Source organism: Colletotrichum navitas, assembly GCF_030913465.1.
Source record: "Colletotrichum navitas strain CBS 125086 chromosome Unknown LY79scaffold_123, whole genome shotgun sequence".
Classification (NCBI taxonomy): Eukaryota; Fungi; Ascomycota; class Sordariomycetes; order Glomerellales; family Glomerellaceae; genus Colletotrichum; species Colletotrichum navitas.
This window is the reverse complement of record NW_026850669.1, coordinates 1-102,433: the sequence shown is the minus strand read 5'-3', so window position 1 is coordinate 102,433 and position 102,433 is coordinate 1. Positions and strand designations below refer to the sequence as shown.

General features: G+C 50.8%; 40 protein-coding genes across 40 annotated transcripts; 16 read left to right on the top strand and 24 right to left on the bottom strand.

Moving 5' to 3' along the window:
- The first annotated feature begins 8,831 nt into the window (after positions 1–8,831).
- Positions 8,832–9,994, top strand: LY79DRAFT_571256 (acetyltransferase). The gene is made up of 3 exons (XM_060559227.1): positions 8,832–9,053; positions 9,251–9,742; positions 9,815–9,994. The coding sequence occupies exons 1-3, from the start codon at positions 8,940–8,942 to the stop codon at positions 9,836–9,838; spliced, it is 630 nt and encodes a 209-aa protein (XP_060408004.1). The 5' UTR covers positions 8,832–8,939; the 3' UTR covers positions 9,839–9,994.
- Positions 9,995–10,806: 812 nt separating this feature from the next.
- Positions 10,807–12,915, top strand: LY79DRAFT_528109 (six-hairpin glycosidase; the record flags this gene model as incomplete). Its single annotated transcript, XM_060555994.1, has 1 exon — positions 10,807–12,915. One exon carries the CDS (start codon positions 10,807–10,809, stop codon positions 12,913–12,915), a length of 2,109 nt encoding a protein of 702 aa, XP_060408003.1.
- Positions 12,916–15,251: 2,336 nt separating this feature from the next.
- LY79DRAFT_643380 (uncharacterized protein) lies at positions 15,252–16,891 on the top strand. Its single transcript, XM_060562400.1, has 5 exons — positions 15,252–15,548; positions 15,624–15,728; positions 15,775–16,160; positions 16,217–16,281; positions 16,356–16,891. Exons 1-5 carry the CDS (start codon positions 15,396–15,398, stop codon positions 16,829–16,831), a joined length of 1,185 nt encoding a protein of 394 aa, XP_060408002.1. The 5' UTR covers positions 15,252–15,395; the 3' UTR covers positions 16,832–16,891.
- Positions 16,892–17,650: 759 nt separating this feature from the next.
- On the bottom strand, positions 17,651–20,405 carry LY79DRAFT_571246 (uncharacterized protein). Its single transcript, XM_060559226.1, has one exon. It carries the CDS (start codon positions 20,057–20,059, stop codon positions 17,897–17,899), a length of 2,163 nt encoding a protein of 720 aa, XP_060408001.1. The 5' UTR covers positions 20,060–20,405; the 3' UTR covers positions 17,651–17,896.
- Positions 20,406–20,411: 6 nt separating this feature from the next.
- On the bottom strand, positions 20,412–21,957 carry LY79DRAFT_571244 (alcohol dehydrogenase GroES-like domain-containing protein). Its single transcript, XM_060559225.1, has 2 exons — positions 21,449–21,957; positions 20,412–21,377 (listed from the first exon to the last, which is right to left on the bottom strand). The coding sequence occupies exons 1-2, from the start codon at positions 21,732–21,734 to the stop codon at positions 20,638–20,640; spliced, it is 1,026 nt and encodes a 341-aa protein (XP_060408000.1). The 5' UTR covers positions 21,735–21,957; the 3' UTR covers positions 20,412–20,637.
- Positions 21,958–23,278: 1,321 nt separating this feature from the next.
- Positions 23,279–24,110, top strand: LY79DRAFT_528080 (short chain dehydrogenase; the record flags this gene model as incomplete). Its single annotated transcript, XM_060555992.1, has 2 exons — positions 23,279–23,641; positions 23,736–24,110. The coding sequence occupies 2 exons, from the start codon at positions 23,279–23,281 to the stop codon at positions 24,108–24,110; spliced, it is 738 nt and encodes a 245-aa protein (XP_060407999.1).
- A 180-nt stretch (positions 24,111–24,290) lies between these two features.
- LY79DRAFT_594705 (Vta1 like-domain-containing protein) lies at positions 24,291–25,677 on the bottom strand (the record flags this gene model as incomplete). The annotated part of the gene is made up of 4 exons (XM_060561716.1): positions 24,291–25,149; positions 25,215–25,342; positions 25,410–25,510; positions 25,575–25,677. 4 exons carry the CDS (start codon positions 25,675–25,677, stop codon positions 24,291–24,293), a joined length of 1,191 nt encoding a protein of 396 aa, XP_060407998.1.
- Positions 25,678–26,360: 683 nt separating this feature from the next.
- LY79DRAFT_67494 (uncharacterized protein) lies at positions 26,361–28,051 on the top strand. Its single transcript, XM_060564380.1, has 2 exons — positions 26,361–26,625; positions 26,689–28,051. Exons 1-2 carry the CDS (start codon positions 26,476–26,478, stop codon positions 27,979–27,981), a joined length of 1,443 nt encoding a protein of 480 aa, XP_060407997.1. The 5' UTR covers positions 26,361–26,475; the 3' UTR covers positions 27,982–28,051.
- A 69-nt stretch (positions 28,052–28,120) lies between these two features.
- On the bottom strand, positions 28,121–29,002 carry LY79DRAFT_594704 (exoribonuclease family protein; the record flags this gene model as incomplete). Its single annotated transcript, XM_060561715.1, has 2 exons — positions 28,121–28,634; positions 28,716–29,002. The coding sequence occupies 2 exons, from the start codon at positions 29,000–29,002 to the stop codon at positions 28,121–28,123; spliced, it is 801 nt and encodes a 266-aa protein (XP_060407996.1).
- A 488-nt stretch (positions 29,003–29,490) lies between these two features.
- LY79DRAFT_674447 (uncharacterized protein) lies at positions 29,491–30,891 on the bottom strand (the record flags this gene model as incomplete). The annotated part of the gene is made up of 2 exons (XM_060564307.1): positions 29,491–29,541; positions 29,986–30,891. The coding sequence occupies 2 exons, from the start codon at positions 30,889–30,891 to the stop codon at positions 29,491–29,493; spliced, it is 957 nt and encodes a 318-aa protein (XP_060407995.1).
- Positions 30,892–32,029: 1,138 nt separating this feature from the next.
- LY79DRAFT_67470 (NLI interacting factor-like phosphatase) lies at positions 32,030–34,069 on the top strand. Its single transcript, XM_060564344.1, has 2 exons — positions 32,030–33,265; positions 33,322–34,069. Exons 1-2 carry the CDS (start codon positions 32,234–32,236, stop codon positions 33,931–33,933), a joined length of 1,644 nt encoding a protein of 547 aa, XP_060407994.1. The 5' UTR covers positions 32,030–32,233; the 3' UTR covers positions 33,934–34,069.
- Positions 34,070–34,687: 618 nt separating this feature from the next.
- Positions 34,688–34,903, bottom strand: LY79DRAFT_594701 (uncharacterized protein; the record flags this gene model as incomplete). Its single annotated transcript, XM_060561714.1, has 1 exon — positions 34,688–34,903. The coding sequence occupies one exon, from the start codon at positions 34,901–34,903 to the stop codon at positions 34,688–34,690; it is 216 nt and encodes a 71-aa protein (XP_060407993.1).
- Positions 34,904–36,182: 1,279 nt separating this feature from the next.
- LY79DRAFT_571227 (uncharacterized protein) lies at positions 36,183–38,180 on the bottom strand. The gene has a single exon (XM_060559224.1). It carries the CDS (start codon positions 38,029–38,031, stop codon positions 36,298–36,300), a length of 1,734 nt encoding a protein of 577 aa, XP_060407992.1. The 5' UTR covers positions 38,032–38,180; the 3' UTR covers positions 36,183–36,297.
- Positions 38,181–38,469: 289 nt separating this feature from the next.
- Positions 38,470–39,440, bottom strand: LY79DRAFT_571225 (uncharacterized protein). The gene is made up of 2 exons (XM_060559223.1): positions 39,242–39,440; positions 38,470–39,181 (listed from the first exon to the last, which is right to left on the bottom strand). The coding sequence occupies exons 1-2, from the start codon at positions 39,242–39,244 to the stop codon at positions 38,774–38,776; spliced, it is 411 nt and encodes a 136-aa protein (XP_060407991.1). The 5' UTR covers positions 39,245–39,440; the 3' UTR covers positions 38,470–38,773.
- A 324-nt stretch (positions 39,441–39,764) lies between these two features.
- On the top strand, positions 39,765–40,439 carry LY79DRAFT_674444 (uncharacterized protein; the record flags this gene model as incomplete). The annotated part of the gene is made up of 2 exons (XM_060564306.1): positions 39,765–40,185; positions 40,255–40,439. The coding sequence occupies 2 exons, from the start codon at positions 39,765–39,767 to the stop codon at positions 40,437–40,439; spliced, it is 606 nt and encodes a 201-aa protein (XP_060407990.1).
- A 1,144-nt stretch (positions 40,440–41,583) lies between these two features.
- LY79DRAFT_528033 (proline dehydrogenase) lies at positions 41,584–42,950 on the top strand (the record flags this gene model as incomplete). The annotated part of the gene is made up of 2 exons (XM_060555988.1): positions 41,584–42,035; positions 42,125–42,950. The coding sequence occupies 2 exons, from the start codon at positions 41,584–41,586 to the stop codon at positions 42,948–42,950; spliced, it is 1,278 nt and encodes a 425-aa protein (XP_060407989.1).
- Positions 42,951–43,142: 192 nt separating this feature from the next.
- On the bottom strand, positions 43,143–43,808 carry LY79DRAFT_594699 (kinase binding protein CGI-121-domain-containing protein; the record flags this gene model as incomplete). The annotated part of the gene is made up of 2 exons (XM_060561713.1): positions 43,143–43,448; positions 43,527–43,808. The coding sequence occupies 2 exons, from the start codon at positions 43,806–43,808 to the stop codon at positions 43,143–43,145; spliced, it is 588 nt and encodes a 195-aa protein (XP_060407988.1).
- A 2,486-nt stretch (positions 43,809–46,294) lies between these two features.
- Positions 46,295–49,803, top strand: LY79DRAFT_67358 (uncharacterized protein). Its single transcript, XM_060564190.1, has 4 exons — positions 46,295–46,803; positions 46,870–47,589; positions 47,640–48,714; positions 48,768–49,803. The coding sequence occupies exons 1-4, from the start codon at positions 46,606–46,608 to the stop codon at positions 49,463–49,465; spliced, it is 2,691 nt and encodes an 896-aa protein (XP_060407987.1). The 5' UTR covers positions 46,295–46,605; the 3' UTR covers positions 49,466–49,803.
- Positions 49,804–50,005: 202 nt separating this feature from the next.
- Positions 50,006–52,062, bottom strand: LY79DRAFT_653779 (uncharacterized protein; the record flags this gene model as incomplete). Its single annotated transcript, XM_060562616.1, has 6 exons — positions 51,666–52,062; positions 51,505–51,606; positions 51,369–51,480; positions 50,969–51,310; positions 50,582–50,898; positions 50,006–50,554 (listed from the first exon to the last, which is right to left on the bottom strand). The coding sequence occupies exons 1-6, from the start codon at positions 51,831–51,833 to the stop codon at positions 50,006–50,008; spliced, it is 1,590 nt and encodes a 529-aa protein (XP_060407986.1). The 5' UTR covers positions 51,834–52,062.
- Positions 52,063–52,910: 848 nt separating this feature from the next.
- On the bottom strand, positions 52,911–54,671 carry LY79DRAFT_674439 (general substrate transporter; the record flags this gene model as incomplete). The annotated part of the gene is made up of 3 exons (XM_060564305.1): positions 52,911–53,145; positions 53,201–54,409; positions 54,490–54,671. The coding sequence occupies 3 exons, from the start codon at positions 54,669–54,671 to the stop codon at positions 52,911–52,913; spliced, it is 1,626 nt and encodes a 541-aa protein (XP_060407985.1).
- A 168-nt stretch (positions 54,672–54,839) lies between these two features.
- LY79DRAFT_67334 (uncharacterized protein) lies at positions 54,840–55,758 on the bottom strand. Its single transcript, XM_060564160.1, has one exon. It carries the CDS (start codon positions 55,468–55,470, stop codon positions 55,009–55,011), a length of 462 nt encoding a protein of 153 aa, XP_060407984.1. The 5' UTR covers positions 55,471–55,758; the 3' UTR covers positions 54,840–55,008.
- Positions 55,759–56,240: 482 nt separating this feature from the next.
- Positions 56,241–56,827, bottom strand: LY79DRAFT_571213 (uncharacterized protein). Its single transcript, XM_060559222.1, has one exon. The coding sequence runs from the start codon at positions 56,683–56,685 to the stop codon at positions 56,431–56,433; it is 255 nt and encodes an 84-aa protein (XP_060407983.1). The 5' UTR covers positions 56,686–56,827; the 3' UTR covers positions 56,241–56,430.
- Positions 56,828–59,193: 2,366 nt separating this feature from the next.
- LY79DRAFT_584495 (eukaryotic aspartyl protease) lies at positions 59,194–60,485 on the bottom strand (the record flags this gene model as incomplete). The annotated part of the gene is made up of 2 exons (XM_060560409.1): positions 59,194–59,690; positions 59,750–60,485. 2 exons carry the CDS (start codon positions 60,483–60,485, stop codon positions 59,194–59,196), a joined length of 1,233 nt encoding a protein of 410 aa, XP_060407982.1.
- Positions 60,486–61,410: 925 nt separating this feature from the next.
- On the top strand, positions 61,411–61,968 carry LY79DRAFT_67292 (uncharacterized protein). The gene has a single exon (XM_060564110.1). The coding sequence runs from the start codon at positions 61,549–61,551 to the stop codon at positions 61,894–61,896; it is 348 nt and encodes a 115-aa protein (XP_060407981.1). The 5' UTR covers positions 61,411–61,548; the 3' UTR covers positions 61,897–61,968.
- A 2,032-nt stretch (positions 61,969–64,000) lies between these two features.
- LY79DRAFT_674437 (kinesin motor domain-containing protein) lies at positions 64,001–67,354 on the bottom strand (the record flags this gene model as incomplete). Its single annotated transcript, XM_060564304.1, has 4 exons — positions 64,001–66,974; positions 67,036–67,152; positions 67,211–67,250; positions 67,315–67,354. The coding sequence occupies 4 exons, from the start codon at positions 67,352–67,354 to the stop codon at positions 64,001–64,003; spliced, it is 3,171 nt and encodes a 1,056-aa protein (XP_060407980.1).
- A 977-nt stretch (positions 67,355–68,331) lies between these two features.
- On the bottom strand, positions 68,332–71,785 carry LY79DRAFT_528049 (immunoglobulin I-set domain-containing protein; the record flags this gene model as incomplete). The annotated part of the gene is made up of 4 exons (XM_060555990.1): positions 68,332–69,503; positions 69,554–70,860; positions 70,912–71,345; positions 71,468–71,785. 4 exons carry the CDS (start codon positions 71,783–71,785, stop codon positions 68,332–68,334), a joined length of 3,231 nt encoding a protein of 1,076 aa, XP_060407979.1.
- Positions 71,786–73,893: 2,108 nt separating this feature from the next.
- Positions 73,894–75,120, bottom strand: LY79DRAFT_674435 (uncharacterized protein; the record flags this gene model as incomplete). The annotated part of the gene is made up of 4 exons (XM_060564303.1): positions 73,894–74,406; positions 74,464–74,831; positions 74,896–74,994; positions 75,054–75,120. 4 exons carry the CDS (start codon positions 75,118–75,120, stop codon positions 73,894–73,896), a joined length of 1,047 nt encoding a protein of 348 aa, XP_060407978.1.
- Positions 75,121–75,950: 830 nt separating this feature from the next.
- LY79DRAFT_528090 (uncharacterized protein) lies at positions 75,951–76,945 on the top strand (the record flags this gene model as incomplete). Its single annotated transcript, XM_060555993.1, has 2 exons — positions 75,951–76,593; positions 76,725–76,945. 2 exons carry the CDS (start codon positions 75,951–75,953, stop codon positions 76,943–76,945), a joined length of 864 nt encoding a protein of 287 aa, XP_060407977.1.
- A 1,686-nt stretch (positions 76,946–78,631) lies between these two features.
- On the top strand, positions 78,632–79,248 carry LY79DRAFT_528031 (uncharacterized protein; the record flags this gene model as incomplete). The annotated part of the gene is made up of 2 exons (XM_060555987.1): positions 78,632–79,112; positions 79,205–79,248. 2 exons carry the CDS (start codon positions 78,632–78,634, stop codon positions 79,246–79,248), a joined length of 525 nt encoding a protein of 174 aa, XP_060407976.1.
- Positions 79,249–79,959: 711 nt separating this feature from the next.
- LY79DRAFT_571190 (uncharacterized protein) lies at positions 79,960–81,183 on the bottom strand. The gene is made up of 2 exons (XM_060559221.1): positions 80,644–81,183; positions 79,960–80,564 (listed from the first exon to the last, which is right to left on the bottom strand). The coding sequence occupies exons 1-2, from the start codon at positions 80,949–80,951 to the stop codon at positions 80,204–80,206; spliced, it is 669 nt and encodes a 222-aa protein (XP_060407975.1). The 5' UTR covers positions 80,952–81,183; the 3' UTR covers positions 79,960–80,203.
- Positions 81,184–81,245: 62 nt separating this feature from the next.
- Positions 81,246–83,156, bottom strand: LY79DRAFT_67131 (uncharacterized protein). The gene is made up of 4 exons (XM_060563898.1): positions 82,892–83,156; positions 82,556–82,839; positions 82,355–82,496; positions 81,246–82,298 (listed from the first exon to the last, which is right to left on the bottom strand). Exons 1-4 carry the CDS (start codon positions 83,029–83,031, stop codon positions 81,644–81,646), a joined length of 1,221 nt encoding a protein of 406 aa, XP_060407974.1. The 5' UTR covers positions 83,032–83,156; the 3' UTR covers positions 81,246–81,643.
- Positions 83,157–83,858: 702 nt separating this feature from the next.
- LY79DRAFT_584488 (uncharacterized protein) lies at positions 83,859–85,075 on the top strand (the record flags this gene model as incomplete). The annotated part of the gene is made up of 2 exons (XM_060560408.1): positions 83,859–84,407; positions 84,473–85,075. 2 exons carry the CDS (start codon positions 83,859–83,861, stop codon positions 85,073–85,075), a joined length of 1,152 nt encoding a protein of 383 aa, XP_060407973.1.
- A 270-nt stretch (positions 85,076–85,345) lies between these two features.
- On the bottom strand, positions 85,346–86,860 carry LY79DRAFT_528052 (nineteen complex-related protein 2-domain-containing protein; the record flags this gene model as incomplete). Its single annotated transcript, XM_060555991.1, has 2 exons — positions 85,346–86,682; positions 86,752–86,860. The coding sequence occupies 2 exons, from the start codon at positions 86,858–86,860 to the stop codon at positions 85,346–85,348; spliced, it is 1,446 nt and encodes a 481-aa protein (XP_060407972.1).
- A 273-nt stretch (positions 86,861–87,133) lies between these two features.
- Positions 87,134–87,662, top strand: LY79DRAFT_674430 (LSM domain-containing protein; the record flags this gene model as incomplete). The annotated part of the gene is made up of 4 exons (XM_060564302.1): positions 87,134–87,163; positions 87,320–87,391; positions 87,452–87,526; positions 87,585–87,662. The coding sequence occupies 4 exons, from the start codon at positions 87,134–87,136 to the stop codon at positions 87,660–87,662; spliced, it is 255 nt and encodes an 84-aa protein (XP_060407971.1).
- Positions 87,663–87,880: 218 nt separating this feature from the next.
- On the bottom strand, positions 87,881–88,442 carry LY79DRAFT_674429 (Rhodanese-like domain-containing protein; the record flags this gene model as incomplete). The annotated part of the gene is made up of 2 exons (XM_060564301.1): positions 87,881–88,062; positions 88,145–88,442. 2 exons carry the CDS (start codon positions 88,440–88,442, stop codon positions 87,881–87,883), a joined length of 480 nt encoding a protein of 159 aa, XP_060407970.1.
- Positions 88,443–89,994: 1,552 nt separating this feature from the next.
- Positions 89,995–90,417, bottom strand: LY79DRAFT_594685 (uncharacterized protein; the record flags this gene model as incomplete). The annotated part of the gene is made up of 3 exons (XM_060561712.1): positions 89,995–90,032; positions 90,179–90,286; positions 90,342–90,417. 3 exons carry the CDS (start codon positions 90,415–90,417, stop codon positions 89,995–89,997), a joined length of 222 nt encoding a protein of 73 aa, XP_060407969.1.
- A 1-nt stretch (position 90,418) lies between these two features.
- On the top strand, positions 90,419–92,884 carry LY79DRAFT_67043 (flavin-containing amine oxidoreductase). The gene is made up of 4 exons (XM_060563777.1): positions 90,419–90,866; positions 90,919–92,417; positions 92,474–92,632; positions 92,689–92,884. The coding sequence occupies exons 1-4, from the start codon at positions 90,500–90,502 to the stop codon at positions 92,689–92,691; spliced, it is 2,028 nt and encodes a 675-aa protein (XP_060407968.1). The 5' UTR covers positions 90,419–90,499; the 3' UTR covers positions 92,692–92,884.
- A 383-nt stretch (positions 92,885–93,267) lies between these two features.
- LY79DRAFT_571175 (FAD dependent oxidoreductase) lies at positions 93,268–95,027 on the bottom strand. The gene is made up of 4 exons (XM_060559220.1): positions 94,597–95,027; positions 94,205–94,550; positions 93,617–94,142; positions 93,268–93,542 (listed from the first exon to the last, which is right to left on the bottom strand). Exons 1-4 carry the CDS (start codon positions 94,841–94,843, stop codon positions 93,318–93,320), a joined length of 1,344 nt encoding a protein of 447 aa, XP_060407967.1. The 5' UTR covers positions 94,844–95,027; the 3' UTR covers positions 93,268–93,317.
- Positions 95,028–97,012: 1,985 nt separating this feature from the next.
- On the bottom strand, positions 97,013–97,900 carry LY79DRAFT_584483 (uncharacterized protein; the record flags this gene model as incomplete). Its single annotated transcript, XM_060560407.1, has 2 exons — positions 97,013–97,343; positions 97,746–97,900. The coding sequence occupies 2 exons, from the start codon at positions 97,898–97,900 to the stop codon at positions 97,013–97,015; spliced, it is 486 nt and encodes a 161-aa protein (XP_060407966.1).
- An 862-nt stretch (positions 97,901–98,762) lies between these two features.
- Positions 98,763–100,025, top strand: LY79DRAFT_528044 (globin; the record flags this gene model as incomplete). Its single annotated transcript, XM_060555989.1, has 1 exon — positions 98,763–100,025. The coding sequence occupies one exon, from the start codon at positions 98,763–98,765 to the stop codon at positions 100,023–100,025; it is 1,263 nt and encodes a 420-aa protein (XP_060407965.1).
- Positions 100,026–102,433: the final 2,408 nt, after the last annotated feature.

Genomic DNA, 102,433 nt, shown 5'->3' with positions numbered 1-102,433 from the left:
TATAACCTTTTTTTCTAGTCTATAAAAAAAATAAAAAGATATAACTAATTAATTTAGTAACTAAGGTTAATAGTATAATATTATATAATAGAAGGCTTCTTTAACTATAGATAATTTTTTAAAGGACTTTACTATATACTAGTTACTTTTACTTATTAATATTTCTCTAAATATAACTAAGTCCTTTAGCTATTAAAAGCAAGAATCTTACTATATTTACTACTCCTTTAGCCTCTTAAGGTATTATACTTTACTAATAGAAGCTATAAACTTAGTTACCTAATTTATATATATTATAATATAGATTCTCTATAACCTTATTCTAATATACTATAAAGCCTTCTTAAATAATATTATAATTTAAGGACTAACTTCTAGGTATAATAATAAAGAGCTCTTAATACACCTAGGTATTTATAGATTTATTTTTAAGTATTTAGTTAATATTAATAAGGTTCTAGTTAACCTTAAGCTTATAGGTTATATAGTAGTAGTAGTTAAGTCTAAATAGGCTTAAACTATAGTAGTAATTATAGGTTATATCTATAGTACTTCTAGTTACTACCTAGACTAGAAGAAAAGTATTAAGATCTATAAATAGCTTACTTATTTAAGTACTACTAACGTTAGGTCTTTTCTAGGTATTATATCCTTTTACTAGATTTAGGTCTATAACTTCTTAATAATAGTAAAGCCTTTTATAATAATACTCTAGAAGAATATATACTTTAACTAAGGACTTAACTAGTAGTAAGTAATAAATACTCTTAAAGAAAAGTTAATAATAGCCCTTGTCCTTATCTTAATTAACTATAGTAAAAAAGGTAAGTAAATATACTTAGTAGTAAATACTAGTACTAAGAGATAAAGAGAAGTCCTTAGCTAATTTATAAGTAATAAAAGAGTAGTAGTAAGGTTTAAAAGTAGTATATAGGTGTTATACTTTAGTGTAGGTATATTAATTATAAATTTAATGCCTCTCCTTTTTCTAAATAGGCAGAGGATTTTATCTATAAATAGTAGTAATTTCTAAGTATAAACGGCTAAATAATTCCTAGAGAATTCCTGGAGAATTCCTGGAGAATTCTTGGAGAATTCCTAGAGAATTCCTAGAGAATTCCTGGAGAATTCCTCTGCTAATGTTCCCAATATTCCTAGGGCATTAGCCAGCCAGTGGCTGGTTAATATCCTGTATATTACAGGGTAAATCCTCTATAGAATAAGTATTCTATAGTATAATAATAGGCTAGTGTAAAGCTAACCTATAATACTAGTAAAAAGAAGCTCTATAAGGTTCTTAAAGCCTTAAAGAAAGTCTATAACTACCTATATAAATAATACTTCTTATTAAAAATAAATACCTAAACCCTTATAGCCTAACTTAATAGTGCTACTAGTAATATACCTAGAGCCCTAGTAATCTAATAGATTACTTAGATTTATATATTTAACTTTAAAGTTTATTATATTAAAGGGTTATAAAATACTACTACTAATAGATTATTATAAAAACTATAAGGACCTTTAGACACTATTAATAAGGCTACTAAAGAAGAAATAGATAACTAAATTAATTTATAGATCTTTTTTACTAACACTAAAGCTATTACTTTCTTTAATAAGGCGTAATTAATTAGTAACACTAAGTAACTAAAGGAGGTTTATAATACTAATAATAAATTACTAGATTAATTACTTTTTATTTTATCCTCTATTTTAGATAATTCTTAGATCTATTTAATAAAGTCTAAGTAAATTATATACTATTTATTAATATAGTAATAACCTCTAGGAATTTAACTTATATAATATAAGGCTTTTAAGATTAAGGCTCTTATATTTATCTATATAACTAACTATTATTTATAAGGCCTATTATTTAAACTAACGCTATAATAAGTAGTAGATAACCTAAAGTAGTAGTAATCCTTAATTAAAGTAGTATATTAAGAAAGTAGTTATAGGGACAAGAATCTATAGCCTAAAGGCTAGCTAATTAATATATCTAGGATAGCTTATATAATAAGGTTACTAAAGCTATCTAGAGCTACCTAGACTACTAATTATAGTAAGTAAGATAAATTAATAACTAGTAGATATATATAAAGCTAAAGGTTTACCTTTTATAAGATATTACTTAATATATAGAGGGTTAACTAGTATTACCTTATTAAAAGTAAGATCTATTCTTAGGATAGCCTAAAGCCTAATAGTTAAAGAGAGTAATATCTAAGGAGGTTACTAAGTTTATATAAGAAGAGATTATTTACTATTATAGTCTCTATAGTAAGCTTATTATTAATAGTAGACCTAAGAATAAGGAGTATATTATTACCTTTAATAAGAAATATAGTATAAGGAGAAGGTTAGTATCTTTATATAACCTAAGGGTAAATAAGCTATTAAGACTAGCTACTAACTAATTACCTATACACTATTAACTTTTATAAAGGGTATATAACTTAATCTTTACTTTATTTACCTACTACCTTATTTATAGATTAAACTAGTGTTTATATATTAACTAGCTTTAGTCTTTTTACTTAATATATAGATATAAACCTATTATACTAATTAAGATATTAACGCTAATATAGAGGGTTTTAGATTAGTTATCTATTATAAATAAGGACTAAGAGATATAGATATAACTAAGGTATTTCTATAACTAGATAAGGACTATAAGAAGGCCTAGAAAGTTATTATAGTATAGTATAAAAAGTAGCTAAATATTATAATAACTAATATAAGAGAATATAGTATAATAGCTAATTAGAAGTTAGTAATATAGTCTTAGTATTTAACGTTAAAGGATCTATTAATAAGTCTACTATTAAGAAGCTTAATTACTAATAGTAAAGACCTTTTTATATTTACTTAAGGGCACTAGATATACCTTTATACTATCTAGTAATATTATCTAGGACAAGATTATTAGGAAAATATATAAAGGTAACTAGTTATAAAAGTTTATTAAAGCCCCTAAAGGGTACTAGAGCCTATTAACAAAGGGATTCTTAGATCTAATTTAGAAGAAAATATTATAAAACTCTTTTTAGTGTTTAGTTAGTTAAAAGGTAATAAAGATAAAGTTATAAGAGAAGAAAGAAGAACCTCTTTTACCTAAAGCTAATAATAAGATAATTTATTTAACTCCTTATAATAAGGTTATAGTAGTACTTAGTAGACCTATAAAAGCCTATAATAGGATTAAAAGTTAGGTATTTAAAGTTATACTACTATAAATAGATCCTAAAAAAGGTAAAAAGTATATCTAGATAAAAGAACTAGATAATATAGGATTTCTTTTATTATAATAAGCTACTTTTCTTATTCTTAGACCTAAACTACTTTATATTTCCTAGAAGTTATATTATTTCTATTTTTTCTTATAAACCTTATTTTTATTTTTATAATTATTCTTATTAGTAATAGTACTTTATTTCTCTAGGTAAGCTAAGAGAGCTTATAATCTACTTTACTATAAATTATAGAGGCGTCTATAAGGTAAAGATATAGTAAGTATAGTAAAAGGAGGCTCTAGGGTAAAACTTATTAGCCTAGGTAGTATATTTCTTATAAAGTAAGTTAAAGCTAAAGAGGTTAACGCTATATATAGTAATAGTCTAGAGGATTCTTAACTATAGGATAAGAAGCCTATTAAATTTACTACTTCTTCTTTTTTTCTTTAGTCTTAACACTATATCTATATTATTACTAAATACTCTTAATATTATAAAAGTATTAACTTTAGGTTTTATAATAAAAATAGTTAGTATAAGGGTACTAGAAAGATATATATTTAAAGTATAGGTTATATACCTAAGCCTTAGTCTTATTATTTCTAGTTATATACACTTACTCTTATAATAGCTATAAGGTATAGTGTTTTTTCCTCTATATCCTTATATAAAGAAGCTATATATAGTAGTTATATACTTAAACACCTTGCTTATCTATATCCTATTAATTATAGTAACACTATAATAATAAATATATAGTAATAAAGGTTTCTAGATCCTTATGTCTTTTAATAGATAAGCTTAAAGTCCTTTAGACTAAGGATAATATACTAGAAGTTTAGGTATATAATAGCTAGTAATTTATTAGACTATAACTATAGAATAAAGGTAACTTAAAATATTTATTCTAAGGGATAGTAAGAGTAACTAAGTAAGACTTATAGTAGCCTATAATAGTTAGTAACTATCTAATAACCTTCTAGAGGTAATTTATAGACCTAAAGTTAATTATTATTAAATAATATATACTTTAGTAAGTTATTAAGCTTAGTAGACAGTATTATACCTCTATCTAAACTAAGAAGCTAAATACTCTATAGGTAAAAGATCTTAAGCGTAAGGTTAATTAGTGTTCTTAACACTACTAATAAGGAATTAGAAGTTATCTATAGTTATAGAGATACTATAGGGATAAAGAAGAAAAAGAATTAATAATAGTAATAGTAATATAGTAAATAAGAAAGATTTATCTACTATTAGGTTAATTTAGAGAAGGATATTAATCCTTTAGCTTTTTATTTATTTTATTATTAATAGGTAAAGAAAACAAAGGTAAAGTTAACTAGAGCTAAAAAGAGGCACTAGACTATTCTTTTTACTCTTATTTACTTTACTTTTTATTTATTTTACCTTTATAGAAGGCTTTACCTTTGTTTTTTACTACCTTTATTCTGTTTTCTTTTACTTAAGGAAGGTTAATTAGAAAGTAGATTCTTCTTTTTCTTTTATATCTTTTATAATATATAGACCTTTTTTCTTTACTTTCTACTTTATCCTTTACTAAGAGCTTTATACCTTATTTCTTATTTTTAGAGGAGTATATATCTCCTTTAACCTCTTTATTTAATAATATTTAATACTTTTACTCTTGCTTAGGTCTAAGAATTATATCCTATAACCTACTAACTACTAATAGACCTTCTAAGTAACTAAACTATAGAGAATAAATTAGTCCTCTATAACTATAAGTTAGGTAGAGATAAGCTTAACTAGCTTTAAAAGGAGATACTACCCTAGTAAATCTAAACTTACTATTAATTCCTCCTAAAGAAGGTAACCTAAAGTAAGTTCTATTATAATAGTAGCTATAAAGGTAATATACTTAAGATAAAGTAAAGAATAAATCTATAGCCTTAGTAAGCTAACCTAGAGGCACCTCTACCTAACTAGCCTAGTAAGTAAATAAGTATAAATAACTTAATAATAAAGAAGAGTTAGTCTATAATTAATACTTATCCTTAAGGGAATTAGATCTTAGTATTATAAGGAAATATAGTAACTATTTATTACTAGTCTTTATAATCTTATTAGGACCCTAGAAGCTAAAGTGTTACCTAATAGTAATAATATTTACACTAGGTTACTATACCTTAATACTACTTTATAATAATATAATTATTAGTAGTATAGCCTATTATTAGTAGTAATAGCTTTTATAAAAATATAAGTAAAGACTTATCCTTATAGGATTCTTATACTATAACTTACCCTTTATAGTTTTTACTTATTTACCTTTTATAACTATTAATAGATCTATTTAGGTCTAATAATTAACTAGTGTATAGGTTAAATATAGTTTTATAATAATTAGTAGAATAAAGGTAAAGCTAAAGATAAATAAAAACACTTTTAGTTAGTATACCTAGGCTTATATAAAGGTTTCTTTTATACTAAGGAAATTATACTACACTAATTAACTATTATTTACCCTAGGTCTATTAATATCTTTACCTAGCTATTAGGCGTTAAGTTTCTTAATTAGGTAAAAGGATTCTTATATATAGGAGCCTTTAGCTAATATCCCTCTTAACTATTATAGTAAAGACTACCTAGTTAAATAGATTATTTATAAACTTTATAAATAAGCTAATACTAATAGATTTAACCTAGATTTAAATAAACTACTAATAGTCTAATTAAGGAGTATAAGAGATAGCCTATATAATTTAGCTATAATAGATCTTTAATAATAAATAGTAAGCCTATAAGGCCTAACTTCTACTAGTATCTTTATATTAACTATAAAGACTCTAAAGGTATAAATATAGCCTACTATAGTAACTAGGTCTAAGAATAAATAAAGATTAATACCCTATAGTAAATTACCTCTCTATTAATACTAATAGAATTCCTAAATTACTTATTTAACTATAGGTAACTACTTTATTATATAGTAACTAATTTATTAAGGCTAAATACTTATAATTTAGAACTTAACCTATAGTAAGCCTATTATTTATAGACTATAGGTAGAAGGTAATTAGTAGACTTAATCCTATAGTAACTACTAAATACTAAGACTTAAAGAGATAAATCTATATTAGCTATAAGTTACTATATTTTACTTCTTTTAATTATAGCGCTTACTACTATACTAAAGCTAATAGTTTAATAGGTATCTACTAGTAAAAGAGTATACTACTTTATTTTTTACTAGTTTAACCTAGTCTTTACTACTAAATAGTATTTACCTCTAGGAGATAAAGCTATAAATAAATTATACTATTATCTTTAGGCCTAATTTAGACTAATAAGATAATAAATATATATAGATAATACTATTAATTAAGATATAGTTTAATATTCCTTAAATCTATATAATACTATTAGTACCCTATAAAGAAAAGAACCCCTTAATAATAAAGAAATTATTACCTTAATTAAATTTAGAGCTTATAGTATAAAAGGATCCTAGTATATACTATTTATAGGTATTAGTTAAACACCTTATATACTATTATACTTAACACTATTAATATTATAAAGAGAATATTAAAGATATTATAAACGCTAATATCTTTATTTTCCTTTTTAACTATAAAGGGTAGCACTAGGCTTTACTCCTAGTTAATTAGATTAATAGTAAGGTTTATTTTATATATTCTAGTTAGACTCTTGTCTATAATTTATTATTTATAGATATAATTAAATTACTTTAGTAGTAGTATTACTATTTAAATATACTTATAGACCTTCTTAGTATTATTAGATTAAGTATATATATAGTTAATATATAGTAATAAGATAATAGCTTTACTTATAGTCTTTAGGTAGTAAAGTAGACTAGAACCTTTCTTTACCTAGGTGTATTATCTTCTAAATTCTTAGAGATAAGTTAATTTAATAAGAACTATATAAAACCTAGATAGGTCCCTATTACCTTATAAGTTATATCTATTATTTTAAAGGACTTTTATAAGTATAATAATATATATAGGAACCTTCCCTTATATATTATTATACACTTAAAGGATAACTTTTATAAAAACCTTTTCTTCTTAATAGCGCCTATAATAGTATAAATAGGTTAAGTAAGTCTAGTTAATAATTTATAGACTTAAACTAAGAATAATAAAAAGGATTCTCTATTATTAGATATACTACCTAGTCTTCTAGATAATAAAGATCTTAAAGCTTAAGTATAAAACCTTAAAGTTAATAAGAACCTAATTATCCTTTGTTACCTACTATATCTAGCTCTATAAGGTAACCTAGATATATACTATTACTTTTAAAAATCCTTTATAGACTAGTATATTAACTAATAGAAATAGACTAAAGCTAATACCTTTAACTATATATATTATTATAGCTTTTCTTATTTACTCTCTTAGGAAGGTTAGTTCTAATTATATTAAGGACTTAAATAAGATAAAGTTAATAAAAAGACTTTATAGACTTCTTGTAGTATAAGAGGTTATAAACTTAGATATAGTAATATTATTATAAAAATAAAGGCAAAGAAAGGTCTTAAGCTACTAAAGTAACTTAAGTACTACTATAAGTGCTAAACTATTTCTTTTTTTTCTTTCTTTTGTTTCTTTAGGTTTTTTCTTTAGTTCTTAGGTCTAAGAATTAATTAGACCTTTTACTTAAGGATAAGATAATAGGTCTAAGGGGATAATTATAGTAGGGTTAGGTAGTATAGTCCTAAGAATTATATAGTAGTTAACTTAAGGGATAAATTAATAAGAAGGCTATCTACCTATTAAAAAAGAGATTTATAGACCTAAGAAAGAATTAAAGGGAATATAATTACTTATATATAGTTATTATTATTAGCCTTAATACTCTATATAGAAATATACTACTAGTTATTACTATACTTTTATTTATTTAGGGAAATTTACTCTTTTTATAATTACTTTATTAATTTATACTTTTATTTTAGTATCTTTATAGATTAGGTCTAAGAATTATAAGACCTATTAATTAATATATATTTTATTATTATTAGATGTTGTTATAGTGTAGGTGGTTTTCCTATGTTTTACTATTCCTCTTTTCCTTTGTTAGGTAGCCTAGATGCCCTGCTCTTTCTTATTACCTTATAATACTTACTAGTAGTATTCTTTACTTTTACTTATATATAAGGGTACTACTATACCTATACTTTTACCTTATATAATAACTATTATAATAATAACTAATTAACTACTTTTCTATATTTTATAATATTATAAGAACTAAGGATATTCTATTAATTACCTAGTAAAAACTAATATAATATTATTTATATTAGAACTAGTAAACTAGGCTTAAGTATTTTACTATATTTGTCTGTAGTGTGGTAAATCTTATAAGGAATTTTTAAACCCCTAGGGAGCCTTCTACCCTTCCCTTTATTTATTCTATCGTAAAAGTACTAAAAGATTAATCAGGTCTGGTGCCGCCTACAAACAACATCTTAATTGGCTTGAGATGTCTCATACCTAGCCACTGGCCAGTGTTGAGATAAAGTTTGCCCCACACCATCTCAGGAAGCGGGGTCATTTCTGAAGCGGCTGTAAAGTCATTGTCAACTGACTGGCTTCACTAATTTCTCCGACTATACTTCATTCCGCCTCGACTTGTACCTCGAGGAAATCACGATTCGCCAAATATACTTCCCTTTGGGTACGCTGCGTCAACACTCCTATGCCCTCCGTCATGGAACTCTACATCCGCCCTTTGTCCATCGAAGATCTAGATCAATGCGCAACTGTGGAGTCTGCGGCCTTTCCGCCTGCCGAAGCTGCGACTCGTGAAAAAGTGAGTAAAGTGACTCACACTCCGATTCATGAACCACCTCAGCTCCCAGGTAGTTGATTTGGTATAAACCTTTTTGCAGTTATCTGTACCCTTGAGACGAAGCCTACCGCTACTCGACTCATTCGCGGTTCTACGCCGACTGATAGGCCTAGTCTCCAGCAATGCGGTCTAACATTCTAACCCTCAAACTGCCTTAGATCGAGTATCGCTTATCTGTTTGTCCTCATATTTGCTACGGGTTATTTGCCCGGCATGGGACAAGTACCGCAGAAGGGTGCAGACAACAAGGAGACATCCCAATCTTGACCAAAGCGCCTGACGGTTGGGGGAATGACCGGCTCATTGCACACACCATTGCCACGCAGTCGGTCTCTCGGGCGGTCAAAGATGAAGACATGGCTTGCCCAGTGAAGTGGAAGACGGAGTCCACGGCTATTCACTGCGTCGGGCATAGACCTGAGGGCAGGTCCATTGCGCTGCATTCGCTTGCCGTTTCGCCGTCTTGGCAAAGGCTAGGCTATGGCAAGAAACTCATCTCGATCTACATTAAAGAGATGATGAAGATTGGGCAGGCGGACAGGATTTCAATTCTTACTTATGATAGACTTGTACCCTACTATCAGAAGTTGGGGTTCGCACACTTTGGCAAGAGTCAGTCTGAGTACGCAGGTGTCGTTTGGCACGATTTGGTATGTTTTGCTTGCAGTAACAAGGCAATAAGGGATATGCCCATTGTTAACGCTGTTAACGGAATACACTAGGCTTTCGAGTTCCGTCGTATATAAGAGTATACTAGCCTAACAACCACGTCACAGTACACTATGTCTATTATTTCCTCTCCCGTATACGGATAATATAATGTCGTAATGGTATAGGTGGATCCACTTTGTCATCACAAATAAGATTTGTTGAATAGACTCTCGTACGGTTCTCAAACAAATATGGGGTGAACCAAAGCTGTATCATTGTGACCAGCCTTCTAACTAAAAGACTTGGCTATTATACAAACAGACATACTCTGTCCTAGACGTTTCTAAGTCAGACTTATATGTGTATTAGTCCCTTCATGAGAATAACCAACGGCCGAGTCTCTTGTCCGTGCCCTTTGTATTGAATATCGTAAATCATTGGGTGACATACAAGCATGTGACATCAACGTTCTAACAAGCTGATCTTGCTTTTTGGTGATGCGTTGTTTTGTAAGAAAGTACTTAGTTTGCTGACATTGCACTTAGACATCTTGTCAATGGTTCTTATCCCTTGTGTATAACCGCTGTCAGGCTATTGATTAGTTAATATATTATCTGAACGCAAACTCGAAAGATATTTCTTGCTCCATATGAATGCTGTTTCTGGGACACGCTGATATTTTCTAATTTACGTTGAAGTAAAAAAGGCGTAGCTCACACTAATTGTTCTGCACACTGTTCTAAGAGCTGTATCTCTATAGACCCCATTAAGGCGTAACTCTATTAAACCTACCGGGTGTACGACCCCGCCGCACAGCTGGTTTCGGCAGCCGAGTTTCTACCCCACACTATCAAATATCTGTGTAGCCGGTGTCAGCGCTTTAAAGTTTCGTCCAGTGATCTCATAGATCACGTTGGTGTATGTCTCAGCCTACCACAAAAAGCATGCCGTGGCCCAGCTGTGTTTTTCCCTCATCTTTGTAATCCTGCAATAGTCCATCCTTGACCTCGACAAAAAGCCTCTTAAATCGACATATCGCCACTTTGTGAGCACCACTACAATCATGGTTCGGACTATCGAGCTGTATAATGAAGACTTTCATGTCCGTATCGATAGGGCTACCGGAGCTGTTTTGGAGATCACTGATCCTCGCGCCAAAATCCCGATGAACTGGGTCAGCTCTCCGGCCAACGCACCATGGCAGCCTCTGGGTAGTCGCTGGGGATTAGGATTCGCAGACCTCGGCGCCAATCTTCTCCATCGTCTTTTTTGGAACAGCCCTCAGATCGATCGCTCGAGCAGCCGCGATGCCACGGTCGTAACTTATCATGCTGGGCCATTGGAACTCGTTGTCCACCGACAACTCGACGGACAGAAGCAGTGCTTCACTGAGTCTTATGAGTTCCGGAATCGAGGTGCCTATCCGCTCAATCTTTCCGCAAAAGGGGAAACGTCATTCGCAATATACACACCCTTCAACGACCACTATACCAATACTACCGATGCACTCCATTCCCGTACACATGCTCACGTTTGGGCCAATGGCGGAAGTTCAACATGGGTCAAACTCAGTCAGATGGGGGGGCGCGGGCGGAATCTGGGTCTCGTACTTACGAAGGGATCGCTATCTGGTTACAGCATCGAGTCTCGGGATGAAATAACTCATTCCAACACTCGAGGAGTGTTTCTGCTTCATCCTTCTGTCCCAATTCTCGAGCCTGGTCAATCAAACACTATCGAGTGGACCTTGTTCTGGCACAGTGATTGGGAAGACTTCTTCGCTCAGTGCGCCCGTCGATCGTGTCAGTTCATTTATTTCGACATTTCAAGGTATACGCTTGTCTCTGGTCAAACCCTCAAGATCCGAATGAGAGGCAGTGCTACTGCTATCAACTCTACGACGACGGTAAACGGCCAGATTGTGCAACAGGAAGGTTCGACATTCACTTTTATTCATCATGCCGGAGATATGGGTCAGAAGACTCTCTGCATTGCTACCAGCCAGGATGGTGAAAAGAACGAGTCATATGTGTTTCTCAACACTGTTCCACGATGTGACGACCTCATTGAGAGTCGAATCAATTTCATTGTGGATAAACAGCAAGTCAAGGATGCTGATGATCTTCTTTACGGTGCCTACGTCATTTATGACAACCAAACCGAAGCATCACCTTTTTACGAGACGCAGCAGGACCGCAATGCTGGACGCGAACGTGTTGGTATGGGCGTTCTCATTGGTCGTTGGCTGAAAAAAAAACCAGATGGCAAGCTGAGGGACTCTTTCACAGCCTACTATTCATTCGTGTGCACAAAGCTTCAAGCGGAGAACGGATTTGTCTTCGACGCCCCATATGGAACCGGTACCTACTTCAACAAGCGCCTCTACAACTGGCCGTGGGTCCTGCAGCTTCATCTTGTGGCCGCAGCCATCGGAATCCCGGCTCCATGTGACAAATCCCCTATTACCAGATTCATGGAAACCCTAGAGAATTTCTATGACGAAGGTGGCGCATCACTCTATGCTATTGGTTTGCCAATTCTTGAGAGTCTCCGAATGCTCAAAGCATTGGGTATGGAGGTAGCTTATCAGCGGGCTAAAAGCCTTTACATCTCCCACGGCCGGAACATTGTGAAACGAGGAACGGACTATCCCCCGTTCGAAGTCAATTTTGAGCAGTCCATCGTAGCACCAGCAGCAATTATACTCCTTGAGCTCTACAGGGCGACAGGTGATAAGACATGGCTCGCAGCTGCGGGGTTGCAAATGGAGGTTCTCCTCCGCTTTGCCGGAAAGCAGCCAGACTATCGAGTCCACGACGTCGCCATTCGGCATTGGGACGGTCACTGGTTCGGGAAAGACCGTACATGGGGAGACACATTTCCACACTACTGGAGCACGCTAAACGCCATCGCTTTACATCATTTCAGCATTTCAACTGGAGACCTTTCCTATGGGAAGCAATCTGAGAGTGTTCTTCGAGCGAACCTGTCCCTTTTCACGCCTGAAGGGAGAGCGTCTTGTGCATGGATCTACCCTCGGTCCGTGAACGGTCGACTAGCTCATTACAAAGATCCTTATGCCAATGACCAAGATTGGGCATTGGCGCATCTTTTGCAGATCGAAGATGACACTTCATGGGTCAAGCAACATAGCACACGCCCGATAACATAGGTGAGACCAAGTTATACGTTGCTGGCTAATGAATATCGGTGGGGTTATGGGTTTCATAATCTAGATATAGAGTCGATGCTTTGTTACAGTAATACTCACATCTGCTATTTACGTCGAATATCCTGCTTTGCACTCTCAATACAGACGGAAACATTTTATTATAGGCCGCCATACGATGTGGCGTGGGCGTTATGGCTTACATATATCCGGTCTAGTATCAATTAAGCACGTTCTCGGACTTTCGATAATCGTGCTGAGGTGTTCACAATTTACTTTACTTTTGTGTAGCTCACATAGTTATAGGTACAGAAATTAGTTCTGAGAATATTATTGATGCAAGCCTCACACAAACTCACTTCCGTGCGACTACTTGAACTATCCGCCACCAGGCAGCAGCTCCAGGGTGACCTGCCTTGTGTGGTGATAACTTTGCGCAGGCCGACACCGCCCCGGCCGACTCTAGGCAGTATTTGCCCAGTTGAGGACCTGCAGGTACACCCCAGTGGCAGACTGTCTCCTTCGGCATCAGAACTGTTATCTGACATAATACGGGCCGACGGCAAAGTGGGAACGGAGAGACTGTAGCCCAGGACTAAAGGTATTTGTCCGATAAAAGTTGTGGGTCATTGCCGAGCCCCTGTCAGTCCTTGGGCTCCTCGCGTGGGCAAATGAGTCCGCTGCCTTCATGATGAACAGGGATTTGGTGACAATTGTGGGTGTGGCATAGCTCGAGGAGGTCAGAGGCGCCAGTGGATTTGGAAATTGGACGAGATTTCAGTTAGTATTTGGGCAATCCTGAAATGATGACCAAACCGCTCCCACGTCGTCAGTTGGTGTTTGGGATGGGAAAATGCCAGTCAAAAACTGGAATTTAGTCAGAGGACGATGAAGAATCGGCATAAATACTACTAATGGACGATGGATTATAGGCTAGGGGTTACAGCCCGAGTCGCTAGCATAACACAAGCGAGTCTGTGACACACTGCTTATGACTGGCTTCCCCTTAAGTTGGATACGAATGGCATGGTAAGTCGAGTGGAGATGTTAGAGACAATCAGTTCCCCATTGGAGACTTCGCTGACAGCAGTGGCCCAGTCCGCCATCCTTCTCGCCCCTCTGACAATTCCCACCAGTCGCTGAACGTAGTTGAACCTATCCCTGGTTCCTGTCACCATACGCAGTCCACCTGCCAAATTTGACCCCCAATTCCTCCCAATATCCACACAATCTCACTTGCGATGGTACGGAAGTGGCTACCTCCGGGCTATGGCCGTCTTGCATACCGCTTTTGTCCATAGTTGGTGTACAGGAAAACTGGAGATATTCCCCGCATGCATTCTCAGAAAAGATAAGCGGTGCCACCGCACCTGTGAAAATCTGTATGAAGCACTATCTGGAAAGGGATCAGGTGAAGCTCCGGCCAAGCGCAAACGCCCCCTTCTATCTTCCTCGCCCAAGGGGCCAAGGCCACCAGTAGTCCCTTTTGTATGCCTTGCAAAAGCAAGAAGCAATGTCCAGATATAGGAATACACGTGTTCATGTTACTTTGTATCCGATTGTGGTCAGCCGTGACAGGGAGTTGACCTCCGTATAATCCCTTTTCTCCATCGGGATGGAATCAGCTCCCTGTCATACCTCGTGGGAAGCTGGTCAGGAGAATCGTAATTGCATTGAGGAGGCGGCTGATTGTCATCCAGGAACCTGTTATCAGCACCCCCTGCCCCCAACTGGAGTCTTTTGCCACTTCTCATACCCAGCAAAGGAATCCCCTGAGAATAGAAAACTCAGAGTCTTCAGTTTTCTTCAGAGCTCACGCGGGGGTTTTAGGCAACGGGCTCCTCGGCCGGTAACTACATATGGCCATGTCACCGGCTCGCTAATGAGGAAGGTGTTCAAGCGATCCCCACCTGGGCGGTAGCGTGTGAAGCTGATCGCCTCAGATGTAGTTTGCCGACATGTGTTGACAGACAGGCACTCAGGTGAAAAATAATGGCCGATCTCAACCACAAAGTGGGGGAGTGGCCTTTTTTCTTTTTCTTCCACCAGAGTGACAGGGTCAAAAAGCCCAGTCTACCGCCATTCCAACCTTGTACACGAAGATCTCTTAGTATATGGCAATGGTTCATGGCCATAGTTGGGTTCAAGTCTGCAAGGTTCTGCGTAGTTGTGCAGTTGACAATCAGGGGGTACTAGTGCCTCTCCGCTTCTTTCCACGCTGCACGGCAGCAATAGCGCCAGGCAACACGCGGACATGCCGGCATAACCGGTTGTATGGTTCGTTGTGTTCAGAGACTCACATCTTCAATAAGATCCATCCCCATCCATCTTTGTTTCTGACAAGACGGAGAGTCTGCAGACCGCCGTCTAACCCTGCGGCTCACTCCCAGTCCCTCTTTTGGTAGCAGCACGACTCTTCTTCACATCGTTGTTCCTTTGGTCCTGAAGCCGCCCTAACCTTCACTTTGCGTCCTCCAATCTCAATGGCGGAAATCGAGAACCGTGGCCCGCAGCTTGTGGCTGTCGGCTTGACTCTCGTCATCACAGCCTTCGTAGCCACTGTCCTCCGGTGTTACGTCCGAGTCTTTCTAGTCAAGAACTTTGGAATTGACGATTGGTTTATGGTTGTTGCTACCGTACGCTAAATCCTTGATTGTCATATATAGCAATACATGTTCATTGGGGTTCTAGGCTGACTTGGTCGTCTACAGATATTCTTTATTCTCTTTGTATCATGTGCATTGACAGGCGTGCACTATGGCACAGGCCGTCACCGTGTAAATCTCAGCGATGAGGACTGGGAGTCTGCCATGATGGTAAGCCTACTCATCGGTTGGAAGGACAAGCGCTGACGAGCAACAGTATTGGTGGTATTGCTACCTCTGGTACTGTCTGGCCATGGTCGCCTCAAAACTTTCCATTGGCTACTTCCTTCTTCGAATAACGGTCCGAAAACTCGACATTTGGATCATATACATTGTGATGATGTTGACAGTCTGCACTGGCCTTGTCTTCTTTTTCGTCACTCTTCTCCAATGCCAGCCGATCTCCTACTTCTGGAATCAAAGCACCCAAAATGGGCATTGCGTCCCAATGGATGTCATCATCGCCCTTACCTTCCTTTACAGCGCCTTCAGTGTTATCTGCGACTTTACCTTTGCCATCCTGCCTATTGTCCTCATCTGGAACTTGAAGATGAACCATAAGACCAAGTTGGCGCTTGTGCCTGTTATGCTTATGGCCTGCATGTTAGTTTTGTTCCTTTTTTCTCGGTCTCTACTTCAAGCTAACTGATATCCCAAAGCGCCAGCGCTGCTGTTGTTGTACGCATGCCGTTTGTGTTAGACTTCAAGAACCCGGACTTCCTTTGTAAGTCTAGAGCCCCCCCCCCCGTTGGCCTCCATCATGATCGAATTCAAAGTTGCTGATACGCTTGGTCGCAGATGCGACAGTAGACATCGCCATCTGGTCCACTGTCGAGCAGGGTTTGGCTTGCACCGCAGGCAGCCTTGCAACCCTCCGCCCGCTGTTTCGGCTCGTAGGATATCGATTAGGGTTCACCTCTATGGGTCCCTCTCAGCTCCATGACTACGAACGCGGGAATCCATCCGCTATGGGCGGCAAAGTAAATAATATCAGCAATACCAGTTCGAGTCGTCAGCGACGTGGGCCCTTCAGTCTCACCACCTTCATGGCCAAGGACGATATCAACAGCCAGGATATGGCAAATAGCGAGTCAGACAGAAGTCTGCAACATGAGCCGTCAAACAAGCGAGCTCGCGGGTGGGAGTCAACGGGGAGGCGCAATAACGAGAGCGAAACCGAACTCACACTTCAAGCTTCAAAGGAGTTGGCAGGGAGCGACCGTGAAAACATCACCGTTGTTCAAACATTCTCACTAAGAGAAGACCGTTTGTAAAGCTGTATCTTGACTCTGATGAATCACCTCAGGAATTTGTCATTCACAGAAAGAAAATAGTACTAGCGCATGCAGAATCGATTTGGACGTGGATAATCTTTTGCCAACCCGGAATGCCCCTCGACTTTACCCCGACAAGTTTTGACGACAGACCAGTTGTGTTTTGCCCATATTCACCTTCATATCAAGCTCCTTCAGAATCAGTATATTGACTATCTAACTTGGATATAGACCACTATGGCACATCAGCTCGGCGGCGCCTTTCTATTAGCAATGTAAATCTCGTGCCGTTGAGGATAATCATCACAAAGACAAAGTCTAATTCCAGAAACACGTTGAGAACGATTTAGTCGGACTCGATGTGAGAGACTCCAGCATGTTTCAGTCACATCCCAGGAAGGGTAACAATATCTTACGCCAAGGGGAAAGTTACTGGGCGCGACAATGTTAACGTTTTGCACGATACGAGTATACCGCAGCCAGTTAGGGTGCTCACTGTCAATGGCAAAGCTGGCAACCGCTATTGGCAGCACCACAGGTTTACTACTCCAATAATTTATATTGTGCCATCTGGCTGTGACCGTATTTACGGTACTAAATCGATCGACCAGGCGGTCGATTGAGCGTTTTTAAAGGCCAACATTTGCTCTTTTAGCCTCAGATGCCCCGGGTATAGCGAGCGCAAAAGCGTAAACAAGAAGGTAGACTTTTGCCAGAGAACCGTTTTGATAATCCCATTATCACGAGCGACAGTTGTGGGATACTCTAGCCTACGCAGTATTTTCAGTGTTTGGTCTGAAGATAAGGAAGCAAAACGATGTCGATAGCAGGATGTTTCGAATTGGAAAATGCATGCAGCCCACTTTTGAAAGTATATCGTTAAGGAAGCTATTGTTTGTACCTTATGGAGACTTTGCTTTGGTCTACTGAGCCCGATCAAATGCATTTTCAACATTACCCCTTTTCGCCTTCAACTTTATATTGAAAGATCTTTGGGTGGGGCTTGACGACAAGCTCTCCCTGAGGTGGTAGTACTACTAGTGTACATATGCTGCAACTCGACACTTAGTTCTCCTTTTTGACAGCCACTATATTAGGTACATGTTTTCGTGAAGATGCTGAAGGTACGTTCTGCTCAGACCGCACAGGGCGGTGGAGGGCAGTCTGACTAATTAGCGATAAAGGAGTCCCCGAATCATCCCCGGTAGGGTTAGCCCTTGTCTGCTCAATGGCTGCCAGGGAATTCTGCATTACGTTCAGCTGGGCTTGAAGATCAGCGAACTCGCTCCATGATGGGCGGCCAGGCATCTGTTGCAGTTGATTTGATGCCGCTTCCTTATACCGCGTTAGTTCGGCTTCAACCAGCTCTAGTCTTCGGGTTTGTTCCTTGCTGATCCTGGTCTGATCGGCAATGTGATTACTACACCAATTTTCAAGCATTTTGACGCGGTTATCGAGGATCTGAAAATGCTGGTCCACTGTCGTTTTGCTGACCCCGACTAAAGTTCTGCAGTGATTGATCAGTGCGGTGCTGGTTGCAATAGTCTCCTCCATGTTCGTCAAACGCCCTTCAAATTCCAAGTTGAGTGGATGACTCGAACGGATCATTCCACTTGTCTCATGGTGCTCGTCAAGCCTTTCAGGGACTACAGCCTCTAGGCTGCTGGCTTCACCTTTTCCCAGTGTCTGCAGCTCTGCCTCGACGCTTTCCGTTGTTTGCAGTCTTGCACTGGTCTGGCTTTCGAGTTTGCTTTCTAGTTGAAACAATCGAGCCTCAACAACTTGTTTGTGGTGCTCGTCGTGGTTTCGTCGACTTTCATGGGCTACCATGTCTTTCTTGGCTTCCTCCAGGGCCGACTCCACACATGCGACATGGTCTTGGAGACCGTGGATGAGGTTCTGTTGTTTTGTTTGCCGTTTTTGCAACTCTTCGCCAGATTGACGACATGCCACAACATCTTTACCCAAGATATCCACTTGATTACTGAGCTGATCCAGTCTTTCCAATGACTCCTGGCACTTCGAGGCCGTAAACATGATTAACTGGTCATGAGCTTTCTGGAGATCCCGCGAGAGTTCTCGAGACTCCAAAAGGAGCTTTGTCTGCTCCTTTAACATTTGCATTTCTTTGTTGCTTTCTTTCATCCGTTTGTCAGAAGACACCGAGGACGGACCGTTGTTTATCCCAACGTGCAGTCCAATGCATGATGTGGTTGGGTCACCGAGTGTGAGACTTTGCTCCGTTTGCTGTGCTTCCATGCGACGATGAATTGCGTCATCTGCGGGCCCATAGCTGGCATCTAGAGACATGTGGTCTGAGCTGTTCCTATCTTCTTCTTGCGCGTCAGCTTTGTGACGCGCTAAGACAGCCTCGTTTTCCAGTTGCAGGCAGCTCAGAGGCGATTCTGGGATGCACTGGCGCTTCGCAGTGTTGGGAGTGTCGGATGTGAACCTGCGCTTCCGACTCTCAGTTTGGATGAAATCACCAATGATATCTTCCGTAGCCTTGGGGGCGGGTGATTCTACTGTATGATCATTGGCTGTGACTGAAGACATGCAGTGATGGCCCGGCGAAGGAGCCGTAATGCGTTCAAACAAATCTTTCCCAGATGCAAGAGCCCGGCTGCTTCCGCCCTTGATCTGAAATGCGAATGGTGTCCCCTTTCTGGCAGGAAAAGCCCCGATAAAGGGTAGACTGGACTCATCAAAGAGCGACTGATGGTCAAGGCGTAGCTGTTCCAGCCATGATGTTTTGACACGCTCCCATTCAGCAGCGATCTCCGGCCCTGACAGAGGGGAGGGCATCGAAGAGCTGGAATCACGGGAATTCCATGCATCGATAAGGTCCGTCAAGATATCCCGGTGCTTCCGTTTGATGTACGCAGCTGCCGAATAGACGCGGCGGCGTTCCGAGTAGATGTCGACAAGCTCCTCTACCTTCCGAGGACCGGCATTGGGTACACCCCAGTGATGGGTGACAAACGACCAGAAGGCATCGTGATCAAAGGCAAGGTGACAACAGCGCGTCACTAGACGGAATAAAACGACGAGGTTGGTATAGATGCGGCGCTGGCGGTCCCGCACGTTTTTGAACTCGAGACTCCGCCCGAATCTTTTGACGTTCCCGGGGTGGAGCAGTATCGCCGCTGAAAGTATGGGGTTCTCGGGCCAGGGCGGGACCGGCAGTGACACACCGCTGATGAAGAATATGTCAGGATTAGGCACCATGTTGGCACAGACGAGAGTCGACCTGATGCGGTTGATTCAAGGGCCTTAGGAGGAGGGTGAGGAGGAGAGGGTGGTGTGTGCGGTCATATCACAGTTGAGTCGTTGTGATGTGGCCATACTCCGTACAGGTAGCACCTAAATTCAGGTAGGTAGGTACCTACTGTATGAGAGAAGCACGGCCTCCTGAAACGAATGCAAGGGGTGGCGCCGGACGCCAGCCAATTGAAAACCGGGATACCCAGCGGGAGGAGGAAGCCGGCACTTGGAGGAAGTTTGTTGGCGAGGTCGTGCTGCTCTTGCTTCGTCACTTGTGGCAGCCCAAAAACGAGGATGGTTCAGTCACGCACGAGCATTTTTGATGAACTGTGTTAGGTTTTCTCTCTCATCGCGTGTCAAGTAAGAATCTGCCTTGCGCTACTAGTCAGGAGCGGTGGGGACCGTTTCTCCACTCAATTTCATTACCACAAGATTGATATGATGGTTTCTTTGCCACTCTCTCATTCGGGTATCACCATCATTGTCGTTGTCATATTTTCCTATTAATACAGCAAAAAAGGCTTTCGTTCTCGTCATGTGGCCTATTCCATAACCAACACGCTGCGGAAGCGGACCTTGCCAGACAACATGTGCTCTGATGCTTCCTTCGCGTCTTCCAGCGAAAATCGCTCGATCATGCACTTGATGCCGTGCGTGACCGCAAAATCGATCGCCTCCTCCGAGTCAAATTGATCTCCACTGGGCCAGCCACAAACCGACTTGCCGCCTACGATTAGGTCGACGGTGTCGACCTCGAGCTTTCCAACCGGAGCGAGCACGCAGAGCTTGCCGCCAGCGTGCAGGCCTTCCGTAAGCGGCGAGATGATTTTGGGGTTGGGCGCCGTCGCGATGATCAACGATGCGCCGCCGAGCTTCTTGAGCTCCTTGACGGGGTCTGACGAGCTCGAATCGATATACACGTGCGCGCCCAGCTTCATCGCGAAGTCCTTCTTCGAGGCACCCGAGCTAATCACGACCGTCTTGTAGCCCATGCGGCTGGCGTACTGCACGGCGAGATGACCGAGGCCGCCGAGACCCTGGACAGCGACCATGTTGCCCTGCTCAATCTGCATCTTGCGGATGCTGTTGAAGACGGTCACTCCGGCACACAGTAGCGGCGCCGTCTCGGCCGGGTCGACGTCCTTGGGTACCCGCACCGCGGCTTCGGAGCGGAGCAGCACGTACTGCGCATACCCGCCGTCGCGGAACACACCGTTGACCGTCCCGTTATCGCATGTCTGGAAAAAGCCTTTCTGGCATTGCCGGCACGTCCCATCATGACCTGCATCAGAAACGTCAGAATCCTCTACCTCAATGGGCTCACTTGAATATATAAGTAGGCCCGAAACATACCTCCGTGCCAGGCCCCTCCAACTCGCTCTCCGCCAGAGAACCTGCTTACGCCCTCTCCAACGGCCACCACATCGCCGACAATCTCGTGACCTGGAATTCGGGGGAAGACGCTGTCGCCAAACCCGCCCTCTTGCATGCCCACGTCCGAGTGGCATACACCGCATGCCAAGACCTTGACGAGGATGAGGCCGGGGCCAGGTTGCTTCAGCTCTTTGTCGATAATCTTCAGCGGCGCGCTCTTGGACTCAACCACTGCGGCCTTGTACGTCTTTGGAAGTGATGCCATCCTGATTGTTGATTTGATGAAGAACGAGGATGTATGCACAAGAGTGAAGTAATTTTGTCCGGTACACTGGAGTATGAATAGGTTTTGGGTTGGCAAACTGTTAAGGCTGGGTATGGATGGACCATAGGTCGCCTTTTATATAGTAAATCCCATGCTAGAATACCCCACGCTTCCCTGAAGCGACGGACATGCAGGTTTACAATTCAGACCCCTCATTCCTTACCAAGACCGGAACATACTGCATCAGGCTTACTATGCATACACCTTACCGAATAGCCACGCAGTACGATAAGACATCACAATTACGAACGATAAAGAGGGGTGAACTGTTGTGACGCCAGGACTACAAGTTCGGATGACATCAACAATACTCCGCTCCACCGTCACCGGCATCTCGCGGACGGCACTGAGCAGACATCTTGTTGTAAAGCCGATGGAGTTAACAACTGATCGTCGACTGCTAATAACTGCCAATTTGCATCCTGTCAGGACACGGACATAAGCCCTTTGATACATAAAGGTCTCGGACATACACCCCCCCCCCCCCCCCCCCGAAGAATCATGACTGGTTGTGCGGAATGTTACGTCCGCAATTGAGCAAAAGATAGTACTAAAGATCACCTACCGTAGACACTCGTTGAATTCGTACATAGCTAGTAGCTGAGCTAACGGCAAGGGATATAGCGGCCGCTGGAAAAGAGCTAGCGTGCTAGCAGAAACAGGGATCTAGTGGTAGTCAAGTAGATGAGCAGGTTGACCGCCTTCTAAGATAAGCCCCAGCTTGTAGTCCTGCCACGCTACTAGCTTTGTACGAATTTAACGAGTGTCTACGGTACAAGTTTTGTGGTTGAGCCATGTCAATCGTCGTCCGTCAACTTAGTCGCGGACAAGATCTTATCAGCTGGTTCGGCAATCGGCCCATCGGAAACAGCTTAAGCTAATTGATCCCTCTCGGAGTTGCAGGGGTCGGTTTTTCCAAGTCCGATTTGCACAAGACACCAAGGCCATCGGCTCTATCGGATTGTACAAGCATCTTTCGAGCCTCAATGGGCCCTGGATTACAGAGATGCGAATCGTTCTGTTCTTGATGGTGAGCAAGCTGCCAAGCTAGTATAGATGCTTTTTTTTTTTCCTATCCCCCGACGGCCATCCGATAATGAATTGAATAAACGTAATAGGAACATGACACATAACATGAACCACGGACTTCACCAGGGGTTCTTCTTGCTTCCCCCCACTGCGAGCTCGGCCTTTCGCGCGTAGACAATGGGCTCTCGAGTAGCGAAGCCCGCGCGTGTGTCCGTTGGGGGGAATGACGCCCAAAAGGTACCGCTCTTGCACTGAGGAGCTCCGAGGAGCGCAGCGGAGCACGCTCGTTGAGCCAATTATAAGAGCTTCTAGCTTGCCAGCACAAAACTACTGCTGCATCGTTTCACTACGGCACAAGTTCTTCATCACAGAGCAGTCCTTGACGTACACACCATTCCCAATAATCTTGCCGCCACCTAGCCTCATCGGATTCTCCTCACCCGCTTGTTATCAGCATGTCGCTCCAGGATAAGGTCGTCCTCGTCACAGGCGGCTCCAAGGGCATCGGCCGAGCCATAGCCATCGGCGCCGCAGCCCAAGGAGCAAAGGTCGTCATCAACTACAGCAGCGACTCGTCCGCCGCCGACGAGGTTGTCAAGACCATCGGCAGCGACCGTGTCATTGCTGTGCGCGCCGACAACTCCAAGACATCAGAGTTGCAGGGGCTCGTCGACGCCACAGTCGATCGCTTTGGCAGGATTGACGTCCTGATCCCTAACGCCGCCATTATGCATATGCGCACCGTCGAGAACACCTCGGAGGAAGATTTCGACGCCATGTTCAACACCAATGTCAAAGGGCCTTACTTTCTGGTTCAGGTGAGAGAGAGAGAGAGAGAGAGAGAGAGAGAGAGAGAGAGAGAGAATCTTGTACGCGAAGCCGGAACGCTCACCGTTGCTGACAATGCTATAGAAATCACTTCCTCACATGCCCCAAGGCGGCCGGATCATCTTTCTATCCACGACGGTGCTCGCAACAAGCAACTTGCCCCCACCATATCTTCTATATGCGTCGACCAAGGGCAGCATCGAGCAGATGACCAAGTTCATGGCCAAGGATCTCGCCAGCAAAGGCATTACTGTCAACGCCATCGCACCCGGCCCAACAGGCACAGAGCTCTTTTACAAGGATAAGACGGATGAGATGATTCAACGAGCAAACGCAAGTAGCCCTTTCAACAGGATAGGTACACCAGAGGAGGTTGCTTCCGTCATTCTGTTCCTCTCCGGCAAGGAATCATCATGGGTTACGGGTCAAACCATCCGCGTGAATGGTGGAGTAGCATAAGAAACCAATAAACTGCTGGCCAACAGTTGGAGTAACAGTTTGAGTTGTCAGTAGATAGATAATGTCTCATTGTTCAACTCCCCGGATCTAGACTCCTGAGACCTAATAATTATTAGTCTCCGTTTCTGTATTGTCATCTTCCGAGCCTCGACTGTCGATACGCAGGACTCGATAGCCCTATTACTGCGCGCCCAGCGCCGCAAGCGCATTACGAAGCTCCTTCACCGCAGTTGGTACGTCTTCAAAGTTCAAAGCAGAGATTGCCCATTTTGCGTGCTTCTGTGCCTTGGGCAAGTCCATTTCATCTGACGGCGCGCTGCTTGGGGTCCATGAGTTGTGTGAGGCGGGAACTGCAGGTGCTTTGGGCTGCTGCGCAGCTGTCGGGGGCTTGGATTGTTTCGAGGCGGGTGGCGGAGTTGATTTGGCGACGTGCGGTGGAGCTATCTTAGGCGGCTGCCACGGCGAAGCGGCATTCTCTGGGCTGAAAGATGGGCCTGCTGAGGATGCGACATAGGGCGATGGTGCCGACGGAGCATTTGCCGAAGCAGCCACTTCGTTCGCGTCATTCTGACTGAGGGGCGAAGGCGGAAACTCTTCGGGGGGGTCAAAATAACCCTGATTCTGGTTCGCAGGAGGGTTCAAGTCGTTCTCTGTTGGGACGGAGGGAAGATCAAGGACGCTAGACTGAGTAGGGACCGGTTCGTTCGGCGCAGCGGGAGGTGCAGACTCCGGGGGTGTAGAAGCCTTCCTGTAAAACTCGGTCTCTGGATCGTCCTCAACAGAGGCGGGTTTCGGAGGGGGAGAGGTGAGGCCGCGGACATCGGGGTCGTTGGGATCCAAAGCAGGGAGAACTTCCTTGGGTTCCTCCTGCTTAGGGTTGGACTCATTCGGATCCTTGCCTTCCTTGATGGCCTTGAGTATGCGAGCAGCGTTCCACTTCGCGTATTTGACCTTCTTCTGTGTCTCCTCGTCTATGGCGCCCCATATGTTTCCCAGCAAGAGAAAAGTCGCAGCAGCGTCGTATGTATCGGCGGTTTGCCTGCTCGAATTGTGGTTAGCGGGCGACGAAGGTGAGTTTGGCTGGGTTGAGCAGTGGCCGCAAACCGTGTGACTCTATTCGCTTTCATGACCTTCTCTGCTCTCTCGAAAGCATCTTGCGCGAATTGCTCAACGTATGCCTGCCCGACCGCATCGTCTGTGATTGCCTCTTCCTGGGCGTTCTCTGTTTTGGTCTAGCATAGCATCTGTTAATCCCCAGACAGTTCCGGAAGCGAACAATGCCTCATCAGAGCACTTTACCTGTTCGAGTCGGTCCATCAGGTTTGTCGTATAGGTAAGGCTCTCGTCGTCAACATTGTGCAGTCCCTTGGCCAGGATCTGGTTGACTACCCAGTACTCGCCTGCGCTTCCGGTCAGTATCGGAGGTTATCGAGCCGCCTCCAAATAGGAGATGGGAGGACGTACACCAGTAGGTAATGACAGGCTTGTATTGGCGCAGCTGATTCGCGCGATTGATGAATCTCGTGATATCGGCCTGTCGCAGGCTATCGGGGATTGGTTCGGCCATGGCTGCGACAAGTGGCCTGTGGATGGTTGGAGGGGTATGAGTGGAATATCTTCGTGTTGAAGTTGCGCCAGATTCGGCCTTGGATTTAGAGATCGAGAACAAAGGGAAGGGGGGAACTTTTGCTGTGTGGCAGCTCACAGGCGCAAAGGGTTTGAGAGCATGCGACGAGTGCTGCAACACCAAGACGTGGGAGACATGCAATAGGTATCTTGGGAGCGTACCACAGGGTCAAGTTTCCCCACATGCGTGCGTACATCACAGTGGGGGAAAGGTGATCGGCCGGTCCTTCTTCCCGTGGTAGCTGCTGCGCCACACTGACATTTGGTAGCTGACAGCTGTGGCTCAAGCTCTCCAAGCTCGTGTGGGGTATGTGGCTGGAGAGGATACGGAATGCTTCGATTCAATTGACTGGAAAATTCCATGGTTCCATTCAGAATTCGAATTAGGAACAAACGGTGAGGGGTCCGCGTCTCACAGTTCCACGCTGGCCTCTTTGCACTGGAAAAGAAGCCAAGTAAACAGTTTTCTCAGGCTACCTTCACCAGGGCCCCAATTCCTCACTCCATAAATGCAGAGTCGAATGTTCCCTCATCACTCTGAACTTAGTTCCATGTTCTAACTCTTATTCCCACGTCTTCCCGCTGTCTCTGTCTTTTGCACCCTCCCTCCTCCTTTCTCTTTTTCTTCTCCCTCTCTCTCGCCAACACACACCAAGGCTCCCTGAGGTAGCGTCTCATTCTCTGCTGCATTCACTCACCTTTCCCACCCCACACACTGCTTAACTCTATATCCACCGCGATGCACCACCCCACTCTGCTCGCCGCTGGCGCTGCCGTACTTTCGGCTTTGCCCGGCGCCCAGGCCGGCATGTATCCCAAAAGCTCTGCCGTGCTCCAGGTTGATGCCAAAAACTATGATGACTTGATCGCCAAGTCCAACTACACCTCGGTATGTCAGTCTGTAGTTATGCTAGTTCAAACTGGGTGTCGCTGACCCGCGCCCTACCTGCAGATTGTCGAGTTCTACGCCCCTTGGTGCGGCCACTGCCAGAACCTCAAACCTGCTTACGAAAAAGCGGCCAAGAATCTCAACGGACTCGCCAAGGTCGCCGCAGTCGATTGCGACGAGGAAGCCAATAAGCCTCTGTGCGGCCAGTTCGGCGTCCAGGGCTTCCCTACCCTCAAGATTGTGAAACCAGGCAAGAAGCCCGGCAAGCCCGTCGTCGAGGATTATCAGGGCCCGCGAACCGCCACCGGAATTGTTGAGGCAGTCGTCGACAAGATTAGCAACCACGTGAAGCGAGTCACCGACAAGGACATCGATTCCTTCCTCGAGGGAGACAAGCCCAAGGCCATCCTCTTCACAGAGAAGGGCACCACCAGCGCCCTCCTCCGCAGTGTCGCCATCGACTTCCTCGACGCAGTCACGGTCGGTCAAGTTCGCAGCAAGGAGTCAAAGGCAGTCGAGAAGTTTGGAGTCAAGTCATTTCCTACATTGGTGCTTCTGCCTGGCGGCGACAAGGAGCCTATTATCTACGACGGAGAGATGAAGAAGGATGGCCTAGTTTCGTTCATTTCACAGGTCGCCTCTCCGAACCCAGACCCTGCGCCCAAGGGCGACAAGAAGAAGGCGGATAAGAATACGGAGAAGAAGGCTGAGAAGAAGAGCAAGCCCGCATCCGCCCAGTCGAGTACCAGCACTGCGGCCGATGAGAAGGCCACCCCCGAGGCCGACGCCTCTACCGAGACCCCCTCCGCTGAGCAGACCGCCCCCGCCGCCAGCGTTGTCCCTTCTCTGCCCGTTGCCGATACCCCCGAGAAGCTCCAGGCCGAGTGTCTCAGTGCCAAGTCACACACCTGCATCTTGGCTTTTGTGCCGTCCAAGGAGAACGAAAAAGCCGAAAAGGCTCTTACTAGCCTATCCGAGCTTGTTCACAAGTACGCCCAGAGCCACCGCAAGCTGTTCCCTTTCTTCTCCGTGCCCAGCGACAACACCGCCGCCTCTACCGTTACCAAGGGTCTTGGTCTCACTGGTGACGTTGAGATCGTTGCCGTGAATGCCCGCCGTGGCTGGTGGAGACACTACGAAGGTGACTTCGATCTTGTGAGCGTCGAGAGTTGGATTGATGCTATTCGTCTGGGCGAGGGTGTTAAGCAGACGCTGCCCGAGGGTCTCGTTGTTGAGGAGGTCAAGACTGAGTCTGCAGAGGAGAGCACTGCCTCCACCGCAGCTACGGAATCCGACCCTAAGTCGGAGACTGAGGCGCCTAAGGAAACGCCCTCCGATGCCCACGATGAGCTGTAAAGTTTTTGTCTTCCAAATTTCGAATTCTGTGTGTATCGTTAGCTGCAGCTGTAAAATAGTGATGCAATAGGAAAATCTAACCATTGTCAATGCCACCTGCTCAGCTCCCATGTCTGTTGCAGTGCGTGGGCGTGCCCCCTCATGATTCCAAATCCAAGTCCAAACCAGTACCTCTCTCCACTGCGCCCTCCTGGACCATCTGACGACCCTTTTCTTTGACAACGCGGTCCATAAATTGCCGCACCTGTTTGCATCCATCCACACCCACCGCAAGCATGCCCTCCAAACGGCTGACCTGAACACGACTCTCACACACCAACACAGCAACGCGGTCCGTCAATCCCAGGGTTCCTACTGTCATGTATGGTAGCTCCTGCTCCTCTTGCGTATTGAGATCAAGCAAGGGATCTGCGCCATCGTCGGCAGCAGCGTATGTCGATGTTGAGCCTGCCGTGCACGCGGCAATGTAGTCGGTCATAGGGATACCTGCGTCGATAAGTGCAAGCGTCGAAGCATTAAGCAGAGCCGCCAGCAGAGACCCATCCTGCGACAGCACATGAAGGGAGATGGATATGCTGCTGTGGGGAAAGAGGTGGGTGTGGAGGTTTGCTGAGACGGCTTTGGCAATGGTAGCCTCGAGTTCCTGGGTTCGTCTGGAATTAACCCGTGGTTAGTGGACATTGAATCACCACACTGACTAGAAATTGCACCCTCCCCTCCCAAAATTCACTCACTTATCGTTTCGGCCCCGCTTCCTGCGGTCGACGGAACTGAAGCCGGCGACGACGAGGTTGACAGTGACGGCGGCCTCCTTGGTCTGGCCGCCCGCACCACCGCGGCGCTGGGGTTCGGTCGGTCCCGTCACGACGCACATGACTTTAGTGTGTCCCATCTCGAGGTAGCTGGACCCATCGGCAGCATCCTGGGTCCGGATCTGGGCGTGCAGCCGTCGGAGCTCGTTCCATCGGCGGCCATCAACGCGCAGCAGCGCCATGGAGTATGTCGAGGTGTCGAGCGGCATTGTCAGGTAATCGGCGGACGGTCAACCTTGCAGAAAGAGTACAACTCGAGATGAAATGTATGGAGAAGACGAGCAAGAATTATTGGGGTTACGCTGAGAGAGGTGCGGTGCAGGTGTAACGGGGCTGCTGTGATAGAGCAGAGCAAAACCGAAATTTTGGAAAGCGTCAACCCACCAGCGAGCGCTTGCGCAAGGTGGGATAGTGGGGCCGGGCGTCGGTGTGTCGGCATCTGGGCCCCGGTTCATGGAAAGCTCGGGCCTGTAAACCCCTGGACCCCAGAGCGCAAGCATGGCCCGCACTGTCCACTCCCGAAATCGCGGGGAAGCTTTCCCTCCTTCGTCGCATCTCGAGTAAGCACGTGAGGTAGGTAGGGTAAGTAATGAGACAGCTCGACGAGGGGTGAGGTCTCGGAACTAAACAAAGCTCCAGCATGGATCTTGCACGTTGGCTCTGCAGACCAACCACTGCGCTGTGCTTTTGCTAAATATTACCTGCTGGTAGGGGCTGAAAACGCGGGGTAACGAGAGTCAATGCATTGCTAAAGGTAAATGTGTCAGGTCGTGTGATGCGCCGACCAACATTAGGGACCGGTGAGCGATGCGGCAAGGAATCAAGATTGGCAGTGGCTTTGGGCGGCCGGTGTTCTGGCCCTTCCCGGGGGGGTGATTTGTAGTCGATCATTACAAGCCTCAAACGCACACGATGCCATAACACAGTTGTGTTTATGCCTGTGTCTTTCATTTCTCGTCATGCTAGTATTACAGTCTCATCGCAAGAGAGAAGAGAGAGAAAGGTGGGTTTGACCACCGTCATGATTCCAATTCCGATTCCAGTTCCAACCCCGTGACCTTTGTAGCGTTCCGCCTTTCCCATAACCGAAAACCCAAGCCCAAAGTTGAGTAAGTGCGTCGAAAATAAAACGAGAGACGAAAAGCGAGCACGATGGGTTTCCACCATCATACAATTACGCCATGACCAGTACGCCCATGCTGGACGTGTTGAACTCGGACGCCGGAGGCACCAGCACCAGGTTACTGGCCTTTTCCTCTTCGTCGGGTCCATCGGTCCATCCTCTCTCAGGTCCCCATCTAATCTTGCGGTTGTTTGCCACAGTTATATCAAGCAGTCCTCGCATCATCGCGCCCGACTTCTTGACACTCGACCATGCATCAAAGGTGACGGTGTCAAGCCAGGGCATCTCATTCAAGATTTCTGTGAGGAGAGTTTTGCTGAATTCTTCGTAGAACCCGTCTGAGCGACGAAACCCGTTGAACACACCGTCACTGGGGTCGCATTCAACCATAACCGTGAGACGGCGGACGTTGACGCATTCATTCAGACCGAGAGCGGGAGTGACGACCCATCCTCTAGGAGGCTTCGACCAGCCAGGACCAAGGCGAAGCTCCAGCGATGTGATGAGCGATCGTGCGCTCGGCTTGAGGCGGGCCAGAAGGGGCTTTTTGGTCTTGAAGTACTTGCCCGGGTGAGTTGGGAAGATACGGAAGGAGCGGCTACTGTAGAAGTAGTGCGAGACTTCGTGGTAGATGGTGCGGCACGTCCGTTGAATTCCAAGCTTTTTGTGGAAGTTCTTGTAATTGTCTGGATCGAGATCAACGACTCCGCCGCCACCCTCAAAATAGTAATCGTAGACCTTGAGGCGCAATTCCGAAGGCAGTGCCATGAAGGCAAAGGGCTTTGCTCTCTTCCTGGCTGCTCTTCTCTCGCTCAAGGTGAGGGAGCCAATGCTGTCGCCCAGGGCATCCAGTTCGGCTTCTGAAGCATACGTTGACGGGTAGGCTGAACTTAGGGGAGTCGTGAGGGTGGAGGTGATGGGCGTCGGGTCGAGCGACGGGCCGGCGGCACGAGAGATCTTGCCACGACGAACCATAGTGGCGACAGTAAGTCGGGTTTTCTCTCCCTCAAGGGCTACTGGGAAGGGATTCGGAGGTGGAATTCCTTCCGGGTCTCAAGTTTTCTTTCTGGTTGTTCTGATGCGGTGTTGATCAAGGTATTCGGGGTGTTCGTGGTACTCGTGGTCCTGGATCGGAGAGACGGCGGCAGTGGCGGGGTGGCGGGGTACTTTGTCGCAAGGGTATCTGGTGGCTATGTGCAGAGATTTCAATAGCTTTTTGGTAGATGTGATGTTTCGGTCAAGCAGGTCAACAGGTGGTCGTGAATGGCACCAGAATCACAGAGGGTGGTCCCATTGTGATCGATGCAGCGAACTTGGGGACCACCCTCTAGAATCCACCACGCGCAGCAGCCATGTTGACGATGAGTGTGACTGTGATTGAGTGGTGTCGGCTAACTGGAACGTCGTGGGGTTCAGTGGTACTGGAGGGGATGTGTCGATTGAGAAATCCTGCTTGTTAGGATCGAAACAGAGGCAGGAGTGTTGCAGGGAAAGTTGCAGGCGGAGGTATCGGGGCCCGGGTAGTTTAATGATGGAGAGAGGAGCCGTCGCAGCAGAACAGACGGCAAGCACTCATGTCATGCCATGCCATGCCATGCCGTACAGTGCAGATACCACTAATCAGACAAGGTTCGCACGTGAGTCTGTGCCCGGGACACTGTATTTGATTAAGCCTGGTTTTCCAAGACCAATCAGGTCGCACTAAGTACAAAATATCTTCACCTATGCATGACCTCATTGGAGAGAATGAGTTCTGTACACAGCATGTTAACTCTCAATGAGTGCAATGAGGGAATCTCCGAAATGCGTATTGCAGTCCGATAGACAGTAATTATGTGCAATAGATTCCTGTGCAGTAGATACTTAGGTTGTCAACAATTGTAGCTACCTACCTAGGTACCACGTACCTAGTAAAGTGTAGGGGTTGTTGATAGCCGGAAGATACTCGGCAGTAAACGGGCAAGAACTGTTCATTCTTCTGGACCCAATTAGAGCTAAATTTCGGTCAAAAGTGGGGGCCGAACTTTCAGGGCAGAAGCTGTCGAAGGTACCTATGTAACCGTGCACCGCACTGTTACCTGTCCCCCCGGCCTGTTTGTTCCCTGCCCGGTGGTGCTTTCTCTTCGAAAATTTCTAGTGTCTTCGTCAGGAATATCACCAAGCCCACTCCACCTCGACCTTGCTCCGCCAGCATCAGCCGATTATTGTTAGCTGGCGCATCCGATTCCCCCTCGCCCTTTCTACTCGGAATCGAGAAGTACCGTCTGGCACCGGGCCCATTGTACAACTACGAAACCACTTTGGCCTTTGCAACGCCATGCTGTCGAGGGCAGCTCGGATCGCGCGCTTGCAGCCGACTGCGGCGCAGCTCTACCGCTCCGTCGCAACACCAGCTGCGAGACCCCAATTCCGAGCTTCATCATGGAGCAGGGGCTTCGCGCAGGCTAATAAGCCCAAGGACCTCTCTTCGGGAAAGCCTACTGATCAGCAGAAGCCTGCCAACTCAACACCAGGCGAGACCCCAGCTTCATCTAGTGCCGACTACCAAGCAGCCTACGAGGAGGCTGCTGAAGCCTCGTCCAAAACTTCCTCAACCCAGATACCCAAAGACGGCGCTAAGCCAGATGCCGCCGATGCGACCGAAGTTCCTGAACAGCCCAGGCACACCGGCCCTCTGCCCGACCTCACCCAGGGTATTCCCTCCACCTTGGCTTACGAGATGTCCGGCGCGACCAGCAAGGCGGCTCTTGCCGCCATCGCTGAAGAGGAAGCCGTCGCTCAGGGTGGTGGACGTGGCCGTGGAGAGCTCCCCGATTCCGCATACGTTTCCTCGACGGACAGAAAGCGTCAGCAACTCGCAAGTCGCATGTTCCTCGCCTTCGTTGGCTTCGGCGCCGCCGGCATGCTCTATCTCGGACGTAACTGGGACGACAAGGAAGAAGAAGCCAGACACGCGGAGACGGCCCCGAATGGTTGGGGTTTCGGTGCCTGGTGGAACAGAGTCACTGCCCGTACGGGTGACTTCATGAACTACTACCAAGAGCCTGCCTTTGAGAAGCTCCTCCCCGACCCTGACCCATCTTTCGAGCGTCCCTACACCCTGTGCATCAGCTTGGAGGACATGCTTGTTCACAGCGAATGGACCCGTGAACACGGATGGAGAGTGGCCAAGCGTCCAGGTGTCGACTACTTCCTGCGTTACCTCAGCCAGTACTACGAGCTGGTTCTCTTCACCAGCGTACCTTTCGCCATCGGCGAGCCCCTCGTCAGGAAGCTCGACCCCTTCCGCTTTATCATGTGGCCTCTCTACCGCGAAGCGACCAAGTACAAGGACGGAGAGGTTGTCAAGGTTCGTAACACACCCCTCCCAAGCCGCGCATGCCGCCCATGCTGATTTGTACAAAGGATCTTTCATACCTGAACCGTGATCTGTCCAAGGTTATCATCATCGACACGAGCGAAAAACACGTCCAGAACCAGCCCGAGAACGCCATTGTATTGCCTAAGTGGACGGGTGACACCAAGGACAAGGAACTCGTCAGCCTCATCCCGTTCCTCGAGTATATTCATACGATGCAGTATGGCGATGTTCGCAAGGTCCTCAAATCCTTCGAGGGCAAGCACATTCCTACCGAGTTCGCCCGTCGCGAGGCTATCGCGCGAGCCGAGTTCAACAAGCAGGTCGAGGCCAAGAAGAAGAAGGCACCTTCCGGCATGAGCTTGCTCGGTGGCATGCTCGGCCTGAAGCCCTCCAACATGAGCCTGATGGTCGCACCTGATGGAGAGCAGAGCCCTCATGAGGCTCTCGCCCAGGGCAAGATGCTCCAAGACATTGCGCGCGAGCGTGGCCAGCGCAACTACGAGTTGCTCGAGAAGGAGATCCGTGAGAACGGTGAGAAATGGCTCAAGGAGGAGGCCGCTATGCAGGAGAAGGCCCAGCAAGAGGCCATGCAGAACATGATGGGCTCTTTTGGCGGATGGTTCGTCAAGGGTGACGACGCCAACAAGAAGCAGTAAAAAGGGGTGCTTTACTTTTCGCCAACCCCGGGCTAATGAGCACCAATCGTGCAGTGCAGTATACCGGCATCAACCGCTCACTCCTCTTATTACGAAAGAACTATCTGTATTTGTATTACCAAGGCGGGCTTGGGCGGCTAGGACATGCCTCAACTTGCATATAGACTTGACGACGCGTGGGTCTGCGTATGTACGAAACTTTGTATACTACCCTACCTTAGACCACCATATGGGGAAGAAACGTGGTCCGACCCTAACAGTTTCATCTCCAAAGACATGAGTTCTTATAATAATCTATTATTGTACTTGTGGGCCTTTTGGATTTCGATGATGTATAGCTGGGCATGCGCAATTTTGTCGGTTCTGTGAGGTATCATCTATTCATGTCGACATGTCCACTGTCCACTAGAGCACCGTTGTTTCTCATCATATTCCTTCCTATCTATATCTTCTGCCATCTCGCGACAACACTGGGTCATAATGAACATGGACCTCAACCAGTTGGTTTATCCAAGTCTCCGTTCTCACTCACAAACACCTATATTAGCACAGAAAGCGCATCAAACAGCAGCCCCTCAGGCTATTCCCGGCTCAAGAGTTCTTCCCGTCCTTGGGAAGGGCTCATACCGCTCCTCGCACACTGCTCACAGTTGGGATCCGTGATGCATTGGAAGAACCTTCCCCGACGTCTGTCAGCTAACCATAGGTCTACTTGGGCTCCGCGACAAGGCAAGCATCCTTGTCAGGATCTAACTTACCCGTCTGGCTGGGTACTCTTATCAAATCTTTCCGCGCAGTTGCACTTTGTCTGACAATAGTGCCAGGTTGGGTTGAAGGGCGTCGCCCTCTCCGCGGCGACGAGGGAGTCGACCGTCTCGGAAACCGAGTTATCCCCCAGGTTTCGGGTGGTTGGCACGGCGAGACTGTGTGCAGTAAGGAACGTGGAAAACGTGAGCTGAGCGAAGCGCATTATGGGGGACAGAACGAGCGTTGACTCTGAAAACACAAGGTTCGAATAAAAAGGGTTTGAAGTTGAGTGAAGTAAGAGGAACTCAAGACAATACTATCCTGGAATTGTGATGATGTCTTTAGTCTTGAACTGTTGCGTGGTCTTCTGGTGCGGATAACGTCGTCGTCCTCTCTGATTATTATATAGCCCGAATACTTATTCATCAACCCGGACCGTCGCCCTTTTTTATTTCTTACAACCGTTGACGCTCAACAGTACGATTCGATTGGTCATCTGCCTCAATGTTTGCTCCGATGGGCGGTAACCGTATGGTTAAACCAGCTCTAAGACCTCGTGATGAAAGTCGCCCTAGATGAGGCGGTGATGGTTACCCGTACTCCTCGGGCCACAACGGCCCAAACTCAGAAGGCGCTGGAAAAAATTGTAAGCCATAAAAGGTCCACGAACTTATTCACCGACGTTTAATGGGCCTTCTCGGTTCCTGTCCTAGGACGCGCGGATGGAGTGATGCAGGTACGACCGAAACACATGGCAGACCAGAACCGCACGACACTTATAGGAGACCCGTGATCGCATCTTTCGTCTGTCATTCCCGGTATACAGGGCAACAGGTATTCATTAGGGGAGGCAACCCGTACGAGGATTCATCAGCGCATGCGACTGGACATTCTCCGTCATCATCAAACCCCCCTTGGGTGCAACACGAAGGGGATGCGGCCACCCGCATCAACGGCGCTTGGGATATTGGAGCAAATGTCCGGTTGGTATGATCTAATATTGCACCCCATCCGCCCAAAACATATAGAACTTAATTGTTCACTGAACTATGGCTTGGGGAGGCTACGAACCCCACAACCGGCGCAACGTGAGCTCGAGGCTGGTGAGACTCGCGGCGCGTTAGATGTGAGACAATCACAGTCTCTCAGGCACGCAGCATAATCTGAAGGCTCCGGGCGACAGTGTTACCCCTTTTTACTGACAGTCAATAGAGAGTACGATATGGCATGGCACATTCCCTCGCTATAGCGGTGAGCCGCGCTATGCAGAGTGTCTGCCACGGGGCTACCTAGTCGGCAGCAGTTGTGTTGCCCCGAGACGGCGAGAGTTTGGGACATGGTGCTTAGAAAAGAAGCCGGGTAGCCATGACGGCCCAAGTCTATAGTTGGACTCGATAGAACACAAGGCGCCCTGGGCGGCGGAAGTACCTTGCAATTTGTAGGCAGCCATACGGTTATCAACTTGGCGGCTGTTGTCATGGCGATAGAAGGAATGAAGAGCTCTCGGAAACTGGCACTTGGAAATTATTTGAGGATGTCGCGAACAATGCTACAAAATGAGATTTCATGCTAGAATTGAGACAAGGCTTGTCCCTGCCGGGTATTTGAGTAACATGCTTATGATGACTTGACCTCCCCGTTTTGGGTCAACTTCTTCTTCTCCTCTACACTTGTTGGCACAACAGCGGACTGTCCCTGTTTGCTTGTCTCCAGCACAGACAAGACAACGTAGGCAACCGAGACGACGATAGTGATGAGATCCACAATGTGAACGAGCCACCAGAGGTGCTGGGTGCCCAGGGCGCACGTTGCGTACTCAAACTTCCAAGTCCACGTGGACTCATCGAACCAGGCGCTGAGCAGACCAGCGTTGCCGCCAAAGTCGCCCATCATGCTTCTAACCGTGATCTCCCTCAGGCCCGGCACACCAGCGGCACCCACGGCGCCTCGGCTTTTCGCCTTGTTCCATGGTTCGACCCGCCACGCGCGATCACCATTCTCGTCTACGTCCGTCTGATTGATGTAGTGGAACGTGTCACAGCCCTCGTGATCATGACCGTTCAGAATTACGCCGCGGCGACCGTTGCCGTTACCGGGCGCCTCTGTGTTACCGCTCATGCCAAAAATGCCCTCCAAGAAACCCTTGCTGGCATCAGCCGACAGCAGGTTCTGCTCCTTGACTCCGCCGCCGTCGTCTTCGCCGTGGAAGTCGAAAAATGGGGCATCCACGCAGACACCCTCGGGTTTGTACAACGGGATATGGGTCAGCACGACGGTAAAATGGCCGTTGTATTCGACGGCCGCCGAGGTGTCGATGACAGAGTTAATGAAGGCATAAGTCGCATCCTGCAACGACGTGTCCTTGGCGGGAGTATCCAAGTTCATGTCGTTCAGTACAACGATGCGAATCTCAGGCGGGAGACGATCGGACTCGGGGTTCTTCTCCTCGTCCAAAAGGGTGGCGTTGAGCTTCGGGTCTGGAACAGGAAGCTCAAAGCGCAGCTCGTAGTTTGCTTTGCCAAAGAGACGCTCGAAACGTCCGAAGCGGTCCTGGTTGATGTCGCCAGCGTAACCAATGTCGTGGTTGCCGGCGACGTTGATGACGCGGCGCGACCACTCGGGGGAAGGTTCACCAGACGTCGACAAGTAGCCTGTGAGATCATACTCCGTGGCCGGATACGCTGCCGCTTCGTCTGGAACTCTCTCGGTGCCTCGCACGACACGGTCCCAGTACCGACGGCCGCGGCGCCGGAACTCCTCTATGCCAATCCATTGGCTGCCCAGCAAGTCACCAAGCACAGTGACGTGGGTAGGGCGAGTCCACCAGTGTACCGTCCGAAAAATGTGTCCAAGGTAAAAGTCGTTGCCAAACAGATCTATACGCTTGCGAATCGACTCAAGCTCGACAAAGACGTCCTCCAGAAACACGTCTATCACGTCGTGCAAAGAGTGACGGATGCGCTGGCGCAGCGAGTGACTGGATTCAAAGGTCACATGTGACCAAAGACTTCTTGCGTGAGGAAAGATAGGACCGTTGTGTTTTCGAATTGACGTGTCGCCTTCGAGTTGGGGATCGCCGAGAGCGAGGAGACGAAAAGGCGCGGGACGGGCGTCGGTCGACCGGAGGGGAATCGGAAGAGAGACGTGGTGTCGTGCTGCCTCGAGAAAGGCAGCGAGTTTAGTGTCTGCGGCGTCGACTTCGCTCGGACCGGCGGATGCTGCACGGCCGCTTGGGGGGACGGGAAAAGCACATCCAAGAAACGCAGGATACAGATATAGGTAAAAAGTTGAGATCACCGCCAGGGGCAGCAAGAGGCGAAGGCCATGGCGGAGAAGGGCCACGTGGGACATGTAGAAGGCAGCATGGGCAGAGGTCGGGCGACTCTGCAGCTGTATATGTGTCGAGCCTCCTTGTATGAGGATTGAAGATCGAAGGGTAAGTATTGTGTTGTTGTTGGTGGCAGAAAACCACGGCCTCGCGAGCCCTTCGTCGTCGCAATTTCGCTCTGAGATGACATCGAGACAAGAGTGGAAAAAAGGGGTCTACAGCCAAAGTGCACAGTAAAGCTTACTGCGCTTAGTACTGTGCTGTGGGGTGGGTGGAATCGCCTGTTTCTGGAGATGGTTCGGTCCAGACCGTCGACGTCATCTGTCCCGGACACTGTCTTGGGTCTTTTCGAGATTGGACGAATCCGTCATCCAGCATTCCAGCTGTCGCATTCAGAATCCGATTTTTTTTTTTTGTGCTGTGAGCCCTTTTCATTTGAAAGAGTAATAAACAGCAATAACCCTCAGTATACCAGGGGAATTACTGATTGGGAGCTGTTCGTAGGATGACCTGAGTATTTAGTATCTACAACAAGGCAACCCCTAATGCAGTTGCCCATCATTACCGTCGTAAATAAAACTCTGTCCTCGCATGCTTTTCAATCATCTACCTGTCCTATAAACATTCGCATTTAGCCAGATGATTGCTTCTGTGACCAATTGTTATCCATGCGGCAGCAACCGTGTGCTAGTCCGAGGCAAACCCTAGTGCCGTGATTCCTTTCGCCATAACGCCATGCATCTATGCCGTAATCTCTTGACCAAATCATGCGTCCGAACCCATGCCCTCCTCGTCCTCCATTTCCTCATCTAGACTCGGCACGTCAACAAGAAACTCTGGCGCATCCGCATCAAAAGAAAAGGCCACAACACAATTATCTTTCAATCCTTTCACCAGCGGAGTGTCTTTATCGTCGGCTTTGATGTTCTTCCATCCCTGAGTCAAGTCGGCTGCATTCACAGGCAGCGCATAGGCCAGCTGTACATCGCCCTCTGGGAGTGCTATCGTCTTGGAAGAGGTGTGACTGATTGTGAGACCATTGGGGAATCTGTCGCGGAGCACTTCAAGCAGTGAGGTGGTAATCTCAGAGAACTTCTGCTGCCCATCGACAAACATCAGAATTGTATGGGCGCCATATTTGAACCGAACCGAGAAGAAGGTGTCATCGATCTGCTGCAAGGGAGTCAGCTTCATTGCCATCCTCGAGGGCCAAGGAGCTCTGAATGCTCATACCATTTTTTCTGTCGGGGTCACGTGTCGCTGTTGGATATATTCGCCGAAGGTGTATACTTTAGTTCGATTGCGCTGGGATCCGTGGTCAAGTCATGTGAATTGCAGGCCAAAATCGAGTATCGCAAGTGGGAAGATGGTCGTGGCCGAAGAAGAATAAGCAAGTGCAGGTGGGCAGCAGCGCGGATCAGCCTGGCAGGGTTCACGAGAGCGGGGCACTTTCCGCGTTTTTACTTATGCGAAGTCACCTGACTGCGTGTCCTGTCATGGCCGGGGTAAGAGTCCCCGAAAGAGCGCTGCATCCAAGCTCCAAACCGGGCCGCAGGCCCAAGCTGGTTTCTTCGCATCCGAGTACGATAATCCAAGCGCAAAAACTCCGCCGCCGAGGAAACAAACAAGCATCAGACCTTGTCAGGACCTCAAATATCCATTCATCAGCCGAGTCTTTACCCCTTCATTGGGGGAACCCGCCTATCTAAAGACAACCGCCCGATTCTGACATCCCCGGCAAACCTCACCCAACACCATGGCAGAACGCCCTGAAATGACCATGGCTGAGAACTTCAGCTTCGGCCAAAAACCATCCGAGTCCCGATTGTCGATACCAACTGCAGCTCGTATACCCCTCGCCGGCGTTGTGGGCTTCGGCATCGGAGCGACCCTGGGCTTGGCTCACGGCGGCCGGACTGCTCAGCTTCGGTTCCGCGCGGAGCACGCGCACAAGATGCCGACCACCACGACGGGTTGGTACCTTTACCACAAGAGCAAGAACTACCACGCCATGCGGGGCGGTATTCGTGAGGGTTTGCGCATGGGTAGCAGACTCAGCTTCTGGACCCTGATGGCGTTTGGCCTTGAAAGCACCGTCGACCGGTACCGCGGCAAGAGCGACCTCCTCAGCACCGTCTTGGCTAGTTTAACGGTGGCCGGCAGTTTTAGTCTCTGGAGTAAGTCGCGACAGCTTTCGTCTTATGCGTTCAAAGGAAGGTATGACTCCTAATAACCGCCGATTTTAGACCGCTTCTCCCTCCCCACTGCGGCTCGCACAGCAAGGTACGGCCTACTCTTTGGACTGGTATACGGCGGAATGCAAGACGTCGTCGGCCTTGCCCGCGGCCGGTCCGTCGGATACGTCGATTTCATCCGCCGACGCTTTGGATCTGACAAAGCGACGAAGCTCGACCAGCAGCAGGCGAGCTAAGCCAGGGGTCTTCCAGGATGGATTTCTCGTTTTCAGAAAGACATACGGCACAAATTGCGCACCCCTGATTACCGGTCATGATGGAAAGACAAGAGCCAGGGGAAGGACAAATTTCATGCCTGCAGCTATGCCACGATGATGGCTACCGTCAGGTTCAAGACACGAATGCCGCAAAACTCCATCTGCTGCCTGATCAACGTCAGCTGCCAGAGTCTGGCAGCTGAATAACCGACACGCCCACGCTTGTCGCAACCCTAGGAATGCATCAATGATGGGGTTGTCTGGTCGCATCGGAGCTATACATACCTATTGTGTACCCCAATCTCATGGCCACCGCCCGGCCGAGCTTATTCGCCAATTAGCATTGCGTACTACCAGCACCCAAGAGTCCGTCTGATCGATCCGCACACGGCTACAATCGGCAGTCCCTCATGACATAATGCGCCCACGTGGAGGGTCTGTGGGATAGATAACCAGGGGAGGGCTTGGTCGAAGATGCTGGAGCTCTCGTTAGCTATGTGTTCGCCAAGATCAATACATCATGCATCGCACATTGACCCTCGACCTTAGATAACGATATGGCCTTTGAGGCGGCCGGAATCGTCAGTGGGCTCAGACGCCCCGTGCAGAAACCTGCGAGATAAAGGACAATGGCTTAGATTGTCAAGTATAATACCACTCCCCTTCCGAGGGATTTCTCATGCCGACGTGTAGATAGCCATACCTACTACCTACCTACTGAAATACTATACATACCCATTGCCATCGCTTACTCTCTCTCTACTCCGAGCTCCCCGCAGCGCGAGTTGTGTCCAAAGCCGCCCAGATGGCTGGCCTGTCACACAGGGCATGCTTCCCTAGCATCTGCAGAGCAGTCCTCATCTCTGCCCCTCATCAGTACCGGACAGTAGTTTCCGTTAGGCTATCGAGCGCCACCTTGTTGTCTTTGTATGCATCACTACCACTAAGACAGCGCTCTCTCGGCTACCCTCCTGCAATGACGAGAAGAAGGACAATCCACTCCTCCTCCAAGAGGTCATCCTCCGATGACCAGTTGCTGGTTACAACAACGTCATCACCCGCATCTTCCGCACTCAAATCTTCGAAGACCATCTCGACACTGAAACCCACATCGCCGCCCGCCATGCCCTCACCCTCGCCTCTTGCAGTCCTCCCGCTTCGCACGGTCATCCGCTCCTTGCTCACCACGACGATCTCTTCGTCGCCGCTCCTCCTGCCGCCGTCGCTCTGGATCATGTCCGCCCTGGCGCACGCCACCAGTCCGCTCCTCGACCCTGACAGGAACCCGCTGCTGCGATTCGTCTTGAAGAGCACTTTTTACGCGCAGTTCTGCGCAGGCGAGACCCCGGCCGAGGCCCGGCGCACCATCGACGACCTCAAGGACATTGGCTTCACGGGCGTCATCTTGGGGTACGCAAAGGAGGTCGTCTTGACGGCAGAACAGACCCGGGACTTGGCGGCGTGTGGCAAGGGTGACAAGGCCGAGGAGTGCGTCCGCAACGAGGTCATTCCGTGGGCTCAAGGAACAATGGAGACGGTCAGACTGGCGCAGCCTGGGGACTTTGTCGCCCTGAAGTGAGTTACACCTTGGCAAGACTGACAAGAAAAAGAAAACAGGCTTTCTAGAAAACCACCACGTGCAGATGCTAATAATATCGTTGCAGGTTCACGGGCGCAGGTCGTCAGGCATTATATTCCCTCGCGGAGCGTCTGCCACCATCTGCAGCCATGGCGGGCGCAATTGACTCTATATGCTCCCTCGCCGCCAGGCGCGGCATCCGCCTGCTGTTCGACGCTGAACAAGCTTCCCTCCAACCCGGCATCGACGACTGGACCCTCGACTATATGCACAAGTACAACAACAACCCCGGGCAGGCCCTGATTTATGGCACATACCAGGCGTACCTCAAGTCTACCCCGCAGACCCTTCAGCGACATCTCCGGACCGCGCAGGCCGAAGGCTTCACCCTGGGTGTGAAGTTGGTGCGCGGCGCATACATCGGTTCTGACCCGAGACACCTTATCCACGACACCAAAGCAGACACAGACACCTACTATGACAGCATTGCGGAAAGCCTACTGAAAAAGCAGTGGGGTGACGTCTTGCGTGGAGGCTTTGAGATACCGCACGTCAGCTTGGTCCTGGCGTCGCATAACGCCGAGTCGGTCAGGCGGGCGCGTGACATCTGCGACGCTGGCGAGGCCAAGATCCAGTTTGCTTTCGCGCAACTCCAAGGCATGGCTGATGAACTCAGCTGTGAACTCATCTCTGCGAGGAGTTCAGGGGATTCATCGGAAAGGACGACAAAGACCCGGGCGGTTGAGACATACAAGTATCTCGTTTGGGGGTCAACTGGCGATTGTATGAAGTATCTGTTAAGAAGAGCGCATGAAAACCGTGACGCGGTGCAACGCACACGGAGTGGACGCGATGCCATGTGGGGCGAGCTGGTGAGGAGAGCCAAAGTTGCCATTGGGGTATCTATGTAGGGAAGATGCGTATTGATGGATTTTCTGGGATTCGAGCATGCTTAGGTTGCGAGGAGTTGGGACCTAGAAAGGAGCGTTGTTAGGATTTGTATGCTGTCACACAGCAGCAACGATGAGATGACTTACGTTGTGTTGCTCCGACGTGGGGGCGCGTCCTCCAGTCGTAGGTGTGTTCGCCAGAGCCGTCGTATCTTAGGCGGTGCGTAATGCCATGGCTCCCAGAACAAGTGTTTCCAGCTGCCCCCTGCGTTCCTGTTCATCCTTAATGGCGTCGAGCCAGGCGAGACCATTCAGCTTGTAGTATTTGCGGACCTTGGACCAGTCTGTGGATGTGGCAATGGATTCGTCCGTGAAGGGTACTGGGGTGCCCTGGAAGTTCTCCTTGAGATGCTGTCCTACTTCTTCAGCGGACGGCACGGCGGCGGGGGAGCTGATCTTGACGGCAATGACATCCTTGCTGGAGGGGCTGATACCGAAGCGGCGGTAGGCCTCGGCGATCTGCAGATCCACTTAGCGATGTGAAGGGAGCCGCAAAAAGGGGCAAGGGAAATGAGAGAAGGTGCATGCATCACGTACGTTGTTGGCAGAGCTCAGAGAAGCGACGAGCTCCGAGTGGACGTTGGGAGTCTTGAGGCTGCCGTCGACCTTTGCGGTGACGGCCTTGAAGGCGGCAGCGAGGATGTGAGTGCGTGAAACGGCGACGGAGGCGTCTATCAGAGCATATTCAAAGTCTGCGTTGCGGTCGAGGAGCTGCTGGTGTAGGAAGGCGGCGTTCTGGACGTCCTTGAAGAAGGCGACATGAACAGCGATATCCGCGGGCACGTGATCGATCGGTATCGTCTCGATAACGGAGGACATGTTGACAGAGAAACGTTGGAACAAGAATGAGGGTGGCCGTGGTGCAAACGAAAAGGAGGTGCTTGCTTGCTTGGTCTGATGGGAGCTCTAGCTGTAGTGTACAGTAAGCGGCGCGTAGCTGTAGCGAGACAAAGTATCAATTATCGCGGGGTAAATTTTGGAAGCAATGGATGTGGCACGCCTGCCAAATTCAAAAGTTTGCTAGTGCATAGTTATACAATGTTGTACGACAATAATTATCGGTCATGGAGGGGCATGGCGGGGTTCTCTGACCACAAACACGTCAGATGTAGTGAATGGCCCCACTAGTGCGCTGCGTCAATGCCGTAATCTGCCGCATTATTGCTTACCTCCCTAATTACCCAGGTACCGCAGGTAGTTAGTTAGTTGCCTATCTAAGTAGGTAGGGTGGTAGGCAGGTAGGTAGTTGGAGGTCGGTACCGCAAGGTCGATACGTTCATGTAAGTCCAGGCTGCACCTCCGATGCTTTGTGGGCATTGGATTCGCGAGCTATTGGCACACCAAAAAGTTGCTCCTCGTGACTCCACAAGTGGATCGCACACTTGGCCCGTCAATACGCTTGTTGCTGACGGCGCGCGCCTATGGACATCATAAACGGGCCAAACGAGTCAGATGGGCAAAACAAGTTCTTGAACACGTGTAATGAGCATTCCAATAGGCGCTGACTGAGCACTGCAGAAAGCACTCGAGGCAGTTCGCTGCACTGAGCTTACAGTTCCACGTAGGAATGATTCAGAGCAGAAGAAGATGGTCGGGAGAGTCTTGGATCTATGTAGACCGAGCCGCAGGCCCGACCCGTCTCGTCGGATAACAAACTATAGGTGACCATCCCACCTTAGGTTCCACACGTTATAAGTTGACGTAACTGCTCGGTTCTCACGTTGTGAGTTTGGGTGTCAATGCGGCAACCCCATGGATCATGTAAATCCGTGTCTCTTACATTCCTTTGCTTATTCTCCACGATTCACTGTTCGGTGGCGGAGGGGGGAGAGGCGAGTAAGGCTGCCTGCCGCTACTTGATTTTTCGGCCATGCTCGGGGTAGGCCGAAATCTCGGATCCGGCATTCATGTAGGTATGGGTAAGAGTATTACTCAGTTTAACACTACCTAAGAATGCCCGGGCTGCCGCTCTTCCCGCCATCCTTGCGCTCGACAAAGAGGACAAAGGATGTCCCCAGTGCATGGGCTAAGTGGAGGACTCTGCTGGAGGCTAGGGAGGTAGAGCCAGTGCCCCTTTTGTAAGACAAGGTCTCTCTCGAGGGCAAAGTAGGAGTGTACCGGTAGCTCAAGAGCAGAGAAAGATCGTCCGAGCCTTATCGGCTCTACCTGAACTGGTTCATAGTAGACTAACTGCCCTGAAGGCTGTCGCTAGAAGCTTGGGAATGCTGCACCCCTTCTTTCTTCATTCAGCATTCATTGGGGGGCGGACGCCGCGCGACGCCGTCCATTACTTACACATCGAACATTGACGCCTCGATCTTGAGGGGGGCTTCCAATGCGATCTGACCTAGTTCCGTTCCCCGTTTGGTATGCTGTGAGATGGGGTGTCTTCGTTTGGCTTCTCAACCAGCTTCGCGACAGGGCATCCAAAGCCCAAGCCGGCCGCTCATGGGACACCCACACACACAGCATGCATCACGCAGTGGCCGATGATATAGTGCAATTTGGAACCGTCTGTTGCCTCATCGTCAACGCCCGCTCCAAGATTTGACGTGTCCAGAGCCCTCGCTCGACATCGGACGAGCAGGGACTTGTGCTGCTGCTAAGAGAAAGGGACGATCGTCTTTCGAAGAGGTATTGTTGATAATATCTCGTCACAATCTCGGCCAGTGAGGCTACCGATAGCCAATAGCATCATCATCATCATCATCATCATCATCTAACTTATTCTTCTTCAACGAGTACAACTATCGCAGAACACTTTCCCATGTTTTCTGGCATCGGCAAGGCGTCTCACATGAGATGGGGAATTGTCGTGTCTCCGGATGAACAAGGTTTCGTTCAACAAGCCCCCGAGCTTCTAGACCACCACCTCTTGGGGCGCATGCTGCTGACCGTCTAAGGCGCAGAAAGGGGGGGGGGGGGAAGAAAAGGGTAAAAGGGTTCAGCGAGGCGCTGGATCTGGAGCTGGAACTGAACCCGCTCTCCCGCATCCCGACAGGCTGGAAAACCCACTTGGCTGCGCTTGCGATCAACCGGCCCCCCGTCCGATTTTCACTGTTGGTTTGGAAGAGAGAGAGAGGCTCATCATCGCTCACTCATCTCATTCGTTCGCTCGTTCCTTTCTTCCTTCGGCCCAGCAGAGCCAGCATGCGCTGTCAACACCGTAACCAGCTCTGGAGCCCTACCTAGACCCTGTGCGCGTTGTATCCCGTCCTCTGTATCAGCAGCTGTCCTTTCCCATTTCTTCTTCCCTTGTCCATTATCCATCGACCCTTGCGCTGCCCCTACCACACCCCCTTGTCACCCTAAATTTTCGTCGTAATCCAAGCGAGCAGGCAAGTAACCACCAAAAACGACAGGGACCCGGCAGCGCAAACATCCCCGTCTCTCTTCTCAAAACGCGACAACATTCATAAATCAACCACGTCCACGGTAAACCCCTTCGCGACCGATCTTCCACTGCTGTTCTGCGCCTGAGCTTTATTTTTTAGAAAAATTTTTAGCCCCTCTTCTGTCCATTGCGACCTTTCCGCCATATCGATTCTCGACATCATCAGTCACTGACTTAGGAAAAGGAGGGAGGGAGAGAGAGAGAGGAGGGAGAAGAGAGACCATGCCGGTTCGCCCACCAAAGCGACCGGCGGAAGCTGGCGATCCTGCTGCCACTTCCGATGGCGACTCAGCTCCTCCAGCTGGCGCCAAGGTGAAGCTGCCGCGCCTCGAGAAAGGTGGCCCGGAAGATTTCTCCTCCGTCGTCAAGACTCGCCTGTCGTCCTACACGAGAACCGGACAGGCCTGCGACAGATGCAAGGTGCGTTCATGTGGAGAGGACTTCTCCGTCTCCGATTGCTGTCATGCTGATCACCATGCTATATAGGTCAGGAAGATACGATGCGATGCCCTGCCCGAAGGGTGCTCCCACTGCATCAATCAGAATCTCGAATGCTTCGTCACCGATCGTGTCACCGGCCGAACCGAACGAAGAGGCTACCTTCAGGAGCTCGAGAGGGAGAAGACGGACATGATGAGCCATATCCGCGAACTCGAGAAGCTCCTCGAGAACAATGGCATCGAAGTCAAGCCCTACAATTGGTCGCCCTACGGCACCAACTACCCGCCTCCTGGCGTCACCTACGATCACATGGGCAACCCCATCCAAGACCCTGCCGAGAAGGATGCTTGGACCAAGATCGGCTCCGTCTGGGTCAAGAATTACAGCTACAAGCCCGCCAGCAATCGCTCGTTCCCACACTCGACCCTTGAGTCGCGTCCCATTCACAACCACCTCGGCGTTGGCTCCGCCGATACCGCCCCTCTCAGCTCCATTAAGGGTACCCAGCTCTCCATCCTCGGAACAACATTCGACGTTACATCATTCGACGCTCCCGACATGGACGAGCCTGTGCCCGATACCAAAGTCTCGCAACCTCTGTACAACAAATCTTTCCAGTCGTTCCTCCAGTCATGCATGAACATCAATCCTCCTGTTAACATTGAGCTCCCTTCGAGAAGCGACGCCTTCACCTACTCGGAATGGTACTTCCTCATGATATGGCCCTTTCTCCCCGTCCTCCATAAGCCTACCTTCATGAACATAGTAAGTATACCAATCCCTGATCTACTGACTGGCCTTAACATTTGCTCTAGTTGACTCGCATGTACGATGAACCCGGCTTCGAGCCGAGCATTCCTGATCAGGTCATGGTGCATATGGTCTTCGCTACAATCTACTTCCAGTACGGTGTGCGGAACTGGGAACAGCAAGAGACGCGTTCACAGCTTAACGAACTATCCAACAAGCACTACCACTGGTCTTTAAGCAAGATGTTCGACTTGGCCACCTCACAATCCGTAGCGGCCGTCCAGGCCATGGCCCTGATTTGCGCACATAGCCGTAGCTTTCCCAAGCCAGGGTGCGGCTCCATGATGGTCAACTTTGCCTTCCACCGCGCCATCGACTTGAACATGCACCGTGCCATGAAGGGGCCGGGCGAGACGACAAATTTGGATAACGAGATCCGGAAGCGCACATGGTGGACCATCCTACTCGTCTATGTCACTTTGAACGGGCGTCTCGGGAAGCCAATGCCGATCACGGTCGAGGAGTACGACGTCGATTTCCCAGAACCGATTCCCGACGAGGCCCTTACACCAGATGGTGTAGACCCGTCCGTCACGACACCCTGTACGTACCACGTGGGGCTTGCTGGATTCAAGATTTTGCCTCTTTTCATGGAGATGTACTCCAACATATACAGCGTGAGGCGCGATCCGAAAAACTACGTTGCCGTAGTCAACTCTCTCGAGGAACAGCTGCAGCTGTGGAAGGATAGCCTGCCTGAATCTCTGCAGATCAGCCCAGGCCAGCCGGAACACGGAGGCCGGATGTATGCCTTAATTCTCCAGATGTACGCCCTCGAATTCCGTCTCTGCCTGCGTCACCCGTCCGTGGCTATGACTAGCGACCGGAAGATGCTTCTCGAAAACGCCCGCATTTGCGAAGAAACCGCCGCGCATATGTTGAATGTCGTCAAAAGTCTGCTCAAGTTAAAGTGCCTGGATACGACATGGTATCAGATGGCCGTGTATGGCGCTGCCATCTTCACCACCTTGGTTGCCCACTGGGAGCGGAGATTCGAGGCAACTCCCAGTCAGATCGCCATCCTTCGCGATGAGATGAAGAACTGGATGGAGATCATCAACGCGACGGTTTCGCTGTTGGGTAAGTAACATCAATAGACGTGGAATAATCAGGGTGCTAAACCCCATGCTTAGGGACTAGTTCTCGAATCAGTAGCGAAATCAGCGTCATCATTGAGAGGACCATCACTTGGATCGAGCACGACCAAAAGCAAAAAGATCCATCGATCCCTCCTACGATCAAGCCTGACCCGGCAGAATCATCACCTTTTCAGCTCACATCACAACCGCCAACAACGCAAACGCTTGCTGCCAGTGCCGCCGAGACGGCTGAAAAGGCCTTCTATTCCGATTCTGTGGCCCAAAACGGAACAACTCCCTACCCGTCCTTGGCCTACGCCGAACAACCAGCCGATAATAGCAACGTATCATCAACGGCTGGCTTCGAAGCGAACAATGGTTATTCATACACGCCTACCGGACAATCAACGAGCGCAGCGGACGTCAACTCGGCCGAGACCAACCCCTTGATCGCATTCGCATCTCAAGCCACCCAACACGTTGCGGACCCTGCTAGCTCTGCGGCGGCGGCCGAGCTTCTTTGGAGACAATCGGCATCACAAGGGAACACCTGGCATGACTGGACAGCAGCCATGGCCGACAGTCAGGACAGATACAGCGCCAATGCCCTGCTGACCTTGGGTGGCGCAGCTCGAGACCCTGGCGCAGTGACGGAGATGACGACTGTGGCCGATATGACTACTGTATCAGCCCCCGTCGGCCAGTGGCCCCTCATCATTTTTGACTCTGCAGCAGTGCCTGGTAGTCAGTAACTGTATCTTTGTCAGTCTTGCGCATACCCCTCGAGTTTTTATTTTTCCTTGTTTTCATTATTCTTGTTCTGTTATAGAACAACAATAGGCGTTCAAACGGGGGTTGCAACCACAAATGGTTCGTGTATGCTGTGACTCAGGAACAGCAGAAAGGTTATTGACCTGGGTACTGGAAGTCGATGGGTCGACAGGGGGCGGTCTGATTTTCTTAGGATGAGCCATGCAACGGTCAAGGTTCTGGCGTTTTGGGGGCATACTTAGGCATCAGACTTCTTAGATAATATACACCTGGCCGTAATACGAGCTTTACGCGGCATGCTCTCTTCACCTTTGATACTCATTTTCCCCCCTATGGTCTCACTCCATCTCTTCGCGTTACGTAAACACATAGATTTTCTGTTACCGTTGCGCCTTTCAGTGTTTCTGATTATATTTCTCTAGTTACCTCTGGCAGAGGGACGTCATGTTTCTACCAGGCATGGAAAGGTATACTTAGACGGATACAACCCTCAGCAAAAACGACAAGCAGACACGCACAACCTAAAACCCAGAAGGCAGCTGGGCGCCAAACGGCGGAGCAGATAAGTTACCGCACGTCGCCCCCCCGGCCGGCATCTGCCCCAGCACGAAAAACGTACAAAACACTCCAAAAAGGCAGTCGTTGATCGCTGTGAAGCTCGTATGCCCCGCAGCAAGGGTCTTGACGAGCACACTCGGCGAGAACTGCGCCGCGACACCCTTGGCCCCCTCGACGCTGCTCGCTGGGTCACCGACGCCGTTGACCACCACGAACTTGCCCTGCGTCTTGACGGGGCCACGGAACGCGCTACCTTGGCCATCAAGCACGTTGACCGGGTCGGTCTTCCACTTGGAGCATACAAGGCGCCACTCGGAGAAGATGGCCGCCACGCTGGGCGCCGCCTCGGTCATGGATTTGAAGTATGACTTGAAGTCGTCCCTGTTGCCTTTCACGTGCTGCCTCTCGTCGGTACAGACGCCCGCGAGGATCCCTTCAAATGGGGCGTCTTCGGTGAGGAGGGGCAGCGGCGCAGGGGGCTGATTGAGGACGCTTGTCGTGACGTACCCGATCTAGGCACCCGTTCCGCCGGCTTCGACCTCGGACAAGACGCCGCCTAGCACGGGAATACAGCCGGGACCATGGAGGGATATGGTAAGGAATGAGTGAAGGGCCGACCAGTCGAACCTCTTGCTTGTGCCGTTAACTGTTAGGGCGCCGGTTTTTAGTTTGGTCTCCAGGGCGTTGTAGCGGCCTCGGAGCTCGACTGTCGTCGTGGAAGGTCCTGCGAAGGAACAGTTCCCTGCTGGTGCTTTGAGATATGTGTAGAAAAAGGCCTCAAGGCCGCGCTCTGCGTTTTTGATCTGAGAGGGCTGAGCCGTCGTGACGGTATATGCGAGTGAGGATGGGGCAGGACCTGCGAGGCTTAGTATGAGCCAAAGATCGTGATCCAAACACGGCGTGGAGGGCACGGAGAGGACCCTCACTGTCAAAGAGAAATTTTTCGACAACCTCGGGGTACAACTGTGCGATAGTCCGGCCAAGATGCGCTCCCGACGAGATGCCCCAAAACCCCATCTTGGTGCGGTTCTCAGCCCTCATGACGGTGTAGTGGTCCACAGCATTGGAGTACGTGCCCATGAACCTCCCGACATCCTCTCCGTTCTTCTTGCACTTCTTCGCAAACTCGTCCGCCCGCTTCTCCCTCGCGGCGTAAGCGGCGTCATCGGCACCGAGGAGTTGTGGTTCGGAGAGCGCGAACTGCTTGCGCTCGTCCTCGGAGGCGAAGCAGCGGAAGGCCGGGGTCGACCAGCCCCAGCCGCGGTAGTCTGATGCTGCGTGTTAGTCTCGGCGGGAAGAACGGAGTGGGTGAATTTGGGAACGCACCGATGGCAAGGAGATCATAGCCTGCGAAAAGCGGAGCGTAGTCTTCGCCGAAGCGCACGAGGAAGTTGGTATACGACGAGCTCCAGCCACCGAGGGAGACGTGAAGAGCGCCCTAGTGCGCGGGACCACCGGCTACGGGAAAATAGGGGAGCTTGACTATGGCGAGGTCAACGGTTGGTTGACCGCAGTTTCCTTCGACTTTCTTGGGCCTGCGGGGGTCGGCGACTTTGGCGTGGACCTGGGCCGGTGTCAGAGGAGTGTCGTCAGGCGGACAGATATGATGACTAAAGGACTTGCGGTCAACCGAGCGCACTTGAAGACTGTGTAGCAATCATGCCAGACGAGATCATTGCTTGGAGTGATGCCAGGGAAGAGTGCAGGGTCCACGACGTGATGAGGGTTCTGGGCTTCTGCTGATAGAGCGAAGAGTCCTTGAAGGACGACAAGTGGGATGGATGACCTCATTTTGCCACTGAAGTGTGGAACTCACACCGGTACTCAAGATATGGTGGCAGACAGCAAAGGGAGAGAGTCCATACTTATAGGCGTGTTGCACCCACCACTTCCCAAAGGGGGTGTATCGTTGCCATCATTCAGAAATATTTTGACGGCCTTGCCGCTACGGGCTGGAAGATATGCTAGTCATAGTTGCGAGACGCCAATTTGGACTTAATACTAAGTATGAATGCTGCACATTCTCGAATGTTCGGGATTTCAGTGTGTCGTTTGATGAGTTGAGACGAGGGGGGGCCATTGCGATTCGGAGGCGACGAGAAGCTACAGCCCCATGGGCTTGATGGGGGGAATTCGTGGCTGAAAGTGGCATCTAATAGAACAGCGTGAGCTCTCGGATTTCGACAGAAACTGGTTTATTGCCAACGGTATGTACGCCCTTCCCTTCCAGCATTGAAAGAGGGGCTGAACGCCATCGGAGTTTGGCAAAAGCGGCTGGGAAGATCGAATCGCGCGCCACAGATGTCGCTGTGCTAGGCTTGCCAAGGAAGATGCCAAAGCTTTTAGCCCTGATGGTGAGTTCCTTCCTGGCACTTTGTCGGAGTGTTTTGCAAGCTTCACAAGAAAACGAGTACATAACATCTTGTCGTCTCTTTGACATATCATGTAATCTTGATCGAGATACTTTTTGTCGTGCCAACACCCCCCCCCACTGTGCGGTCAAGGAGTGCAACCCGTTGTTGGAAATGCGTACGTGCATTCAAGGTTTTGGTAGGTCACTCGTTACCCAACTGAGCCACATATAAAGGCGAATCTGTCAACATGAACTCATGTCTTTGAAAGATAGATGTCAGTAAGAGCAACAGCTCGGATTCAATATTGGGTTGGAATGCCGTCATGCCCTGTGAGTGACACAAGGCTCAAAAGATAGGTATCAAAAGCCAATAACTCCATGCAGGCCGCATCTTCTCAACGAGCAGCTCGTCCTCGCTTTAAACTTCATCTACTTGCGCAACCGCTTACATCTCTCAACCATATACATTATGTATAGTCGTATAAACAAATCTGTTCGTAAACCCACTGACTCTTTTAAGCACCCTCCTTGCGGACGTGGGCATGGGCGGGGTTGATGGACTCGACCTGAATTTCGGCAGGCGATTTAGTATCACTGGCGTTGTCCGTAGCTAGCTTCTTGTCCGAATCGTACTCCGTGACGCCGAAGAGCGCGTCCATGTGCTCCAGAGAAACACCCTTGGTCTCGGGGACGAAGAACCATACGAAGACAAACATTGAGAAACAGAAGCTTCCGAAGATAAGGTAGGTTCTGTGGACGGGTTAGCGTGTTGATTCACTGAGAGTCTCGGGGCGATGAGACTTACCCATAGCCATTGGCACCGACGGTGGCCAGCATATTGGGGACAGTACGGGCGACGATGAGGTTGAAGAGCCATTGAGTAGCAGCGGCAAGGGCGACGTTGAGCGATCGAAGACGGGCAGTCGGGATCTCGGACGCGTAAATCCAGCAAGCTGGACCCCAACCAAACTGGAAGAAGGCCGCGAACAAGAAGATGGAAACCAAGGCCATGTATCCAGCACCGGGAACGGGCTGGCCTTCGACAGGCGGGGAGATGCGGACGTAGAGTCCAATGTAGAGCATGCAGCAGCCCTGCGCGATTGAGGTCCACAGAAGCGAACGACGACGGCCGAGAGAGTCGGCCATGAAGAGCAGGAAGCAGATGCAAGCAAGCACCTTGACGATGCCGTAGATACCGGTGCTGAAGAGACCTGTGGAGCGACCCTGGATGCCGAGATTCTTGAAGATGGTCGGAGCATAGGTGTTGATGGCGTTGGTTCCCGTCATCTGCTGGCAGATCATGAGGAAGATGGAGATGAGAGCACGGTTGCGGTTGCCCTTGACGGTCCACATCTCCTTCTGCATCTTCATGAAGGTGGCGTCACCCATCAGTTGTCTCTCGTGGTGGATCTGGTCGACGATCTCCTGGAATTCGTCCTCGAGGTAGGGGTGGTTCTCGGGCAGGTTACGAAGGGTGGAGAGGATCTTCTTGGCCTCCTCCCACTTGTCCTGTCGGGCCGTCCATCTAGGCGACTCGTTGCAGCAGAGCATGCAAAGCAGAAGCAGGAGACTGGGAAGGCCCTGGATGGCGAGGGGGAAGACGTACTTCATCTTGCCGGAGAAGTGGAGGTCGGAGGCGTAGTTGATCCAGAAGGCAATCATACCACCCGTTACGATGAATAGTTGGTAGAGACCAGTCAAGAGACCACGGATGGCACGGGGCGCGTTCTCGGAGACGTACAGGGGGTTAATACTAGAGGCAGCACCGACACCGAGACCGGCGACGAAGCGACCGACAAAGATGGCAGCGATTCTTCCGGAAGAGACAGCTTGGAGGACGACACCGAGGAGGATGACAGCGGCGATGCTGACGAGGCACCACTTGCGGCCAAATCTGTCGGTCAAAGGGGAGGCGATGAGGGCACCGACGAAGCAACCCGCCTGGAGGGTAGAGACGATGTTACCAGTCAAGTTGGCGGTCTCGACCGGTTTGGCATCTTGGAGACCGTAATCCCTTAAAGAAAAAAAAGAAAAAAGAAAAAGGTCAGTCCGCCAGATCCTAGAGGCGACAGGTTCATGTGGGATATGGCTTACTTTTTGAAGGGCTCCATCACAACAATACCGCCGATGACGGAACTGTCCCAGCCGAAGGACATGGCACCGAAGCAGGCGGAGGCGGCGAGGGCGAAGACTCTCCAACCATAGATCTCGGGGGGGTCCGAGTCCATGGCGTCATTGTGGACAATCTTTTTCAGAATGCTTTGCATGACCGTCATGCTGAGCGATTGTTTCTCTGCAGCAGGCCAGGCGTTGGCAGGTTGATGCTGCTATTGCAAGTGAGACGGAAGCGAGGGAACGTTGGCCAATGCGACACGCGGCACCCGTTTGTGGTCGAGTCTCAAGCCAAAGCGACTCAGTTTGAGAGTTTGAAAGGGCTCAAGGTGTAAGGACGAAGAGACGGAGAGAAGCAAAGACTCGATAAGACAGCATGGGATAGCCGCCCTGATATATCGGGAACCCAGGCTGGTGGTTTTCTTTCCTTGCTGATCATAAATGCTCCTCTTCCCCAGGTATAAGAGCCGGGAACCCCTCACGGGTAGGGTAATCACCAATCTACCACCACCCAATGTAGAAAGGTTGCCGTAGGAGTTGGTGTGTGAGGAGTGCATGCGGGGGAGCTTGCGACTCTGCATGCTTCTCTGTCCGGGAAGCTTTGGCTCCAGTCTGACCCTGGCCCGACCATCCGCTCGAATTTCTCTGGACCCCCAGGAGATCGAGCCTCAGCGAGTACCAAGACGGCGGGCGAATCTTCCATGAGATTTTCCACCACTCAGAGGGGGCTGAGGGACGACGGCGGCGGGCGTCCCTGTTCGATTTTGCCTTCAACTGACCGAAGCTTCTCATTGGAGGCTTCCGGTAAAGCTTGGGGGGCATGGTACCGTATGGAAGACATCTTTGGGCATGTGTGTGGGTGGGCAGGTGGGTGGTTGGGCGGTGGTGGTTGTCGAGATGGCCCGAGAGAATGCAGCGACAAGTATGACAAGCACCCATGCCATGCCATGCCTGGGATCCCATGGGCTGAACAGGTCGAACTAAGGTAGCCGGATGACACCTCAGCGAGGTGCAGAAGGGATGGTCGGTCGTGAGCCAAGGGTGTAAAGCTTTGCCGGGCCGATCTCGACGAGCATGTTGGAAACTGAACCGGGCTTAACCACTTGGCGACTGTCTTGGTGTCTGCAAATCTGTATTGTGGCCGTGAATGTTCGCCGCGTCTATAGTGCAAAGGCACAGATGCCGGCGGAGAACCAAGAGACTGGACCGAGCTGGCTGGAGGGAAGGCCAGATGTGATATGGTTGCCTCCAATGTCTAACGGATCCGTGAGATTCAGACCTCTATGTAGTGCCGTGTAGCAGGGGCAGGGAGCCCGTTGGTAGCAAGATGTGCGTGTTTGTGGCCGAGAAGCCTGAGACTAATAACAGTCGCAGCAACAGAGGCGACTCTCCTAGACTTCAGAGAGAGACCTGTTCTCCATCCCCGGACGCCCCAGGTTACGATGAGTGGAGCAACCATGGAAGATCTAGGCAATCGGTTGTCCGGAAAGTGGCGTGTGGTTCGCTGTTAGATGCAGGTTTGTCGCTCAGCCAAAGAGTTTAGGCTGCTGGCAGAGGCAAAAACCCGGCAGACGAGAGTTAACGAGGCAAAACGGCAAAGTAGCATGAGCATGGGGGGTTGTATGGTCTGGGAGCCTGTTGAAGACGGGGGAGGTGGATTTAGTTCGCTGGAATGAGTCTAGTCTCTTCCCACGTTGCATTTGAGTCGCCAGGGAGCTTTTTGGAGAGGCAAACGTGATACGATATGCAGAGCAGTAGATGTACGAGCAGCAGGTTTGAACCAGTGCCCAACGACCCGTCAGTTAAATCCAATGGGCTTTGGCTGTCCCACACGCATCTTCAGGTCTCGCTGATTCCTGCTCTGCTCCGAGCAGCACCATCGCCACCGTCGGTTCATGCCTTGCTTTCCCATCTTATCCTATCTTAGCCAGTGGATTCTGCGGAGAAGAGGCGCAGGCGGGTCAGAGGAATGGGGATGGCCAGGATGGAGAAACATTTGGGGATCGCGGGGGTGTGTGCATGGCTGTGAAATGAGGGGATGGGAGGGCCCGCGTGGAGACGAACCAGAAACGGATGAACCATCAACCAACCGAGAGACAGGGAGGCTGCGGGCGTGGCTGGATTAACGCCAACTTTGTTGCTCTCAAGATAGTGAGATTTTGTCCTTTGCTTGCCCATATGGTCCCTGGCTGGCTGGCTGGATGACTGACTGGCTTCATCTGTTTGCCTCCTTCAACAAACAGACACTCGATTAATACTTCGATTCTCAATGGACTTCTGGCCCTTCTACTTGTCCAGGTCCGAATCAGGTGAACTCCTTGCCAATGGCTTTGATGACTAGGACAGCCAAGACAGGGCCCCCGAATCTCTTTAACCACACTCTCCATCAACCCCCCCCCTAGACTTTATGGCAGCACGCCAATGGGCTTGGCGTTGAGTGCCAAAGCTCGTTCATTTGACGGAAAAATTCGACTGCGTTTCTGACCTGAAGAAAACGAATGGCACTAGTCTGGGTTGAACGACGTTCTATTGGACCTCAACTTTCACTCTAGCACGCGCAGATGGGCTTCTCATCGTGTTTGCGAGCGTCCTGTAAGTATCGCTGGGGCACAGCGGCGCTAATAACGCACTGGTTCAGCCGCGATCAACATCATGCAATGCCGCATCCCACCCCCTCCCTCCTCGTATGCTGCTCTCTGCTTCCGGACCCGAGCCCTTGGACCCTATTTACCCAACTCGTCCCATCACGCCCTATAACGCTGCCTTAATCACATAGCATCTCTGACTAGTCGTGTCTGTCGCATGGCCGGTCACCGGCAACATGGGGCTCAGATGTACACCTATCACGTTTGCCTCCTACCCTGCGTCTCACCCTCGAAACATCGCAGGATGCTAGTCGAGGAAGGAATCCAGGGCCTCTCTCTATGGTGTTGCGATCGAAATGGCGCACAGTAAGCATCGATCATTTATGGAGGCATCATATTCAATAGCCGTAAGGTAGAAAGAATACACGGAATCGGTAAGACAGACTGTATCCGTGCTATTGTCAAGTCTGCCGTGTAGCTGAGGGCAGTCGCGCTACTGTCCCTCCTATTCTCCGCGCCGAGATAGGTTGAACAGATGTAGAGTTCTTGAGATCACTACGGTAGAAGACACATGCAGAAGCGTGAGCGGGTAGTTGGAAGCATTAAGTGGTAAGTCGCTGGCCACCATTGCTCCATTAAGTCAGAGATAGAGACCTACTCCGCTTCGCGACTCGAGCTGCTGAATACATAAGACTGAACAGACAAAGTCAAGTATATCGTCTTGGCCATTCAGCCCCAGGACTTGAATGAGGGGCTCTTCGTGATGCGGCCATGCCGTGTCGCGGTAGTCGTGTAATTCTTCTATTCCGTCGAGCTTCAAGTATGCTATCGAGATACCAAATCTCCTCTTGCCGACCTTCCAATGGATGATCGAAACCTCCTCATATTAGGTGAAATTTGGTCTGCCGCTAATCGTTATGGCAACAATCATTGTTATAGGGTTGATAACCCCCATTCCGGGTTACCCAAGGAGAAACGTGAGAACTCACTGTGTCCTATGTCGCCTCCGGGGTTTCGCTTCTTAAACCTCATTGGAAGGATTCGACTAATTGATCTCCAAGGCGTTTGTATTTATGGTATGTGACAGCTACCTTTCGAAGACTCCTATCTATCCAAGATGCTGTCTCTCACTATTCCGTCGCCATCATCGTTATCGTAGCAAAACTATGCTTCATTCTAGAAATAATCAATTATTTCCCACACGGTGTATTTGTAGCTCTTCTTCCTCTGCCGGCCCTTCCTCCTTTTCACATCAGGACCTTTCCCAGGTATCAAATGAGCCGCTGATGAAATATTCCGGTCTACCTATTCCGTCAGCTACTGTCTGCACCTCGGTATTGCCAATCCGAATCTTCACGCCTTGTCGTCTCCCCGGGCCTCGCTTCCCTTCTATCCACACTCCTTGCCGCCCTTGGCCTTCGGCCCCGTTGGCTGGGATAGCGAATCGCCCGCGAGACTGGGTAGGACTCGTAAGACGCAGGTGTCGCCAAGTACCAAGTAGTTTTTGCCACGTGCCAAGGTTGTCGGTCTACAGAAACATGGCGAGAGGTGTAAGAAGGGACGAGCTATGGAGATGAGAGCGGGAATGGGCGTTGGTGAATGGCTCTCGGAACGTAGCGAGTGAGCAAAGGTGGTTCTTGTGATTGTGGTATTTATTTGCTGCTTCGTTTTTCTCCCAGCTGCGCGAGAATGGGAGAGTATGTTGCATCGAATCTCGGAAACCCGGTAAAAGAGATATAAAGACGATCAAATCAAGACCGGGGATCTCTACAGACGAAAGACGTCTGAACGGACCGGGTACACGGAAAAAGTGCACACATCAAACTATTGGAAGCTGTTTGTTCTTGGCACAAGTCTGTCATTCAACCACTATCCAGCTATCTCTCGCCGCCTCAACTTATATACTGATAACAAAAGAAGAAGATTAGTAAGAAATATATACATGAGAAAGTGTCAAATGACTTGATGAGCGGCCGTCAGACAATTTGAAACCCGGACCTCTTCCGTCCTCTCTCCAGTCCTCGAATTCGGATCCTTCGGGTTGCAAGGTGTGATCGACCGTAGTCTCTTATGTCTCCCTTTTGCGTCATCTCCAGGTAATCTAGGAGAGAGTCTTGGCAGCCCAGCCGAGCTGGTTGGTGCCGCCGTTGAAGACAACGAAAGCGGCCTTGAGGGCAACGTCACCGAAGATAGAGAAACCGATGTCGGAGTTGCTCTGGAGGCCACCGTAGCAAGAGCTGGTGGTGACAGCCTCGAAGTTCATGTACGAGCCGGGGATGGTGACGCGGGCGCTGCCGACACCGAAGGTGAAGGACGGGGGGGTGGTCTTGCAGGGGAAAACGTAGCCCCCCTGGGAAGAGTCGTACTTGGCACCGCTGATCTTGCTGTAGTAGGCCTTGACGATAGAGTCGGGGAGGAGGAGGAGGGTGGTGCCGGTGTCAGCGATGCCGCTGACGGACTTGCTGACGAAGCTGTTGGAGCCGACCTGGTAGCCGGACGAGGTGAATCCCCAGAAGCCCTGGCTGTTGTCGACCGGGGTGTAGGCAATGGAGCCGGTGTAGGCCGAGCTGTCAATGTAACCAAAGTTGTACTTGCCGGCTAGTTGAGTGTTAACGAGTGTCCCGACTCGGTGTATCTGGCGGGCGGCCGATACTTACGCTGGTTGTGCTTCAGGTCTGCGGTGAAGACCGGCGAGCTCAGCTTGGACTTGGCAGTGTCGAAGAAGGTGGTCTGTTGTTTGGGCTCGACAGTGTTGATGCTGCTGAAAGCAAGACCTAGAAGACCGTCCAGGTCGCTCTCTTCGCTGAACGATTCCGAGACGGTCTGAGCGGCCTCGACAGCCTGGCCGGTAACGGACAGGCCGCCGACGCTGACGGTGTCTTTGTAGACGACACCGCTGGAGCTTGAACCGTCGCCGTAGGAGATGGACCAGGAGGCGCCGGAGAGGCGGGAAGCGGTGGTGGACTTGCTCGGGTCGTAGACGGTCTGACCGTTGCGCTCGCTGGACGGGGTCAAGGTGGAGAAGACCCAGAGGTCGGAAGAGCCGGTGTCAAAGTCGAGGGTGAGGGTCTGGGCCGGGGTACCGATCTGGACGGGGCTCAGGTACTCGACGTCGAACTCGGCAGGGGTGGTGGTAACGCTGCCGGTGGCGCGCTTGCCGACGCCGGCGGCGGTGATGTTGGCGACGACGTTGGCAAGGTCCTGGGGAAGAGGAACCTTGAACTTGCGGTAGGCCTTGGCCAGGGCGAGGGGACCGGAGCGGACGTAGCGGGGGTTGCGGACCTGCTCGACGGAGAAGCTGCTCTCCTGCTGGGTACCGGCAGGGAGGGCGACGGCGGTGGAGGCCAGGGCGAGGCCTGCGGCGAGGGCCGAAACGAAAGATGAGCCAGTCATTGTGGTGGAAAAGCACAAGAGACTGGAAGTGACGAGACCGGGAGGAGTGAAGTAGAGAGAGTGAGAGGAAGAGAAGACTGAGTCTGAGGGCTGGAGAGTGGTTGAGGAGGATGAGGATGAGGATGAGATTGGATCATCATAGGGAGAGACGGGACGGTTTATATCATCATCATCGAGTCCCAGATGGAAGTTCTTCCAAGCGACGATGGGAGGACCTCGGGTTCGACAGATCCATGGAAGCGTTCCCTTGAGCCCATGTCAACATCACAAGCGTCGATATAACAAGAGCGATGCTACCGTGCCGGGACTCCCCCCCCCCCCCCCCCCCCCACACAAATCGATTCAACCCCACCCCTACCCTCCCTCCACTGACACACTCTCTTCTCTTCGTCGATCTCATAGGCTCTTCGAAATTCGTAGAAAGCAGCTGTCTCATATTGTTAGTCCGTAGTTGGATGTACGATTAGGAGCAGGATTAGGCATACGACTTCACTGCACAAGTGGAAGGACGTGCAATGGGCATCAGTTTGGACAAGATGTTTTGAGTTGCAGCAGGACTGCCAGAGATGCCAACATGATAGTCCTTTGACATGGCAACAGTAATTGGCAATAGCAATAAGTCCGAAGGGTATCCGGTTGAGCCAGCATGATGTCTGGCACGAGATAACCAGGGAAAGATACCACCTTCCAAGAGAGAACATCGTGTAATAGCTCGTCGACCTGCCGTGACTCGATATAGCGCGGAAATGAATCACAGCTTAACGAATGGTGATTGAGAGAATACATGTACAGGGGGGCAGGTTTGGTGAGGATGGAGAGCGTCTGCGCACGGCTAGTGGCGCAGCAGAATATCAACAATAACAGAAGAGACAGGGTCCACAAGAAATCAACAGCTCATGGCAACCACCAACAGCCGTCCAGCCTCAATCAACCGAGGTCGCCACGGTGCCCCATCGGTCCTCCATAGGATCATCCTAACGCTAGCCTATCTGCGGCCTATAGGAAGGGAAGTGGAGGGTGGGAACTTTTGGCCAGAGCTCGTCACGAGCACGCGTAATCCAGAATGGTTGGACTAGATGGAAAAGAGCAGGTCGAAGGGGCCCGGCGACTCAGGCAACTTCGCGACTCTCCAATCAGTGGAAGCGAGAGCTTGGATAGAATCAGCATTAAAGACCAGATAAAGGAGAAAGCTGATGACGATGAGGGGTCCCGCGATGGGGAGGAACCGCGGCACATGATTCCGCCAACCAATCAAGAGTGTCATAGAGCCGTTCATCGCGATGGTCCCGGGGCCGGGCCTCTAACAAAGGTGCCCGGGGGTCGTCGAGTCAAGAGTCGGCGAGTGGGTTGGAAGTCACCTACCTACTCGGGATATGGCTCCGGGACAGTGCCAGGTCGTACCGCCGCCTAAATCAAACACTTCATTGGGGCTTCGAGATATAGACCGGGACGACCCATGTCCAAAGGTCTAGGTCATCAATGATTCTGGGGCTCGGAAGGCGTTCGGCTGGCGTCGATTGGGCCTCTTGGGCGCCTCGGCATATAGAGACAAGCTTTACCGCCAAGTCTCCACGTGTCGCTGAGAGCGGGGATGATCGCAACCCTCGATACCCTGGCCGGCCCTATCACCGTCTTCATCTCTCGCTCGCCTCAGCGATGCCCAGTAATGCCCAGTCCGGGGCCGCGCTACGAGATCGAAGCCAAGACGGGAAGGAAGGCAACTCGACCATTTCGGCGCTTGTCGGCTTTCTTGGTGAATGCGCGTCCTTGAAGAACCCGACTGCCCAAACCGGCCGTGACGTGCTCTGGTCGTTACGGCCTGGACCCTGCTCTGGTAGCATCTGGCTCCTCCTTTGAGAAGCGTGCATAGCCCCAGGGGCGGGGGGGGGGCCGTTGACGGCGAGCCTGGATGATGACGCCTTTCGCAAAAGTTCACGGGGGTATGTTGACTGAACCCGCCGTCCCCTGGCATTGAATAACATTCGGTTTACGCCCATTGTTGAACGACTCCCCTTTCGCACATTCCTCATTCATCCTCGCGCGCCCCGACGTTCTCTTTTGCCATCATGAGAGGCATGATAGCTGCGACTCGACTGGGCGGCAGTGGTTCGAGAGCGCTGCCGATTGAGCCGGCGGGCTTGTTCGAGAGATAAGAGAACATGCTACTGCATACATAGTAGATTGGCCATCCATCAGGGACCGAGACAATGTTTATAGGTCCGTGCTTCTGCCCCCCCCCTTTCCCCCCTCCCCTTCTCCATAATTCGTTTATATTGCTTGCCACTCTACACTATCTTGCCGACGATAACAGTTCATTGGTAGAAAACTGTTGAATAAGCATGACTGCAATAAGATTGCGCGCTTGTATAGCTTCCCGGCCAGGGGCTTCCCTGCTGTGGGCGGCTCTATCCTCTTGTGTAAAGGGGAAAGCTTCTTACGTGTTGATAAGCGACTTGGATAACCGATTGCCATCCCGTCCTTTTTTATTTCCTCCTCCGCCGGCCCGCCGCTCGGAGAAACAAAAAGGGGAAGGGGGTGGTGGTACTCAGTTCAATGTCCCGTTTCTGTGCTCGCTCAGTGGCTGTGATTCCATATGTCATCGCATGTGGGCAAAGACTCCAAGGATGATCCTGTCATCCTTTCGGAGCGAACTCCAAGACGGTGCGGCCTGTAGCTTAATATAGTCAGCGTCGCCCTCATTCCACGATTGAGCGGGATTCCGTGTCTCTTGTTATCTGACTCTTCCATCACGTGCCGAAAGCCCGATGGCTGGCCGCGCAATGGTGGGGAACCTCAACACTCTCGGAATTTCCTCGGTTCTCCAGGCCGACCGCGTTTGCCCGTCAAGCCGAGCCATAAACGCAACGCACAAAGTGTTCCAGCCACTTGGAGCCAAGCCAGCCGGACAACCTCATGTCGTAGAACGCCAGCCCAAGGGGCTCCTCTGCAAATAGCGGTCGCAAAGGAACTCTGGAGCCGCGTTTGTGATGAAGCCGCCTATCTTCGATGGGATGATCTTTGATCTGCAGCAGATCGCGAAAAGACGGTGAAAGAACCGTCTTCTGATACCGATGTCGGATCAATATGGCGAACTTGCTTCATAGAGCCAAAGAGAAAATCAAACAACGGCTCTGCTGCAACAGACACAGTTTACGGCATTAGTTATCCATGCACACTTGGCCGAGCTCATTCTCCAACTTGGCGCTTGTCACTGTCGAATAGTTTGTTCTTTGCCGCACGGGCCTTTGTCATCCGATGAATTGAGAATATACTCCGATCGCGACCTATTGATACAACAACCATTCAAGGACCCTCGACCAGGTCCGCCAGGCGATGAGAAGCAAGCAAGAGAATTCAAGGGCCAACATCTAAACATTACACAACGCCTCCCCCTCCATTAATTGGAGAGGGAAAAATAAATAAATAAAGACTGACTGACGAACAAAACAGCCGAGGATGCCCCGCCCCATCTTTTCGCGAGCAACGAGGTGACCATGTTTGAAATCAGAAGAAAATCAACGCCACCCTGCCACGCTGGGTCTGGGCGCGTGTGACTTCTCGATCTTACCAGTAGCTGCCAGACTGCCGATGGTGATGCGTCTGTTCTTGAAGTCGGCGCTGACCATCCTGCTTGGAGGCGCTTGAGGGCTTCCTCCCTCCAGTCTCAAACTGCCTCCCAGATTCATCCTCCTTGCCTGCCCCGCCGTGAACGCCCGGTCGCTCCTAGCATCGGGAGGGGAGCAAGTTATGGGTGGGGAGAGTCTTCGCTCCGCACTGGCCCGGCGCTGTCTGGAGATGCCGTTTGAGTTGCTAGCCAAAGGGCCCGAGAAGCTCAACGATGCCCGGTGGTTTGTGCCAATAGAGTTGACCGAAGAGATGCGCCTCGCGTTGTTACCTGCCGACCCTCCTATCGATGACACGCGACGGTGCTCGCCTCGGATCTTCTTCATCGAGTTCATCGCAGACCGAAGCTTCCTAGGATCAATGCTGGGCGATTCCGACTCGGATCCGGAGGCATTGTAAGACGATGGCGGGTTGTTCTCGTCCGCTGACACACTGCCCGAGAGCGACGTTCTCGGCGGCGGACTGGCTCTCGCGATCCTAGAGCGGAACGCCGGCGGTGACAGGTTGGACGAACGGTGCACGTCAAGAGCGCGCAAGGGAGACACCTGCCCTCCGTTGTCCGACGACGGAGACGAACCCAATGGCAGCGACATTGTCGGCACCGGCACGGTCGGAGACCCGGAGCCGATGGACGACACACGGCCCTTGGACAGGAACCCGGCCTGAAACCTGTTAGGCTTGGCCGGCGGGATGAATGAGGATCCCTCAAGTTCCAGCGTCGGGCTTCTGTCGGGGTTGGGCGATGCTGTTCTCAAGTAGGAGGGTAGGGGTGGCATCTTCGGGCTTCTCTTGCCAGGAGAGTTTTTTTCTGGCGTCGACTCGAACTTTTTGGGTGTCTTTTCGAAATCTGCCAGAGTCCCTTGCTCAGTTTCATCATCCCTCCACCGAACAGCGCGTTTCGCTTCCGACTTCCTCTTCACCGGCGAAAACGAGACTCCCTTGCGAGGGCTTCGCGGCGCGCCCGCCTTCTTACGCCGAGGCGACACCTTCAAGGGAGACACATGGGGCTGGGGCGCAGTATCGGCAGGCGGAGCAAAGGCGGGCTGTCGGACGGGAGATGTGTTGTTGACATTGTTGAGAACCGCCTTCTTGCGCTTCGGGGTGCCACGCTTGCTAGGAGAAAACTTCTCCACGGGAATCATGGCACCGTCGGGCTTGACAACATGGGAAGCTGCCGTGAAGCCGGCTTCCAGCAAACGGTTGATAATACCCTTTGCGTGCGAGACTGCATCCTCTTCGTTCATCTCCAATGTGTCTTCGAGCGACGCCAAAATGTCAAACTGGGCGGTCAGAAGAACTTGGACCATGGCCGCATCTCCCGCCTTGTCCATCTCCAGAACCTCCCGGTTGGCATCTCTGCCAAAATTGGCCTTGAGCAGCTCTGCCTCGCGGGTCAGTGTATCAATCTCGGCCGCATCAGCTTCGCCCCCTGGCAACTGCTTGATACTGTGGTGAAGGGCCGTGTCGATGGATCGTTCCCAGTTGGTATGCTCCAGCTTCTGGTGAATGTGGTGGCGGCTGTGCTCCAACTCGACCAAGATGCCTTGGGCCGTCTTGCGGATGGCAACGAGGGACGCGGGCATTGAATCTTCGTCTCCTCGCTGATCGCAGACTGTATCGAAGGAGGCAATCCAGGCCGAAAGAAGGCCGATCCGCCTTTCGAAAGCCCGCAACTTCTTCATGTTGTTGATCTTGTCCCGCCTGTCGTTTGCGGAGTTTTCGTAGGCCACCCGAATACGCTGGATGCCTTCGCGGGCGACGGAGTCGCGCTTTTCCAATTGCTTTCGGAACTTGGCGTAGAAGATCTTCTCGGCATCCTTTTGCTGCGCCTTGAGCTCGTTGATCAGCGCAATCTGCTCGTCAATTTTGACCAAGAAGTCCTTGACATGTCTGTTGACGTTGAAGACGTTGCGGGTGACCTTGGTCTGGATATTCTTGGCTCGGTTGGCGTATCGGAGGGTGTTTTGTGTTTCGTCGAAGTGGACGCTCGAAGGGCTGACGCACACAATCATGACCGTTTTGCAGTTGCCACCGAGGGAAAATTTGAGGAGTCGAGTAAGTTTGCTGTTGCGATATGGTACGTGGTTGGTCTTGCGCGGATCGCACAAGGCGTTGATGCAGCTTCCCAGGGCCAAGAGGGACTTGTTGATGTTTGCGCCTTCAAGCAGACGCTCGCCGCGGTTTTTCGTGGCGCTGGCACGCTCGCTACCGGCAAGATCAATGATGCTGAGCGTGGCCATGGTGTGTGGCTCGTTGACGTCGGCGTTGCGATCCTTTTGCGCGACGTTGATCTGAAGAACGGCGTGGGAGCGAGACGATGTCGCGTTGGCCTCGGTGGGGGAGACTGTACGCCACTCGTTGCCCTGAACGATCATATCCATGACCTCCTGCACGTTCTTGGGGTGATGGCTTGTCAAGCCTGCGACAGAGACGGCCTGGTTCGAATCCTCGCGGAGCATCAACCCCTGCTTGCTGCCTCCGGGAATCAACAGGTCGCGGATGGTCTCGTTGTAGATCTCTAGGTAGGAGAGCGTGATCTCGGTGGTCTTGTCCTGGCTTCGCTCGTTGATCTTTTCGAATAGTTCCTGCATCGTCATGAAGATGATTCCTGGGTGTTGTGCTGTGCCGGTGATGGTGTGCGTCTTGCCGCAACCGGTGGCGCCGTAGGCGAAGACAGTAGCATTGTAGCCGTCAAGGACACTATCGAGAAGCTGCTTCGTGGTGCCCTCGTACACGTCGTTTTGTGTTGCGTTTTCGTCGAATATTCTGTCGAACATGAAGGTCTGATCCTTGACCTTCTTGCCGTTGGGGACGACGGACCGTCCGAACCTGTGAACAGGGTTGTCCTCGGGAGGGTCGAAGACTCTGCGAGCGTCATGTCAGTGGGGGACGTCAACAGCTGGCGGGAAATGAAGCAAGTACTCACAGGCATCTGTCATCGACGACCTTGATGACGGGTCTGATACCACCCCTCTGGAGCTTTGGCGGTGCGGCGGCGAGAGAGCCGTCGCCGAGAAAGACGGTACCCTCATCATTGCGAGTTCTGTATGATGTCAGTAGGCTGGTGGGATGGTCGCACTTCGTCTATGAGTTTGACGTACAGCTGGGCAGCTTCTCGAATCGTGAACGGTCGGACTCGAACTATGGGGGAAATAGACGTCAGTGATTGCATTCACAGCATAGCAGTGGAGGCTATGTGACGAACCTGCGACCGTGATGGAGGCGGCATTGGGGTCAGCGACCATGTTTGCTGGGATTTGCGAAGGTGATATAGAGGTTTCGTCTCGTGCCGTGTTTGGGGGAAGTGGCTCGGAAGGTAAATGGTGAATTCAAGAAATAAACAAAGCCGCTTTACAGCGCGGGCCAAGCATGTGCGAGGAGGAAGAGACGTGGGAGAAATAATAACGAGAAGAGAACCAAGGAGATATGATCAGTCGGCAGAGGAGCGAGGTTGCTAAGGGTGGTTAGTGAGAGTGAGGAAAGAAGGAGCAGCTTTTTTCTGGTTGCTGCTGCTGCTGCTGCTGCTGCTGCTACCTTTGGCGGTTGACGTTGGGCGGAATGGAAGCTGCAGATGGATAAGAGATTAGAAGAGACGCGGATGGAGACGTCTGAATTGAATGTCTTGAGGAGGAACCCCCGTTTCGCTTCGGCTGCGCTGTGCTGTGCTGGGCCGAGCAGAGCAGAGAGCCAGTCGAGTGATTGACTGACGTTTATTGTTTTCTGGCACCGTTGCTCCAGGCGACCGGGAGCCACTTAAGCGAGGCAGATGTGGCGACGCTAAGCCCGATTTTCTCCGGGTGGGTCCATTTCTCTAAGAGACACGCGAATGAGAAAGGGCGGTTCCTGTTCAGCCACATATTGCTGGGTCCAGGATGAAATGGGTCCAGAGCAAATTGAGGCTGATGCTTTGGTTTCAGCCACAAACAATGAAAGTGTCTGTCTGTCAGTCTCTGCGTCTTCTCTCCCAAAACAATGGCCCTGCAAAACACGTCGTCACGTGTGCCATGAGCCAACGAAAAGTCAATTTAGGGGAGGTCGAATCACATCACATTAGATTGGGCTTAACTGGGCCGTTTATTTGCGGTTCACAAAATGTCTGGTCATGTTCCTATCCCATTAGGTATTAATCAACATTGGTTGCCTCGCCCAGCCAAACATTCACTCCCAACATCACATCAGCCACTCGTTCTCGACGTCAACAAACAACCTTTGCACTCTCTACCTACTCTAATTTACCCCCGAGAATACCAGGCGTGTCGGTAAACTCCGTTCGCTGTGAAGCACCCTGCTCATCACGCCCCAGCAAGAAGCTTTCAGGGGGACCGAGATATGACTTCCTTACGCCGCCAAGGTCGACTACGATCTTCTGCACGATTATGTTTGGAAGAAGCGCCCAGACCCGCAATGTGTACGCGCCCTCCTGGGCGACGTTGAACGCCGTCTTCGTGTAGTTGCCGCTGAGTCCCCAGACAGCATCGGCCACTGCACCGTCCCATCCCAAAGGCATGTTCTGGCCCTGTGTCTTACCCACCGGCTGCACCGTCTTGGGCTGCGGCTGGTCACCACCGGCCGGGTATAGGGAGATGCCATACTCGAGCGGGTTGCCGTCGCCGAGGTAGTTTCCCGATGGCGAAATGTACAGCGTGACCGTCGCCTTGCTGGTGTTGCTGAAGAGATACATGTTGTACTCCAGCGCCGGACCCTCGCCGAGCTTGACCTTTTCCGAATCTGGAGGGTACAACGTGACTCCGCCCAGAGTGCGGCCGTATTTCTTGAGCACGTGGTACTTGAGCTTCTTGCTGTTGCTGTTCGAGCTGCCGCTCGGCTCGATGATCTTCTGGTAGTGCGGGCCTTCAATCGACACATGTCCGTCAGACTCGACGAAGCCCTCTGTGAAGTTGGACGGGACCTTGCGGTTGACGACTGGCACAATCACCTTTTGTCCCGAGCCAGCATACTTCTCCTTGCCCACACACCCAGACGTGACGTTAATCGGCACCAGCGTCGCGTTGGGGGCCGTTGGCGCATTCTCCCAGTCAATCGAGATGAAAACGCGACTATCCGTACCGTTCGCGCCGCCGACGGTTCCCTTGTACTGCGACAGCTTCACCCACGGCTGCCACGGGCTGGCCTCCCAGGGGCACTCTTTGTTGCCACGACCAAAGACCTCAAAGTAGCGCGTGAGGGCGCCGTACGGGTCCAGCGGGGGCACGGTGAGGTCGTTGCCCGAGTTGGAGTGCCACTGGTCGTCTCCCTGGACGCTCGCGTTAGAGGCCTCGACGCCAACACCAATCTGCCCGCCCAACGAGGGAAACTGCGTCTGGACATAGCGCATGTCAGGGAGGGTGTTGCGCATGGGTTGTTGCCAGTAGTCATCGTAGCCAAGGTGGGTTTCTGCCTCGTGTTAGCGTTGTGCCCTCGAGCCGAGAGCGCCATGTACTCACGGTCCAGCATGTGTATCCATTTCCCGTCGAGCAACTCGTTCCACCTGTTGGTCAGCTCGGCATCGGCGTCGAGCAGGCCCCTGGATTCATCGATGACATTGTTGGCCAAATTCCGCTTCTGCCCAGCGTACAACTGGTTTTTCGCTCCATTGATTTGGATCTTGTGCAGGATCTCGCCGCCGGTAATGGGGTGCAGGATCATCTCGAAAAAGGCGGCACGGTACTCCTCGTCGAGGGCATCATACACCGCCTGAGCTTGCTTGTGCAGGGCGGCCCATTGTTCCAAGACTGCGTCTGCCTCATTGTAGTTGATGACGGAGTAGGTCTCGGGCTGAACCAGTTCAAACTTTCTGCGAGCGGCATACATGCCGTACTTGGTCAAGATGTCCGTGATCTCGGACGAGTGACCATCTCCAAACTCCCTTGTCGCCCAAGACTTGAGCCAGTCCCCAGTGCCGTCAACGCCCCATTTCTCTGTGTCGTACGCGAGGTCGAAGAAGTGGCTGATCGGAATCTCGAGGGGCTTAAGATCGCCGACGTTGACGATCCAAATCCGGCGGGCATCTCGCGCGTAAGCAAGTGACATCTGCTCCGCAGTCTTCTCCAGTTGGATCGTGTTGATCCATTTGTAGTCACGTGGGCCGCCGACGTAGTCGAAGTGGTAGTACAAGCCGGCGCCACCGCTACGGCTCGTCTCGTTCACCAGCGGCAGCCTTCGGACGTTGCCCCAGTTGTCGTCGGCCCAGAGTAGGGTAATGTCTTCGGGAACGTGGAGGCCTCTCTCCTGGTATGACTGGACCTCCTTGTAGAGACACCACAAGGACGGAACTTCGGCGGCAGACTCGATGCCGAGGCCTTCGGCAATCATCTTTTGCTGGTTCTGCACGAGTACCTCCAGCATCTCGATAATAGCTTCAACGCCCAAGTTGCCTTCGATGGCCGTGTCGCCCGTGCCACGCATGGCCATCGTCCACAGACTGTTACGGCTGTATGGCTTCGCACGCTGCACGCCGTACCGGAAGTATTCGTCAATCGTCTTGTTGTTTAGGTTGTACGCCCACGGGCCCTTGTAGAATGTCCCGAACTCGTTCTGTGCGCGCATCAAGGGCTCCGTGTGGGAACCGCCCAGAACGACTTCGTACGCATCGAGAAGCGGCTGATTGAAGGGGTCATCGACGTAAACCATGCTGCCCCAGACTGTTGGCCAGAGATAGTTGGCACGAAGACGGAGTAGAAGCTCGCCGACAAGGCTGTAGAAGTGGTGGTTGTATCCTGCGGCGCCATTCCAGGTGTCGTTCCATTGTGATCTGCCAATACATCAGTATTACGCTCTCGGTGAAGGAAGCTGTGTAACTCACGAGACCCAGCCGGACAATCCCGGCTGCTCATCATTGAGGAAGAACCCGCGGTACTTGACCGAAGGAGACCCTTGGACTTTGCCTTCGGGCAAGACATAAATCTCGGTGGTCCTCTTGGGAGGCACGTCAGCCCAGAAGTACCAGGGACTGACGCCAATTTGTTCGCTGATATCGTAAATGCCGTATATGGTACCTCGGGGGTCGCTACCAGCAATGACGAGGGCTCGGGGGCACCCAGGGACGGGGTTTTCAACCAACTGGCTCACAAAGGATTCCCATTGCCCCTCAATTTCACTCGTGTTGAGCTTTTGGGCTGCGATGAGGTCGTTGATGAACTTTGAATGGCCCACGGTACCAGCGATGACGACTGTGCTGCCCGGATTTGGATCGGTGTAGTTGGGGCCGGTGAAGGACTGTTCGTCTTCGACGCGGTACTGTAGTGGTCAGCATTGGGGCATCACTTGCATTAGAACCGCTACTCTCTCTACGATCCCTCAAGATAGAGGTCCCCGCCTTTGGACAGATCAGACCGTGAGACATGAATATTAGTACTTACAATAGTGTTATTGCTGACGTCCACCGGGGCAAAGGTGTAGGAAGCGGGCTCTGAGCCATTCACGCCATTGCTAAGGGTGTAAGTCGTGCCAGTGACGCGACCAAAGTCAAGCGCCAAGTCACCGGCAGCTCGAATGACACCCCAGTAATCATCGCTAGACACCAGGATCTGACCAGTCCCAACTTCCCCTCCTGCGATCTGGTAGTTGCCTGAGCCGCTCTCGAAGGAGATGATCTGTTTCTGTCCAAGTGCTAAGATCAGGGGTGTCAGACCCGAGAGCGTCACCAGTGTGATGGACCTCAAATTGACGAAGGCCATAACTGCGGGCTGGAAAAAGCTCAAGGGCAGATCCACCAAGTAAGACTGCGAGAGGTCAAGAGCAAGGTGACGACCGGAGGGGCACCAGGCATTGTCAACAGAGCACGAGCTGTACCCATTATATAACTACAAACCGGAATATCCGACCAAGTGGTCCCATCTACCACCCGGCCCAAGAACGGTTGAACTAAACCAGGATGACGCTTTCCGTGCATAGAGAGGTGGGAGCCCAGAATAATGACACCAATAGCCCATTGATCATTTCACCACCAATAATGGGACAGAAAGCACATGCAGGGACGCCTGGGCATACATACCACCAGCCAAGACCGGGGTCAAGATTCCTGGCCAACGGGTAGAGGAGCTATTTCTACCTCTCTTATGATAGGCGAGAGACAGAAAACGACCTTTTTTGGAGCCCCTGCCAGAAGAGACAAGCCATGGTTCCCTCGGTTGATTGTGCCGACCTACAAGCTGCTTCAGTTGGGCATCCCCGCACTCAACGCAGCACACTAGCTAGGTCTTCGAAGCGGGTGGCTTCCAAGTCTATTACCCCACATTGGTGAGCCACTCTAGCTCAAGCTACGAGCCGGCTACCGAAGAAGAAGCTTCTATTATAAGTGGAATCAAGGTTGGTTTTATGCTGTGTTACAGTCCGTACACCAAGTTGTCTCTCTCCAGAGTTGACATTGTCGAGGTGAGGTATGGCGTAAAGATTAATGCACAAACAATACATATTTCTTACTTGTATACCAATAAGACAAACGAAGTAGAGGAACCGATATGATAGCTACCCCAAGTGCGTTCCTTTTGGAGATCCAAAGCTTCGTCGATCTGGGTGTCCATGGCAGAAGAACGGCGGGGAAAATACCGCTAGTAGTATTGGAAGTGGAGAGGTCGTATTTAGCCGTAATATGCATATCCCCCACGTTGAATTTGCCTGATAGCGAAGACGAGTATGCCATCTCCCCATCACCGAGGTCGCCCAGGCCATGTTCATTTGGTTTCCGAATTATCCGGACGCCCCGGGGTGGCGTAGATGAGCCCATCATCCTAACAGATCCGGCGGCTTTATCCGGTCCCAATCATCTGGAGTTGGTAAGGACAATCGTAGGCTCACCAACCATTGAGACGCCAAGTAGATTTCATCAGGGCATTACTTGATGTTGAACATGAATAAAGACCCTGAATCTATAAGACTCAACGAACACCAGCTGGCTTGCAGACTACACACAGACATTATGACACTGGATCAAGCAACAACAGTGAGTTCGGGTAACAACCTTTGGTCGACCGGTACCAGATATGTATGAAGATGAAAGCCCCGCCAAGCTTTGCAGCTTGACCTTCATCGATACAACATGTTTATATTCGATGGAATTGTGTTGGCCCCTAATCAGTTTGCGGTTCAATTTGATTCTATGCTCGCTCGTTGTGGGTAGGGGAGGTGTTCAGAGTGTCGAAGTTCTAATCTTGTATTTGGCATTGTAGAAGACTAAGTACCATGCCGCCGATGGTCCTAACGTAATGAACAGCGACCATGCAGTGTCAACTAGCCACACGGCTAAGCTTGTATATACGAAGAATATCTCCTGGGTTATCAGAGATTGGGTTATCAGAGATGAGTCGTCGGAGAAGTGCAGATAGGAGGTATTCAGGCAAGGCATTATACTATGCCGTCAGACCAACATGAGTTTCGGTCGAGCTCAAATTCGAGCACGCTGTTCGTCTAGCCCACATCCTGCAGGACTTAAGCCAATATGGATGTGGCAGACAGTCAAGAGCTTGCCAATCTCAACAACTTCCAGTAAACTAAAAACATCACGAGCAAGTGGCAACTAGGGAGCGCAGAACCTGTCATATTGTTCAGCGCCACAGCCTACGATGAGTACAGTGACGGAGTTTTTCGTGCGTTTCTTACAAGTTATATACATCCCAAATCCTGCTGCGCCATTGAAACTCCGCTCCGGTGGGATGCCGTCGTCGTCGCCCCGAGTATAGAAAATCACGTCATTTTTGGTGGAAGCGTGTGGTTGTGGCACGCGCCGTTGGTTGAGCACGCCCAAGTGGCAACGCCTCTCGTCAATATTCAACTAGTCGAACATTGGCTAAGATGCAGGCGGCACGTAGGCGTATCTCGGTAATTGCGCCATGCGCTCCTCTGGGCTGACCTCTGTATCTGCGTAGAACATCCTGCCGTTCTTGTCCTTCTTCGACTTCTTGTCGCCAGCGGCCTCCTCTGCAGCCTCATCCTCTGGCTTCCTGGGCGCCTTGATGCCGGATTCAGCCCTACGAATGAGCTCGTCGATTTCGTCACCGTGCTGCGCCGCGCCAGAGACCAACTCATCGACAGTTGATGCTCCAGGATACCCAGGTGGCGGGGCGCCAGAGCCGTTCCAGAACTGCCCGCCATACTGAGGGGGCCGCTGAGGGAGACCGGGCATCGCTTGCAGGCCGCTTGTCGGTCTTGCGGGAAGAGATGACGGAGAGAAGCCGGAATAGTTGCCTTGGGGATAGCCTGGCTGCGGGAATGCAGGGGCGCCGGGCGCAGCACCAGGCGGGAAGCTCTGGTCGGGAGAAGCTCCGTAGGGCGCTTGCGGTGGGGGGTACGGGGAGTTGTTCTGGATTGATTGGTTAGCATTGAGCGCGCCCATAACCAGATACTGAGTATAGCTTACGAATGCACCCGGACTTGCGCTCGCGGGGGCGCCGTTGGCCGGGCTGCCGCTGGTGCCTGGGGTGTGCCCAGCGGCAACCCGTGCGCGGTGCTCGGCAAGACGGGCCTTCAACTCCTCAGGAGTTTCAATCTTGAGCTTCTTCCTCGGCTGCTTTGCCTGGCCCGGAAGAGGATTTCCCGTGGCAATGCGACGATCCTCCTGGGCCTGGTAGAAGTTCTGGATAATGCGATTCCTGTGCTGATCCAAAATGTCCTGGGGAATGCCCTCCATGCCAAAGATCTCGACGTCAAGGCCCTGTCGGTTCGGTAGCGCATTTTCAACCTGGGTGAGAGTTTCTTTGTGGACCTGGTTCAAATGGACGGAGAGACCTGAGCAGCAAAACACGTTAGCTTGCGATGGCACGACTAGGAAGGCGCATCGAGGACTACTGACCTCCAGCCGTGTTGAGTCGGCGACCGCATCTGTCGCACTTGAAGTGCTTGGCCTTCTGATGGGAAATAAGAAGCTTCAGATCCTCAAAGTCACGCTCGCCTGTAACAAAGTCAGCATGCGCATTCTGGATCGAATCAACACAGCAGGTGTAGGCATACAGTAGTAGCACCACGGTCGGGCGAGGACGTCTTCGACATCGGGATGACCGCGCTTCTTCTTGCCCATCGCGACAACGGCTTATCGGATGAGAGTGGCCGAACACGAGGCGGAAGCTGCTCCGTGGTAAGGATACGACAATTGAGGCTCGATAGCGCGAAGTGGGATATGGCGGAGAGAGTGACGTTCGCGAAGAGGTACCGTGGCCGGGGAAGGGATTTGACGCGAGCTTGCTGCCAACCAGCAATTCACTGCACCTTCCTGCAAGGAAACATGACTTGAGAGCCATTGGAAGCTAGCCGTTTACGGCCTAGTGGTGTCAGAAAGAGCTTCATTGGTAGATGCTACTGTGACGACCCACACAGTATCTATCCTCCCTGAGACACCCAAAACCAGCTGTTTGCACTGTACGCTTCAGGCCCGACTAACGGAGTGATCAACAGGTAACCAACCACCAAACGGCGGCTGCACAGTCATCTCACGACGACAACATATCGGGGCACCCGGCTCAGCGGCCACCGCTCATCTCTTAACAACAACAGCTCTTGCCCCCTGATCGAGCTGTCCAATCAGACAACCATTTGTCCAGTGCTTAAGGCTGTAATCGACCGAGCAATCTATACTAAAGCCGCTCTTCTGATTGTTGTCGAGAATCAACAGTCGTCCTGCATGCAGTCCAGCGTCAAGTCAAAAATTGATCCGATGTTGCACTTCATCATCAAAGTCTACGTCATTTGTTTTCCGGGAGCAAACGGCTGAGAACCGAGAAGACTGTCTTGTCAAGTCTCACAAGCGCTGAACACCTACACCGATCAAGGCGAAGAGAGCCCTTGAGTCAAGGCCAATATCCCTTGTCTGATGCCGTTCGTATGGGCCAAGAGTAAGCCTTAAACGACAAAATGACACCACTCATACCGGATGAAATTTGGATTGCGATTCTCTCCTATCTGCCCGACTTCAACTGTCTCAGAAACACAGCTCTCGTATCCCTAATACACCTTCGCTGCGCTCCCTCGGCATGCCGGCAAGTGCTCCTGAACGAAGTAGGCCACCGTACTCTCTCGGATGCCATCGCAGCACTCGAATCATCCAAATTCGACCCGAGAGACCTGAACCTGGTCGCCAACTTCAGTGACGAATACCTCAAGAGGCGAGCCCCTATCCCCCCCAAGATAAGCTTGGCGGATGGCGCCGCGCTGTCGGAGCTGCACAAGTGTGTAGGTCACCTGGGATCGAAGTTTCAAGATCTTGCACTGCAAAGTCTAGTGCAGGAGCAACGGGGTCTGGCCAACTATATGCATAACTGGCCTGAGGTGTCTGCCACGATCGAGAAACCTTCAGCTGCCGAAGCGGCTCGATTTCAGAGAGCACTATATCGTTTCGAGGTTTACTGTAATCTATTCAAGGACCCGGAAGTTGTACGGTTCAATCTGGATGTTGTCAACTTCCAACGAGCGCATTTCTTTGACTGCTTGTCGCCTTGGGAGATCGAACAGCTGGTCGCTATCAGAGACCTCCTCGCGGCGGTTGTCATCGGCCCTCGTGAGTTGCTGTTCTAGTTCCATCTTATGATTACTGACGCTGACTTCTCAATAGCGTTGCGCGCTCTTATGGAATTACGGAAGCTCGAAGCCCTCCAGGCGCACCACTGTGGCCCACGAAACGAAGCGCAGGTGGTGTACTGGACGCCTCCGATCCTGCCTCCCAACCTGGAGCGCAGCGACTGCCACATCAATCAGAACCAAGCGCGGCTACTGTGCTTTGGAGTCAGGTTCCTCTACAAAGTGTCCAAATCGCCGGCTACGCGATTCTACCAGCTCCTCTTGAACCTTCCGCAGCAGCCGCCCTACGCCAGCTACAACCGAGTGGGCGAGATCTACTCCTGGCTTACTGACGCCGTCGATGAATGTATCGAGTTGAGCAATCTAGAACTTCCTTTCAAGAAGGCCCTCTTGGATTTCACAGAGGGCGAGTACGAGGAACATGTACGTCGGTCCTTGGTAACCGGAGATGCCGATAAAGGGCCAGAAGAGGCCTGGTATTGGGCATACCAAACATTCCCCGGATCGACTTGCAATGACATGCGAATGATTAATTGCCGACTTTTTGGCTTGTTCTTCTGGGATTTGAGCCGTCTCAAGACCATCAACTTCTTTGCGCGCATCAACTTTTGGTCTTGGCGATGGGCGGGAGGCCGACAACCGGACTCTGACTGGGAAGTTGGTGCGCCGTATCGTCCAGCGTTCTTGCGATGACAAGTGCATTGAATCTGACCCGCGCAAGAGCCAGGCTGCAAAGTATGAGAGGAAGCAAGTTGTTTTTGGCTCAGTGCGAAGTCACATGACCTGTGCCTCAGTTGGGCCTGCACCGAACTACGGCACCACGCAGGGGCGACAATGAAATCAGCGTTGAATATCAGCTTCTTGAATCATACTGAAGAAACAACATCATTGCAAGTTTTTCGAAAAGCTCCAATGCAAACAAGGCATGATGGAAATCCTATCAAGGTCTCCCATCCCAGACAGAGGTTCCTTTGCATGGCCAGGGGCCGGCCCATACCCAGACCGATAGACAAGAGAAGCAAAGGAAAGGCAGAACGTGGTTCAAACACGTCTCAAAAGACTTTGAGGGACCAAAGAAACGATACCAGTAGTGTCCCAGGCACGAGGGAAGACAATGAAGAGACGGAACTCGAGACTTACAGCCAGCGCTATCTGACGATGCCCAGAAGCCTCCAACGACATCCAGCAACCTCTTGACAACTTCTCACAACCCTGTGAGCCATTGCATCAATTCCATGAGACGACAATATGAAGTTGGCGACAGAAAAGGTCCTGGACGGTAGCAGGAGGAAGACTGGCCTAGTGCTGTCTTGGGTACTGTGTCAGGGTCATTGGTACTCAACGGGAGGTGAGAGGAACCACAGCCGCTGATTGGCCAGGAGGAAGAGAGAGCACTCGGGAACGGGCACTCACATATAAAACCCTCGAGTATCCCACCACCCTCCTCTCTACAACCTCCCCATCTCCTCTTTGATTTTCCTAATCTCATCAACGAACCCTTCTCAGCACCCAAAATCCCCTTTTGACCATCACTTTCCATCACGTACAGGCCATTGGAGTCTATCAGACCTCATCAGACTCTTCTTCGGCCACTCATCACTACTGCACTGCCTCCCCGAGCCGAGAATAGAAGTCATCTCATCTTCCTCCCAACCCGTCTACCTCATCAATCCTCGCTCTACTCGATCGAAAACTTCAACTAACCCAGGCTTCGTCAAACATCTCTTCGATATCCCTTGCCAGTCCTGCCAAGGGGTACAATCATGGCTTCCATACCTTTAGTCTTTGATTCTGATGCGGGATGGACCCCATTGCCACGATCTAGATCACCAGTGAGCCCAGATTACCAGTATCACTCACAAATGTCACCACCGCGAGAGGCTACTTCCGCTCGCGGCTCCAAGCCTGGACGAGCCCCTCCAAGGGCACCTGGTCGCCTCTCACCAGCTTCCCAAAGCCAGGAGTCGATGCGGGCATTCTACCCAACTGACTACTCGTGCAACATCGTGGCTCGACACATGTTCGAGGAACAGCGGCCCAGCATATGCACCTCACCACAGGCGACACACAGGCCTCAGACGCATCACCAAAACCTCAGGTCCGGATCGCGGAAAAACAGACGCAGCGCGGACCACAGCACTCTTGTTGCAATCGGATCATGGAGTAGCCACAAAACCGGCCATGGAGATCGCCACGCTCTGTCCAACAGCAGGAACGAATCTACCCGGTACGAGAATGGGTTGTCTTACCAGCATGCGCCGTATGACGATTTCAATCTCTTCCCCGAGGAAGGCCACACCGATGACTACGAGGACGTCTCGGCCTACACCGAGCAGCCGTCGGCACCGCTGGCCCCCCGCATTCCCAGGTTCCGCACCCCCGACATCGCGCCGCTGTCCACAGACGTCCAATTCTTCCCCTGTCTAGGCGACGAGCCCGACGAGGATCGGATCAACGAGGCGTGGTACCTCGCCGGCCGTGACAGGGTCTTGTCTCAAAGTCAGTGCCACCCTCTTGCTTGACCCCGCGATGTCTTTTTCGCGGCGCATCTGCCTGGGGTGATCATAATTGCTGACATCGATTTGGCGCAGTGGAAGAAGCCATGGCTTACATGTCAATCGTAGGAGGGCGTTGATGCATACTAAGAGGCTGGGTCGCGATGCGGAGGTCGTTCCACGGGTGTTCGGTTATAAAGACGATGGTTTTCCCTGGCGTTGCGTGGCGTAATCAATTGAATCTCTCACGATGCGTCTGGCTTTTTGAAGGATGGATTAGGCTCTGAATAGTTGCTTGTGTTGGGTATTTGCGCTGAGACCATCGAACAGATTGAGAGATCAGGGATGATGACGGGTCAAAGTCATGAAGGTGTGTTGAGACAACCACTCTGGATTGGTTTTGCGCATTTGATGCTCCACTTCTTGAAGCCAAAGTGTATGACCGTGACAGTGATGTCTTCTGGCTCTGTTCGTGTTCATACGAAAGGCGGGAGGGAGGCGGCCAGAGGATAAGCCTTGAACAGACCGTCCAAGTACGCAGGCGTTGTAAGTCTAGCGTCATGCCGACGGTGGGCACTTGTAGACGACCCGGGTGAGCAGCACAATTATTTCTTGAAGACGAAGCACTGGGCGAACCGGCAGCATGGCCGCCTCGGGCGGGGAAGCTATTCTCGTCCAGAGGCTTCACATGTGACTCAAGAGTTCAAGAGAAGAGTAGAGGAAAGACGTAGGTGTTGGACGTTGAGGAAAGGAGGGCGAAGGAGAAGGGTGGCTTACATAAGAGAACTGATCCACATACTTGGGCAAGAAATGCCTGGTCAAAGCGCTTATCCCTCTCACCGAAGGCATCAATGCTCACCGAGCCGCCTTCAATTCACTCATCTTATGTACTACTAGTATGCCTATGTGGATATGCTAGATAGTCGGGCCACAGTCTGTAATGATTTTTTTCTTTACATTCGGAAAAACCCAGTACTTAATCTTACAGTTCGGGTTGTTTCTGTCGTTAGAACCTGCTGTGCTCTCCAAAAGAGCTGCCATCCCTTCGTATCAGCCATTAATCATCGAACAGGGTCTCACCGCTGGCGTCTCTTATTAGGAAAAAAAGTAAACTGGTCGAAATGATTCCCGCCAGGTAGACGCTTTGCGACATATGGTTCTAAAAGCCCGACTTCTGGGTCTACCTGGCGCCGTAGGCCCAGCGCTATGGTGGCCGGCAATCCCCAGACCGAGTACCCCCTTTGCATACTCTCCCGGACGCACACACGCAGGACGCTCGTAAAATTCTCTGCACTTGGTAGGTTCACGATGCCTATCTTCCAGAAGAATTTGCTGGAAGTTATCGATACTATGTAGGCGGCGGACTTCCGAGGATAAATGTAGAGCGGCGCCGGAAGGGGGCGCTCCGTGACGATCGAAGTGCTCGTCTCGAAGTTGAACTAGCGTCTTTTCTCTCGTAGGCCTAGTTCGTCTGGCAATCATGCAAAGACGCATTCCTGCTGCTGCTATTCTGGGTTGGCTGATACTGCTTTTAGCGTTGACGACAGCGCCTTTTGGGCGTGCTTCCGAGCCGTACTATAATCGGCCTCGGTATGGGTCCGTCAAAGCCGCAATGGGAACAGCAGAATGTTTGCCTAAGCTCTAGGCTTTCACGTCGATACAAGTCGAGGTTCTGGTGATACTCGCCGTCCTGCTCAACCGAATCAATGTTGAAGAAGCTCAACATCTGGATTGCAATACCCTTGAGGGTGTACGCCGGTGTGTAGCCTTCAGAGGTATTGAGGATAGATGCGCAGATGTAGCTGCCGTTCACATTGGGATGCTCCACGGCCGTGTTCATCATAATCTTGGGAGGAACCAAAGGGTAGCGATCGACGAATATATCGGTGGTTGGCGATAGGTAGAATTCCTGTCAGCGGATCGGGGGTATTGGATATACGACAAGAGTGCGCGCTGGACAACCGCCTGCCTCAGGTAGGTACCTGCCTGCCTGTCCAGGGGACTGCATGCACCTGGCGCTATTTCCCTCAAGACAGCAAGACTGAGGCAGCCGCATTGAAGGTAGACATGAGGGGAGGGGGAGGAGGAGGAGGAGGGAGGAGGAGGAGGAGGAGGGAGGAGGAGGAGGAGGAGGAGGAGGAGGAGGAGGAGGGAGTTGTAGTCGGCGTGCAACCTACGGATTCACATGGCAGTTGTTTCTGACAAACAATTGAGAGAGGAACCTTGAACCCTCCGTTTAGCTATTTGGCAGCTCCGGCTCAGAACGATTTCTGAGCCGATCTAAGGTATCTTGATATTGAACAAAGCAAACGCTCAGTCTACCATTGTACAGAACGCTTCGTTTGCCGGCGACCTCGGGGGCTCACGCTTAACTCCTAAACCAATGCACGTCTTGTTGGCGAAATCAAAATCGCCAACCAATGCCACAGAAACCCAAGAGGTGAAGTGAAGTAGATAGTCGCCGCTACCCCAAACGCCGCCCGTATGCAAATGTCACTCCTCTATTTCCGAACCCCCTTATCTCGTAAAACCCCATCACGCCTGTAGAGGAACTTGGCGCTTCGGCTGGAACCTTCTGAGCTTCATGAAGGTCAAATCGGGATCGAACTTCTTCGTCTTGGGGTTCCAGAAACCCCAGACATCAATCACCACTAGAGCTTTGGGCAATTCGCATTCAACGAACCCAGAGACGAGGACGCACCCACGCGGAGGGTATCGGTTCGGCGACCTCCACGTTTGCGATAGCTTCTTCCAGAACTCTCTTACTGGCCCCGCCGTGATATGCTTCATACCCTCAACCTGGGAAATGGCCGCGTCCCTGACGAAGTTGGTCTTGCCACCACTCTCAGGTTCATCCGTCTGTCGGGGATCCGCTGTTTTGCTAACGTTGTGAGAGGCATTCTCTGCCGGGGTGCCATCCGGAGTCTGTCTGTTGGCAGACGGCAGAGGCCCTTGGGTTTTCTGTTGTACGTTGCCACCTCGTATCGGCGGTAAAGGCTGGACGGGCTTGCTAGACTCGAAACCCAGTGCCCGGGATACGCCCGTAACGTGTTGCATAACCAGCGTCGATGCAAATGCCCATGTCGAAACAGCCATGGCCCGTGGCCAAAGCACCTTCTCTAATCGTTTGGCGGCAAATGAATCAACTTCTTGCCTGGACCAGTAGAGACCATCGCCTTGCACCAACAGTCTGTAGAGCCATGTTAATATTTTCTACGCAACAGTGAAGAAGCGGAGACGACCCACCCAGAGGAATAGAAGACTGGTGGTGGTCGGTAAGGGAAATCAATATCCAGCCAGTATCTTCTAATCTTCACCGAATTACCGCCGCTGGCTATGATTCTTGGGTTATGTTCGACAGCGGCCTTCACTTTTTGGGAGAGCTGACCTGAGGGCAATTCATCAGCAAACTCAACGTGAAACGGCGCTGCAAGAGATACTACTTACTGCGCATCTGCTTTTGGGCCTCTTTATCCTTGCTGAGCTCTTGAAATTGCCGCCACTCCGGGTCACTGCCTTTGTACGGTGGTTGATCGACGGATTTGGTTGTAAAAGGAAACGGGATAAACCACGGCTCCGCCTCCTCATCCATTTCTTCATCCAACGCCTTCTTTTCCGCCACTGAGAGGCTCTCGTATTCTCGATCTACATGTTGGAAAAAGGGATTCAAAACGGTTGACCAGTACACCTGCCAACAGACAAGCGATATGCCTGCACCGAGAAAGAATGTTCTTCAAAAGTTAGCAATGAAGCTGAAGCCTGTATAATGCTTTGCCTACGCACCTCGGTCTGAATCTAGGCCTAGATATCTTGACCTTCTGTATGATGACGGTTTGCCGGCCGGGAACCTTTGGCGCGATCGCCCGAGCAGCCAGAGTGCTCGCGCTTGTTGCACCCATGCGTGGTCGAAACAACCGCCACATCGTTGCCGAGAGCAGGCTCGCCGAACTTCGGTGGCCGGGTGGACGTAGGCGAAGGAACTTGATTTGATACAGCTGCGAGGGTTCGATGGCGGTAGATCAAACTCGAGATGCGCGTGGCGATGATGGTTGAAAATGGGCCGAGGTTGTTCTTAACGCCGGCGGAGGCAAGAAAGACGTCGTCAAAGAGGTAAACATGGACCGTCAAGGGTTCGAGCTTAAGGAATAGCCACCAAAAAAAAAGATGCACGAGCTACACAAGGCTGCCCTGAATGCCGGCGCCTTTGCTGTTACCCCCGTAGCTAGGGTTGAGTGTGTCTTGCTTGCTTGTATGGGGAATCTCGAGGACCCATGGAACGTTGGTCCGACGATTGGATGCGCTGTTTGAGGTGGCTCTTTGGGGGGCGAATCGACACACAGTGTCAACGGGGCCGCTTCGATAGCATGGCGCAATCAGTAGCTTAGCGCAGATATACTGTAGGGGCGCAATGTTGTCAGACAGGAGGCCACGTACAGTGTTGAAGGCAAAAAAACGGTACAGCAGCCCCCCGCCACCCCAAGCAAACAGTCACACAACCGTCGGAAAAACGCGTCAACCGAGCTCCGGGCACGGGACACGGGGAAATAAGTGGATTACACTCAAGAAGTGGAAACGTGCAGCACTAGCAGCACCACTCGCCGCAGCAGTGTGAGCTCGACTTCGCCGCTTGGAAAGTGTGAGAGAAAGAGCAGCAGCAGCATCACACAACCGCATCACGCACTCCCCCGCCCCTCCACATCGCCATCTCTCCGGATCCCATCCCCGAGCTCCATCCAGGCCAAAAGTTCCAATGAAGCTCTCCGTGGGGCTTGCGACTGCCCTGGCCGGCGTCGCGACTGCGCTCTCCTCCGACCAGCCCGCTGACGTATATCTCCTGCAATCCAAGCAGTCGTCAAGTTCCGATATCCCATCATTACCACGACAGGTTGCCCGTCTTATCCTGCTGCAGCGTCTATCCCCTGAGGGCCAGCATGCATCCTGGGACCTCCCCGAGTCTATCTCCAACGAGAAGGCAGTCACTTACCTGAACGAGTTTGGCAAGGCCCCCAAGGGCCTATTCAGCAATGCCGCCTCTACAAACCCGTCCCAGCTCGTCGTTATGTTGGAAGGAATCACTTCCGACCATGCAAAGTCGCTCCAGAAGTCGCTCGCTGGCTCTGGGCCCAGCTTCAGGGTTGGAGATGCCCCCTCGACTATCGCCAACGACCTGCTGCTGGCCAACGACTTCCCCTCTGTTGGCGTCACCTCCAAGAACTGTGCTTTCGATAAGGCTATCAACCCCTTTGCAGAGCAATGCTGGAGTGGCAAGTCATCAGTTGTCAGATACGATGTTAACAAGGTAAACACTTATCCCATCGACCGCGTCCTATGTCTCTTGGGTAACTGACGTTGACTCTTTCCCAGGACCCGTCTATCCTTTCCTCCCTTTCCGAGAGCGCTTCTCTACTGAAGCAGCTCGCTGCTAACGGCGAGATGGAAACGGTCGTCATCGCTATGCCTGAGTCGTCTCGCAACTCGCAGGTCCGCCACTGGTCCTCCAAGTCTGGGGAGCTTCGTCGCCGCAAAGTCGAGGTTGTTATGACCGAAACGGACGACCACGATAAGCCCGCCCCTACTAGTCCCGTTCAGAGCACCGCTCCGTTCCCCGGTCACATCAAGAGAGGAAGCATCAGATCATGCTACGATTCCCAGGATGCGTGCGACAAGGCCACCAACAAATGCTCGGGACACGGACAGTGCCTTAACAAATACGCCACACCCAACGGCAACGATCAGGGCACATGCTTCGCCTGCAAGTGTCTCAGTACCGAGAGTGAGTCTGGCAGCCGTACGCACTGGGGCGGCAGGGCCTGCCAGAAGATCGACGTTAGCGTTCCCTTCTGGCTGTTTGTTGGTTTCGGTATCGCCTTGGTTGGCCTGCTTACCGCCGCCATCGGTCTGCTCTTCAGCGTCGGTGAGGAGAAGCTTCCCGGTGTCATTGGTGCTGGAGTATCCAAGACGAAATAGGACCGTCGTTGATGTTCCACAAACAGGGCGGGCCTTGCCGTGGTGCAAGGCAAGAGTTGACCGTGCTTATAATCGGCATGTGGTAGTTTGTACCATAAGTGTATTCTCATGCGGCGTTGGCATTGGCAGGACATTTCTCTCTTTGATACGGAGAGGGTATTTCTTAGACAATCGAAAAAGGAATCGAAGCTATGATGACATGATTCTGGGTGAATCTCTAGGGTATCGAATTGTGAAATAATGTTTTTTTTCTTGTTTTTGCCGTTGCCTCTAACCCAGTTCCCCCACGTCGGGACGCTCATTCGGCGTGGTACCCAGACTTTCCAGGCCTCTCTCAGCCTTCAGCTCACTAGTTCCAGCATTCGTGATCTGCCTGGCGGTTGACTGGGTGGTTGATTCAGCCGACACCCCGTTCCCGAGTGCGGCGGTATATTTTTGCCCGGCCTCGTTAAGAAGCTGCTGAACCTCATCCTTTCTCGTCATGATGCCATCCTTCTCCTGTCTCAGCGCCTCAACGCGCCTCTTCTTCTCCGTCAGATCCAACTCCATGGCCCGCATCGTCGTCTGCAGTCTCGACAGGCAATCGGTGAGACTCGGGAGCGGTGTGATCTTGGGCGGGACCTGCAGCAGTTGTTCCGCAGGATTGCGCTCGGGCTTCTGAAGACCGTCCATCCCGGACCTCGTCTGCGCTGCCTCGAAAGCCGCACGTCTCTCCGCCTCCGACGCGTCGGACTCATCGTCCGAACCGCCCTCGGCCATTTGAATCTGTTCAGCCATCTCACGCCTCCGACGCACCTTCTCCTCTCTCTCGGCTTTTCTGCCCAGCGATAGGCCCCCGTCCTCGACAAAGTCGTCGAACCCTTCACCAAGGTCTTCGTCCTCGCGCACTAGGCGCGTGTCGTTCTTCTTTTTACGCAGAGACGTGCCGCCGACATCCTCATCGTCAAAGGATATGAAGTCGCCATCTTGTTGTTCATGCGCGAGCCTTGCCCGGCGTTGTTTCCTCTCCTGGATCTCGGCCTCGGTGAGGATGTTCGTTTGGTGCGGCCGGGACGCAAAGTCGCCCTCGTTGACGATCAATGCTCCTTCGAGTTCGGAGTCATCCAGAACCATGCCATCCTCATCCTGCATGCGCAGAGAGGTCAAGCTCTGCGGCGTGTTTGGTGTCGAGTTCTGTAGCTCGCTGAGGTATTCCTTGCTATACCTCGGGCGGTCCTCGTCCTCGTCGCGGAATGTGCGCATAGGCAACCTGTTCTTCAGAGCGCTGTTCTCGAGCGCCTGATAGCCCAGCGTTGACTTCTTTGGTGTCGTGTACTCGGTCATCGGCACATCATCGCCGTCACCTACATCAGCTCCGCCAAATGAGAGTCTGGAAGAGGATTTGCGCTTCTTCTGCTTCAGCGAGCTCGAACGGCTGACCGCGGGTCGAATCACCACCGGGCCATCGTCCTCGTCGTCATCTTGCGCGGGGACAGCTTTCGGTTTCGCAGAATCGCCAATCGCGACGCCGCCGTTCGAGTCGTCAGGCTCGTTAAAGTTGATGCTCTTGCGAAGACCAGATTGGCGAATGGGCTTTCTCGTAAACTTGACTGCCACTGGTGCAGCGTCTGGCATCCCATTAGCCTTGCGAACGACGGAATCAGCGCATAGTCTTTGGAGCGGAACAGTAGACTCACCATTGTTCACGGGCTCTTGGCCGGTTGGCGAGGACTTTCCAGTGTCATATTCGTCATCGTCAAGGACTTTTATGACTTTTGCTTTTCTTTTTGGTGTAAACGCGCTCATTTTGGACAGATGGTAGGTATTGAACGACCCTACGCGCCGTTGATAGCAGGCAGATCCGAAATCCATAAGGCGGATGCTGCGCCTTGGTTCGGTACGATGCGATAAGGCTCTTATCGCCACGTGACGCCACCCAAATTCAGATCCCCTCGGCCAGGCTGCAGACAGGTAGAATAGAGCTCTATCGCGTCCCAAAGCCAATTTCACGCGACATCATTATCTAACCAGCCACCCACCCGCCGAAGCGTCCCTTCACTCAACTCACATATAGACAAGATGGCGCCCGCACAGCCCGAGCTGAAGAAGGTACGGAAGCCCCGATTCCTGACGGACATACCAGAGTCTCCAGACTTGCTTGATGTACTGCCAAGAACAAAACGGATGGCCTGCAACTCCTATCCGAACATCGTTGCCCCTTCTGCTTCCGGTTCGAGCGTATAATGCTAACCAGTTATTTCATAGTATCTCGATAAGCGACTGTTTGTCCAACTCAATGGCAGCCGTAAGGTCATCGGTGTTCTCCGTGGTTACGATGTATGTGTGGTTGATGCAGAACTCTTCGGAAGAATCGAACATTGCTAACCTACGCCGCAGGTCTTCCTGAACATCGTTTTGGACGAGGCAGTCGAAGAGAAGGAAGGCGGCGAGAAGGTTCGGTTAGGCATGGTTGTATGTGTACCCTCAACTTGCTTGACGAACGTGCTGTCTAGAAGCTAACATGAGGTAGGTCATCCGTGGCAACTCAGTCGTCATGCTCGAGGCTCTCGAAAGAATTGGCGGTGACGATCGCAACCATCAGCGGTAAACGAAGAATCTTAGCCAGGAGGTCGAGTTCCGCAAGATCGCATCCCGGGGTTTACATGGCGTTATTACGGCAAAAAAGAACGATGCTTTTTTCCATTTTTTTGGTTCAAGACAGGATGGGGATGAAATATGCTAGATACCAGCAAAAGATTATGTCACCTTCGGACGGAACAACACGCCGCAGCTATGCAGACACATGGGGTGGATTTTGGGGCTCCCCTATTTTGCGACATCGACCCACGATCTCTCATCGTACCAGTCCATCTTGCGGCTGCCGTACTTGCGCACCCATCCCTTGATGCCGCCTTTGAGGATGACAGCTTGAATAGCAGCCTCGCCAATGTCGTCAAAGTAGTCCTGCAGCCAATTCGCAGACCGTGGACCACGACCATTACTGCTCCCTGGGCGGCTTCAGCAAGGGAAAGAAGGGGGCCGAAGGGGGTTTGCACAGTCTAGCGGACAGACAGACGGCGGAAAACTCACCGCAGTAGAATATAACACGCTTGACACCGGCTTGCTTGCACAGCTGATGAATAATTGGTCTCGTCTGATAGAGGGACTGGGCGGGAAAGTTGATAGACGTTGCGATTGTGCCACCCTCAAAGTCGTTGCGACGCACGTCGACGAGCAGAAAATGGCGGGGAGCGTCTCTTCCAGCCGCAGCTTGAGCCTCAAGCAACCCCATGACCTCGTCGGCCTCGATTTCGGGCGCCTTGGCCTTGGGTGCGGGAAAAGCTGCCCACCATGGCGGGGTTTCGGTTGATCCTGCGGTTTCAGCCATTGCGTGCTATCGAGGGACCCTGTTGCGGTGCAGCTCGGCCTAGCCCGCTCGTGAGGATGCAGCAGTTCCTAGCACTGGAAACTGAAGAATATGTCTGGGTAGAGGTGTGTGTGCCACTATAGCTGCGCTCCTCTCCTGCGGGCGTATGATTGCGGCCGCAAGGCTAGAGTAGTTACCTTTACCCCAGATTCTGGTTCGGATTAAAGCACAGATCGTAACAGATCAGAGAGGAGAAACGGTTCGTTCCCCTTCACCCAGAGTTTCGGCACTCTATAGCTGTGGAGATTTCCGCTCGGGGACCTTAGTCGCTCGAGGGCGCCAATTGGCTGCCAATGATGCCATCATGCCGAAGAACACTTCCTGCGGCTCTAACCCTTGTGCTATTGTTACCTTACCCCATTCAAAAGAGAATCAACTGCTGAAACTCTAAGAAACCCAAGTTGCTACCAGAAGACAACTGCTCGCTCAACTATCCCAAAAACTTCAAGTATGTAAATACCTTTGGTTTCCCCCGTTGAATCCCTTCTATTTCAATCACCACCACCCACCGCCGCCAGCCCGCCCACACCCCACCCATACGCCGAGATTGGGTGGTCGGCGTATCTCCTATCTCTTCGCTGGTCTTTCGAATTGGTTATCTCGCGCCAATTAGTGGACTTCGGCCCCTCTTGTTCGCCGAAGTGTCACCAGGTGGTTGCGGTATTTGTCCTTATCTCAACTCGCGTCAAGCTTCTTAAGCGCAAAGTTACGTTCCATTCATGAGGAAACAACACCTGCAGACAAATCCCAGGAACATTCCCACCCGAACCCACAGTTCGTGGGACTCACTGGATCAACGATCATCAGAGCCGGGCCGTGACCGGAGCGAGCGGGCTGGGCCTGCCCGCGGCCAAATAGTTCAGGATACCACGCCACGGAGTTGTGTCTACATTGTAATCCCTCTCCCGTCTGCCAAAAGGAACCCGAGTCTCGATAGGCTCCAGTGCCCCAGTGCGTCTTCTGCAAGTACTGCCAAAATGTAAGAAGCAGTATGCCAAGCACTGCAAGCGTAGCGTCTTGGCTTCCGCCCCTCGAATAAGATGTCCTCGGTTCCATCATACAGACATCACACCCGTCTATTTATTGCCAACTCATACCGAGGAATGTCTTTTCTGATGGCCTTCGAAGATTATGTACCATCTCACGCAAAGTCTCGAAAGAAAATACCGGCTGCAACCTCTTCGTTACGCCGAGTAAGCCGGATAAGTGGCATCTCATCCCGGTCCCATCCCCCCCTTCCTTTCTAGACCCAATATTTCCCACAAGGGCGCGAAATCCGAGGAAGGGCGCCGGCAAATACGGCGGATTAAAGGCCCTACAACTTTGCAAATCCCCGGTCTTCCCGACCCAATGCCCCGCAGGCAGGCCATCAAATGCCTTCTCCGCTGCAGCATCCGGAGGCCAAGTGAACGGGGTCGGTTCCTATCACGCCCTGCGAACGTGGTTGAAGCCACCATCATTTTTCTCTCGTCCTATCTCGACGCCTGCACTGCGCCCTCTCCACTGATAAGGATCAGTACCCAATGACCCGGGACTCGAGACCGGCGACGTCTGTACGTGAACGACGTCAGTATGCATGACAGCCACATAGTGAGCCACCAAGAGGGCTCGGTTTGACTCCTCGCACCTGCTTCATCCGGCATAGTATCACAAAGAAAAGTTTGGTGAAGTCCCCGATGGATGTCAGACTTGCTTACAAGAACTACCCTTGGCGTTGTATCTGCCGCGGTGCAACTGCAAGCGGGCCGCCGCTCGATGACCAATATTGTGATGTTCACGGATTAGGCATTCTGGGATCGAGTCTGCTTATGGCCACCGGTCGAGCCTTGGTCTGGACATCGATATCGGCATCCTAACTACAATGTACCCGCAGTAGCATGGTTGCCTTCGGCAACATCTCGCCCGTCCTCCTATAAAGTGATGGGGGCCCGTTCATAGGAAGTAAAAGGAGAAATCTAGAGACTCACCCTCACGCCAAGCTCACCCGGGTATCCTCCGTCTGATCCTCTTTCTTTACAATGGCCCGTTGGATCCTCTCTTTCGTTGCCGGAAGCGCCCTTGCGGCTGCTTCTGGCCTTCCCATGAAGCTGGAGACACGAAGCGCAGTCTCGTCGCGTGTTGCCAACGTCCACATCGGTCTCGAGGAGCCTGTGAACGAGACCGTCACCTTCACTTACGGGTCGTGCCGGGGTGTCTCACTAGACGATGCCCATCACACCATTTCCAAGACTGAGGTGCGCGACTCTCAGCGTCTCGTCTGGGTTCTACCAGAGGATGCATCGACCGACCAATGTATCTCTGCGTGGGGTGTTTCCGGCAAACTGTTGGGTCGAAGTGAGCCGCAGACGCTCCAGCACAAGTGGAAGCGCCGTGTCCAGAAGAGATGTAAGTCGACTCGCCGTCGTCAGGCACTGTTTGGTATACTAACGCAGAACAGCTATCCAAATGAACAATGACACCGGCATTGACACTCTTGGCCCCTGGTTCGAAGGCGTCAACCTGCTCAAGGACAAGGAGCCTGGCGTCGTTGATGTCGATGCTGCCAAGTCCAAGCACGTTGCCATTGTGGGTGCCGGCATGTCTGGTTTGATGAGCTACCTCGTTCTCTCCCAGGCCGGCATGACCAACATCAGCATCATTGAGGCTGGTCAGCGTCTCGGCGGTCGCGTCCACACTGAATACCTCACTGGTGGTCCCTTCGACTACTCCTACCAGGAGATGGGTCCCATGCGCTTCCCTGAGCACTACCGTGACCCGAAGACCAACACGACCTACAACATCACCGACCATCAGCTCGTCTTCCAGCTCGCGGCGGAGATGAACGAGCTCAACAACCACGACAAGAACCTGAGTGTCGACTTTATTCCCTGGATTCAGAGCGACATGAACGGTCTCTCATACAAGAACGGCATCAAGCTGGCCAATGGTCTGCCGCCGACCCTTGCACAGATCGCCGCCAACTCCTCTCTCGCGGTTGCCACTGTCGACGATGAGTCCACAAACACTCTCTCCGAGGAGCTTGACAAGTACCTCCCCGGCAGCGACTTCTCCGTCCGCATGGCCACAAACATGTTCAAAGCTCACCGTGAGTTCCTTGACTCGGGTCTCAAAGGCCTCGGAGGAGATGTTTGGTCCGAGTTTGGCTTCATGGTGCACTACCTGAAGGGCTCTCTCAACTCGACCGACGCTCTTGGTTACTACAGCGCCACCTCGTTCTGGGACACCCTCTACGAGGGCATGTACTTCGAAGCTGCGTCCTGGAGGACTATTGATGGTGGTCTCAGCCGCCTTCCCTCGTCTTTCCACCCCCACGTCGACAACATCACAACCATGAACCGTAAGATTGAGCGCATCCAATTCGACTCCGAGAACTCTCGCGTCAACCTCCAATGGCGCGAGTCATTCAAGAATCAGACCTTTGAGAGCGCCTCGTACGACTACGCCCTTCTGGCTGTTCCCTTCTCCATCATCCGCAAGTGGCGCCTCCCCTCGCTGCCCATGACCATCAGCAACGCCATCGAGGAGCTCCCTTACACTAGCGCCTGCAAGGTTGCTCTCGAGTTCTCGGAGCGCTTCTGGGAGCACTACGAAAACCCCATTATTGGCAGTTGCAGCACGACCTCCGACATCCCCGCCATCGGCTCGACCTGCTACCCCTCGTACAACATTAACGGCACCGGCCCGGCCACGATGCTGGCTTCTTACATTTCCGGTGACTGGGGTCACCGCTGGGCCTCCGTCCCAGAGGAGGAGCATGTGCAGTATGTTCTCGATGCCATGGTCGAGATTCACGGCGAGAACACTAGGGATCTCTACACCGGCAAGTACAACCGCCGCTGCTGGGTCCTCGACCCTCTCGAGAGTGCCAGCTGGGTGAGCCCAGTCGCTGGCCAGCACCAACTGTACATCCCCGAATACTTCAAGACATACGACAACGTGAGTATCCCCCTGCTGTTGGTGTTTAGTGTCCTGTTGCTAATGGCCAAAACTAGATGATCTTCATCGGAGAGCACACTTCCTACACACACGCTTGGATCGCATCGGCTCTTGAGTCCGGTATCCGTGGCTCCGTTCAGCTGCTTCTTGAGCTTGGTCTCGTCGATGAGGCCAAGGCTGCCGTCAATAAGTGGATGGCCAGATGGATCGACATTGTAAGTCGAAAGTCTCGACAAGGTGGGGCCAGGCCCGAGCTAACTTCTACTTCTAGTGATCCAAAATAATGATAATATTCAACGAAAGGGGTCCTGGCCGAATTAGGGTCGGTGCAAATAAGAAACGGCAGTACATGATACCTCACATATATTAGTATGACGACTTACGAATAATGAGAAGCCATCTTATTCGATAGCTAGCTTCCAGTATCAATATACATTGACATCGAAATGGTACACACTAGTCGATACGAGTACCAGATTGCTCACGTAACACTTCACTTGGCCGTGTACAGGTTTTACTGTTCAGACACTTTGTTCGAGCTGTAGAGGAGCCACTTGATCAGCATCAGCCTTGCAGGTATGATCATCGTCTAAAGTTGCGTCCCGCCATCGGACCGCTACAGGCAGCAGGGTCGGCTGAACCAGAAGATAGTCATTTGGCATCGCCAGAAAGCGTTGCATTTCCGCCGCTCCTGTCACGATCGTTCTTAAAAAGGACTGCCCTGAAGTAGTCGACTTTGACCTTTTTGGCGTTGGCGCGAGACTCTTTTCATGGCCCAACGCCCCAGCTACTATATAAGTTTTCGAGTGGGATAAGAGCAAAGGCAAATACGTCGGTCACGCAGTATAGTCGATTCTCTATCTACGTAACCTAAGGTCATGTCGAAATCAAGCCTATAAATTAGGCAAGGAGCTCGTTTTCTTCCCGCTGAAGCCTGCGCTCGCTTGTTTCGAAGAGCCGCGGAATACCGGACTGCGAGAACGGCACGTTTTCCTGCACGATCTTCGCCACACCCTTGGCTGTCAACAGGATGAACGACATGCCGTGCCCGTTGAAACCCGCACATATGTACTGACCCGGTTTAGATGGCACAGAGCCAGCATGGGGGAAGAGATCGTTGGTGTACTAGTCCCACCGAGTCAGCTATGCCTCGGATTCGTCCCCATATACGCAAAGCATTAGTGTATCGTGCAACTTACCCCCATGATTCCTGTCCAGATGCTGTCCACCTTGGCACCACTATCCTCCCACCCACGGAAATTCCTTTGCATGTAGTCGTCAAAGTAATGAGCCGCAGGTTCGATCAGCTTGGAGTCGTCCCAGACATTGTACCACTCCTCTACACGCGGGATGACCTCAACTCTGGCACCACCAACAACAATGCTACCATCTGGCCGCGTGACCTGGTAGTCGAAAAGGCCCGGTCCATGCCGCAGCGAGAAAGTCATTGGGAGATGAGGGTGCGCAGTGCCATCAGGAACGGCAATATGACTGCAGATGCCGCGGACTGGGATTATGCGATTCTTGTACTCTGGGAGTATTGTCGAGGTATAGCCGTTGGACGCGTAGAGCACAGTCTTTGCCCTAATCGTGCCTCTGGGTGTGGTGACGTTCCAGAAGCCGTTTTGTTGAGTCTCCGAGACATTGGTAACGGGCGTGTGGGTGTGCAGCTGGGCTCCCTTCTTGACAGCTTGCGACAGGAGGAAGAGAACCAGCTTGTATGGCCTGGGAGAAGTTAGGATCCGGTTCACTGTGATGCATCATTGGCAATTCGGATGAGGCTGTACCAAATTGAGCCTGCTTCGAAGGAAAAGGCAGCCGTTGCCCCTTTGACGCTTGAAAATGTTTCAGCAGCTTTTCCCTCGACATAGTGAATCAGCTTCGCGGTCGGCGATCCCCGTTGTAAAAGTTCATCAAGGCTGTCCTTCATCTGCTTTGCAAGACTTTCGTCTCTAACCACGGCCATTGAGGTGGTGATTCTGAAATCGCAATCGATTTTCTTGTCTCGAACCAAATCTCTTACAGCATGAAAATTGGCCAACTCAAAGAGAGCCACTTCATCCGCTGCCTCTTGGCCGAATTTCTTGATACGACTGGGCAAGCCAGCAAAGAGATCCGGTCTGACATGGCCACCTTCCACTGTTAGCTCAAGCTGGTTCGATCGATGCGAGACAGTTACCGTTACGAGCCGTTGCTCCGGAGCATGCTTCCCTGGCTTCGAGGACGGTGACGGTGGGACGCGAGGACTCTTCTACGTCGTCTAGCAGGTAGTAAGCTAGAGCAGCGCCCGCGTATCCGGCACCGATGATGACAACATCTTGTTCTGCGGGTAAGGTTTCAGAGCTTTGGTGGCTATCGAGAGGATGCAATTCCTGCCGCCAGTATGGCTTGATAGCGTTTGGTACAGGAACGGGATTGTCAAGCATTGTTGCGTTATTGCAAACAATGGAAGGTGCTCTTGCGGAGAACAGAACGAAACTCGGAAATGTAGTATGATATACGACGATGAGAATGTCTTGTCAATGAGTGAGGCGGCTGTCAATGTTCACCTGTACCTTTTCTGCGGACACAATCTCAGCGCGATAATGAAACAAAGACAATCAGCCAAAGTTTCAGGGCGTTCTGGTAAAAAGATAGCTACACGCCGAAAGACGCGGGGTCGTTGTTATCAGCCCCGATGCGGAGCCGATCTCGGGACTGACCGATTAAGACCTGGCCCGCGGTAAACCGGGTGCGCCGCGGTTTGATAGATGGCGATTCTGTTGCCTCGCCCTTTTCCAACGCTGCATCAAAAGACCGGGGTCACTGAACACGCGGAGCCGATATACGGTGTGCCATATTCGCCAGTTTCACACCGTCGACTCACTTGATACCTTTACTTCAATTTCACCATCTAACTCACTCGTTAGAGTGGCCTTTGACTCGATAAACATCTGCTTCAGCTGACTCGCGTCATCGTACGACTTGCATGTTATCCTTCATGGTACTGCATAGTGCTACGACATCGCCGGCGTAATTGAGAGAAGACAGGACCTACCCATTATCATACACTTGAAAAGACTAAATACTTACGGAGTAGAGTTGGTGGACTAGAAAGCCAACTAATGCGGGGAAGCGACTATGGCAACCACGTGTATAATCGAGGCTGCACGGGCTTGTCCTCACTGCCGTTATCTCGTACATTTCCATATGGTTTCGAGTGCATTGTCTCTCTTCAAATTTACCAAGATTCTAGCCTCAGTATTCCAACGCACTACTCAGATAATTGAGGCCCTCAACTGGCTGATCACTTTGCTCACGCGATTTGGTCGACTTGCGATAGTTTCGGGCTTCGCTGAGCTCTACTGTCGGGACTTTGTCCTTAATGACTCATGTTGTCATTTGTGAGCTCCGAGGAAGCCGAAGATCATTCATGATCCGCGTTACGATGCTCTTCATAGGAATATCAATGTCACATTCTCGTATAAACCGTTGGAACGCAACCTGGATACAGGCGTTTGAACATCGCCATTGTTGGAGAGATGCATCAAGGCGGCGTGCATCCTTTCGGAATGACGGGATACAAAACTGAACAATCTGGCATTCAAGGTGGTTTGTGCTGTTGAAAGCTTGGTGGTTATTAGGCTATCGATCAGCTCAGGTCGAGCTTCGCCCTGAAACTGTTCCTCAATGCTAACGTATGCGACGAGGCAAGAGTGTCGGAAACCTTGAGCAGAGATAATAGAAGTGTGACTGCAGTACAGTGATATGAAAAGCCAGTTACTAACAGCGGAGGATATCAATACGGTTGACATCCGCTCCGTGGTAACAGTCGTCTGCCCTCCGAGTCTTATCCGCACTGTAACCATGGAAAAGCACTGTACTACGAGCATCCTTGCCTGCTTCGTTTCCGTGCATCATCCCGTGAAAACTGTAGGTCTAGGAGGCCGCGTGGTTCGGAAGCATGGGCTATTTCAGGCGACCCAGATCACCGGCTGGCTGTTCGTTTCTCAGCTATTATCCCGCAACTGGGCAAATGTCGCTTGTCTAGACGAGCAAATTCACGAGAAGACGCAAGGAAAAAGGCAAAAAAAGATTGTCATCCTGGTTGGGACGGATGGATTCTGCGTGAATGACTGCTTGCCGAAATCAAGTTACTTATTATGTGTCGAGATGAATAGGTAATGGATGCATCAGGCATGTTGAAGCAATGACTAAATGAAATGGTCGCCATAATATTGATGGAAGGGCCCTCGCTCTGGGGGTCCGGTCAACTGTGGTAGCGCCAAAGAATATACGGGGAACAATTGATTAGCTTCTATGAGATCCTAGGGGGGAAAACATCCCAAAAATGACATGTCACGTCACGACCCTCAGTTTGCCTCGGCTCATTGAGCAATGAGGCTTAAGCGAAGAAGAATTGGCACATTTTCTGCCTCGTACGGAAAATGCCAGCCGAGGTCGTGCTCCTCTAGGTTCGATCAGCTTGTCCATCGGTGGCGGCACGAAGAGCATGTTGCAAGCCTACATACACGGTTACTTTATTAATTGAACGAATCATCAGTGGTCCATCGTGTACTGATCTTGATCAGTGAAGAGAACGCCCGATTGGGAATCTAACAACCGTGCGGGTCATTGCCACTATGTACTTTGATCTCCCGATTGTTTCCGATCCAGAGAAGTAGTAAGTTTGGGGGCGTAAGCGGGGTTTGTTTAGGATCATTGATGGGGCCACAACACGTTGCTGGAATCTCGTCCATCAACATGGCCAACAGCCGATGGCGTCTCGTTCCAGCTGTGCTGAAAAGCGAAAGGTGAACGGGGCGCACTTTGCCTGGATTCGGCCAGTCAGTAGTAAGAGAATTCAAACCCACCATCACTTGAAAGGAACTGGAACAATAATATTTGAATGTGATTTCACTGCTTTGCCGAGATGAACTGTTCTTTCTATATGCCATGAATTCCATATTACCCGTTGTTAGACTGAGAGCTAGAGAGAAAGTGGTTTCCCCCAACGAGCGGGTAGAAATTTGAAGGGAAAGGAGAATAAGCAGAAACATGAAAATTTCCTATTTTCCCCCATCGAATTTGGGAACGGAACTGTGCATGGGTAACTTTCATCGATGTGTGGTATCATGGGGCGGCCCATGGACCTGAAGCTGGACATCTCGGCAGCCATAAGCTCATCATACGAGTTTGTAACCGCAATTCGGCAATTCCCTGCCTGCGGTGGCATGTCGTCTTCCCCACTGAGCATCGCGTGTCACCGACGCTTATCCTGCTAGGGACAAGGTCGGGCCATACCGTCAAATTCGCCTTATTCGAATCTTCGAAAATATCCGTGTTTACCTAACCTTGACATAGAGTTCGATGCTGCGTTCTGTTAATAAAGTAATACTCAGTAAGAACTCCTGGAACACCCGACTTTCCACCGCAGGCCAAGTGAGACGCTCGAGCCACAGGCCTTTCCGAGCAGCCATGTCCATTGCAATGCGCATATTCATTGTTACTCTGCCCCTTTAGCATACTTGCAGAAGGATCCCGACTATTTTCGGCTCGGAGGCTGTCCCGCTGGACAGCCTTCGAATTCCCCCTCAGGGTCCAGTGAACAGCCCTGCCAATGTCCATGCCTCCCCCTTGTCGCCCCGGGTATGCACGGCATATACATAGTGAACCTCACTTTGTAATCTACAATCATATTGAACAGGGCTGAAGCCTACAACGCAGTTCAGTTTACCGCGAAAGTCCGTGATTCTGTTCCTCGAACTAACCGTAGCCTATGCCCAGCACTTCTCGATGTGGGTCTTACAGCCATGAGCCCATGCATGTATGACCCATGAGAGTTGTGTTCGGATGAGCAACCGGGTTGTCTTTTGCACTATGGTATAAACATCATACGATATTCGATCGTTGAGACGGCCGGCGCCTGAATCAGGGCATGCGGCCCCCTGAAAACTTTAGCCCACACAGCAACATTACACAACGAGGGGGAAAAGAGGATAAGGCAAGACTGCGGTCTGCCTATCGGTATGGCTGTAGACAATTTCACCTTTTACCGTATCCGGCCGGCTTTATATATCTTTCCCGTGAGGCCGAGCCTGACCCTCAAAGGGCTCTCCCTCTTCATGTTTTCCACGTTCTGCGGTCCAACCCTCGAAAACCTATCAGTCAGATCTTTGTCATTGTCCTTGGATCACGCAACTGTCTATTGCGATCATCTGATCTCCCGTCGCGCCCGGAAAACCCGAACACACCACAAACCCGAAGGCGTGATTTTATCATTGGCACCAAAACCGTTCTATATCAGTTGAGAGTTCCAAACTCATTAGCCAAAAGGCCAAAGAAAGGTCTTGTATTATCACAGTCATGGCCTTGACATACAAGCAATCACAGCTCGTCAGGGGCACGATCCTTGCTCTCCGCGAGCATGGCGAGACCATCACTTCCATATTCTACGCCAACATGCTCCGCGCCCATCCAGAACTTCATGACTACTTTAACAAGGTGAACCAGGCCAACGGCCGTCAACCTCGTGCCTTGACGGGTGTCATCCTGACGTTCGCATCCAACCTGAACAACATCAGCGAACTCATCCCGAAACTCGAGCGCATGTGCAATAAACATTGCTCCCTTGGTATCCAGCCTGAACAGTATGATATTGTCGGCAAGTACCTCATTCAGGCCTTCGGCCAGGTTCTTGGCCCAACCATGACACCAGAGATTCGTGAGGCATGGACAAAGGCCTACTGGATTCTGGCCAAGATGCTTATCAGCCGCGAGGCCCAGATGTACCGTGGATTCGACGAAGACAAGTGGACAGGGTGGCGCAAGTTTCGTATTGAGCGCAAGGTTGCCGAGACGGACAACATTTTCTCCTTTTATATGGTTCCTGCGGACGGCAAGCAACTCCCAGACTTCTATCCCGGCCAGTACACCTCGATTCGCATGAACATCCCGGCACTGGGACACTTGCAATCGCGGCAGTACTCGCTCAGTGACGCGCCGCGACCTGACTATTACCGCATCACCGTCAAACGAGATCAAGGCGTCAAAGTCGGCAAAGGTAGCGCTGTCATCGACCTCAACCCAGGCGTCTTTTCCAACTACCTCATCAACGATAAGAAGCCCGGCGATCTTGTCGAGCTGACGCACCCCACCGGTGACTTTTTCTTCGACACTAACGCCGCCGGTACCCAGCCTGTCGTTCTCATCTCCGCTGGCGTTGGCGCCACTCCTCTCATGTCCATCTGCAACACCATCGTCGACCGCCAGGCCGTCCGCCCCATCTCTTGGGTTCACTGCTCGGCCCGGACAGCACCTTTCGAGGACCATGTCCGCAGAATTGCGTCTAAGCGCGTCAATTTCAGTACCAAGTTCTTCCGCTCTCAGATTGCCGATGCCCAGGATGACGACTCGATGTCCTCGTCAAGCGACATCGGCCTTCGTATGGATCTCACCCGGATTGAACCCGCAGAACTCTATATTGGTCACGGTGGCGCCGAGTACTATATCTGCGGTCCTGAGATCTTTATGACCGAAATGTCACAGTACCTAGTCGACCAAGGCGTCGACTCTGCGAGAGTCAAGTTTGAACGATTTACGACGGGAGATCTGGAGTTCAAGCACTGAAAGAGTACACAAATATCAAGGATGAAAACGGTTATCGATGCGATGGGATTCCTGGAGACTATTCTTCTCCATTGGATGAACTTTATGAGTAGACAGGTTATCGGGGGAAACGGTTCAGCACCTATTAAAATAGCCATGCTGCTTTACTGCCTTTTTTTGTGTGATGAAGGGGTGGGAAAGGACCCGAGTAAGCATATTTTGGAGTTTGAAGGCAGTTATAGCACACGCGTCGTGATGTCATAAAACAATATCATTTGTCCTCTTGATGCTAGTTCCCAGTTTTCCCATCACTTCATGGAATATTATACGCAACAGTAATATCAGCAAGACTTCGATTACGCCATTGATAGTGCGCATCAGGGAGCACGCTGACACCTTTCCGCCCCTACTAAGAATAAATGTTCCCGTCTCATACTGTGATTCCACTTCATATCCACAAGAAATCTAGATGAAGGATGTGTAAAACAACTACGCAACTCCCAAGGTTTATCTCTTCCCCTATGGAACTTCTATCAGGGACCTTGGGCGAACTCCTAAATCGAGGAACCTTAGGGTATCTTGATGGATATTGACTCTAGCTTACACTTTCACATCAGTCCGATCTTTGATAAGTGGTTATCTTAGAAGCGTATACTTTCCAATAAAGTTAAGTTCTAGTGGCTCGTAATATAGATGTTATCACTCAGGCAGTCTCGTCCACTATATCGGTGAGCAGGCGAGTGGGGTTTATAAATTATGGGAGTTTAGCGCTCCGGGAAAGCACCCCCAAAGTGATCTTTGGCTAAGCTAAGGATGAAACTATGTTGTTAATAGTGTCAGACGCAGAATACTACGGCAAATAGCTATATATTTGGGTTCAGTTGCGAACAGGGGCGTGTGGAGAAACCCAGTAGTTTGGTGCCATTCCTTTCAAGAACCGTAAGAGCAACAAGTTTGGGACTTCGTTTCGTGGACGCTCATATTCAGGTCTCTAATCAGGATACAAGCAATGTGAGTTAGGCACCGTTGACGGGCCTCTCGCGACAAGACCTGGTCTGAATACTTGTCTAGCGCAAATGCCGACCGAGAATGCCGGGACGGCACGGCGCACACACCCACCGCTCCATTCTTTGAAAGGCTTCCGTGCCAGCTCATTCGCTAACTCCAAGTCTGTTTCTCAATATGGCCGCGCGTCCGACTTTTTTTCTCAAGGTTTCTCGTCAGACTGATGGACTATTTGGGAAACATAAGGTAGCATCTGCTCCGAAGCACGTGTTTCAGGACCTTGGAAAAGACACAGCTGGGTCTCACCGTCTCGACATCGTTGACATGAGAACCAGGGGCCTGGGCACCAAGTAACTTTAATGTAATGGAGATACTGGGGCATACATATGGTCAGTAGCTAGCCCCGGTCGTCGTTATTACCTTTGAAACACCCACCAGCTTCATATATTTCAGTTTAAAGTTCAAACCGGCGATTCTCGTCACAGTCTTGGGGAGCGCGAACAAGTGCCTTGGCATTCACTACGACTAGTTCGGATATGTTTCCAAATGATGATTTGCCAGACTGCAAGTTTTCTAGAAAGAAGATTACTTGGAAGCAGGAAATCTGGACCTCGTCCTTCAGCAAGTCCGACTATCTAAGAATAATGGTGTCCTATTAGCAATAAATCATACGCCGTATTCAGTGCTTGAGCGCCTGCGTCCAAAACAATGCGTATTCTTTACCTATAGAGCCGCGAGTTTGGGATTTGCCACAAGAATAGATATGGGTCAGACTTGCCGCCATCAAGGCATTGGCAAGGGAGATATTACTTATTTTGAGGAAGAGGACCTTGGCCATTCATACTTACGAATAAAGAAAAGTCATTAGAAAGAATTGGGGGTAGTGATATTGCATCCGGCTTAGGGAGAGGTGCAAATTGAAGGTGTAGTTATCAATCTGTTCAGGGTTGTTATTATCTATGGATTGCTCCATATTCTGCCAACTTCCCCCCTTTCGAACCGCACACTACTTGAAAAAGATTTGGATTTAACTGGTATTGATTCCAGTTACGACCTCTCGTTCTTTGGCGATTACACCCTTGCCCATGGTATTGTCAAAACATACAAGGACCTTGAGTTCAGTTATCGTTAATACAGACGCATCATTTTGTAACAAAATATAATGGCGAGTGACGATAAATCTAGGCATTTCCAAGCCTGCTGGGGAATAATATGTCCCCAAATGACAAAACCTGCTCCAATGTCATTTTTTGTATGAGTGGTAATTTCGCAGCCCGCGCATAGTATATCTACAACTCGCAAGTCTCAGCTCGCGTCATACATTGATGCAATATACTGTCCTTCATTGCCTTTGTGTTAGGTATATACTTGGTTTGATTCATCTTACTATGACGCTCTGTATATACACCCTTCCTACACTCATA

What these genes read in the sequence shown, in the direction of transcription:
- LY79DRAFT_571244 (XM_060559225.1), bottom strand. Translation starts at nt 21,734, where the DNA reads ATGGCATCACTTCCAAAGACGTACAAGGCCGCAGTGGTTGAGTCCAAG. An exon ending in TGGAGGGGCCTGGCACGGAG is followed by an intron (nt 21,378 to 21,448) that starts GTATGTTTCGGG and finishes TTTCTGATGCAG; the next exon opens with GTCATGATGGGACGTGCCGG.
- LY79DRAFT_67358 (XM_060564190.1), top strand. Translation starts at nt 46,606, where the DNA reads ATGCCGGTTCGCCCACCAAAGCGACCGGCGGAAGCTGGCGATCCTGCT. An exon ending in AGCCTACCTTCATGAACATA is followed by an intron (nt 47,590 to 47,639) that starts GTAAGTATACCA and finishes CATTTGCTCTAG; the next exon opens with TTGACTCGCATGTACGATGA. An exon ending in CGCGACGGTTTCGCTGTTGG is followed by an intron (nt 48,715 to 48,767) that starts GTAAGTAACATC and finishes CCCCATGCTTAG; the next exon opens with GGACTAGTTCTCGAATCAGT.
- LY79DRAFT_571256 (XM_060559227.1), top strand. Translation starts at nt 8,940, where the DNA reads ATGCCCTCCGTCATGGAACTCTACATCCGCCCTTTGTCCATCGAAGAT. An exon ending in AAGCTGCGACTCGTGAAAAA is followed by an intron (nt 9,054 to 9,250) that starts GTGAGTAAAGTG and finishes AAACTGCCTTAG; the next exon opens with ATCGAGTATCGCTTATCTGT. An exon ending in GTGTCGTTTGGCACGATTTG is followed by an intron (nt 9,743 to 9,814) that starts GTATGTTTTGCT and finishes GGAATACACTAG; the next exon opens with GCTTTCGAGTTCCGTCGTAT.
- LY79DRAFT_571190 (XM_060559221.1), bottom strand. Translation starts at nt 80,951, where the DNA reads ATGATGAACACGGCCGTGGAGCATCCCAATGTGAACGGCAGCTACATC. An exon ending in AAAAGGCGCTGTCGTCAACG is followed by an intron (nt 80,565 to 80,643) that starts CTAAAAGCAGTA and finishes AACTAGGCCTAC; the next exon opens with GAGAGAAAAGACGCTAGTTC.
- LY79DRAFT_67043 (XM_060563777.1), top strand. Translation starts at nt 90,500, where the DNA reads ATGGCCCGTTGGATCCTCTCTTTCGTTGCCGGAAGCGCCCTTGCGGCT. An exon ending in GCGCCGTGTCCAGAAGAGAT is followed by an intron (nt 90,867 to 90,918) that starts GTAAGTCGACTC and finishes AACGCAGAACAG; the next exon opens with CTATCCAAATGAACAATGAC. An exon ending in ACTTCAAGACATACGACAAC is followed by an intron (nt 92,418 to 92,473) that starts GTGAGTATCCCC and finishes GGCCAAAACTAG; the next exon opens with ATGATCTTCATCGGAGAGCA.
- LY79DRAFT_571246 (XM_060559226.1), bottom strand. Translation starts at nt 20,059, where the DNA reads ATGGTGCCTAATCCTGACATATTCTTCATCAGCGGTGTGTCACTGCCG.
- LY79DRAFT_67494 (XM_060564380.1), top strand. Translation starts at nt 26,476, where the DNA reads ATGCACCACCCCACTCTGCTCGCCGCTGGCGCTGCCGTACTTTCGGCT. An exon ending in CCAAGTCCAACTACACCTCG is followed by an intron (nt 26,626 to 26,688) that starts GTATGTCAGTCT and finishes CCCTACCTGCAG; the next exon opens with ATTGTCGAGTTCTACGCCCC.
- LY79DRAFT_571227 (XM_060559224.1), bottom strand. Translation starts at nt 38,031, where the DNA reads ATGTCCCACGTGGCCCTTCTCCGCCATGGCCTTCGCCTCTTGCTGCCC.
- LY79DRAFT_67131 (XM_060563898.1), bottom strand. Translation starts at nt 83,031, where the DNA reads ATGTGGCGGTTGTTTCGACCACGCATGGGTGCAACAAGCGCGAGCACT. An exon ending in GGCCCAAAAGCAGATGCGCA is followed by an intron (nt 82,497 to 82,555) that starts GTAAGTAGTATC and finishes AATTGCCCTCAG; the next exon opens with GTCAGCTCTCCCAAAAAGTG. An exon ending in CCAGTCTTCTATTCCTCTGG is followed by an intron (nt 82,299 to 82,354) that starts GTGGGTCGTCTC and finishes ATGGCTCTACAG; the next exon opens with ACTGTTGGTGCAAGGCGATG.
- LY79DRAFT_571213 (XM_060559222.1), bottom strand. Translation starts at nt 56,685, where the DNA reads ATGGGCAAGCAAAGGACAAAATCTCACTATCTTGAGAGCAACAAAGTT.
- LY79DRAFT_571175 (XM_060559220.1), bottom strand. Translation starts at nt 94,843, where the DNA reads ATGCTTGACAATCCCGTTCCTGTACCAAACGCTATCAAGCCATACTGG. An exon ending in TTCGAAGCAGGCTCAATTTG is followed by an intron (nt 94,143 to 94,204) that starts GTACAGCCTCAT and finishes AACTTCTCCCAG; the next exon opens with GCCATACAAGCTGGTTCTCT. An exon ending in TCTGGACAGGAATCATGGGG is followed by an intron (nt 93,543 to 93,616) that starts GTAAGTTGCACG and finishes CGGTGGGACTAG; the next exon opens with TACACCAACGATCTCTTCCC.
- LY79DRAFT_67470 (XM_060564344.1), top strand. Translation starts at nt 32,234, where the DNA reads ATGCTGTCGAGGGCAGCTCGGATCGCGCGCTTGCAGCCGACTGCGGCG. An exon ending in AGGACGGAGAGGTTGTCAAG is followed by an intron (nt 33,266 to 33,321) that starts GTTCGTAACACA and finishes ATTTGTACAAAG; the next exon opens with GATCTTTCATACCTGAACCG.
- LY79DRAFT_67292 (XM_060564110.1), top strand. Translation starts at nt 61,549, where the DNA reads ATGGTTGGACTAGATGGAAAAGAGCAGGTCGAAGGGGCCCGGCGACTC.
- LY79DRAFT_643380 (XM_060562400.1), top strand. Translation starts at nt 15,396, where the DNA reads ATGGCGGAAATCGAGAACCGTGGCCCGCAGCTTGTGGCTGTCGGCTTG. An exon ending in GGTTTATGGTTGTTGCTACC is followed by an intron (nt 15,549 to 15,623) that starts GTACGCTAAATC and finishes GGTCGTCTACAG; the next exon opens with ATATTCTTTATTCTCTTTGT. An exon ending in ACTGGGAGTCTGCCATGATG is followed by an intron (nt 15,729 to 15,774) that starts GTAAGCCTACTC and finishes GACGAGCAACAG; the next exon opens with TATTGGTGGTATTGCTACCT.
- LY79DRAFT_67334 (XM_060564160.1), bottom strand. Translation starts at nt 55,470, where the DNA reads ATGGGATCCCAGGCATGGCATGGCATGGGTGCTTGTCATACTTGTCGC.